Source organism: Acipenser ruthenus, chromosome 8 (assembly GCF_902713425.1).
Source record: "Acipenser ruthenus chromosome 8, fAciRut3.2 maternal haplotype, whole genome shotgun sequence".
Taxonomy (NCBI): domain Eukaryota; kingdom Metazoa; phylum Chordata; class Actinopteri; order Acipenseriformes; family Acipenseridae; genus Acipenser; species Acipenser ruthenus.
The window spans coordinates 28,541,112-28,655,125 of record NC_081196.1 but is presented as its reverse complement, the minus strand read 5'-3'; the positions used below and the strand labels follow the sequence as shown (position 1 = coordinate 28,655,125).

General features: G+C 41.8%; 1 protein-coding gene across 1 annotated transcript; it reads left to right on the top strand.

Annotated features, from left to right (window-relative positions):
- Positions 1–36,880: 36,880 nt before the first annotated feature.
- On the top strand, positions 36,881–96,868 carry LOC117407224 (interleukin-1 receptor type 1-like). Its single transcript, XM_034923052.2, has 11 exons — positions 36,881–36,977; positions 58,832–58,903; positions 59,469–59,718; positions 70,328–70,505; positions 71,460–71,625; positions 71,941–72,006; positions 83,938–84,067; positions 84,468–84,613; positions 88,445–88,588; positions 92,998–93,165; positions 93,632–96,868. Exons 2-11 carry the CDS (start codon positions 58,837–58,839, stop codon positions 93,967–93,969), a joined length of 1,653 nt encoding a protein of 550 aa, XP_034778943.2. The 5' UTR covers positions 36,881–36,977; positions 58,832–58,836; the 3' UTR covers positions 93,970–96,868.
- Positions 96,869–114,014: the final 17,146 nt, after the last annotated feature.

Here is a 114,014-nt window from a genome sequence, read left to right as displayed (position 1 = left end):
ACTAACACTCCACACTCTGAGTCTGCATGTTTTTAAAAGCAATCGTCTCTCATATATCTGCATATCCTACATACTACGCTTATAATACTGTTGCAACTGATAATTAGAAGTAGGACAAAAAAAAATGCAAAAAAAAGACATTTACCACTGTTTGTCTGAGATGTTGCCTGTAGTTCAAGACCTGTTCCTGGAATGTCTCTTTTGATTAGTGGTAGATCGCTTTTGGAAAAGCATACTACAGTCTACTGTGAATATTATTTCAGAGCTAACATTATTGTCTAGACAAGGTCTAAATTCAAATCCAGGAACATAAGTGTTTAGATGATTGTGGTGACTATTGCAGTCACTTTTCAAAAAGAATCACTGCCTGTAAATAACTACATCGCGATATGGTTTGTGGCTCATGCTCTTGCTATGGGGTACAAAAGTCTGTTCATTGTAACTTATAGACAAAACATGTTCTCTGGCTGTGATGGGGTGCAGCCTATTTTGTGGTGGTTTGGGGTTTTTTGTATTGTTTAGAGTGGATATGAGTGAGTTTGGGGTGTGTTTCAGTGAATTTGTGTGAGGAATGTGTGGAATGTGCCTGGGCTAATGAGGTGCGAATTGCCCAATTAGCCCAGCCACCTGTATAAAAGGGAGTGGTTGGGTATGTTAGTGGGAGAGTGTTTGTAACTGTGAGACGACGTGTGTGAGAGAGAGTGTGAGTGGTTCTTTTTGGTTTGTTTAAAGCCTGTTTTTGTGTTTGTCTTTTTGGTTGGCCATCGTGCCTTTTTATTTGTGTTTTGTTAATTAAAATATTTTGGTTTCACTGCACTTTCTGTCTCTGAGTCTTCCCTCTGCTGCTATCCTGCCACAGGTTGGTGTCAGAGTGGGATAGCGCCCCCTGGAGACTCAGAGCGGAAGTTGTGCCCCGGCTGTGGGGCATATGGACACACAGTGGCCATCTGCCCCACCCAGTATGAGGAGGAGGAGCTGCCGCTGCAACAGCCCGAGTGGGAGGAGCCCGAACGTCCACAGCCCGAGTGGGAGGAGCCCGAACGTCCACAGCCCGAGTGGGAGGAGCCCGAACGTCCACAGCCCGAGAGGGAGGAGTCGGTGCATCTACGGCCCGAGAGGGAGGAGTCGGTGCGTCCACGGCCCGAGAGGGAGGAGTCGGTGCGTCCACGGCCCGGAGGGGAGGAGCCAGTGCGTCCTAGGTCCGGAGGGGAGGAGCCAGTGCGTCCTGTGTCCGGAGGGGAAGCTGAAGGCCCAAACCCCTATTTTTTTTTGGGAGGGACGAGGGCGTGAAGCTCAGGCTCCACAGCAGCCGCTGTTTTTGCTGCTGAGAGGAGCCCAGCGGAGACGCCCGCCACCAGCCCTACCCCCACTGTCGGAGGAGCCGGCAGCGCCACCAGCCCTACCTCCGCTGTCGGAGGAGCCGGCAGCGCCACCAGCTCTAACCCTGCTGTCGGAGGAGCCGGCAGCGCCACCAGCCCTACCCCCGCTGTCGGAGGAGCCGGCAGCGCCACCGGAGGGAGACGAGCTGCTGTTCCCGCCTCCGCCACCAGAGGGAGACGAGCTGCTGTTCCCACCACCACCACCCGAGGGAGAGGAGCAGGAGCTGCCTCTGCCTCCACCACCACCACCCGAGGGAGAGGGGCAGGAGCTGCCTCTGCCTCCACCACCACCCGAGGGAGAGGGGCAGGAGCTGCCTCTGCCTCCACCACCTCCCGAGGGTCCGCTGCTGCTGCCGTCGCCTCCCGAGGGTCCGCTGCTGCTGCCGTCGCCTCCCGAGGGTCCGCTGCTGCTGCCGTCGCCTCCCGAGGGTCTGCTGCTGCTGCCGTCGCCTGGGGTCGCCAGGGATCCTGCTTCGCCTGGGGTCGCCAGGGATCCTGCTTCGCCTGGGGTCGCTACACTGTGGCCGGAGCCCCATGGAGGGGAGCTGCCGGCCATGAAGAAAGGGGGGGAGATCAGGAGACCAGTTCCCCTCGCAGCAGTTTCGCTGCCGGAGATCGTGTGCTCGGAGCCCCACGGAGGGGAAATGCCTGCCATGAAGAAGGGGGGGGAGGTCAGGAGACCAGCTCCCCCAGCCGCACTTTTGCGGCAGGATAGTGTGTGGCGGAAGCCCCGGAAGCTGCCGGCCACGAAGAATTGGGGGGTGCCGGACCTCCCACCATGGCCACCCCCATGGACACTGTGCTTCCCTCTCTTTCGGGACTTTGAGACTGAGGGGGGAGGTGGCCATGTAGGCTATGTTGTGCTGCGCACAAGGAGGGGAGGTGTGTGATGGGGTGCAGCCTATTTTGTGGTGGTTTTGGGTTTTTTGTATTGTTTAGAGTGGATATGAGTGAGTTTGGGGTGTGGTTCAGTGAATTTGTGTGAGGAATGTGTGGAATGTGCCTGGGCTAATGAGGTGTGAATTGCCCAATTAGCCCAGGCACCTGTATAAAAGGGAGTGGTTGGGTATGTTAGTGGGAGAGTGTTTGTAACTGTGAGACGACGTGTGTGAGAGTGTGAGTGGTTCTTTTTGGTTTGTTTAAAGCCTGTTTTTGTGTTTGTCTTTTTGGTTGGCCATCGTGCCTTTTTATTTGTGTTTTGTTAATTAAAATATTTTGGTTTCACTGCACTTTCTGTCTCTGAGTCTTCCCTCTGCTGCTATCCTGCCACAGGTTGGTGTCAGAAGTGGGATAGCGCCCCCTGGAGACTCAGAGCGGAAGTTGTGCCCCGGCTGTGGGGCATATGGACACACAGTGGCCATCTGCCCCACCCAGTATGAGGAGGAGGAGCTGCCGCTGCAACAGCCCGAGTGGGAGGAGCCCGAACGTCCACAGCCCGAGTGGGAGGAGCCCGAACGTCCACAGCCCGAGTGGGAGGAGCCCGAACGTCCACAGCCCGAGAGGGAGGAGTCGGTGCATCTACGGCCCGAGAGGGAGGAGTCGGTGCGTCCACGGCCCGAGAGGGAGGAGTCGGTGCGTCCACGGCCCGGAGGGGAGGAGCCAGTGCGTCCTAGGTCCGGAGGGGAGGAGCCAGTGCGTCCTGTGTCCGGAGGGGAAGCTGAAGGCCCAAACCCCTATTTTTTTTTGGGAGGGACGAGGGCGTGAAGCTCAGGCTCCACAGCAGCCGCTGTTTTTGCTGCTGAGAGGAGCCCAGCGGAGACGCCCGCCACCAGCCCTACCCCCACTGTCGGAGGAGCCGGCAGCGCCACCAGCCCTACCTCCGCTGTCGGAGGAGCCGGCAGCGCCACCAGCCCTACCCCCGCTGTCGGAGGAGCCGGCAGCGCCACCAGCCCTACCCCCGCTGTCGGAGGAGCCGGCAGCGCCACCAGCCCTACCTCCGCTGTCGGAGGAGCCAGCAGCGCCACCAGCCCTACCCCCGCTGTCGGAGGAGCCGGAAGCGCCACCAGCCCTACCCCCGCTGTCGGAGGAGCCGGCAGCGCCACCAGCCCTACCTCCGCTGTCGGAGGAGCCGGCAGCGCCACCAGCCCTACCCCCGCTGTCGGAGGAGCCGGAAGCGCCACCAGCCCTACACCCGCTGTCGGAGGAGCCGACAGCGCCACCAGCCCTAACCCCGCTGTCGGAGGAGCCGGCAGCGCCACCAGCCCTACCTCCGCTGTCGGAGGAGCCGGCAGCGCCACCAGCCCTACCTCCGCTGTCGGAGGAGCCGGCAGCGCCACCAGCCCTACCCCCGCTGTCGGAGGAGCCGGCAGCGCCACCAGCTCTAACCCCGCTGTCGGAGGAGCCGGCAGCGCCACCAGCCCTACCCCCGCTGTCGGAGGAGCCGGCAGCGCCACCGGAGGGAGACGAGCTGCTGTTCCCGCCTCCGCCACCAGAGGGAGACGAGCTGCTGTTCCCACCACCACCACCCGAGGGAGAGGAGCAGGAGCTGCCTCTGCCTCCACCACCACCACCCGAGGGAGAGGGGCAGGAGCTGCCTCTGCCTCCACCACCACCTGAGGGAGAGGGGCAGGAGCTGCCTCTGCCTCCACCACCTCCCGAGGGTCCGCTGCTGCTGCCGTCGCCTCCCGAGGGTCCGCTGCTGCTGCCGTCGCCTCCCGAGGGTCCGCTGCTGCTGCCGTCGCCTCCCGAGGGTCTGCTGCTGCTGCCGTCGCCTGGGGTCGCCAGGGATCCTGCTTCGCCTGGGGTCGCCAGGGATCCTGCTTCGCCTGGGGTCGCTACACTGTGGCCGGAGCCCCATGGAGGGGAGCTGCCGGCCATGAAGAAAGGGGGGGAGATCAGGAGACCAGTTCCCCTCGCAGCAGTTTCGCTGCCGGAGATCGTGTGCTCGGAGCCCCACGGAGGGGAAATGCCTGCCATGAAGAAGGGGGGGGAGGTCAGGAGACCAGCTCCCCCAGCCGCACTTTTGCGGCAGGATAGTGTGTGGCGGAAGCCCCGGAAGCTGCCGGCCACGAAGAATTGGGGGGTGCCGGACCTCCCACCATGGCCACCCCCATGGACACTGTGCTTCCCTCTCTTTCGGGACTTTGAGACTGAGGGGGGAGGTGGCCATGTAGGCTATGTTGTGCTGCGCACAAGGAGGGGAGGTGTGTGATGGGGTGCAGCCTATTTTGTGGTGGTTTTGGGTTTTTTGTATTGTTTAGAGTGGATATGAGTGAGTTTGGGGTGTGGTTCAGTGAATTTGTGTGAGGAATGTGTGGAATGTGCGGAATGTGCCTGGGCTAATGAGGTGTGAATTGCCCAATTAGCCCAGGCACCTGTATAAAAGGGAGTGGTTGGGTATGTTAGTGGGAGAGTGTTTGTAACTGTGAGACGACGTGTGTGAGAGTGTGAGTGGTTCTTTTTGGTTTGTTTAAAGCCTGTTTTTGTGTTTGTCTTTTTGGTTGGCCATCGTGCCTTTTTATTTGTGTTTTGTTAATTAAAATATTTTGGTTTCACTGCACTTTCTGTCTCTGAGTCTTCCCTCTGCTGCTATCCTGCCACACTGGCCTATACTTTAATGTGAGATCAGAATTAAAAGCAATTACAAGAAACAGATTCAGAAAACTGTTAAAACTGTTATCGTATCTTTTAAACTGCAATAGGCAGTTTATCTTTGGTCATCTATATTTGTTTGGTAACAACCACAACCATTCTTTATTAGTTTGCTGGGCTGCAAGCGAGCAGAATATTCTTGACATTAAGGCCAGGCCATGTTGGGTACAAGCTTGAAATCCCTAGAGCCCATTTGGTCTATTTCGTTAACAGTGTGATTACAAATACTGTAATATCCATTCTCCAATCTATTATGGCACTAGCAACATTTTGCTTATTTATTTTAGATTAAAAGCTTCTTGGTACTTTGTCACTTCCTTTGTTGTAGGCTAAGTTTACTGTACAAGTGATCAGGTACCAGGAAACAGATATCCTGAAAAAAGGGACAACCAAAAGATCTTAAAAGCAACAAAATGGAGGCCAATGGTTATATTGCAAATAATAATAAGAGGTATGAAAATTCATTAAATGTTTTGTTATTACAACTTGGAACACCAGTACAGCCATAACAACCTAAACTACAACCATATTTTGTCATACCAACGGTATCACGCGTGTACAAACCAGAAATATTTTTAAATGTTTTTTTTTTTTGTTAAATTCCATGCTAAATTATTAAAACATATTTTGGCTTTGAAACATCCATTAATTACAGCAATGTAGTTAATCCAAATTCAGTGGTAACTGCATTCAGTATTAAATAATTTAATATGGAAAAAGTTATAACACAGATCTTCCTGTTGAGGATCCCTTTGCTGCCATGATTGTGCAAAAATAAATAAATAATATAAAATAAACCGAGTCACTCCAGTGCATACAACAGCTTCAGAAACAGAAACAAGGGTCTTTAACAGTGTCTGTTGAATGTGATCCCCTGCACAGCACTGTTATCCAGTTCCAATTGTTGAGGACAGCTGTTTCTATGGTAATGCAAGCAGTTACTCTCCAGATGTTGGCTATCAGTTTTGCTTCACAAATGAGTTTTTAATCTTTAATCATTTTCTAGGAGCAAGGGATCAAACACGTTTTTCACTGGAGTAATTCTGGTCTATTATGTTGTCTTTGTTAATTTGGTTATCCAAATTGGGCTTTCCATGTAATATACTCAATAATTAACAATTATCAAAACCTGGTCCTACAGTATGTCTTGTGAAAAGTGCATGGAACAGTTAACAGTCTTATCTTTTAAAAGGGAAATTATTGCATTATGAGATTCAATTAAAGAACATGTATTAATTTATGAAACAAAACAAAAGCACAAACACTGGACCTAGACAAAGTGAGCTGTCGGTGACTACTGTTAACCTTTAGAAAGCTTTCTGACCTACTTTCAGTCCCTTGCAGCTTAGCTTAGTGCCTATAATCTTCAGAGATCCAGAGGAGGAGGATGTTACATGTTTTGCACACCTCTTTAGTTTTCTAAGGTATGGCTACCAGAGCTTATGTGGTGGAGTGTGAAGAGGATGGGGGGGAACCACAATGGAACAGATTTAACAAGCCTAACTCGAAAACTACTTGTTTTTACTTATTCTCCTGAGCTTTCCGAAAGTACAGTAAAGTCAAAGTACAGTTGCGCTGCACTGGTGAGCCCCAAACAGGACGAAACATGTCTGCAGATACTGTGCTTTGACTTTTAAAACACTGTGAATGTAGTAGCCTTTAGGCGACTTTCACACGATTTGATTGGCTCTTGTAATGCTGAAATTTGTATATTTCCCTATTACCCATTGTTCTCTATTCATTGCTTTCATTCACCTTAACTCGAAAGCTTCTTGTTTATATATATATATATATATATATATATATATATATATATATATATATATATATATATACAGTACCAGTCAAAAGTTTGAGTACACTTGCTGGAAACTAGGTTTTTTTTCATAATTGACAATGTTTTACGTCGTATACGTTTCTGTAAATACTTGAAAATAAAAACACGTTACAATATACAAAACAAAACATAAGGAATATCAAAGCAATGTTCAAGAAAATTGAAAATTGTCTCTAAATGTTAGATTCCTCAAAATAGCTACCCTTTGCCTTAATAACAGCCTCACAAACACGAGGCATTCGGTTAACAAGTTTCAGCAGGAAATCACCCGACATGTCTTCCCAGCCACTCTGCAGCAATTCCCAGAGATGTAGGGCACTTGTGGGTAGCTTTACTTTGACTCTTCTGTCCAGATCGTCCCATACAAGTTCTATGGGATTGAGGTCTGGAGACTGGGCAGGCCAGGTCATTAGATTGAGTTGTCCTTCACTTTCCTTCTTTGCCAGATAGTACTTGCACAACTCTGAGGTGTGTTTAGGGTTATTATCTTGCTGAAGAATGAAGGACTGCCCAACTGCCGTAATCCTGATGGAATGGCATGCCTCTGAAGTATGCTATGATAGCCATGCTGGTTGAGCTTGCCATGGACTTGGTAAAGATCAACAACTCTGTCACCAGCAAAGCAACCCCAGACCATGACACTGCCTCCTCCATGCTTGACAGTGGGAACCACACATGCAGAACTCATGCGTTCACCCTCTCTGCATCTTACAAATACTCAGCGGTTGGACCCAAATATTTTATATTTTGACTCATCGGTCCATAAGACAGACTTCCATTCCTCAAACGTCCAGTTTCTGTGTTTTTTGGCCCAGGCAAGTCTCTTCCTCTTATTCTGTACTCTTAACAATGGTTTCTTTGCAGCAATTCTTCCAGTTAGGCCAGCTTCACGCAATCTCATCATAACAGTTGATGCTGAAACATCTGTACTTCTAGTAGCATTTAGCTGAGCTTGTATTTCAGGGGCAGTTAATCGGCAGTTTTGCAGACTTGTGACTCGAATTAACTTGTTCTCTGATTCTGAGGTCACCCTTGGCCTGCCTGACCTTGTTCGGTCCCCATGAGTGCCAGTTTCTTCAAATCGTTTGATGGTCTTAGCCACAGCAGTTACAGACACTTGCAAAGTTCTTGCGATTTGTCTTAAAGATTGACCTTCATTTCTTAAAGTAATTACAGACTTTTTTCTTTGCTTAACTGAGTGTATTTTGCCATTTTCTGCTCCCTTACATTCAGGAATGACAAACTTGTGCCTATGCTACCTATATTTATAGTAATCATGGACCCTCACCTGTTAACAACAATTGGTGACAAAAGGTTAATTAGGTAACATGCTAGTTAACTCGGAGAACACCTAACAAAGACACTTTTATACTTAGGCCAGTGTTCTAACACCGTGTTATACACATTTCAGACTTTTAACTGACTTGGGCTTCAGACTGAAATCCCCTTGCTTTGGGTGACCATTTCATTGAAATTGACAAGATTTACATTTTCATTTTAAAAATTAAATTTTTGAATGCAATTCACTTATGATTATCCGCTTTTATAAGAACACATATCATATAATGAAATATTAAGTGTTTATAGACAAGTGTATATAGTTAAAAGCATAGATAATCATGAAAAACCTGGTTTCAAGCAGGTGTACTCAAACTTTTTCAAGGCACTCAGCGTATTTATTAATGAACAACAAAACACAGGATTTAAACAAAACAACAAAACAAAAGGGCACGAGGGCCAAACGAATGAACAAACAAACAAGTAAGTGATGTGCTGGGTAATCCAGCACGTTTTAGCAATTGTTTTTTTAAATGTTACTCGCTCTCTCCGCTCCTCGTACTCTCCTCTGTACACCCAACCTCGAGTGCAGAGAGCTGCAGGTTTATATACTCTGGCCGAGGGATTAACTAGTAGTTAATTATCTTATTATCCCTCGGCCAGAGTCTGCACGCGTTTGGTAAGGATGCATGACTGTCAGCTAGTTAAATAATCAGTAGCTGATCAGCCATGCATCCTCACGGGGTTTTTAAATATAATAATAAAAAACGCTGCGCTTTTACCCGCGCCGCAAACAAAAATACAAATAATAATACATAGGGGCGGGACACTCCGCCACACATGCCCCCCCTTGTGCGCAGCACACATGGCCTTTTCAGCCACCTCCCCCCTTAGTCCCCAAAGTCCCGGTTAGCAGTCCCGGCGCAGGAACAGGGGCAGCAACGGACCAAAGGTGGCGGCCACGGTGGGATGTCCTCCTCCCACCCAAACAGCCGTAGCGTTCCAAAGGCCCGCGCACCGGCCGGCTCCTCTGGCCAAAAAATTTTTGGGGGTGGTCTCCAGACCTGCCCCCCCTTCTCCATGGCTGGCAGCTCCCCTTCATGGGGCTCCAGCCACAGTATTTCCTGCCGCGAAAGTGCGGCTGGGGGAGCTGGTCTCCTGACCTCCCCCCCCTTTTCCGTGGCCGGCAGCTCCCCTTCATGGGGCTCCAGCCACAGTATTTCCTGCCGCGAAAGTGCGGCTGGGGGAGCTGGTCTCCTGACCTCCCCCCCTTTTCCGTGGCCGGCAGCTCCCCTTCATGGGGCTCCAGCCACAGTGTAGTGACCCCAGGCGAAGCAGGATCCCTGGCGACCCCAAGCAAAGCAGGATCCCTGGCGACCCCAGGCGAAGCAGGATCCCTGGCGACCCCAGGCGACGGCAGCGGACCCTCGGGAGGCGACGGCAGCGGATCCTCGGGAGGCGGCGGCAGCGGACCCTCGGGAGGCGACGGCAGCGGCAGCGGACCCTCGGGAGGCAACGGTAGCGGCAGCAGCGGACCCTCGGGAGGTGAACTCGGGAGGGGAGCCCCTGGCCATGGAGGCGGCAGCGGGAGCTCCACTTCTCCCTCGTTCCCTGTAGCTGGTGGCTCTCCAGGCGATGTGGAGCAACAGGCAGCCCCAGGTGATGCGAGGCAGGCATCCCTGGGTGGTGCGAGGCAGGGCAGGAGCAGTCCTTCCCATGACGGTGGATGTGGAACCAGCAGGTATTCACCCTCTGCTGGTGGAGGTGGGAGGGGAAAGCAGTCCTCCCACAGCGGCTGAGGCGGAACCAGCAGGTATTCACCCTCTGCTGGTGGAGGTGGGAGTGGCAAGCAGTTCTCCCACGGCGGCTGAGGCGGAACCAGCAGGCATTCACCCTCTGCTGGTGGAGGTGGGAGTGGCAAGCAGTCCTCCCACGGCGGCTGAGGCGGAACCAGCAGGTAGTCACCCTCTGCTGGTGGAGGTGGGAGGGGCAAGCAGTCCTCCCACGGCGGTGGAGGCGGAACCAGCAGGCATTCACCCTCTGCTGGTGGAGGTGGCGGAGGCAGAGGCAGCTCTTGCTGCTCTGCTCCTGGTGATGGTGGAGACAGAAGCAGCTCCTGCTGCTCTGCTCCTGGTGGTGGTGGAGACAGAGGCAGCTCCTGCTGCTCTGCTCCTGGTGGTGGTGGAGACAGAGGCAGCTCCTGCTGCTCTGCTCCTGACGGTGGTGGAGACAGAGGCAGCTCCTGCTGCTCTGCTCCTAGTAGAGGAGACAGTGGCGAGGGCTCCTCACCCTCTAACGCTGGAGACGGCAGCCATGGCTCCTCTCCCTCGGGCGCTGGAGATGGCAGCAATGGCTCCTCTCCCTCTGGTGCTGGAGAAGGCAGCGATGACTCTTCTCCCTCTGGCGCTGGAGATGGCAGCAATGGCTCCTCTCCCTCTGGTGCTGGAGAAGGCAGTGATGACTCTTCTCCCTCTGGCGCTGGAGAAGGCAGCGATGACTCTTCTCCCTCTGGTGCTGGAGAAGGCAGCGATGGCTCCTCTCCCTCTGGCGCTGGAGACGGCAGCAATGGCTACTCTCCCTCTGGAGCTGGAGAAGGCAGCGATGGCTCTTCTCCCTCTGGCACTGGAGACGGCAGCGATGGCTCCTCTCCCTTTGGCGCTGGAGACGGCAGCGATGGCTCCTCTCCCTCTGGCGCTGGATAAGGCAGCGATGGCTCCTCTCCCTCTGGCGCTGGAGATGGCAGCGGCTGGGCTTTTCCCGATGGAGCTGGAGATAGCGGGAGCCCTGCCATATCTGCAGCCAGGTAGCGGATTACCATGTCCGCAACCTCCGGGAGGGACACTGGGCAGTGTTGCTTTTCCCAGGCTTCCCATCGCTCTCCATCTCTGGCCCACAGGAGGTTGATCACATCGGGGAGGGCCTCTTCAGCATTCCTCCCAGGCTCCACCAGCCAGCCCCAGATTCCCTCAGAGGAGAGTGAACTCCTCTTAGCCAGCGGGCCCTCTCCCCCTGACGCCGGACGCTCAGGCTCCTCCATCTCCTGCCATGGAGGGGGTTGGTCTGGTGCCACGTGCCCGACCTCACCAACCGCGAAGCACCACTCCTCACCCTTCAGGCAGGTGAGGCAGACGTCCAGTGTGGCAAGGTAAGGCTGCTGTTGCTGCGCCTCCTGCTGCTGTTGTTGCTGCTGCTGCTGCTTTCTCCTCCGGCTACTTTTCCCCATTTTTATTTATTTATTTATTTATTTATTTTTTTCCCAAAAAAACACACACAAAAATACTTTTTGAAACAAACAAAAAAAAACGTCCTTATCCTTTCCTGGTCCGGCTGTTGGAGGCGTTGTTTGTCCCACGCAGGACACCATATGTGACAGTCTGGCTCTCAGTGGTGACGTCACGGACCAGGAAGTAGAAACCAAAACAATGGATGGGCGGTTGAAGCTGAGTGCAACGGCACTCAGCGTATTTATTAATAAACAACAAAACACAGGATTTAAACAAAACAACAAAACAAAAGGGCACGAGGGCCAAACGAATGAACAAACAAACAAGTAAGTGATGTGCTGGGTAATCCAGCACGTTTTAGCAATTGTTTTTTTAAATGTTACTCGCTCTCTCCACTCCCCGTACTCTCCTCTGTACACCCAACCTCGAGTGCAGAGAGCTGCAGGTTTATATACTCTGGCCGAGGGATTAACTAGTAGTTAATTATCTTATTATCCCTCGGCCAGAGTCTGCACGTGTTTGGTAAGGATGCATGACTGTCAGCTAGTTAAATAATCAGTAGCTGATCAGCCATGCATCCTCACAGGGTTTTTAAATATAATAATAAAAGACGCTGCGCTTTTACCCACGCCGCAAACAAAAATACAAATAATAATACATAGGGGCGGGACACTCCGCCACAGTTGCTCAGGAAGAATCGGCAAGTGCGTGCCAGAGTGGAGATGTGCTGGGAATACGAGAGGCAGGGGTCCAGGGTGACTTCGAGGTTCTTAGCTGAGGAGGAGGGAGAGAGTGTGGTAGATTTCAGAGGAATGGAGAGAGAGATCAGAGGAGGGAGGGAGAGGAGGGAGGGGGAGGAGGAGGAGGGAGTGGTGTTAAAGAGTTTGAGGATATCTGATATTTTAGAAGAGAAGAGGCAAAGTCATCAGAGGAGATAGAGGAGGAAGGTAGAGAATAGTTTACGTGGGTTGTTAGTGGAGGCTTGGAGTTCATTGAGAAAGTGAGCGAGAGTCCAGGGGGACTGTAAAGTACAATTAGCAGGAGTTGACAGGGAGAGGTTAGTTGGACAGCATGAAATTCAAAGGTGTTAACAGAGAGTGAGGAGGGATCGGTGGGGACAGAAAAGAGTAAGGAGGGAGAGAGGAGAAGACCAGTCCCACCTCCCCGTCCAGTGAGACGCGGGGTATGGGACAGGACGTAGAGAGAGGACAGGGCGGCAGGAGTTACAGTGTTATCAGGGAACAGCCAGGTTTCAGTGAGAGCAAGGAAATTGAGAGAGAGGTGGGAGGCAAAGTCAGAGATGAAATCAGCTTTGTTAGCAGAAGAGTGACAGTTCCAGAGTGCACCAGAGAGAGTGCAAGGGGTGAGATGGGGGGAGAGGCAGAGGGATGAGGTTAGAGGGGTTGGAGGAGCAGCGGCGGAGAGAGGGCAGAGGACGAGAGTGAGAGGACAGAATAACAGGGATGTGATTATATATATATATATATATATATATATATATATATATATATATATATATATATATATATATATATAATAGTAGTTTTATGTAGTACAATGATTGAATAGTCAGTTTAGTCAATCAATATATCAATCCTTTATTTACCTGGCAAGTCAACTGACAACCAATTACCATGTTCAATATAAATGAACTATAGTACCACCCTGGGTCTTGTGAAATTAAACCCAGGGAGACAGACTTTGTATATATCCATTTGTTTCTTTGAATATTCTTCTGTGAACATGATCTTTAATGGCATCTACAATGGCAGAATCAGTATTCTGTGCTCTGGGACCTGTGGAGGTTTGACCGAGTAGTCAGACAGGAAGTGATCAAACAAACAAGAAAGAAGTGCGTTTTAAGCTCATTTTTATTCACACAAAACCCCCAAATAAATTTTTTAAAAATAAAACAATGTTGTCTTAGCCCAGGCCAAGAAATAAACCCCTACCTCTTCTGGGTTTTAAACAACTACGTGTTTTGTTACTTTTACCAGCAACTCACAGACTCTCCAGCTTCCACTCCTTCCTCTAAAAATACTGAGTGCTGCCTCTAAACGCTTGCATTCCAGGTGGATTCGTTTAATTAACTAATTGGCTACCAGTTGGCTATCTAATTAGCTCAGGGAGGTAATCAAGCTAGGCAATCAAGAAATCCCCAGCAGAAATGGGCCAAAAAAAACACAATAGAATACAAAATATACAGTATTTACAGTGCCATGATTAAGGCTGGCATCAAACTAGAGATAGGGTTTTTCCACCCTGTTGCAGGACCCTAGTATAAGCCACTGGTAGAATGGTACCACAGTGGTGACATTTCCACATTTAGAGGATCTAAGGAATCACAACGGTATTTAACAATGCCTCTGGTATCCATTGCAGTAGCACGGGATCCTATCAGTACAAGTGTTCTGTTAGGGTAATGCACTGTCAGGTATCTTAATAACATTTAAAAAAATAATTCTGTAATAAGAGCTTTCTGTAACACGTGATTTCTGGTTTGTGATTAATAGAATCCTTTCATCAGAATTTAATCTGCATTGACACAATTACATCCATATTACAGATCATCATTCCAGGTCAGTCATTTTTAAATGTGTGATATCTATCTTTGGCATGTATCAATGACAACGTCACTTAAGCCAGACAAACTGGGTAACTGATATAAATCTGCAGAAGACTTTACACTGTTGTCTGCAATACATTTAGTCATTTCCGAAATGTGGTTGTGGGGGCGACAGATAAAAATGTGTTTTTGTAAAATGAATAACAGAATGATAATGTATCTATCCCAAAAGTTGAACTTGGGAGCTTCTTAATAATTGTGTAACCCTAACATGTTGCTTTTATTTAAATTCCAAGATGATACTGATATATTGTTTGATAAATATACATTGTATAATATGCAATTTATTTTTTTTCATGTAACTAATGACAAGGATTATTCAAATGCAAAACATGTCATGTTATACTGAATATACAGTAATATGTTATTGATTGTAAAATGATTAACATATCTGCTAATTGAGTAATTATACATACTTAAAAGGTCCCAGTATCACAGGCACCTGTGAACGCTGATGAAGCCCAAGGGCGAAACATGTTCGCGACTGAGAACTGCACTTTTTTTTATGTTTTTAATTTGAAATAAAGGAAATAATTTCTAATTTTTGAGTCCAGACCTTTTTTAGATTTCTTTAAATTCCAAGATTGAAATAAAGGAAAACCAGGGGCCGGTTTTTCAAACTTGTAATCTGGATAAAAGTGATCCTATAGTTTGTAATCGTATATTTTGGGATCGAGATTACTTTTATCAGGACTGTTTTTTCAGAACATGTCACTGCTGGATTACATTTATCCAGATTACAAATAATTACGATTAATGTTGCTTTATCTTTATTATTTTAGTACATCTTTAAGGCACTGTGGTAAGGATGACTGGTGCGTGCAAAAAGAGTGTAATGTCCAGGCTGCCGTTTCCCAATAATAATAATATTTATTACAATCAAACAAAAAGTTAAAAAAGTAATCCAAAAATGAAACAATAAAAGCCCCGCTACCAATCGATGGTATTGGGGCAAAATAACAAAAAGGTTCAAAGTCCAAAAAGTAAACAAAAAGACGCCGTTAGCCACAATCCTCCGTGCACGAAAACTGTGCTCTTTTCCTCCGGGGATTGTGGTGCGTGCACTGTGCGGTGTTGTGCTGTGTGGTGAGGGGCGTGCTCTGGGGTTAATGCTGGCTCTCCGGCTACAGCCTCCCGTCCTCCTGCTCCTCTACTAAAGACACAAACAAACACGTAACACAAAAGGTAAACAAAACACTAGCTCCGGCCAGTCGTTCTCACTTTCTCAGCGCAAGGGGAGGAACTAACGTAGCTGCTTCCCCTTTGTACCCAGCAAACTCCTCCCTGCAGTCAACGCGTCGCCATGTTTTCTCCAATAGAGGGCTGCCCAGCAGCTGACTGCAATGTAATCGTCCTGAGTACTTGCAGCTATGCGTCCCTCCTAATATGGTCACCTTCTGGTTTCCACCTACCACTGAGGTGGCAGATCTAGGAGGCAGCTTACCTTCCCCCTTACACAGCGCCCTTTCCAATTGGGAGGGAGATTTACAGCATTGATCCTTTCTTTCTCTATCACAGGCACCTAACCGTGGGAATTGAGAATAGATTTCAATCAGAGTGCAATAGCACTTTCTTTTAACTGTAAATTGAGTCAGTTTTACTATCAACACGTTTCTCAGTTGTGATTGAGATACACAAATGATTTAACAAGTATCAACTGATTTGAATTCTTAAGGTAGAGTATAAAGTCGGAGTAGGCCTTAACACCGAAAATCATTGGAAACATATTGGGAGAATAGACAATACTTTTCAAACAATGTCATTGACTGTTATTCTGAGTGGTAACAAACTTTATCTTTATAAGTTTGAAATGGATTGGAGAAGTACTAACTGGAGTCTAAATTGCCATTTCACAGCATATAAATAAACTAGCTGATCGTCGGAATTATACATTTAAAATAGTGTATTTATAATTGAGAACTTTTGATGGAATTAATATATAGAAAGGTGTAAGGCATTTAACCAAATACCCACAATGCTGTAAATAGTAAATATAAGATGCTGTGTTACTGTATTACTACAGTCACACGTTGTTTGTGAGTACAGCGCATGCAGCATAAAATATGACTTTTAGAAAGAGAACACCTTCGGTCGGACAGGACAAGATTATACAGCGAGTCGCTGTGCTCTGCATCAGCTGTATCAGTTACTGCATTTACATATCTCGAAGCTTGTGTTGTCAAATTTGGAAGACAACCAGCTGACGAAGAAAAAAACAAATAAACATCAATTTTCCCTGGTGGCAGAGTACTCTGGATGGCTTCGGCGGTGCAGTGTACAAAGAAAACTCCTCTGCAGGAATGTCACTGAAGCGTCCGCTGTGACGTACGACATCACAAGAACTCTTCACAGATTTAAAACTCTTACACATTTAATGAATTTGATAGCAGGTTGCCCACTCTCGGTATCACTGATGTACTTTTTGGTTGACCGAAACAGAGGCGCCAAATTCCTGCCTTGATCAGGTGTTAAAATATTATTCATATCTTCAGCCTTGAGAAGTCTTTGACTGCCTTCCTTCGAAAACTGAGCACGAGTCAAAAAATACCAGAGTGCGCTGGCTTTCAGTATTAAATGCTCCTTTCTTTTAAAGTTCCTCCAATGATGCGATGCCGAGTTGCCACAAACACCCATTTCTTCTTCAACAAACCTGTGATAATATTCAAAGTATTTTGTATGGTACTGAACAGTTGCTCCTATGTTTAGTACCATTCTCCTCTGGGAACTTTGCCTGAGGTAATCGAAGTACCTCATTTTCCTGCCCCCTGCCATGTAGAACATGTGTGAAAATGCTCTTACCAGTGCGCTGACATCCTCTAAGGGCTTATAAAAACTTTCTCCCATTAAGTTGATTATGTGGTAGTTGATATGTTCTTTATGATGCCAGTGTCTGGGGGCGGCATTTAAAAACTTTGCGCAACACTGGTATAGGGAACAGAGTACCCAGGACTGGAAGGCGCAACAATTCATTTCCAGGGTTGGTGAAGTTAGGCCATCTAGAAAGGGGGCGGAGCTACAGTACACTAAATCATCGACCCAGACCTGTGTACTATAGAGAACCGTGAGTGTTTTGTTTGTTTTGTGTGTCTGTCTAAAACTCTGTTATTTGTTCACTAGACTAGGCGGCTAACACGATCTGGAGCTGTCGCGTACAGCCAGAACCAAACCCGGACAACACTGCACTACTCTATATTGTACTTTCACCACAACCACTACAGCACTCACTTTGGACTGGTGACCGTGTTTGTGTTTTGTGTGTATTGAATTATTGTTTATTGTTTGCGGGACTGCAAGCCTTAATTATTCACTGCTTACTGTTTACTGTTTGGTCATTAGTCCCCTTGGATTAAAATAAACAGAAACCATTTCACCCGTACTTTGTTGTCTGTTTCATTATTGGATTGCTGTTGTAAGACATTTTGTAATTTTGCAACGTTTTAATAATGGCTTTTGACACGGTCCTGTGATTTGTTTTCTGGATGAAGTGTCAGCAAAATAGGAGCACAGCTTTCCAGTACAGCTGAGGTTTTTCACCAGTGGTTAAAATAAAATGTTATTTACATAGCTGCCTTCATCACCAGTCATTTCATCGAATATAATTGACACACATTTATCCTTCTCTTTGTCCTTACTTTTTTTTCTCTCAATGTTGTAGACATATTCTACCTTGTAACTTCCTGGAACTGCATCATCATCCTTGACTCAAGTTTTAAGAAACGTACCTGAGGATGGTCTGTTTGAGATATTTGTATATTTGCAGCGGCACAAATTTTGATCTGATCACAGACCGCTCATCAAACCGCTGTTATTGTGCAATTGTGTTTGTGTTGAAACAGGTCAAAATTGTGCGCTGCATTTTAAGAGATTGTCCTTGTAACCCGGCATTTCTCTTTAAATGCTTTTGTGATTCGTTCAGGTGGTTTGTTGATTTCCTCTCATAGTCCAGAAAGTTACACGTTTTGCAAAATAGCTTTTCTCTATATAATAGATTTAGAGGAATGCTTTATATTGATACACAAACCATAGTATTCTTCTTCTAATACCAACATTATCTCATACACAGATGCTCTCTGTGGCTGTGGTACACTGCAGCTAATGGTAGTTTTCAACCTTACTTTCAACCAGTGAGTTACAAAAACAATTTTCAGGGTTCTTAGTTATCCATGTGTACAAATGGTGCTATTTCTGTTTTGGCTTTTTATAATTCTTTTGAGGTGAAAGCAGTACTCACTTGAGCTCTTATTGGAAATCTATTACTTATCGGCCAAGTTTCCCCTGCCACATCCTGCTGAGTGCAGAACACTGGAAAAGTACTGTATTTCTCTAATGTATGTGTTCGACTTTTAGTGGCTATGACAGATAAGTGAAAGTTTGAGATGTGGCTCTCAAAGGTGCTTTTGTCAAAAAGAATATGCAAAAAAATATATATTAGATACCACATTGGTCATATTAATAACCAACCTTTTAAGTAACTTCTTGGAAGTACATTTGATAAGGGGTCAGACGATGTGGTGCCAAGAGGGTTAGTGGAGAAGGTCCTGTAAGATCCTGGGTCTTAAGCAATCTCCAGGTTTCTATATATCTTACAATTGAGTGTCCCACCCTGTGAATGCATATCTGTCCATCTGTCTGGGGATGCTTAACAGTGATAGGAATAGGTGGCCATACATACGTCTGAACATACATATATCACACTTAGAAAAGTGCTAAGCCAACTTATGTAAAACTTGCACATTCCTTAGTTTTTTGATAGCACTGTCAAATTTCAATTAATCACAAAGTGAATTGGTGCAGTAAGTAGTGATAATGGCATCATTGGGTGCTGTACACTTTTAATCATCTACACAAAATTTGGTTTCCATTTTGAAGTTGTGTATGCACTGGCCTTGTGAAGTGGCTCAAAATTGTTACTGCACTGACGAAGGCCATTGGCCACAACGCGTCTGCATGAATTCGCTTTACTGCATTTACTGAATTACATTACTGCAAATTGTTTCCAGCGAAGAACTCTGCGATACGCATCTGGATGATCTTTTTTTCCAAGAATGGACGGATTTCTAAAAAATCCCAATTTGGCTCTATATCCGGATGCTGCTCCATATTACAAGCACAGCACGCACGCTTATCTCATTGGTGTCTGTTTCAGGCAGAGCGTCTGGTCGCTAAGGTGACACAGCTGAGAATTCTTCCTCTGACATCCCCTCTGGTATTCTCAGAGTTTCAGTTTCGGTTGTATTTTCATCAGCATTCTCCTCCTAAACTACAGAAACCCCAGCTTTATTTGAAGCAACGCTGCGTTGTTTGCTGACTGACAGAGTTCCAAGCATGGTTTAGCAAACGCACAGTATCTAACAGAGACATTTTATTTGCATTGAATTTTGTGCTGATACACGTCGCTTTTCTCTTTCCAGCCATGCTTGCTGTTGCAGTCAGTGCTGTTTTTTCAAACTCTAAACCCAACACTGCGTACAGGGATTAAATAACCAGGGTACAGTACAGAGGTACTCGCTCAGTAACGAGGTGCAAACAGCTGATTGATTGATCTGTCAAGCTTTTACTACAGTAAAGTGCTGCCTTTTGTATTGAAATCTATGTGAATGGCAAGGTAACCAGGTGAAAACAGCTGATTTGTGGATTAATAAGAGCGAATACTACAGTATAAGCAGTGTGTTTGTTATTGAAATCTATGTGACTGGCACATAACGAGATCCAAACAGCTGAGTTTGCCCGAAATATACAGTGTGCTTACACGGTATAAACAATGCCTTTGTTATTGAAATCAATGGGAATGGCAAATGCTATTTGTTCGATATAACCGACTGCTCGAAATAACCTGGTGGATAAAGTGGTAGATATTGTGAGTTTGTTTTTATAATGCTAACATGAAAAGGTCAGGGTCCCACAAGTGTCTGAGCATGTGAAGTTAGATGTCCTTCTAAATTGTACTGCTATTGGTAAATTGTATATTGAATATTTGTACATAAGACTATTTTAGTGTGTATTTCCAAATTAGCGGTGCTATTCTCAAACAGACCTTGATCCATTTTGGCTATTTTTAATAGCCAACAATAGAGCTGTCGTTATCTTCAGTAATTATATTTTTAAAAAGGTGTTATTTACTGAAACATGTTCTTAAATACAAGGTTTTAAGCGTTCGTAGGGCCCTTTCATGACCAGTTCGTTTTAATAATTCACACTAGAGTTCAGTTAATTTTGGCAGGTGTGAAATGTCAAAAATAATGATTCACTTGAAAAGGTGGTCCATCTCAATTCTGGGGGGACTCTAATTTGTTTCCCCCTCAGTCAGGCAGTGTGAAACCAATCACATTACAAACTGAATATTTTAGCCGTCGGACATGTGCTATGTTATTAAAAGAAAGTAGACATAAATACACAGTTTCTCATATGAGGAGCCGTTTCAGACAAAAGTATTTAAAAGCTGAGAGAGAGAGAAACCAAGCGATTTATATTAGTAACATGTAAAAATAATAATACTATATATATAGTATTATTTTAAATAGTTTTTATTACCTTGTTACAAAGACGGCCGGAGTGGGTGGCGTCAGACCAGAGCCAGGAAATAAACAACGGAGACTTGGGGTTTTGGTGAAGCTGAGCGCGTAATCGCGCTCAGCATTTAATAATTAACAAACAGAACAGAAAATAAAACGGTGGTAACAAACAATACAAAAACAGGACACGGCACTCTACGCCAAAATAAAATAGACAAACAAAACGTACTAAACAGTAAACAGACAGTGTACGGACAGACAAACGAAACACGGTGAGTGAGACACCTCTTTTCTTATTATTCTTATTATTATTCTTTTTACCTCCTTCTCCACTCACCGAACACCCAACCTCGAGTGAGTCAAACATGCATCTATATATACTGTTGTGCTGGGATTCAATTACTAATTAATTATTCACTTGAATCCCAGCACGTGAATTAATTCTGTGCAACCCCGTGCTCTCATACTATACTTTAAATGCACGTGAATTATACAATTTAAATACTCGTGCTGCACACACCCATTTATATCCCGTGTACCAATGACTATACACCAACATTAACACACGCACGCAACATACAACACATAACACACAAAATACACACAGGGGCGGGCACTTCGTCACATACCTATATTATTATTACATGTTACTAACATAAATGGCTTGGCCTCACTCGCTGTGCACAAGTTAGTCTCGCTCTCACTCTTGACACTTTAGTGTGAAATGGCTCTTCATACTCAAAGCAGTATTTATGGAGCGGTAATGTATCACTACAATACGATCATACTACTGCATTGAGTCCTGAAATACTGATAGACAGGGATTGTTCAAAGTAAGGACTGCTAAGTACTTACCGATGTCAGGCTGATGCCAGTGGCAATGCAACAGGCAACACAGTCACATAAATAATTGTTCCTCCTCATTTATCTAACACAATCTGGCATGAAAACGTTGATTTTTCTCCATAATAATTCTAACCCGAATTTCTTGCTGCCATTCTACCAATAGCAGATTGGAAAATAAATCAGAGAGGAAACATATCTAGTACAGCAAGCCTTCCATGTTTACTATATACAATATGTTTTCTGTATTGACCAGCTGTCTGGGCATCAACAGCCACTCAGCATTTTGGTGACGTGCACATGTATGAGCGATCAGGTTCACTTGTAAAAACTGCAGTGTGAAAGCAAACAAACTCTCGTGTAATTATAAAAGGATCAAGTAAACCGAACTTGAACTCACTTAGTGGTGAACTGCAGTTTGCTTAACATTTTCTGGTGAGAAACCAATGAAGCAAAATGGCAACATTTCTGGTTGTTTTCAAGTTAATTCTAAATTGGATCTTTATAAACACACTAGGTATAAAAGGTCCCTTAAGCCCATATTAATATGTAGATGCTTTCTGTCTGTCCATCTGGCTGGCTGTATGTCACACAGACATTTTCATGTATCTTGTCATTTTATTTTAATGATTTGTTTTTGGATTTCTGCCATTATTATGATGTTTACAATAGGGGTACTAGAGTCCGTTTAATTTAATACACGTTTAAACTTTAAAAAATATATAGTTTAAAAGTTAAAAACATTTTTAAAAGGGGGGCAGTGTGCGTCCTCCTCGACGTGCGGTCTCGACAACAGGAGAACCGGAAGTCGGCTATCTTGGTGTAAGTGAGTTAGCTGCAAGGGCTCTGAGCATTTTAAAATAAATAGCTTTCTATAAATTACCGCATATAGGTATTTTACATCAGCTTTTCTACTCTCCTTAAATGCAATTGATTAGGTCTGTCGTTAGCCTCAAAATAGCAATCGATTAATTGCGCACGCAAAATATAATCGTTCGAGTAAATATTGTAGCGTGCACGGGGGAAGGCAGCAGTAGGGCTGGTAGGTGACGTAATCGCACACAATGACATAAGCCCGATATACGCTCCTTGCAAAGGAGCCGGCTCTTTTGTACAGCGGTATCGGCGCTATGCTTCAGTGCGAGAGGACCCGTGTTCGCGCCCGCCCTCCGCCTGTGTGTGGATTTCCTCGCCCTGTGTGATGCGCCTGCCTGCGGGAACCGAGAACGCTACATTGGTGTCAGAAGTGGACGCAGGTACCCCAGCACGCACTCGTCGGACTGTAGCCTGGTTAGCAAGTCCGGGGCGGACTTGAGGCTGGCAGGGGAGAGTGTAGCGTGCATGGGGGAAGGCAGCAGTAGGGCTGGTAGGTGACGTAATCACACACAATGACATAAGCCCGATATACGCTCCTTACAAAGGAGCTGGCTCTTTTGTACAGCGGTATCGGCGCTATGCTTCAGTGCGAGAGGACCCGGGTTCGCGCCCGCCCTCCGCCTGTGTGTGGATTTCCTCGCCCTGTGTGATGCGCCTGCCTGCGGGAACCGAGAACGCTACAATATCGATTATTGCACCATACATTTTCGGTGCATTCCTCTTCCCGCGACATTATTATTTTAATATCCTTGCAGTTAAGTGAAAGCTTGTGCACAACAATTGAATGTGAGGGGTAATTACAGCTTGGTAGAGTCAGGAGAAAAAGAAAAAAACACAACAACATTTGCAACAAGCCTAAAGCAAGTTTAACATACAGGAGTATTACTAAAATATTTATTCCAAACAGATTACAGTACTTTGTTATGTAATCTATATAAACTAGACACGAGTTTATGAAAAGCACCTTTTTTTTTATTCAGTGACAGCTGCAGCATCACGCATTGCATCTACTGTACCATCTAACCTTCACTATCTGTGAAACATACAATGCGGAAATCCCTGCCTAAAACATCATCATCATAATAGTAATAATAATAAATTGATTCACTTACCACAACATTCATACCCGCTAGCCGATCCTTACTCCAAAATTGCGTTTAACATCACTGATCGTTTATTTATTTTTAACGTTACTGAATATTGTTCAATATTCATTATATAACAGTTCATTTTGAAACTCCAAAGAAGCGCACACTATACAGTGAGTTTTCTTCGATGTGCACAATTTTTTTAAAGGCTGTTTGTCAGGAATACAAGCCTGTCGTCCTGCTCTGGATTCAAGGCTGCGTGCTTTTTTTGTTTTTGTTTGTGTTTATACAGTGAATACACAGAGGGGCGTACTTGCAAAGCATTTTCAAAACTGATTCGCTGGTAGGATGGGACCAGCAAATCAGATGCTAGTTAACACAAGCAGGAGAAGAAGAGCACGCCCACTGCTTGTCTGGCAGAAAAATACTGTAAATAGCAAGGCAGGGCGTTCGGGGCAGTTTCGTTATAATAGCTTAAATAATGTTAGTAACTATGCGCGTTACAAAAATATAATTATTGAACCGATTATCCAGTATTTATATCCCTGTATATAATGAGGAATGGAATCGATCGAAAAATCGATTTTCGATTTAATCGTAGCAGCCCTACAATTGATACCTGTTAATCCATTCGTGTATCGAAATCACAACTGAGAAACGCGTTAATAGTAGTCACACACAGAGACATGAGCCCGATATACGCTCCTTGCAAAGGAGCCGGCTCTTTTGTACAGCGGCATCGGCGCTATGCTTTAGTTTTCACGCCCGCCCTCCGCCTGTGTGTGGATTTCCTCGCCCTGTGTGATGCGCCTGCCTGCGGGAACCGAGATCGCTACAATATATATATATATATATATATATATATATATATATATATATATATATATATATATATATATATATATATATAAATGATTTCCATTACACGAGAGTAGATGTTAAAACTTCATGCTGATTTGAACTCGGCTCTCGCCAAGATAAGCACCAACTAAGACGTAGCTTTACAGTAAACTAATGTGATCCATATGCGTCTCCATCCATTTACGTTTCCTTCCATATGATGATGTAGATATCCTTCTGTCTGGTGTTAATGGCTGAAGTGTAATGCTGGCTCCAGGGATCAGCTTATTTTGCCTCCCTGGCGCATCAGCACACACAACGGCTGCGATGCTGGCTCTGGGGATCAACCAAAGTGCGGCCTCCCCAGCGCATCAGCATGACAACCGTCTGGATTGAGCTAAGTAGGGTACATCTCTGGGGTTTTCAAGTGGGCACCTTCCATCCTCAGTGTTTCGTCGACTAGCCCACGACACCTCAAGAGGGCTCGACGGTGATTCTGGCGTCCCAGCATCACCCCCCTCAGTCCCCCACTCAACTCAGCCCAGCTTACTTACCTGTCCCCAGCCAGAATCTTTCCGTCTCAACCACAGCCAGTTGCTGCTCCTCTCTGCTGCTTCAGATAAGTTCTTCACTGTGCGACGCAACTCTTGGCCACTGAATCCGACGTCTCTGAGAAACCGGGTTGTAGAATGTGCCACAAATCCTCGACAACCCACTTCCACTGGGTAAACCCGAACTCTCCATCCTCGCTGTTCCGCTTCAGTGGCTAGTTGAGCATACCGCAGTTTCTTCCTCTCATACGCCTCATCTACAGCGTCCTCCCATGGCACTGTTAACTCTACCAGGTGAACAAGGCGTGCTGATCCAGACCACAAGACAATATCTGGTTGAAGGTTAGTGGTGGCAATCTCAGGTGGAAAAATAAGCCGTTGACCAACATCTGCCAGCATATTCCAGTCTCTAGCAGCTTCCAGTTGTCCTGGGCGAGGATTGGTTTTAACACCTTTTCTTGGTGGTTGCTCTCCTGGGCGGAGGAATGTTGTCTTTTGTGTGTAATGTTTTGATGGAACAGGTGGCAACTTATTGGTCATGTTACGCTTGTCTTCCAATGCTAAGGCCAAACATCGCAGCACCTGGTCATGGCGCCAAGTAAACCGTCCTTGGCTAAGAGCCACCTTACATCCTGTCAAAATGTGCCTTAATGTTGCAGGTGATGAACACAAAGGACATGAGGGATCCTCTCCTACCCAGAGGTTTAGGTTCTGTGGTGATGGGAGAACATCATATGTTGACCTGATGAGGAAACTGATCCTGCTCTGTTCCATTGATTGATATATATATATATAAACAGTGAAGCAATATGAAATAATAACAATATGAAATAATAACAGCATCGGCGGTACGATAATGGTGTTTTGATTAGGGGGCGAGCATTAACTGCATTATTACAGAATTGTTATGCAGTCTAATTATTCAAACAGTGCTAAAATCCACATCGCTAATTTATCATACTGACTGTATATAAAAGAGACAAGAACTAGTTGTGTTCACACCAAATTGACTTTATTCTAAGTACAGTATCATGTTAATTCAAAGAATCAATATTCTGTTTTTTTTTTTAAAAAATACTAATACCAATAGTTTGTACTTATCTGAATGGCAGCAGTAAAAAAAAATAAAAAAGATAAAAAATAAATAAATAAATAAATATAAAATGGAAGCAATCTTCTATTTAAAAAAAAACGGAAAAAAACATATTAACATCTATGCCCAGTTTTCAGGATAAAAAATAAATAAAAAATTGAGATAGAAAAATGTTTAACTGGTTCTTGTAGTCAATAAATTAAAATATCAGCGGAAAGATAAATGTCAATATTTCTTTGGAGGCTTTCCAGAATTCAACAGAAAAACAAAGTAGCATGTACAAAAACAGGGAATTGAAAAAAATAATTAGCTTTTTCATGGTAACTTAAAATATTATTAATCAAAATACCAGGTGTGTCATTGTGATCATGTGGTTTGCAGTGCTCAGGTGTATCAATCAATCAATCTTTATTTTATATAGCGCCTTTCATAGTGGACCACCATCACAAAGCGCTTTACAAGATACAGTAACAAGAAAATCCATAATACTTTAAATACAGAGAAATGCATAATACATGATATACAGTAAATAAAAACAAAAAAACGATGCATAATATTAAAAACAGTGGAAAGTGCACAATACATGATAGTAACATAATACATGAATTATTAGCAGCAACACAGCAGCTAATAGCAGATATCAGGCTTAAAAAGCATGGAAAGCGAGAGAGAACAGGTGGGTCTTGAGAGCTGATTTAAAGAGAGCGACAGTGGAAGCAACACGCACCAAAGCTGGGAGAGAGTTCCAAAGAGTGGCATTCTGGGCTAGCTGCAGTCGGTTTATGGTGCGTGCCGGGAGACCACCATATAGAGAGTTGCAGTAGTCGGGTCAAATGCATGACAAAGTATCTCCGCATCTGGGAGGGAAAGGTAGGGACGGACTTTGAAGATGTTTTGAAGATGGTAGAAGGAAGTGACTTTGTCCAGCCTGTAGTCATTTAGCTAAACACTGTAGAATCTTGTTTGAATGTAATGATTCTGAAGGAATTTCTTTCTCTCATCTAAATGTAGATCCAAAGGATATTAAGAGGATTGAATGCATAAATTGTGAAGGAGGTCATTTAGTGAAATGGGCTCATCTAGGTAAATTGGAATGTGTAGAAGGTGTCCCAGCTAAACGTGTCCAAGTATCTTGTAGGTACGAAGTGAGGAAGATGGCGTCTCACACCTGTGATGCTAAACTTTGGATAAAGGGGCCTGTTGTCGTTTTCGCGGAACCAACCAGAGCTGAACCCGGCACAGAAGAATCCTGCTGGAAACGTGGGGATATGCTGAATATGTACTAGGCAATTTCAAATATGGAATGTATTATAAAATGAAGTGTCAAAGATATTGGGAAGGATAAAGAAAGTGTATCCTTGTACCACTAGTAGGTGGCTGTCTTGCTCCATGAAATAGGTCAGTCTACATATGGTTCTAATTAAACATTTAGCAATCTGAGAATTTTTAAAATATATATATAACGAACGATTTACCACTTGTATATCTTACCTTCAGTACTTTGTACTTATCTGAATGGCAGCAGTAAAAAAAAATAAAAAAGATAAAAAATAAATAAATAAATAAATATAAAATGGAAGCAATCTTCTATTTAAAAAAAAACGGAAAAAAACATATTAACATCGCTCTAATAGCAAAAAAAAAAAAAAAGATCAACACAGCCTTCTGTAACCTGGCTCAACAAAAGACATTAAAGTTGTATCCGGTATCCTCCACAATTGAAATTGGTTGCATGCCATTTGCGATAGTCTCAATAATCAATCGTGTTATGTTTTAAGCCTGAATTTTTATCGCATTTCCTAACATTTCGCTTGCATGTCTGGGCCCCACCTCCTCCACGCTAGAGCCAGCTTCAGTACAAGCAGACGAGTCACGTGACCAAAAGCCTGCTGTATATTGGGAGGTGAATATCCAATGACAATGATGCCACGTGACACAGGTAGGACGTAATACGAAAAAAAAAAAAAAAAAAAAACCGGAGTAGCCGTTATTTGCAGACTCCCGCGTTTTAGTATTTGACCTGCACATTTTTGACAAACTTTAAACGATTAAGCAGAATTAAAAACATATGACACTTTACTAACGTTTAGCTGTTTAAACTATAAACGATTTACACCCCTAGTTTACAATTGTTCCAGCTACTGTAGTTCAGGGTTCTGTTCTTCCAGTGCTGAGTTTATTCATTTACACTGAAGTTCGTTGATACATTTAAGCATAATGAGACATTGGACTGACTTTTTTCATGTATTTTCATCAAATAACATAAATAGTAAATAATAAATGTCTTGTGAATGTTGCTTTATAAATTATTTTAGTTGAAAACTTGCCAGCAAAGCAAAATCATGCAAGTTCACTTATAACTTTGTTTGCACGTGAATTAGTCGTCTGCATGGGCTGTAAACAATTGGACACATTCTGATTTGTCATTGTTACAGGATGGCTGGGTGGACAGAGACTCAGAGACAGTAAAACTGCAGTTTAAGTGCTGCTGCACATTTTTAATAAACACAAAATAAAAAGGTTTAACAAAACAAGACACAAACACAATAAACAGAAACAAAATAACCAGCTCAAGGGCCAAAACAAAAGGTTTAAAAAAAATACAAAAACTGTAGGCTGGGCATTCGCCTTCACTACCTTAAGAAAACAAATAACAAAAGTCAACCCTATCCCTGCCAACCACCACCAAAACACACCCAAAACAACCAGGGCTGGAATCTTAACTTCCAGCCCTGCCATATCTAACAAACACTTTTTCATATAATATTTACACATATACATTTATTTACCCGTGCAGGGCTTCTGCCCTGCCACAGTCATCAAGAAACAAGACAACTTTGAGCTTTCAGCTAAACACAGAATATCTGTGGCTACCAATGAGATATACTGGTGCCTAATTCTTACATATGTCACACTTGCATTGAAATGTGTAAATATTTGACAATCCTTTTACTTTTACTACCTGTAAGTATTAAGGAAAGTTTGGGGTTGGAAATTCTGCAAAGTCTATTCACTTTAATGACATATTGTAGAGTCATGAATTGTGAGACTGATGGAAACTGGAAGCAGATATGGAAACAAGCCAACAAAGCTCCTACTATAATCCTTACATCTATCAGATCTGCTGATCCATTGTGACTAAAACTGGCTCCTGTAATTTGTGAGGACTAAGAAAACCGAACTATAAAGTGAATCTAGAAAAATGGCATGTAACATTGTAAAGATAAAACTAATGTGAGACAGATGATTTTTGTGAACACATCAATATAAATAAATCCCTAGCTTTATTTCTCTAGACAGTGAAGTAAAACTTTTGAATTGAGTAACTTGAAGGGGTGTTTGTCAGAGCTGGCAATGTCTCATAAGTTGCCTGAGTTGTTTAAACTAAGAAGAGACAGAGACAGCGTTTTGATTTCTCAATTTAACACTCTGTAAGCATTTCTTTCTTTCTGTTTCAGTGATTGAAGATTTCCTTTTTTTGTTATTATTCTTTTATTTTATTTTTCTATTTATTTTATTATTCTATTATGTGCATTGTCAAACGGTTGTGAACAGAAATTACCAGATGACTGTTTCCTCAAGGGCTTTATTGCTGCCCAGTATAATTTAACAGTTTGCGTAATGACCATTTAAAAGTGCAAATTTAAAAATAAAAGTCCAATATACAATTAACAGCAATTGCATCTTGACATATTGTGAAACCATACTGCATTGTGTTACATTCTCAGGGTTTTTCAGATCACTACCCTCTGGACCAATATGTAGGTAGAAGGGAGTACAGTAGATAGGACCACAATCCTGGCTTCCAGGGCATTACAGTGCATTCAGGGCACACTTGTTACAAAGGGCAGGTGAACAGTAGTGTTCAGTGACAGTAGTGTGAATTTAATCACCTCCTTCAGTGTCACCAATAGGCTCTGTCAGGATGTGAGTGGCGTGGCAATGAAGGGAAGTCCAAGCAGAGGGTGATATTTACAAGTGCTTTATTTTTACCCCAATTATCCCACAATGTTATATATACAATATTCCAAAGTGCTCGGGGAAACAGCAGGTGCTCCAAGTGCACTGTGTTGTGTAAGGTTGTAGAGGTGGTGATGTGCGGGGTGGTCCCGCTGGCTTTTGTAGTGTCAGCTCTCTATCTGCAAACACAAAACAAAACAAAACAAAATACAACAGCGCTCCGGCTTGTCATTCGTTTCTGCGTAAGGGGCCGTACTCGCGTAGCTGCACCCCTTTGTACTGCCAAACTCTTCCCCGCAATTAGCACAACACCATACTCTATCCAATTGCCGCATACCCCACAGCTGATCACAATAGAGTTGTTTAGCAGTATTACAGCTATGCCCTTCCACCAAGATGGCCAACTTCTGGTTCCATCCTACCATTAAGTCGGCCCATCCCTGTGAAGGTGTACCACCAACCACACTCTGACCAAGAAAAAAAGTTTTCCCATTGGGTATTTATCGAGTAGTAATGACATACTACTGCATTGAGTCCAGAAAGACTTGCCCCTGTAAATAGTATGGTTTGCTTTGGGGTTTCTAAAGAAAATAGGGTTTTGGGTTGGGTTGTAAATAATAATGGGTTTAATTTGTTTAATTGGATGACAGGGCTGGGTGGTTAGACCTTCCTGCTAGCCTAATTAAAAGGAATGTGCACCTGCCTTTAAAAAGAGTCTGAAAAGCCAGTTTCTTTGTTCTTCTTGGTGCTTTGTCTGCATAGCCTGGAGGAGAAGGAGGAGAACCCTCACAACTGTGTGTGGAACCAGGGTGTGCTTCAGCTTCATGGACTTTATGGTAGGGATTATTTTAGGGGATTTTTAACCCTACCACAGTTTATTTAGTTTATGTTAGGAAGAAGGTTCCTGGTGCGGGACCTCACTCTGAAGAGGGAGTAGTGCATGGGCCGAGCTTGGCCACCTTTTATTTCTTAGCTGTTTTTGAACTGTGTTTTGTTTTGTTTTTCTTTTTGTTATTCATGTACTGCCAAGTATATATCCTCCAGCCCTAGGGCTACCATTGCTGGTAACCTAGTGGCGGCCACCAACACTGCAACAGTGTACCTGGTTACAGACTGATAAACAGGGATTGCTCAAAGTAGGGATTCACAGCAATAATTATTCTTTCTCATTTGTCTAGCACAGTCTGGCATGAAAATGTTGGTTTTCCTCCATAATATTTAATTAGCTCAGATTTTAGTCTCCTATGCCCAGTTTTCAGGATAAAAAATAAATAAAAAATTGAGATAGAAAAATGTTTAACTGGTTCTTGTAGTCAATAAATTAAAATATCAGCGGAAAGATAAATGTCAATATTTCTTTGGAGGCTTTCCAGAATTCAACAGAAAAACAAAGTAGCATGTACAAAAACAGGGAATTGAAAAATATAATTAGCTTTTTCATGGTAACTTAAAATATTATTAATCAAAATACCAGGTGTGTCATTGTGATCATGTGGTTTGCAGTGCTCAGGTGTATCAATCAATCAATCTTTATTTTATATAGCGCCTTTCATAGTGGACCACCATCACAAAGCACTTTACAAGATACAGTAACAAGAAAATCCATAATACTTTAAATACAGAGAAATGCATAATACATGATATACAGTAAATAAAAACAAAAAAAGATGCATAATATTAAAAACAGTGGAAAGTGCACAATACATGATAGTAACATAATACATGAATTATTAGCAGCAACACAGCAGCTAATAGCAGATATCAGGCTTAAAGAGCATGGAAAGCATGAGAGAACAGGTGGGTCTTGAGAGCTGATTTAAAGCGAGCGACAGTGGAAGCAACACGCACCAAAGCTGGGAGAGAGTTCCAAAGAGTGGCATTCTGGGCTAGCTGCAGTCGGTTTATGGTGCGTGCCGGGAGACCACCATATAGAGAGTTGCAGTAGTCGGGTCAAATGCATGACAAAGTATCTCCGCATCTGGGAGGGAAAGGTAGGGACGGACTTTGAAGATGTTTTGAAGATGGTAGAAGGAAGATTTGACCACGGAGGAGATGTGGACATCAAAGGAGAGGTTTGTCGCAGGTGACGCTGAACTAGTTATTCCATATAGTAAAACATTAGACTCCATTGCATGGAGGATCTCAGTAAGCTACAGTAAATGGTTCATCAATTGAATCAGATTCAGTTGTATTGTGTCTACCAACTGATGATGTGAGGCAGAACAGTAATTGGATACCAGAAAATATGAATAACAGTGAGTTTTGGCCTCCTTCAGTGTTCTGGATGGAAGGCGTACCTCGCAAAGTGACTCTGTGCGAACAGAAGGGAATGTATAGTAACAATGTGTACAGATCCAGAACTATTGTACATGGTGCAGAATTAACCCTGACACACAAATTGAAACATAATCCTCTTGTTATGTGTGCATGTAATATGTGCCAAAGCAAGACATCAGTGACTGGGCCCAAACTTTGTCCAGCCTGTAGTCATTTAGCTAAACACTGTAGAATCTTGTTTGAATGTAATGATTCTGAAGGAATTTCTTTCTCTCATCTAAATGTAGATCCAAAGGATATTAAGAGGATTGAATGCATAAATTGTGAAGGAGGTCATTTAGTGAAATGGGCTCATCTAGGTAAATTGGAATGTGTAGAAGGTGTCCCAGCTAAACGTGTCCAAGTATCTTGTAGGTACGAAGTGAGGAAGATGGCGTCTCACACCTGTGATGCTAAACTTTGGATAAAGGGGCCTGTTGTCGTTTTCGCGGAACCAACCAGAGCTGAACCCGGCACAGAAGAATCCTGCTGGAAACGTGGGGATATGCTGAATATGTACTAGGCAATTTCAAATATGGAATGTATTATAAAATGAAGTGTCAAAGATATTGGGAAGGATAAAGAAAGTGTATCCTTGTACCACTAGTAGGTGGCTGTCTTGCTCCATGAAATAGGTCAGTCTACATATGGTTCTAATTAAACATTTAGCAATCTGAGAATTTTTAAAATATATATATAACGAACGATTTACCACTTGTATATCTTACCTTCAGAAAGCATGACGCTTGATAAAAAGTACCATTCCGGCAAAAAGTGAACGTTAATAACACCGACAAATTTATGTTTTCCAAACACAAGATAAGAAGAGACTCTTTATGACCAAAAGATTAACTAACAATCCAGAGGTCTTGAGAAAAAATCCTGTCTTGGCTGGATTTTGTATGAACAAAGAGAACGGTCATACTGGCCTATATTTGGATTTAAATCCTAAAAGGGATTCACCAAAATAATATTATAGCAATTGATAAACAGAGGTAAATTAATAGAAAGATTATCTTATAATGAAACAGGTTCAGTGCTAATTGACACTGTTTATAGTTCATAACAGTTATTTCATAAGATTAATAATATGTTGTAAGTATTTGCTATAATGAGAAAACATATTATTTACAACTGACAAGTATTATTGCTTGTTCACGACTTTGCTGTAGTGATAAGAAGATTAAAACCTGGAGCAGTATTCGATTTACTTAAATGGGAAAATGGTACAAGTTTATTCTTCTTTCTATTGAACAATAAGACTTCTAGACATTATGATATCCATTGAAGTATAGAAGTTAAAAGGTGTTGTGTTATGTTTTTGTGTTAAGTTTGTAATAATATACTATAATGTACCTTGTTATTAATCCACTATACTATTGTCTAATGATGTTAGATGGATTCCTTATAATGTGGTGATTTGAAACTGCTACAGTGAAACCAGGGCCTCTCTTCTTATCTAGAAAGAAGGAATGTCCTTGAGTTCCACTTCAGCAGAGCTGCAAGCCTCATAGAGATGGAGTGGTAAGGTTTATGGAATTAGTGGTTTAGCACAGATAAGAATATATCTTGAAATAATATGCAAAAATTATGGCTTAACAGACCTTTATAGGTCATAAATCTAAAAAGTGTTTGCACAGACTCTGACCTTGGAAAAAACAAGAGACTGTGGAAACTGCTAGCAGTAACATATTCCCAGAGAGGTACAAGTCAGAGCCTGGTCAGTGCATCTCTTAATGGATAAATAATTGTAATGAAAACTATTACCACTTAAACTTAGTGAAACTAGATGACTTGAATATTGTATGAGACAAACTTGTGTCAAATACTCTGTTAGACAATGGTATAGGGAATCAAAACTGACTCATTAACAATATGATGAAACAATATGAAGTTAAAAGAAACACATACCTTTAATTTAGCATAATATAATCACTTAGAAGATGATGTCACATATTAAGAACATCTCTCATATATAACACATATAAAATTTGTGTTTTGCATGCAGTAGTGTTTTTATATTATATTATAAACCAAGATCCTGGGAACCGTGGTTCACTTAAACTTTTCAGATAAAGGAGGGGCTCGGAGGAAAGCAAAGAAATGAGATCATAAGAGTTGAAACAAATGTGAAGTTTTGAATTTATTGAAGTCCATGACACCTATTAATTCTGAAAAGTTAGTCCGGATCTTTTGAAAACTATTATTTGTAAAATGGATAAGAACTGTCCCACCTGATTTAATTGAGGTGTCCCATGTATTCCAATGAGACGAAAAACTGTTTTAACTCCAGAGTAATTTCAATGGAGTACCACACTCATCCCAGACAGGGCAAGGTGGTCCATCTTTTGCAAACCTACACAATTGAGCTGATTGAATTCAGTTTCATTTGCCTGGTGAAGACAGCCATATCCTTTTACGATTTATATTAAAGGGTAAGCATTAAACAATTATTATTATTATTTTATCTCACATGTATTGCATGTATTGCCATAAGGGACTCACGCTATGTTTTAGAAATAAGAGAGAGTTTTGTTGAATGTGCTGAAATAGACCATTGGGTACTTTAGATGACGTGTTCTTGGACTGCTTGTTGGCCTTGATTAACACATATATACATGTATTAAAGTGTTAACGTTGATATCTGTTAAGACACTGGACTGCCCAGTGTGTCTTTCAGCTGGGGATACGACGTAGCCTGTAGCTACTCTATCCAATATTTAACCGTTAATAAACCGAACGAGTACTGATCATACTCCGATTCGTAAAAAACTTTAGGTACATGAGTCTGTCAATTTCTTGGGTACTATATTGGTCATCTGGATATACTGCAGGTCCAGAGCACGAACTATATCCCACTAGGAGTAATAACATCTCTGTCCTCCTAACGTCTCCCCTGAGATAAGAGTGTATGCTGAGCAAATAAAAAGAGTACGTAAAGAAATCTGACCACGCGGATTTCGTGACAGGTTGCTGTCAAGAAGTACACCAAGGCTTCATACTGCGGGGGAAGGCAGCAGCAGACAGTATCCGATGTTCAGGGCAGCTATATTTAGATTCTTAAGTTGAGTTTTAGACCGTACTAGAAGGAGTTCAGATTTGCTAGTGTTCAGCTGAAGAAAATTGGCAGACATCCAGGCCTTGATGTCTTGAATGCAAGCCGAGAGCAGGACCATGGCAGAGGGTCTACCAGGGTCGAGTTTTAAGTAAAGCTGGGTGTCGTCAACATAGGAGTGAAAGATGAGGCTGTGTTGGCGGATGAGGTAGCCCAATGTAGATATTGAAGAGAAGGGGCCCAAGAACAGATCCTTGGGGGACACCACAAGTGACTGGGTTTGCAACACCACTGCGTCCAGCATAGAAAACAGACTGCATGCGTCCGGATAGGTAAGAGAACATCCAGAAGAGACAGGTTCCAGAGATTCCAGCATACTTCTGAAGGCGGTCAAGAAGAATGCTATGATATATGGTATCAAAAGCAGCAGTTAGGTCAAGGAGAACAAGCACAGTGGTTAGCACCAGCATCAGCATTGAACAGGAGATCATTCACAATCCGGAGTAGAGCAGTTTCAGTACTGTGATGCGGCTGGAAACCAGACTGTAGAGATTCAAGCAGGTTGTTGTCCGTGAGATGTTTCAACAGCTGACCGGCTACAGCCCTTTCAAGAGTTTTTGAGAGTAAAGGGAGATTGGAGATGGGACGGAAATTAGATAAGCCGGTCGGGACAAGGCAGGGTTTTTTTTTAGTACCGGCGTAACTCGGGCAAGCTTAAGGGCAGCAGGAACCGAGCCAGAGTCCAGGGACAGGTTGAGAGTGTGCATAATGGAGGGAGAAAGATCAGAAGCACAGAGACGGACGTTAGTTGGCCAGGGTCCAGGGGGCATGTGGCAGTAGTTGATTATAACAGTAAGCCGGAAACGTCAGCAATGGAGAGAAGGAGGGAGAGAGCAGGAGGGGCAACCAGAGGAGTATCAAGGTGGTCAAGTAGTAGACTGGGTTTGTGGTGGGCGAGCGTAGAATAGATGTTGTCGATTTTGTTCTCCAACAATGACAGACACAAACTTCACGGTTCAAAACAGTTTCCTTGTTTGCAACTAGTTAAATAATAAGGATGACTCTACACAACAATGTGTATTGCCAGCTTATAAACCACAGGGTTCAGTTCTGAAATAATAATACAAAGAATCACACACAACACAGACACAGTCACTCCTCCTGAAGTGAGTGCTCTTAGTGCAGGCGCAGTGCAAGGCAATTATAGTGACAGTCGTGAAGTGTTGTCCGGGCTTGATGCTGGCCGGTAGCGACAGGTCCTGGATCGTGTTAGCTGTCTAACAGTGACAAACACAGTTAGTTTCGACATACAAATAAAACACTTAAGACTCACAATACACTTTTCACACTGCGTTTCCTTTCTCGGTCTTTCTCATAACCACATCAAAAGGAACAGATTACATCGGTGAAGGCGTACCACCAACCTTACTTAGCACCCTTTCTCTCCCATTCAGAGGCTCTGACCCATTGGGTATTTATCAAGCAGTAATGTATCATTACAATATGATCATACTACTGCATTGAGTCCAGAAAGACTGCGTGGCAGGCCTGCCCCTGTAAATAGTATGGTTTGCTTTGGCGTTTCTAAATAAAATAGGGTTTTGGGTTGGGTTGTAAATAATAATGGGTTTAATTGTATGACAGGGCTGGGAGGTTAGACCTCCCTGCTTGCCTAATGAAAAGGAATGTGCAGCAGGTTGCCAGGGGGAATTGAACAATTGACAATCAATTAACCCTGCTCATCTGCCTTTAAAAAGAGGCTGAAAAGCCAGTTTCTTTGTTCTTCTTGGTGCTGTTTGTGTGTTTGGTGCTTTGTCTGCACAGGGAGAAGGAGAAGGAGAAGGAGAAGGAGAAGGAGAAGGAGAAGGAGAAGGAGAAGGAGAAGGAGAAGGAGAAGGTGGAACCAGGGTGAGTCAGCACGATCCCTGCGTGGTTAACCAGGATTGTGGATAAATGTCAATATTTCTTTGGAGGCTTTCCAGAATTCAGAAAAATAAAGTTACTGTAGCATGTACAAAAACAGGCAATTGAAAAATATAATTTGCTTTTTCATGGTAACTTCAAATATTATTAATCAGAATACCAGGTGTGTCATTGTGATCATGTGGTTTGCAGTGTACAGGTGATGCATGTGCTCCAACAACGACAGACACAAGTTCAAAGGCTGGCTCTACACAACAATGTGTATTGCCAGCTTATAAACCACAGGGTTCAGTCCTGAAATAATAATACAAAGCATCACACACAACACAGACACGGTCACTTCTCCTGAAGTGAGTGCTCTTAGTGCAGGTGCGGTGCAAGGCAATTATAATGACAGTCGTGAAGTGTAGTCCAAGCTTGATGCTGGCTTGTAGTGACAGCTCCCGGATCGTATTAGCCGTCTAACAGTGACAAACACAGACAGATAGTTTCCAGAAACAGACAAAACTTAATGTTTCCTTTCTCTGTCTTTTCTCATAACCATATCGCCCCTGCAATAGTAATTATATCCTGAATAACTATAGACCCACCGTTATCAGCTGGTTTTATAATAATTTCGTAATCAGTCATTAAATCATGAAGTGCCATTCTTTCGACCTTATTCAAATTGTTAATTTTATAGGTATGTGGATGATCATTACTTTTGATTTGTCATTTCCTCATCAATATCACCCTCCATCAATCTACAGAAAGTATTAACAGAAGCATTAGTCATAAATGGCATTAATTTACTCTTGGGTTTAAAATGGCTATAGTTTGTTGGGTCTTTGGGCATTGTCTTGTATCCAAAAAAACTGTTCAACTTAATATTCCTAAAGAACTTAAATAGCTCTATTTAACTAGAAAAGGATCTGTAACAGTAGTTGGTACAAAAGAAAGACCTTTAGTTAGTACAGTCGCTTGATCAGTAGAAAGTTCTTTGCTGGACAAATTAAACTACATTTTCATTGAGGAAGTTTCTTTTTACCATTTTATTCTTCTTTTCCCCTCTCTTCCCCCATCTCTTGGTGCTGAATTTTTTTGTTGAGAAATCCAATATGAACTTTGTACTGGAGGTAAAAAAGATGAGGGTGTTGAGGAGGCCATTGATCCAGAGGACTCCAGTGAAATGGAATGTATGTATTTACCCGATGTATCCCGATGTATTTACGATTTTAACTTTAGACCATCCACCCCCATAGTTCAGTCTCCGTAATCCACTTGCCAGCCAGTCATGTCGGAATTTCTTAATCTTGAACTTTTGCAACTCAGACTTGAAGTTTTCCAACTGTTTTTTTAAATTTATTTTCTCTTGTACAGAAATCATTGCATTATGGTCGAATTTCTGTTCCATCTCCATTTGGCAGGCGGCAATGGATTATTTTGTTAGAACCATTTCTTTTGTTGTAAAGTCCACAATTAATAACATCAAGTCCATAGAACACTGGTTTAAAATTTGACACCATGTCTGACAAAATTCAGTATTCTCTGCCAATGGTAGGTTCCTTTTGGAGGCGTAAGCCTCTTGGTATTCTATTGCTCCTGTAATACTCACTCAGTGTTACTGCGTGCAAGTCCAAACGAATTTCCTTCTGTAAATGTAACAATCTTTCTGTAAATTCATCCAATGTCTCTGAGGAAAAGGAGGAAATATCTCCTGGAACTACAATTCTCTGTTTGTGTTGCTGTAGGAAAAAGTGATGGCCTTAGCCTCTGTCAATTTATTTATCTCAAAGGAAGACATTTCTTGACAGTGGCAGCAGATGGTTTTAAAAATTACAATTTAGATACCACCATGCTCAATTTCAAAATTTCTCTTAACTGCTAAGAAATAACTCATCGGCGCGTCGACCCAAAAATGAGTATCAATTCAAAGCAATGTGACAAAGGTCAGCACTCATAAGAAACAAATTAATTCCAAAAAGTAATTTTCATTATTTATTCATTTCACAGCTTCATTTTTTGAAGAACAAACATTTTAAAATCTAATCCATAAGAAAGTCACAAACATGTTTCAGCCAAAAAGCCTTCATCAGTGTGTATACACAGCTTCAATATTTCGATTTAAACACAGGTAATTACAATTAAGTAAAGTGTTAGTTCATGGGCACAAATTACCAACTGATTTACCACACCTGGTATATCTCAGATATTTGTTTGTCAATTTTCGCTTAGATTCTAAAACTATTATCTTGGTGTAATTTACATACAAAATGAACCATTCCTCAGTTGAATAACAGACATCAGTTAATTATCCAGCATTGATCCTTCAAATACCCCGTAAACCAGTTGTATACACTAATAAACCAATTTACGGGTTAGGAAAACCATGCAGTGTTGCCGATCCGCCACAGGTTTTGCCGGGTCCACAACTCTATTTCTTGTCGATCCCCAATGAGTCCCTGCCTCTGTTGATCAGTGGGATCCCGCTGTCTCGCCGCTGGTTCAAAATTGTAGGGTTGTGGCCCCTGTTCCCTAAAATGAATTGAGCGGCAGTCGCCATGTGTATTTATCGTTTTGTACGTAACTTCCTGTTTTATTCCAGCCAGCGTGATTTGAGTGGGTGTGGCCATACACCACACAAAAGCCATCATATCTTTGTTTATTATTTTTTAAACTCCTTAAAATATTTTATTTCTATTGATGGAATATGTACAGAAATGTATTGGTGTGTTTGACCTGCAAGATACACTTTAGTAAAGATTTTTAACCGCATACACGCATATTTGTTTTGTTTACTGTACTGGTGATTGGGGGACATTTTGAATGTCGGGTTATTGTGTGGGAGTTTATACTGTAAATCACTTACTGTGGGTGAATCAGGTTAACACAAACACACCCGTTCTACGCGGCGGTGAGGGTACCTGACTCACTGCAGGTAAAACAGGTAACACAGCAATAACGATCCATGTTGTGGTATGGAACAAAAAAGCCAGAGCACATCTGTGTGGTGTTTTTATTATTTTATTTTTATTAAATTGCTGTTCCTGCAGTGATCTCAAACCCCACCCATACGGAACAAAGATATATTTAATATATAATAAGAAATGTATGATACTTATATTTTCCCAACATCATTCTTGAATGAAATAGAATATATTAAATATATTATCAAGATATTTTACATTTCATAACCCCAAATTTGGCTCCTTTTCTAGATAAGTAAATACAAGATATATGGTAAATATATATTTTATGTATTTAAAACATATAAATGTTAAATATATCATTAATACTTTTAAAATAAGGTAAATATATTGAGAAATATAAAATGAATATGAGAAATGCATGCTGTATAAATTTTAAATATAAAATTGAAAATATGTACTTGTGTATAGCACATAATAAAGTCAGGTTGAAATCATTTTTTTAAATAAATATATCATTGAGGTTTTATAGGAAACCACCATGAACACACACACACCGGTAATATATATATATATATATATATATATATATATATATATATATATATATATACTGTATATACCCACCCATATTAGCCCACATATAAGGTTTTTGGTTTTTTTTTTAATGAAAATAAGATTTGAAAAATACAACTCGTCTTGTCAAGGCTGTTGTGAAAGTTCATATTGAGTTCAGTATACAGTAATAAAAATGGATAAAACTAGCTGCAGTGAACATGTGGAAAAGAGTGAATTGAAAAGGGATCAAAGGGATTACAAAGAAGTTATGATGCAATTTTTAAGATCATGGTTATTAGAAAAGCTGATTCATCCAGTAATTATCGTGCTGCTGAAAAACGGCTGTCAATTAAAACACAGGCGGGGACAAAACAACTGCTATTGAACGCCCACTCAGAGGAAATTGTTTTGTAGACTGTGGATGTCTGTTTCTTAATTTCCTTGCTTACCTAATGAGTAAGTAAGGTACAGTATTTCATTTACATTACTATTTTGACAGAAATCTACTGTCATAATGTGGGCACTCACTTTATTATAGAGACTTTAATTATTGTGTGTGCATCATCAGGATACACAACATGTAAATAATTATTGTAGCATTACCATATTGGAATATAAACCTGAATTTCTGGATTACAAACAACTATCCGAACTTTACTGCATCAGAAAATTTGTACCACTGACGTAATGGTGAGTAAAGAAACATTTAATTTTCCATATTCATAATGCCATCTTATCAATCCTTATGTCTACTGTACATTATTGTAATGTTTGTAATTTATCGTCCTTGAAAAGATTTCAGTGTCACTGTCAGTGGTGTGCTGTTCAGTCTGATCACAGACAAAATATGACAAAAATGGGTTTTATAGGCAATAACAGACAATCACTAAACCAGTGCTGCACAACTTTTTTGCTGGCAGGGCCACATTGACAATCAGAATGACTTCTGAGGGCCACTAATAAAACTTTTTTTTTTAATGAGATATACTAATATTTTTTGTTTATATGAAGACCCAAGTGCCAAAGTTTAACAGCCTAGTTTCTCTGAAGATTTCTACCAAATAATAACAAGCTAATAATGGTTACGTTATATAAAGTGCAGGGAATTATGATCAGTGTTATAAGTGTTTGACAGCATAATTTGCTTGAAATCACCTTTTACAGCCTTTCAGTCCTGGAGACCCACTAACAGTCCGGGTTTTTGATCCAACCAGCATCTCGTCATTGATTTTAAATTATTCTCTGCTTTATAAATTAAAACAATCATGTTGTGGGACCTAAATGGACTGTGGGAATTATTTATTGTGCACAAGCAATCTACAATTATTATTTTTACCTGAATATTTAATTGGAAAAAGCAAAAACCTGGGCTGTTAGTGAGAACTTATGACTGGATAGAAAACACTGATCACTTAAGCAGGTGATACTTACCAGTGGATGATTTCTCAGGATTAATGTGACGTGTTGCACTGCCTCTCAGACAAATTTCAGAATGCCAGGTTTTATTTGACATTGCCAGACGCGTAACTGCTTCAAGATTATCATCAGTAATCCGATTGCGTTGTTTTGATTTGTTGAGACTCAGCAGAGAAAAGACATGCTCGCAAATGAACGTACTGCCAAAAAGACAAGCAAACTTCAGGGCTGTCTGTGGCAGGTTCGGAAACTTTTCAGAATCAAGGCAATTGTGTAGAAATTGAGCAGATTTCCTTTGCGGTATTTGCATTGCAGGGTGAGAAGTTCAAGTTGAATACTTGATTCCACTGCTTCTGGGTCAGTTGAAAATGGGGCAGTGATTAACTTCAGCTTTTGAGTGTCTCTATGAAAGTCTGAGAATCACTGCTCAAATGAATACTGAAGCTTCCCCACGACTTCAGTATAGGGCCCAGAGTCACAACTGTGATCTGAAAACACTTGCTGGCATGTAGGAAAGTGAGAGAGATCACCTCACTGCAGTTGCGTATAGAACAGTTTCAGTTTAGTCTGAAAAGACGTGATTTGGCTGGCAAAGTCACACACATGTTGTTCCTTTCCCTGAAGCCGAACATTGAGATCATTAAGATGGGCAGTAAGATCAGCAAGGAAAGCAAGATCACAAAGCCACTTGGCATCCTCCAGTAGGGTCACAGGTCTTTCTTTCTCTATCAAAAAAGATTTAATTTCCAGCAGCAGCGCCAGAAACTTTTTCAAAACTTTACCCCTGCTGAGCCACCTGACTTCTGTGTGATAAAGTACATCACTATACTCAGCATCAATTTCTTCTAAATACGTTTTAAATTGACAGTGGTTGAGTCCACGAGATTTTATGAAGTTGACCATGGAGACAATAACATTCATCACATGTTGGAAACCCAGATCTTTCCCACACAGATTTTGCTGGTGTATAATGCAGTGATACTGGATGAGCTGCTCCTCTCTATCGCCCAGGTGCTGCTTGAGACGAAGTTCAACACAGCTGGAGGTGAATGAATGTAAGCAGAAGGTCTCTACCTTGGAAAAACAAGTGTCTACCTTACGTAGAGAAGTCGACAAGCTCAAGAAGAGGTCGAGAGAGCAGGAGCGGAACAAAAGACGGTGGAACTAGAAAGTCAAAGGAATGAGGGATAAAATGAATGAAAACATCAGCGAGGACGTGATACAGCTACTTGGAAGAGTAGCCCCAGAATGGTCACAGAAAATGGACGAGTACGTGGACACTGTACATCGCCTGGGAAGAAGGAGGAGAAGCGGCCCCGCAAGGTGATCATCCAGTTTACTAAACGTCAACACAGAGATGGTATATGGAAGATGACCAAGGAGGCGGGTATCCGTTTCACCGAGGACTTGACCAGAGATGGCAAACTGGCTAGGGAAGCCCTTTGGCTGCGCATTCAACAAGCAAGAAATGCAGGGGAAAAAGCATACTTTCATGGCCCTGTTGGATTCATAAATGGTCGCCACATTTATGCAAAGGAGTGAGAGGTAAAGTCTAGTTTAGAGACATGTGAGTAAACTGTGGGGGGATATTTGATAATTGAGGAATGACCCTGTTCATTCTAGCTCTAAAGGAAAGCTACTTGTTTTTGTTTTTTATATACTGCTAGAGGTTAAACAGCATTTTTTACTTTTATGTTCTTGTTTTACTTTATGTTATTTATTTCATTGAACACAAGGGGTTGAAAAGACAATGTGAAGCGGAAAGCTATTTTTCTATTTTGTAAAGGGCAAAAGGCCTATTGCACTTTCTTACAAGAAACTCATTCGTGTGACGCTGATGCCACCTTCTGGTCAAACCAGTGGGGAGACAAAGTACTGTTCAGTCATGGCTCTAACCGATCTGGAGGTGTAGCCATATGTTTCAACCAATGCCCTGGGAAGGTAGTTATATTCAGCGCTGATGCGGACGGTCATTGGCTGTTGTGTTAAATGTTGAAGGAACCTTTTTTATTTTGATGAATATTTATGGATACAATAATAGTAACCAAAACAAACTGTCATTGAAAGTGACGGATGTTATTTCTGAAATATAAGGATCTTTATCATACAGAGTTTATTTTGATTGGTGGGGATTTTAATTTGACACCTGAAGAATGGCTTGATAGGAGTCCTTCTAAATACAGTAATTACCAGTATAATACTACAATACTTGATTTCACTAATTCAAATGCTCTTATAGATGTTTGGAGGGACAGGAATCCAGATGTTAGACCATTTTCATGGGTAAAACCTAATGGTAGCTGCAAATCCAGAATGGATTTCTGGTTAGCAACACCTGAAATAAGATATATGTCTAATGTATCAATTTCTAGTGCTCCTTTTGACAGATCATTGTCTGATACAGCTTGTCTTGAAACCAGAAGTTAGGATTAAAAATAAGAAAGATTAGTTCAATGCAGACCTTTTTAATTGAGGATTGTGGTAACGCTATTAAAGATTTAATGCTGAAGATCAAGAATGATATATAACTAGCTATAGTAGTAGATGGGAATACTTTAAATTTAAAGTTAGGGAGTTTGATACAGTTTAGTAAAACCAAGAGTAGGCAAAATAGAGAATTTGAGGTTAAGTTGGTGCAGGACATTAGTGTTGCTGTAATAGGACAGTAATATCTGATGCTGATAAAAACAAACTTATCAGTTTACAGTCCAAGTTAGATGATCTACTATATATCTTAAGAGCACAAGGTGCCTATGTAAGGTCACGAGCTAGATGGATAGAGGGGGGATCGGGGAAAAAAACTCTTACTTTAGCAGTTTAGAAAGAGACAGGAGAAAAAATGCAATCAATGATGTTGAATGTACAGATCCTAGATTGATTTCTGAAGAAGTATATCGATTTTACACCAAACTGTATTCCTACTCCTACTCTTTTGATGAATCGTTTGCTTTTCTTGAAAATATAAAACCACATATCCCCAAGATAGACTTGGCAATTAAAGAGACCGGTGACTCTAAAATCAGTATGAAAGAACTTGACACTGCTGTTAAGAGAATATCATTAGGGAAAGCACCAGGACAAGATGGACTCACATTTCTACAAATTCTTCTGGGAAGATATAAAAGAACTGTTATTTGATACCTTAAAAGAATGTATAGAGAATAATGGTCTAATGCCAACTATGAAACAAGGGTTGATAACTCTTATACGGAAACCTGGTAAAGACAAGAGATATTTAGACAATATACGCCCTGTGATATTACTTAATGCACTCCGCTCAGCAAGAACCACACTGCGATCTGCTGAAAAGAAATGGAAGGGAACCAAACTCCCTGCTGCCCTAAACCTCTACCGCTCTCTCCTCTGCTAAATGTTTTTATTTCCAATCTATAATCCAAGCCTCCACTAACAACCCACGTAAAATATTCTCTACCTTCTGACTTTGCCTCTTCTCTTCTAAAATCTCAGATATCCGCAAACTCTTTAACACCTCTCCCCTCCCCCACCCCCTCCAGCTCCAACCCCTACTAACTCACACTCCTTCTCCACCTTCTCTCCCCTCTCAGACTCTGACCTCTCCTCCCTGCTCCAGGGTCACAAACCCACCACATGTGCCCTGGACCCCCTTCCCACTCACCTCTTTCAAGCTGCTGCTCCTGCTCTACTTCCCTTCATCTCCTCCCTTCTCAACACCTCTCTCTTTTCTGGTCTCTTTCCCTCTGCCTTCAAACAAGCCTCTATCACTCCCCTCCTCAAAAAGCCTACCCTCGACCCCACCTCCCTCCAGAGCTACCGTCCTGTCTCCCTCCTACCCTTCCTCTCCAAAACCCTTGAGCGGGCTGTACACCGCCAGCCCTCTGCTTTCCTGTCCAACCACTTTCTGCTCGACCCTCTCCAATCTGGCTTCCGCTCTGCTCACTCCACTGAAACCGCCCTCCTGTCTGTCACCAACTCACTTAAGTGTGCCCGAGCTGCCTCTCTCTCCTCTGTCCTAATTTTCCTCGACCTCTCTGCTGCCTTTGACACTTGTGATCACTCTATTGGACTATCCTCTCTCGCTGACCTGGGAATCTCTGACACTGCTCTGGCCTGGTTCTCCTCCTACCTCTCCAACCACACTTACCAGGTAACCTGGCGTGGAGCAACCTCCACACCTCACCCTCTCTTAACTGGAGTCCCCCAAGGATCAGTCTTGGGTCCTCTCCTGTTCTCTCTCTACACCCACTCCCTGGGCCCCCTCATCGCATCCTATGGTTTCTCATACCATTTCTATGCTGATGATGCTCAGATTTTCCTTTCCTTCCCCCCCTCTGACTCCACAATCCCCTCCCGTATCTCTACCTGTCTCTCTGCTATCTCCTCCTGGATGCACTCACATCACCTCAAACTCAACCTCTCTAAATCTGATATCCTTTTCTTTCCCTCCCCCTCCTCTGATCTCTCTATCATTCTAGAGAACACCACTCTATTCCTCAAGAAAACAGCACAGATTCCAGCAGTACTAAATATTATCTTCTTTTTTTTTTCAAAAGCTTCTGGTTTACATTTTAAATATGAAAAAATGTGAATTAATGGCTCTTCATGATAACCCTCTGATTACTGTGCATAATATATCAGTTAAAGATGAAATAAAATATTTAGGTATTGTAATTACAAAGGATTTAAAGGTTAGGGAAAAGTCCAATATACAGAATAATTTACAGAAGTCAAACTATTCTCATTAGTTGGGTACAAAGGGATTTATCCATTTTTGGATGTATTTTACTTACTAAGATGGAGAGTCTAACTTGACAAGTTAATCAAGACAATTAACCAAGCCAATTTCACATTTATATAGAAAAATAAACATCATTATTTCAGAAAAGGGGATATTGTAAAGTCTATTGAGGAAGGTGGCCTGAATACAATTGACTTTGATCCAATGAATGGTACCATCAAGTTAAAATGGTTACAATGTTTTATTCGAAAATGTGAATGTTTTTGGTTTGATTTTTCCTTCTAAAATCTTTAAGAGTTTTGGGTGTATAGATTATTTATTAAGATGTGATTTTGAGATTTCTAAACTGCCCATTAAGTTATCTGCATTTCATCAGCAAGTCTTCCGTTATTGGAAACTAATATATAAACATAACTTCACTCTGTATCCTAATTAATAGAAAATCCTTCTTTTACAGTGAATGGATGGAGAAAGGTGTCTGGTCTATTCAACATTTAATGGATGATAATGGAAATATTCTATTGTATAACGGTTTCATTAAAAAATATGATCTTGTTTGCACCAATAGACAATATACTACAGTGGTTAAGGCAATTCCACAAGCAATGATTATTTTAGTTACAGGAATGTTGACTTATTCTGCTGCAGTACCACAGATGTTTTCATTATAGATGGATGTAATGTCTTAGATAAAAAATGTAATAACAAATTCATAAGAACTACTCTTACTGCAGAGTGTTTCCCTTCACCTTTGAAAAGGAAGTATATGTTACAAGACTTCACTAGATGTTCTATAGTCAGAATAAGAACCATTGATCTTTATTATAATCTCTATAATTTGATTCCTGAATAAACCACCCTGTGTATTTGTGGGTTTTTTTGTTTTATTTTTTTTATTGTACAAGGTTGCTCAGTCTGTTTATTGAAAGAAATGTTCTTTTTATATGTGAATTGCCTGGGTTTTTTTTTGAAAATGTCTAAAAAAAAAAAGTGTTGGCGGGCCACATGAAACGTCTTAGTGGGCCGGATTTGGCCCGCGGGCCATATGTTGTGCACCTATGCACTAAACTAATATAAACTAATTACAGAGTATAGATATTGAAGCGTATATTGCTGGTAATCAAACACATTACAATTTTGGAAATTACACTCACCATGCAGTGTTGTCGATCCGCCACAGGTTTTGCAGGGTCCACAACTCTATTTCTTGTCAATCCCCATTTAGTCGCTGCCTCTGATCAGTGGGATCCCGCTGCCTCGACGCTGGTTCAAAAATGTAAGGTTGTGGCACCTGTTCCCTAAAATGAATTGAGCCTTCGACTTCATCTTTGAGCGGCAGTCGCCATGTGTATTTATCGTTTTGTACGTAACTTCCTGTTTTATTCCAGCCAGCGTGATTTGAGTGGGTGTGGCCATACACCACACAAAAGCCATCATATCTTTGTTTATTATTTTTTAAACTCCTTAAAATATTTTATTTCTATTGATGGAATATGTACAGAAATGTATTGGTGTGTTTGACCTGCAAGATACACTTTAGTAAAGATTTTTAACCGCATACACGCATATTTGTTTTGTTTACTGTACTGGTGATTGGGGGACATTTTGAATGTCAGGTTATTGTGTGGGAGTTTATACCGTCCATCGCTTACTGCGGGCTAATCATGTTAACAAATACACCTGAATAATTATGTAGCTCTCAGAATGCGTTAAAATAAAAATGTATAAAGAAACACAAAATCTAGTTATTATTTTTAATGACCTTCTTATTTATTTTTGTTTAAAATAGCATTCAACCCTGCATGGCTCTTTTATATCAGCAGTGGTTTTCAACCCTGGTCCTGGAGGACCCCTGTGTCTACTGGTTCTTAATAACTTAACTGAACCCTTTAAAATTGTCTTTCAATCTTTTCAGTTGTTTTCAGCTCTTAAACAAATGGAGAGAGTTCAGATAAGTGTTCAATTATGTAGCTGACAATTGAGATGGAGAAAACCAGCAGACACAGGGGTACTCCAGGACTAGTGTTATAAAGCAGCTGTATTATTGTGCTGGATATTCGTGCTAACCAGAACAGGGCTGCTCAGTGTCTGCTGTCTCTCGTGGTGAAAGAGTACACACTTTGTAGAAGGCTCAGAGTACAATTCTTATTGCTTTTTTCTGATGAAGTGCCAAATACAAAGTGAACAGTATCGAATTAAACTTGAAATTTGAGGACTGCATGAGACCATCTTTATTTTCTAGAAATAATAATTTATATATATATATATATATATATATATATATATATATATATATATATATATATATATATATATATATATATATAGTGGCAGGGCTCTGCCCTTAGAAATACTGGCAGGGAAGGAGTTAAATTCTCCTCCCTGCCCAGGTTGATTGTGTCAGGTGGGAGCAATCAGTCAATTAATTATTCAATTATGGACTTAGCCACCTGGCATAAAAGGAGGCCTCAGCCTCCCAGTTGGAGGGAGAGTTCTAGAAGTAGTAGAGTGTTTTTGTGTGTGCTTTGTTGTTAGTTTATTGTAAACCAGTGAAGGCAACGCCCAGCCTGGAAGCCTTATTTGTAAGCTTTGTTTTGTGTTTATTATTTTGTGTTTAAAACCTTTTTGTCTGGCCCCTGATTCATTTTGTATTTTTGTTAATTAAAAACTTTATTTTGAACTTTAAACTGTCTCTGAGCCTCAACCTCTGCCAATCCTGTCACATATATATATTGTAACAGCCCGGCACTCACTTGGGTTCGTGCCCCTTTAAAATCAGGACCCAGCACACAGAAATTGAGTTTTTTAAAGCGCTGACGCGCTAATTTTTAATACACACAAAAATAAACAAAACACAAAATAAACACCTAACTCCATTTGGAGTGCTTACTAAACAGGTATTTCCCTTACTACCTTGCAGGACGGCTAAGCCGTTTACCTGCTAACACAAACGCAAATAAACTGCACACAGCACTTACTCTTCGGACTGCTCGGAAACAGAGCACGTCTTCTGTCTCCTTCTACTCAGCAGCCTCCTACAGACAGGCTGCACGTCTTAAATACCCCGCGCCTGGCATTAATTTACAATACCGCTCAGGTGCGGGTGATAATTAACCAATAAACGATAAAACAAAATGTGCATACGCACACGTTTTCTTCAGGGAGGACACTAACCCCCTCCCTGATGTGTTACAATATATATAAATAAATATCTATGTGTATAAAAGCATCTGGGTTAAGGACACAGAGGTGTTTTTCAGTGGATTGCAGCATGTGAACCTGTAAATTAAGAACATAAGAAAGTTTACAAACGAGAGGAGGCCATTCAGCCCATCTTGCTCGTTTGGTTGTTGGTAGCTTATTGATCCCAGAATCTCATCAAGCAGCTTCTTGAAGGATCCCAGGGTGTTGGCTTCAACAACATTACTGGGGAGTTGGTTCCAGACTCTAATGCCAGAATAACCATAGTATCCACCAAAGCACCACAGTTCTGAAGTATAGTTTATAAATGTTAAAACCATAGTGTTTTTTCATTAGTGGAAAAGTAGCTTTGAAAAGCAAGCTACTTTTTCCAAGTAGCTTTAAGTGTAGCTAGCTTTTTTTTTTTTTTTTTTTCAGTGTAGCTTGTAGTGCCCCTGGTTTTATGCCTGAGAAACCCCTTTTAAATCAGGTGTGCTCTCAAACAAGGAGAAGGTAGTTTTCAAGGGAAGAAGTCAAAGCTCTGTTCAATGCAGTGATTTTTGTTAGGCTTGGGGTCCAGAAATATAAGGGTGTGTTTTGTTTTTGTTTTTTTATTTGTGAAGGTGATGTGGTGTTCCAGCAAATTCCTGTGTTTTTTTACCATCTGCAGTTAATTCTTTGTTTTCTGAAACAAAACTTTTGTATTTGGAAACCAATGCTTGCAAACCTTTTTGAGGATTTGTGTTATTTTTTTTTGTTGGCTTTCCTTTCCTGTGTGAACCGGATGTTCTTTTCTTATGGATTTTTTTTTTTTTTTTTTTTTTTTTTTAAATCTGTGTGGGATTATAGCAGCGAGGACTGCTATAGTAAGATCTTTCCATATTTTTTTGTTGGGGGGGATGTGTGTGTTTTTTTTTTTGTTTTTTTTTTCTCACTGTGGCACCACATTATTGTACTACCTGGCTCTGGAGTTCTGGAAAACCCAGAATTAATATAGTATACATTGGGACTGTATAAAAATAAACTTGAATTTGCTGCTTTTTTTGTGTTTTTTGCTTTCCTGATTGAAAAGCCCATGTTTATATTGTTACCTAATTGGAATTGTGTATGATTCTTTACTATTTGTTTTAGGTTTTTTTATGCAATACAATTATTAATCTGCAGAGTTGCATTTGTGAATAGTTCTGCCCCAATTTACTGACATTCCCTACTTGGTGTTTGTTACACAAGGATGAGAATCGTGGGAGTAATAAACACTTAAGAGCTAATACACACCGGACGCAAACTGTATGAAAAAAGTCTATCTACAGAATTAAGATTTTGTCATTGGCTTTGCCTGTGGTTTGCATTAGTTCAGGATTCAACCACTGTAAAAGATTGAAGTGAATTATTTGACAAATACTATCCCCCGGTCGTGCAGGCTGCTTTCAGTAAATTACATTTCTTTAGCTAACCTAAATAAAATAGCACTCTAAGTTACCTTGAAACTTGAAAGCTTACGGTATATTTTGACCACTTTTTTTTAAACTTAAACTGCATTCCCTGCCTCAAGATGGCTTCCCATGTACCTGCATGGACCTCTGAGAACTACATTTCCCATCATCCTTTGCTCACTGGTAAATGTGAGCATGAGGATGATGGGAAATGTAGTTCTCAGAGGTCCATGCTCTGGAAGATGCCAAATACTAGACAGGTCTGTACCCTCCCCCCACTGCTCCTGCCCCCACTACTACTTGTTCCTATCTGTCTCACCTGTCCTGCTATGACTGTCTCTTACATCCCTGATATTCTGTCCTCTCACTCCCATCCTCCACCGCTGCTCCCCTAACCCCACTAACCGCTCCCCTAACCCCACTAACCTCTCCCCTCTGGTGCCCTCTGGAACTGTCACTCTTCTGTTAACAAAGCTGATTTTAATCTCTGCCTTTGCCTCCCACCTCTCAATCGATTTCCTTGCTCACTGAAACCTGACTCTCTCCTGATAACACTAACTCCTGCTTCTCCCAACTCTGTAGACTCTGCTACCTCCACCCTCCCCTCCCCTCCCCAACCCTGGCTCTCCTTTGTGCACCGCTCAGCAAGAACCGAACTGCACTCTGCTAAAAAGAAATGGGAGGACCAAACTCCCTGCTGCCCTAGACCTCTACTGCTCCCTCCTCTACTCTCTAAACACTCCTATTTCCAATCCTCCACTAACAACACCAGGAAACTATTCTCTACCTTCTCTTCCCTCCCTCCCTCCTCTATCTCCTCTGATGACTTTGCCTCAAATCTCGGATATCCGCAAACTCTTTAACACCTCTCGCCCCCTCCCGCTCCAACCCCAACACCCTCTGTCTCCCCTACTAACTCACGCTCCTTCTCCTCCTTCTCTCCCCTCACTCTGACCTCTCTTCCCTCCTCCAGGGCCACAAACCCACCATGTGCGCCCTGGACCCCCTCCCCACTCAACTCTTTCAAGCTGCTGCTCCTGCTCTACTCCCCTTCATCTCCTCCCTTCTCAACACCTCTCTCCTCTCTGGCCTCTTTCCCTCTGCCTTCAAACAAGCCTCTACCACCCCCCTCCACAAAAAACCTACCCTTGACCCCACCGCCCTCCAGAACTACCGTCCTGTCTCCCTCCTACCCTTCCTCTCCAAAACCCTCGAGCGGGCTGTACACCGCCACTTCTTTGCTTTCCTGTCTAATCACTCTGCTCGAACCCTCTCCAATCTAGTTTACGCTCTGCTCACTCCACTGAAACTTCTGTCTGTCACTAACTCACTAAATTATGCCGAAGCTGCCTCTCTCTCCTCTCTCCTAATTCTCCTCGATTTCTCTGCTGCCTTTGACACTGTCGATCACTCTATTCTCCTATCCTCTCTAGCTGACCTGGGAATCTCTGGCACTGCTCTGGCCTGGTTCTCCTCCGACCACACCTACCAGGTAACCTGTCATGGCTCAACCTCCACACCTCAACCACTTTCAACAGGAGTCCCCCAACTCCCTGGGCCCCCTCATTGCATCCTATGGTTTCTCATATCATTTCTATGCTGATGCTCAGATCTTCCTCCCCGACCCCAAAATCCCCTCCCGTATCTCTACCTGTCTGTATCTCCTCCTGGATGCACTCACATCACCTCAAACTCAACCTCTCTAAATCTGATATCCTTTTCTTCCCCTCCTCATCTTCCCCCTCCTTTGATCTCTGTCTCCATTCCTCTGAAATCTACCACGCTCGCTGTCTCCCTCCTCCTCAGCCAAGAACCTCAGAGTAACCCTGGACACCTGCCTCTCCTACTCCCAGCACATCTCCACTCTAGCACGCACCTGCCGTTTCTTCCTGAACAACATACGAAGAATCCGACCCTTCCTCACCAACTACTCCATGCAACTCCTCGTACTCTCCCACCTAGACTACTGCAATTCCTTCCTGGCCGGCCGGCCGGCCTCCCTGCGTCCGCCACCCCGTCCGCTGCAGCTCATCCAGAACTTCACTGCTCGCCTGGTGCTCTCACTGCCTCGCTTCTCTCATGCTACTCCACTGCTCTGCTCACTCCACTGGCTCCCGATCACCGCTCGCATCCAGTTCACTGTCGCTGGTATCAATCCTCCTAACCAACTTCACTCCCGTTGTTGCTCTCCACGTACGTTGCTATGTTTAGCTTTTGCTAAAAACTAAATAAACTAAAACTAAACAAGTAAAACTAATAATAAAACAAATAATTAAATATATATATATATCTCTCTATCAGTGGCGTGTCGTGACAAAATGGATTGGGATAGCAGAGTTGTCGCAACCCCCCTGTCGCCATGCCCCCCTGTCACAAAGACGGCCGGAGTGGGTGGCGTCAGACCAGAAGCAGGAAATAAATAAACAAAGACTTGGAGGTTTGGTGAAACTGAGCGCGTGATCGCGCTCAGCATTTAATAATTAACACAGAACAGAAAATAAAAGGGTTGAACAAACAGAAAACACAGGGCACGGCACTTACGCCAAAATAAAAAGACAAACAAAACGTACTATACTTAAACGGTGCACGGAGACAAACACGGTGAGTAAAGCAAAAACAAACATTACGATCTTTCTTTTTCTTTTTCTTTCTTTCTCCCCTCTCTCTCACCCGTTCTCCACTCACGAACACCCAACCCTGAGTGAATGAAAATGTGTCTATATATACTGTTGTGCTGGGATTCAATTACTAATTAATTATTCACTTGAATCCCAGCACGTGAATTAATTCTGTGCAACCCTGTGCTCACATATTACATTTAACCAGCACGTGAAGTGATTTGTGCCCTCCTCGTGCCTAAATACAAATCTACATTTTAAATCACACGTGAAACACAGACCTGTTTTATATCCCGTGTACCAATCTATACACCAACATTAACACACGCACGCAACATACAACACATAACACACAAATGCACACAGGGGCGGGGCGCATTGCCACATATACCCCCCCTTGTGCGCAGCACACATGGCCTCAATGGCCACCTCCCCCCTTAAAAATCCAGCAGTCCAGAACAAAGTCTTGGGCTGGGAAGGGAGGCTTCAGTGGGCCCATGGCTGGCCATGCTGTCAGCACCCCTGCCGGTAGTGGCACGGCTGACAGCCTGCTGGTCCACGCCTGCAGTGAAATTGCTGCGGGGGATGCTGGTCTCCTGACCTCTCCCCCGATCTCCGGCAGCGAAACTGCTGCAGTGGGAGCAGGCCTCCTGACCTCCCCCACCTTCTTCGTGGCCGACAGTTCCCCTTGGTGGGGTTCCGGCCATAGTACTTCCTGCTGCGATGCGGAGCGGCTGGCAGGCCCAGGCGATGCGGAGCGGCTGGCAGCCCCAGGCGATGCGGAGCGGCTGGCAGCCCCAGGCGATGCCAGACAGGCATCCTTGGGCGAAGCGTGGCAGGCATCCTTGGGCGAAGCGAGGCAGGCATCCTTGGGCGAAGCGAGGCAGGGAGTCAGGACAAGCTGGGGTGCGGGTGTTGGCCCTCTTCTCGACCTCTGCGGCCGGGCGGTTCTTCCCCGTGCTTCCCTCAGCAGCCTATGCAAGGGCTGCTGAGGACCACCAGCATCTAATCCTGATCCTTCTGGTGAAGGGAGAGGCAGCTCCTGCTCCTCTCCCCCTGATGGTGATGGAGGCAGAGGCAGCTCCCGCTCCTCTCCTCGTGATGGTGGGGAAAGTGATACAAGCAGGCATTCATCCTCTGCTGGTGGACAGGGACCCAGCAGGCATTCACCCTCTGCTGGTGGACAGGGACCCAGCAGGCATTCACCCTCTGCTGGTGGACATGGCGGAGGCAGAGGCAGCTCCTGCTGCTCTGCTCCTGCCGGTGAAGGTGGAAGCAGCGTGTAGTCTCCTGGCAACGAAGGTGGGAGCAGCGTGTAGTCTCCTGGTGATGGAGGTAGGAGCAGCGTGTAGTCTCCTGGCGATGGAGGTGGGAGCAGCGTGTAGTCTCCCCCTTTTTCAGGGGACTGATGCTGCTCTGCCTCTCTTGCAGGGGACTGGTGCGGCTCTGCCTTTCTTGCAGGGGACTGGTGCGGCTCTGCCCCTATTGCAGGGAACTGGTGCGGCTCTGCCTCGGAAGGGAAAACCAGCAGGCATTCTTCCTCTGCTGGTTGTGCTGGGGAAACCAGCAGGCATTCTTCCTCTGCTGGTGAAGGTGGGAACAGCTGCCTCTCAGGCTTCGGATTCCTGCGGTCCCCCCGTCTGGGCGCTGGACGCTCGCGGTCCCCCCATCTGGGCGCTGGACGCTCGCGGTCCCCCGTCTGGGCGCTAGTTCCTCCTCTTCATACTGGGTGGGGCATATGGCTAACGTGTGCCCATAAGCCCCACAGCCAGGGCATAACTCTGCCGCGAGGTTCTTTAAAAAAACTTCCCAGCCATCATCCCCGACCTCATCCCCGACCTTTTGGGCTGTGGACGCCCCGACTCCTCCCTTTTGGACGTTCGGGCTCCCCCCACTCCGGCGTAGGACGTTCGGGCTCCTCCCGCTTGGGCTGTGGACGCTCTGGCTCCTCCCGCTTGGGCTGTGGACGCTCTGGCTCCTCCCGCTTGGGCTGTGGACGCTCTGGCTCCTCCTGCTTGGGCTGTGGACGCTCTGGCTCCTCCTGCTTGGGCTGTGGACGCTCTGGCTCCTCCCACTTGGGCTGTGGATGCTCAGGCTCCTCCCACTCAGGTACTGGAGAGGGCAGCGACTGCTCCTCTCCCTCTTGCTCACTGGAAGGCATCCCTCCCATGTCTGCAGCTAGGTACCCCAGCACCACCATGGTGAGGTCACGAACGGATGCCGGGTTGTGCTGTTGCTCCCAGTCCTCCCATCGTTCTCCATCTCGCATCCGTAGTGTGTTAATAACCCTGGGGAGGTCACTGGCGAAGTTCCCCTCGGGGTGCACCAGCCAGTCCCATATTTCCCGGGACGGTGGGGAACCCGGTGGCAGTGGGGGTAGAGGGGTGGCTACTGCCCCGTTGTGGCTGTCCTCCTCCCAGCCCGGCATGCAGGATGAGGGCTGCAGCTGTTGTTGTTGCTTCTGCTGCTTCCTGCAGCTCTTTCTTCCCATCCTCGCTTTTTTTTTTTTTTTTTTTTTTGTAATCCAAGAAAATGCGGTTCCTGCTCTGGCCTGAGTCCTGGAGGCGCTGTCGATCCCACGCAGGACACCACGTGTCACAAAGACGGCCGGAGTGGGTGGCGTCAGACCAGAAGCAGGAAATAAATAAACAAAGACTTGGAGGTTTGGTGAAACTGAGCGCGTGATCGCGCTCAGCATTTAATAATTAACACAGAACAGAAAATAAAAGGGTTGAACAAACAGAAAACACAGGGCACGGCACTTACGCCAAAATAAAAAGACAAACAAAACGTACTACACTTAAACGGTGCACGGAGACAAACACGGTTAGTAAAGCAAAAACAAACGTTACGATCTTTCTTTTTCTTTCTTTCTTTCTCCTCTCTCTCTCACCCGTTCTCCACTCACGAACACCCAACCCTGAGTGAATGAAAATGTGTCTATATATACTGTTGTGCTGGGATTCAATTACTAATTAATTATTCACTTGAATCCCAGCACATGAATTAATTCTGTGCAACCCTGTGCTCACATATTACATTTAACCAGCACGTGAAGTGATTTGTGCCCTCCTCGTGCCTAAATACAAATCTACATTTTAAATCACACGTGAAACACAGACCTGTTTATATCCCGTGTACCAATCTATACACCAACATTAACACACGCACGCAACATACAACACATAACACACAAATGCACACAGGGGCGGGGCGCATTGCCACACCCCCCCTCCTTTTTTTTAAGTGGCAGCTACATATAACTTTAAGCCACAGATACCTTTCATAATTTGAATTCTGAAATCGACTATGATGTCTCCGTTTTCTCCCCCTTTTTTTTAGTGTAAAATAAAATTCGAAATAATTTGATGTTGTAAAGGTATTTGTATTTATCAATGTATATTTATAAGCTATATCGTGCGAAATCCAGCTATCCTCCTAACTGCTGTGTTAACCAAGGAATATTCATGTTTTGGGGTTGCTCACTAATGATTGGTCAGCTGTCAAAGCTTTGACTTTCCCATTGGTTGCTAAAGCAGGCCCTTCAAGTGAGGCAAAGAATACCCTGGGAGATGTATGGCCCGACTCTGCTCACTCCTGATTGGTCGCCTGTCAAAAAAAAAAAAAGGACATTCTTCGACTCGCATATTGGTTAAACTCACTCGAGCCCTTCACCTGAAATGGAGAATACCCTCAACTGTTTTTTTTTTTTTCTAACGTCTGGTTGTTTTAGTCTTATGCGGGGGAAATGCAGATCTCTTATTGGCTGATCACATCCCCTTCAGGAAACCCCTAGACTAAAAAAAAAAAAAAAAAAAAAAAAACCTCTAGTAAACCTTGTAAGTCATCTTGGATAAAGGCGTCAGACAAATGAACAAATAATTAGAGTAGTATGTTTCATAGTATAAGCAAGCACACTGTATGCAAGTGAGTGAGGCAACGTAATGTCATTGGACTGACGGTTTACTTGGCACTGTCTGGTCAGCAGAGAATAACTTGAAGGTCCTGACGGCACACCACTAATTTTTATATATATATAACCACTTTTTTGTTTAAAGCACATGTTTCACTAGTTAAACAGAAGTACACAAGGTAGTGATAATCCTATTATAAAAAAACAAAACAAAAAAACAAATACATTAATGCACCTCAAGCTTGTATTTCGTCTATTCGTAGTTATAAAACAAGTAAGACATTACTGTACTTGGATCATAACGTTATAGCTAGCTGTTTGCTCCTTTTTTATTTATTTTTTCAGTCAGACTTTTGATGAAGTAATTCTGTAATTATTCTGTGCTCATTTTCAGCGTGGGTGAAACCAGGGTTAACAAAACCGGAGCTGACATTCTCCATGACAGATTCAATTAGCATTTTATACACACTGAATATCCTGTTAGGTCATTACCTGTTATCTTATAAAACTGTTATGTTTTTAACAGTTATTTAATTTTACTTTTGGTCTATGAAATAAACTTCATACCTTTTTAAATTGTGTCCACGTTGTTCCGGTACTGTGTACTCCACTGTCCAATACGATTTGCATTGTGGGCCTCGTGCGTATCTACATGGGACGGTACAAACCTCAGTCATCTACAAATTGGGACGCTCATTAGCAATGGTTTCCCGTTTTATGAAAGATACTAATAATGTGTTTAAAAAAAAAAAAAAAAAAAACTAATACCAGTAATTATGTACATTATCATTCTGGGTCAGTATCAGAAAACTGCTACTGCATAAAAAAAAAAAAAACTAGTAGGCCTAGCAAATGAAGAGTTTTGGTAGCAAAATGCTCAAATATGCTTAAATATACATTAACTTCGGGTTTTGTTTGTGTCTGGTGAATGTCATCACATCTCAAGGGCAAAGTGACCAAACCACAGACAATGGCTTGCATTGGGTTTGTTGTTTTTTACTGTAACTTCTTTTTTTTTTTTTTTTTTTGCTGTTTGTGTAACAGAATTTTGTAGAGTAATGCGAGTTTCAATAATGCTCTTTATATCTGCTTTTACAGTTACTATGACCACTACACTGTTGACAATCCTTTTAATTGCATGTGGTCATGTCATCTGTGGAATCAGTGAAGGTAAGTACAAAAAAAAAATACATTTATTAATTTATTAAAAGAAACATGAAAAGAGCAGCAGTAAATAAATAGCCTAGTAGAGTGTACTTTTATGACAGCACAAAAGAACAGCTAAACTCAATCAAATCTATGTCCCCCATAGTCTCACTTATCTAGCTGTATATTGGGGGTATGTATTGTATGATGCATTTCACAAACTGACTGAAAATTGCTTCTCAGTAGTGATTCTCATTAGTGTGCAGGCTCATAGAGGGTTCTCATAATCCCGGGGATTAATAAAGCATACAAGAAAGAAGATAACATGAAGTTTGTGCAAGATGTTTAAGGTTGATTGACAACACTATTTACAAACTACTTGTTTCAATGCACTGGTACAGTAAAACCTGAATTAACCCATCACCTAAGGGACTGAATATGTCTTCTTTATTCATGCTGTGTCTGTCATTCACTAGCACTGAAAAGTGTCAGTTTATCACACAACTTCTTAGTTAAGAAGGTCCCCAATACAGGTTTTACTATATTAAAAAACAAACACCTGTTTTACTTTAGTGTTGATTCTTTTTAGGACCGTGTGAGAACAACAAGCTGCCCCTCCATCACTCCTATGTTGAAGGAGATGCTGCAGTGTTAATCTGCACACTGCTAAATTCCTTATGGAAATTTGTAGGTAATAATACCTATAATATCACCTGGTATAAAAATGAAACGGGGAAAGAGCTCTTTGGAGATGGAGACACAATACGTGCGATTGATGAGCTCCTTTGGTTTCTCCCGATCTCCCTGACCGACACAGGGCACTATGTGTGCGTTTTCAGGTAAACCCTTTACATTGTGCATTTATATGACACTAAAAAATGACGCCTTGGTTTGAACTCTAAAAAAGCTCTTTATTAAGTTATTTATTCAGACACTAATTTAAAGCAGCAGTACAGCCATTTCTTTATTTGATGTATATTATACAGTCAGCACTCGCATATCCGACCCTGTAAAATTGTGACTTCAGTGACGGTTAAACAAGTGACGCATATCTGATTATTTCATTTTGGCCCGTTCCAACCTTTGTCTGTTTTTTCAGGGCACACAGAGATACAATGTCAAAAATTCATAGCTGAATTTAAAATAAGTAGGCTTCCATTTAGATGTACTGTAGTTGGTTTTGTTGGTACAGTACTATTTTCAACAGATGAAGTATCTTAATTCAGAATGATATGATTCTGAAAATATCACTTGCTGAGAGATGACACCTGGACTGTAATACAGTACATTCTTTTAAATCTGGTACATATTGTAGCAGTATGTAAAATTCCCCATTAAAGACCCAATAGCAAAATGAAATCAAAATGTTACCCACGCACAGAACTGCGGAAAACGTAAAAGGCAATGCAGTTTAGCAAAAGATTTAAAAAAAAAAAAAAAAACACCACCACCAGTTTCCATTATTAAAACGGTATCCAAAGTCAGTATTCAAATTGCAGAATGTAGTGCTCGATAAGGCCTTAATGTCACAGTTCACTTGCAAATGGAAATGCACAAAAGCAACTAAAGATTCACAGACTTTATTTTGCTGCATTTTCATCATGTGAAATTGGAAGTGCTTTGTAACTGCACAATAGACACAGCACATATGATCAGACACATGTGTCGCAAACTAGAATGTAGATGGAGAGCTAGTAGACTTCAGGTCCATTATTTAATTTGAAAAGAGAATATATTTTTAAATATAGGGTTGCACTATCCTCAGCAAGATCAGCGTATTCAAATCTCATTGAAACAAATAAGAATAATCCTAAATTTCTATTTCAGTCTATAGCCAAGTGTCACAAAGACGGCCAGAGTGGGTGGCGTCAGACCAGATGCAGGAAGTAACAAACAGACAGAGATTTGGGTTTTGGTTAAGCTGAGCGCGTGATTGCGCTCAACATTTAATACAGAAAATAAAAAGGTTTGCAACAAAACACAGGACACGGCACTTGAGCCAAAATAAAGAGACAAACAAAACGGACTACACAGACAAACACGGTGAGCTTCTTTTACTACTTATTTTACTTTACAATACCCTCCGTCTCCTAACCCGTTCTCCACTCACCGAACACCAACCCCCAGTGAGTGAAAACATGCAGCTTTTATGCAGTTGTACCGAGACTCGATTGCTAGTCAATCATTCAATTGGAATCTCGGTACAACTGCACGTGAATTAATTAAAGTGCAATTCCCCGTGCTCACATATTACTTTTTACTTGCACGTGATGTGATGTGCCATCCCCGTGCCTAACTACAAATATACAATTTACACACACGTGAAACACAGACCGCTTATATCCCGTGTACCAATGCCTATACACCAACATTTACACACAACACGTAACATATAACATACACAGGGGGGGCACTTTGCCACATATACCCCCCCTTGTGCAACGCACACATGGCCTCAATGGCCACCTCCCCCCTCAGTCCCAAAGTCCCGGAAGAGGGGGAAGCAAGTTGTTTCTGGGGGGTGGCCATGGTGGAATGTCTGGCACCCCCCAATTCTTCGTGGCTGGCAGCTCCCTCTTCCGGGGCTTCAGCCACACTATCTGCTGCCGCGAAAGTGCAGCTGGGGGAGCTGGTCTCCTGACCTCCCCCCCTTCTTTGTGGCCGCCAGCTCCCCTCCGTGGGGCTCCGGCCACCGTGTTTATTGCCACGGAAATGCGGCTGGGGAAGCTGGTCTCCTGACCTCCCCCTCTTTCTTTATGGCCGACAGCTCCCCTTCATGGAGCTCCGGCCACAGCTCCTGCTCCTCTCCCTTGGGTGGTGGTGGAGGCAGAGGCAGCTCCTGCTCCTCTCCCTCGGGTGGTGGTGGAGGCAGAGGCAGCTCCTGCTCCTCTCCCTCAGGTGGTGGAGGCAGAGGCAGCTCCTGCTCCTCTCCCTCGGGTGGTGGTGGTGGTGGAGGCAGAGGCAGCTCCTGCTCCTCTCCCTCAGGTGGTGGAGGCAGAGGCAGCTCCTGCTCCTCTCCCTCGGGTGGTGGTGGTGGAGGCAGAGGCAGCTCCTCTCCCTCAGGTGGTGGAGGCAGAGGCAGCTCCTGCTCCTCTCCCTCGGGTGGTGGTGGCAGAGGCAGCTCCTGCTCCTCTCCCTCGGGTGGTGGTGGAGGCAGAGGCAGCTCCTGCTCCTCTCCCTCAGGTGGTGGAGGCAGAGGCAGCTCCTGCTCCTCTCCCTCGGGTGGTGGAGGCAGAGGCAGCTCCTTCTCCTCTCCCTCAGGTGGTGGAGGCAGAGGCAGCTCCTGCTCCTCTCCCTCGGGTGGTGGTGGTGGAGGCAGAGGCAGCTCCTCTCCCTCAGGTGGTGGAGGCAGAGGCAGCTCCTGCTCCTCTCCCTCGGGTGGTGGTGGCAGAGGCAGCTCCTGCTCCTCTCCCTCGGGTGGTGGTGGTGGCGCTGCCGGCTCCTCCGACCGCGGGGGTAGGGCTGGTGGCGCTGCCGGCTCCTCCGACAGCGGGGGTAGAGCTGGTGGCGGGCGTCTCCGCTGGGCTCCCTTCAGCAGCAAAAACAGCGGCTGCTGTGGAGCCTGAGGTTCACGCCTTCGTCCCTCCCAAAAAAAAATAGGGGTTTGGGCCTTCAGCTCCTCCCCTCCGGACACAGGACGCACCGGCTCCTCCCCTCCGGACCTAGGACGCCCCGACTCCTCCCTCTCGGGCCGTGGACGCCCCGACTCCTCCCTCTCGGGCCGTGGACGCCCCGACTCCTCCCTCTCGGGCCGTGGACGCCCCGACTCCTCCCTCTCGGGCCGTGGACGCCCCGACTCCTCCCTCTCGGGCCGTGGACGCCCCGACTCCTCCCTCTCGGGCCGTGGACGCCCCGACTCCTCCCTCTCGGGCCGTGGACGCCCCGACTCCTCCCTCTCGGGCCGTGGACGCCCCGACTCCTCCCTCTCGGGCCGTGGACGCTCGGGCTCCTCCCTCTCGGGCCGTGGACGCTCGGGCTCCTCCCGCTCGGGCCGTGGACGTTCGGGCTCCTCCCGCTCGGGCCGTGGACGTTCGGGCTCCTCCCGCTCGGGCCGTGGACGTTCGGGCGCCTCCCGCTCGGGCCGTGGACGCTCGGGCTCCTCCCGCTCGGGCCGTGGACGTTCGGGCTCCTCCCGCTCGGGCCGTGGACGTTAGGGCTCCTCCCGCTCGGGCCGTGGACGTTCGGGCTCCTCCCGCTCGGGCCGTGGACGTTCAGGCACCTCCCGCTTGGGCTGTGGACGCTCAGGCTCCTCCCACTTGGGCTGGGGACACTCAGCTTTCTCCCGCTCAGGTACTGGCGAGCTGGCATAGGGGCATCCCGACCAGTCGTGTCCCCCTTCCTCACACCGCCCGCACCAGCTCGGTGGCACCTCGAAGCAGTCCCTCCAGCGGTGATCCACCTTTCCGCACCAGGTGCACCAGGGGAATAGGTTCTCTGGCTCCTCTGGTCGCTGTTGCAGTTGTGGTTGGGGCGGTGGGAGCAGCAGTCTACCTCCCCCTGCTGGTGGTGGAGACTGAGGCGATCCCTGCTCCTCCCTCTCCGGATGGACAGGGCAGCGGGCCACGTAGTGCTCACCTCCGCAGATGGGGCACAGTTGGGGTACCAGGGGCAGTTGGTGCTGGAATGCCCAGGCTCAGCGCAGCAGTAACACCCGGGCTGCTGTTCCTCCGGCCGGTGTTGTGGTTGCTGTTGCAGCTTTCCTTTCCCTGTTCTCTTCCTTCTCCCTACCTCCCTCCCTTGAGCTGGTTTCTCCTCCTCTTGGAAAGGGCAGACAACCACTGTGTGCCCGTATACTCCACAAGCAAGGCACCAGCCTTGGTCCTCCAGGCCCCCGAGGAGATCCTCCAGCTCACTACAGCCATCTCTCCAGTTCCAGCCTTCCATTTGTTTTTTGTTTTTTGTTTTTTTCCAAAAAAAAACTGCGGTTCCCGCTCTGGCCTGAGCCCTGGAGGCGCTGTTGTCCCGGTTCTGACACCACGTGTCACAAAGACGGCCAGAGTGGGTGGCGTCAGACCAGATGCAGGAAGTAACAAACAGACAGAGATTTGGGTTTTGGTTAAGCTGAGCGCGTGATTGTGCTCAGCATTTAATACAGAAAATAAAAAGGTTTGCAACAAAACACAGGACACTGCACTTGAGCCAAAATAAAGAGACAAACAAAACGGACTACACAGACAAACACGGTGAGCTTCTTTTACTACTTATTTTACTTTACAATACCCTCCGTCTCCTAATCCGTTCTCCACTCACCGAACACCAACCCCCAGTGAGTGATAACATGCAGCTTTTATGCAGTTGTACCGAGACTCGATTGCTAGTCAATCATTCAATTGGAATCTCGGTACAACTGCACGTGAATTAATTAAAGTGCAATTCCCCGTGCTCACATATTACTTTTTACTTGCACGTGATGTGATGTGCCATCCCCGTGCCTAACTACAAATATACAATTTACACACACGTGAAACACAGACCGCTTATATCCCGTGTACCAATGCCTATACACCAACATTTACACACAACACGTAACATATAACATACACAGGGGGGGCACTTTGCCACACCAAGTTAACTAATCCTCCTCCAGAGTGTCCAATCAAACAATCATCGGTAAGTTGTAATGACTTCATGAATCACTTCAACAAAAAGGTTACTGACATTAGGAATCAGATTCAACAGTGTATCAAATGTAGGTGTGTCATCAAACTATGCTACTTGCACTACACCAGTCCACATTTTTGAGCATTTTTCTTCGATTAGTCAAATGGATCTGGTTAATATAGTTAAGAAGATGAAATCCACTACATGTGCATTAGATCCTATCTCTACTTCACTTTTTAAAAAGTGATTCTCTTATACCACGGCATTAAATATTGTTAACTCCTTTTTATCAGGTATTGTTCCTAACTCTTTCAAGACTGCAATAATAAAACCACTGCTCAGGAAATCTACCTTAGATCATACAGTTCTTAACTACAGGTCTATTACAAATTTCAAAGTTTTAGAAAGAGTAGTTGCCTAGCAACTTAACACATTTCTTGCCGTTCAAACATATATGAAATTTCAGTCAGGGTTTCAGCCTTATCACAGCACGAGACAGCACTTATTAGTGGTTAATGATGTGATGTTATCCTCTAACACGGGCACACCTTCGGTTCTTATTAGAGTGGTTAATGATGTGATGTTGTCCTGTGACACGGGAATACCTTTGGTTCTTCTATAAGAGTTAAGAGCTGTGTTTGACACTATTGCTCATTCTGTTTTAACTGATCACCTTGAAAATCTGGTAGGATTGTCAGGTTGTGCTCTGTCTTGGTTTCGATCCTATCTCTCAAACAGGTTGCAATTTGTTAAAATTGTCAAAGGTTACATATAGGGTCCCACAGGGCTCAGTTCTTGGCCCAACTCTGTCTTTGTATATGCTGCCTATGGGAAATATTATGCGTAGCTATGGGGTTAATTTTCATTGTTACGCTGATGATGCACAGCTATATTTAGCCCTAAAACAGGATGACACCTCGGCTGTAAATATGTTGAGCACCTTTCTTGCTGACAAAAATGGATGCTTGAAAACCTTTTAATGCTGAACTCGGATAAAACAGAAGTGATGATTCTGGGATCTCAGAAGCAACAAAGTAATATGTCTGTGTGGCAGAGCAGGGCTCTGCCCTTGGAAATACTGGCAGGGATGGAGTTAAATTCTCCTCCCTGCCCAGGTTGATTGCGTCAGGTGGGAGCAATCAATCCATTAATTATTCAATTATTATCGTGCCTCCTGGCATAAAAGAAGGCCTCAGCTTCTCAGTGAGGGGAGAGTTCTGGAAGGAGGAGAGTAGCTCAGGAAGCAAGAGTGTTTTTCTGTGTGTGCTGTGTTTTTTGTTCATTTTTGCAATCTAGTGACAGTAATACTTAGCCTGGAGGTCTTATTTGTTTAATACAAGGACGGTAAAACGCAACTGAGTATCTGAGTGTCATATATCCGAGTGCTGACTCTAGTTGAGTTAGTGGTAGGCAATGGAAATTATAAAATGGCTTGGATTAATGAAATGTCATGATTGGCTGTGCTGTAAGAATTGTCTTATGCACAACTAGGGGCAAATCACCTCTGAAGATCAAAGTGTGTTGGATCAACAGCTTAAAAAAAAAACACACACATTCTCGCCTCCATATAGGCAAATTAAGATTTGGGGCCAAATAGATATTCAACATTTTAATATTTTTTTATAGTCAAACTCTAACAGAAATTAGAATTTATATATATATATATATATATATATATATATATATATATATATATATATATATATATATATATATATATATATAATGTTAGCTTGCGAGGTTCGGGGGGCGTGGAGCTGGGGGGGCCGCTAATCTCTAATCTTTCAATTTTCTAATCTCCCGTTAATTAGTTTCTATTTACTATTTAAGACCTGATCACCTGCACCTTTTCTGTCTAGTGTTTCGTTTTTCCTCCTCCTCCCCTCCTCCACCTTCTACATGCCTTCGCATCGGTCATCTCTGGGGGGCAAGTGAGGCTCACTTCCCCGACCTCAGGGCTAGGCAGCCACCTCCCTTACCTTCAGGGGTTCTCACCGCGTGAGTCAGAGCAGACCCCCGGCCAAACTCTGTTCTGTCGCAGCTCCTGCGCTCATCTCACTCGAGGCTCTCTTCTATTCTGCCTCTCTTCAGGACGTGGTCACTCGTGCCGAGTCCTATACTAACCTCAATGCTTTGTCCTTATATTCAGGTCCCAGGCAGCATGATGTCTCGGCCAATCAGGGGTTTACGAGCGCCCCTTACAGAAGCCTCAGATGCTGGGTACCTCTCTCCTCTCCTCCCGAGGGGCGGCTTTCCAAGTCATAACCCTCATATGTGTTTTCAGGTTGCCGGGTCCTCCGCCCCTGGGATGTCGACAGCGTCGGCCCCAGTCGGTGACCACATTCTATCCTACTAACTGCTCCTTGCTACTTCTTCTGCCTTATCCTTCCCCCCCCCAGCTCACGCCCAGTGAAATATATAATATTTTCTTTACAATCTCAATCAAACTTCTAGATAAGTGTTCAGATGTACAGATATAAGCCGTTTTTTTTTTTTTTTTTTTTACCAAAACTTCAAAAGCAGCGGTTTGCATGCAGGAAATTATTTAAATTGAGTAAACGAGTAACATACCCTTGCTGTAAAAATGCTTGTACAGAATTAATGTTAATACCGTATTACTTTGAATAAGCGACGCAATCGGATATCAGATTGTGATAGACACCGCCCTCGAATAAACGCCGCTCTCAGTAATAAAACGTGCCAAAACCAAACAACCCAAACAAAAAAAAGAATATTGTAGGTACACAGCACTATGTACTGATACAGCAGCACTAAAATATATACAGTGCCTTGCGAAAGTATTCGGCCCCCTTGAACTTTGCGACCTTTTGCCACATTACAGGCTTCAAACATAAAGATATGAAACTGTAATTTTTTGTGAAGAATCAACAACAAGTGGGACACAATCATGAAGTGGAACGAAATTTATTGGATATTTCAAACTTTTTTAACAAATAAAAAACTGAAAAATTGGGCGTGCAAAATTATTCAGCCCCCTTAAGTTAATACTTTGTAGCGCCACCTTTTGCTGCGATTACAGCTGTAAGTCGCTTGGGGTATGTCTCTATCAGTTTTGCACATCGAGAGACTGAAATTTTTGCCCATTCCTCCTTGCAAAACAGCTCGAGCTCAGTGAGGTTGGATGGAGAGCATTTGTGAACAGCAGTTTTAAGTTCTTTCCACAGATTCTCGATTGGATTCAGGTCTGGACTTTGACTTGGCCATTCTAACACCTGGATATGTTTATTTGTGAACCATTCCATTGTAGATTTTGCTTTATGTTTTAGATCATTGTCTTGTTGGAAGACAAATCTCCGTCCCAGTCTCAGGTCTTTTGCAGACTCCATCAGGTTTTCTTCCAGAATGGTCCTGTATTTGGCTCCATCCATCTTCCCATCAATTTTAACCATCTTCCCTGTCCCTGCTGAAGAAAAGCAGGCCCAAACCATGATGCTGCCACCACCATGTTTGACAGTGGGGATGGTGTGTTCAGGGTGATGAGCTGTGTTGTTTTTATGCCAAACATAACGTTTTGCATTGTTGCCAAAAAGTTCGATTTTGGTTTCATCTGACCAGAGCACCTTCTTCCACATGTTTGGTGTGTCTCCCAGGTGGCTTGTGGCAAACTGTAAACAACACTTTTTATGGATATCTTTAAGAAATGGCTTTCTTCTTGCCACTCTTCCATAAAGGCCAGATTTGTGCAGTATACGACTGATTGTTGTCCTATGGACAGAGTCTCCCACCTCAGCTGTAGATCTCTGCAGTTCATCCAGAGTGATCATGGGCCTCTTGGCTGCATCTCTGATCAGTCTTCTCCTTGTATGAGCTGAAAGTTTAGAGGGACGGCCAGGTCTTGGTAGATTTGCAGTGGTCTGATACTCCTTCCATTTCAATATTATCGCTTGCACAGTGCTCCTTGGGATGTTTAAAGCTTGGGAAATCTTTTTGTATCCAAATCCGGCTTTAAACTTCTCCACAACAGTATCTCGGACCTGCCTGGTGTGTTCCTTGTTCTTCATGATGCTCTCTGCGCTTTAAACGGACCTCTGAGACTATCACAGTGCAGGTGCATTTATACGGAGACTTGATTACACACAGGTGGATTCTATTTATCATCATTAGTCATTTAGGTCAACATTGGATCATTCAGAGATCCTCACTGAACTTCTGGAGAGAGTTTGCTGCACTGAAAGTAAAGGGGCTGAATAATTTTGCACGCCCAATTTTTCAGTTTTTTATTTGTTAAAAAAGTTTGAAATATCCAATAAATTTCGTTCCACTTCATGATTGTGTCCCACTTGTTGTTGATTCTTCACAAAAAATTACAGTTTCATATCTTTATGTTTGAAGCCTGAAATGTGGCAAAAGGTCGCAAAGTTCAAGGGGGCCGAATACTTTCGCAAGGCACTGTATATTTCGGAATTGGCAGGAGCTGTATTTAAGTTTCTTAAATGCATTTCCGTTTTGGTTGTATGCATGGTATTTTGGCTAATAAGAATTCTGATTCAGACAGGAAGTTCAGAGTGGGGGTGTGGTGTTTGAGTGTCAAGCAGAAGCTAGTATAGCTCACGCTGTAGCGTTGCTATTTAGGGAATAGCCACAGAATGAACTCATCTTCCTCACCGAAGCCCTGCCTGGACCTGGAGAGTTCAGTTGTCTTGCTGGTTGAAGAGAAAGAAATGCACTGTATAATAAAGGGTTCAGCCCTGTGACTTAGAAACTTCTGTCACAGAAAAAGGGAAAATAAACCGACCTCTTTGGTGTTGAATTAACATTTCTCTCTTGTTATTTCCCTCTACATGCTGCACTGGTATGTGTCCTCGCCTAGTCAAACACTGATCTGACCTGCAAACTCAACAGTTTTCATTTTAAAGTTGTAGGACTTCTTCACCAACCTGATCAAGCTGTATCCGCAGAAATAAACTTCAGTATACGCCTGTAAAAGGATGATGTGTTGTTACGTGTGAGTAGTCACTGGATAATACTGAGACAGACACAGAGCATTGGTGTTGACACACCACCAAGGCGTGCAGATTTAATAACAACACAGTGCTGACACTAGGGTGCCAGCAACGGTAGCCTTAGTGTCACATTTAATAAATAGAACAAAACAAAGCTAAAAATAAGTTTGCCACACAAAATGGCAAGCGCTAGTCTTACTAAAAGAAACGTCCCGCTCCAGGAACCAACTATCCTACGGTAACTCTCTATACTTGTTTTCAGATCCACGTCCCCTAAACTGACATATTACTGTTGCGTCCGAAGTTCTGGCCTCCCAGCGACTTCGAGCAGGCACTGTCTTGCAGTTGAAGGGTTCCATAGTAGTTCCTATATAGCGGGCGCTCCCTTTCTTGATGTCAACAAACATGCTTTCCCTCAGCGCCGGTCTGTGTGTCAATAGCCGTGCAGTAGCCTCGAACTGTCGTGCAGATGGTGTGTGTGTGTGTTTTTTTTGTTTTTTTTTTTCCCAGCCAATCTGGGCCTCCCGATCAGCTCAGCGCAAGGTGAGCCCACTGTTCAAATGATCGCCTAGCAACGCGTCTTCTGCCGCTTTCCCAAAGGGACAGACACTCCACGAACCAGCGACAGGGCTCCCTATCACAATGCCTTCCTCAAATACTGCAATAGAAAATTACGCCTTTGGAAAACCATAGTATATGTAATTACCGCCACCCTTGAATAAGAGCCACAGCTGTTTTTAGCAATTTAAAATAAACTGCGCGGCGTTAATTCAAAGTAATACGGTAATAACAGTGCTGTGTAACATACTAATGTTAGAAGTAATGCTGACCCCTGCTGGTGAGACAGTTACTTTTTTAATCACATTTTCTTTTGTCCTTCTAGAACTTCTACTCTTTGCTTTAAGCAAACTTCATCTCTTGAAGTAATGACAAAGAAGGACAGTTGCATTCATCCTACATATTTTCCTAAGCTACCAGCTTCATCCAATGGTAATGTGGTTTGTCCAAATGTGAATATCTTCACGGATAAATTATACAGTCATGAGTTTCTTTGGTACAAGGTAAGTTTGATATGGAACTGAGAGACTGTGTGATCATCTATCATTCAATAGCAGATTCTGTATAACTACACATAGTGTAATAAAGATGATTTCTAAAATGTGTTTTAGACGTTTAAAGGGTTGTCATTACTGTTTGATCAGACCCCATGAGTGCTTTCAGCAGTATTTTTTTGCATTGACTTAATAGGAACCTATTCTCAAGCCACTGTAAATTCTAAGGCATAAACCTGACAACCTTTGCAATTTGTTACATTATTGTCAGGCTGGTAAAAACAGGAATCACACAAAACAAAATTGGATTAAGCCCTTTTACACACTTTCATTGTTGGTTAACACAAAGATAAACAAAACACCTGCAGTCTTCAGGCTCTCTTTATAGGAAAGAGACAAGTTTCTCTGGTACAGATACCAACATCTATCATAACACTTCTTATCCAAACTGTCTCACATCCCAACCCCAACTAGACCATTTGTAGCCTTTTATATCCAGTGGTGTGATTTTTTTTTTTTTACCAAACTAAGTAATTCATTATCAAATTGACCAACCAATCAAGGCCATAGTCTCCCCCATTTGAGCCACATTCTCATCCAGCTGGAATAAAGGGATCCAGGGACCGACCCATTCCTGGTTTTATACTAGATAATGATAGTCTTGCTGTGAAATAGCAATGTAGAGGGTTTATATTTTGCAACTGTAACCTGTAAACAGGAGTAAAAAATCCAGACAAAGCACAGGAAGCAAGACTGGTCTGTAATGAAGGAACAGCTGGGGGCTTGAAACAGTGCTGGAGACTCAGTGTAACCAACTCACGGCAATGTGCTTAGTACAACCCATAACAAAACGGTCCCACATTAAACAGACATAAACAGTCATTTTAATACTATGTTTACATTTTTTAGTCTTAACCTGGATATTTTAAAGAATTGTTTTAAAGTCACATTTTTGTCACTTAGGATTGTGTGCCGATAGAAAATGGAAACAGATATCTATACGAACAGAACACGTTAATAATCCGCACAGTGAAATCTGAAGATGAAGGAAATTATACCTGCACGGTGACATTTAGTTTAAACGGGACACAGTATAAAGCATCCAGAACCATGCGCATTGGTGTAAAAGGTACATGAATATTGTTGTGCATTCAGATATAAATAGACTGCAGGAAATGGAATCATTTGCATAGGCTATTGTGGGCCCTATTCAGAAAGCTTTAGCTCATGTTTAAAAAAAGTGTTTTTTCATCATGAATAAGTCACAATAGATTCAAGAATATCAATTGTAAAAAAAAAAGTTGCATGAAATATTATATCCTCCACAACAATTGGCATGTTAGAATAGATCATAAAATGCCAAGACCCCTTGTGAAAGACATTTAAAAAATTGTTAAATACCAGACTTTACTATTTACTTTAATTTTTTTTAATTTTTTTTTAGTAGTGGACGATCATGTACCCCCCACTGTTATTAATCCTATCAATAATACCATTGAAGCTTGGCCTGGTAAGTGATCTGTTAAAACTTTATATCTTGGTGTGGTGGGTTATGGGAGGAAGTGATGTGACACAGAAGTGATGGAGACAGGAAGCACGTAGTTGGGGTTGGATTTTTATTTATAACTCCCACAAAAAAAAAACCACAAAGTCCCGAGCAGAGGGTTCCAACACTATTGCAGCAAAAGAAACCGCCTCTGTTACCAGCTATGGTAAGCAGAGGCTTGAAATGAAAAACAAATAGTCCAAACAAAAGAGAAACACTGCCACTGGGTTTTTCAATGATCCACACCACAGCAGGTGGCTCGGGCTCCCTCTTCAAAACAACAGGACAAGTAATTCCTGCAGCTTCCCAGGATCTCAGGGAAAGTCCGGACTCGAAGGCAGTCGGTCTGGGAATCCTCAGTCTGAATATAAGCAAAACAAACAAAATAACAAAACTCACAGAGCTCACGCAGCACAACTGTCTCAGTCCAGGAAAGGGAGACCAAATGGCAGAACCCCACAGCCTAAATAGTGCCGAGCCCTGCCCCTACAATCAGTGCACTGCCCCACCTCAGCCAATCGTCGAGCGCAGCACAGCTGATTGCAATAATGGGGCTCAACCATGAGGTCCTGCCCCAAGTTAAGATGGCCACCCCCACTGTGGCTTCTGCCCCAACCATGACTCAGCCATTCTCCTGTGTCTCGGTCCTTCCTGCACAGTGCTGCCAGTAGTCGGGAGGGCAAATTACAAGAGGGACTCCTTTCACTCCTGTCACACTTGGACTTCTGATTTCCGGTTTTAACCAATAAAACACCCCCGACACAAAAAAATGAAATCGGTGGATAACCAATAAACACTGGAAAAACTGTGAAAATGGTTAATCTATTCATGTTGACTTTACCCTTTTCCCATTTAAAAAAATAAAATAAAACCTACTACAAAAATAACAAATACATTTTCCAGTGCTGCTGGGCATTGTCCCACCTTCCTGACTTATCCTTTCAACATTTCAAGTGTTACAATACAAGCAATACAAGAAATACAAGAGCAAGAAATACAATAACTTTTGTTCAAGTGTGACAAACCACAATTCAATAATACAGCAGATAATAGTGATAGTTACATCAGGATATGATTAAATACAAAATACTACAGGTTAAACACTTGGCAGATTACAGTATTCTGAAGTACAGGATTAAATGCAGTAAAATAGGGGGCAGATAAGAGCAAAATAAAGCACATTTAAATGAAGGGTGATAGTGTCCCAGGATACAACAGAGGAGTTCTACAGGTGCTGTTTGAAGAGGCGAGTCTTAAGGAGGCGCCGGAATCAGTACGAAGGTCATTCCACCACTGCGGAGCAAGGATGGAGAAGGAGCGGGCTCTGGAGGCAGGGGAGCGTAGCGGAGGTAGAGCCAGTCTTCTAGTGCAGGTGGAGCGGAGAGGTCGAGTGGGGGTGTAGGGAGAGATGAGGGTCTGGAGGTAGCTGGGTGCAGTCTGGTCAAGGCATCTGTAGGCGAGTACAAGAGTCTTGAACTGGATGCGAGCGGTGATTGGGAGCCAGTGGAGCGAGCGGAGTCGTGGAGTAGCGTGGGCGAAGCGAGGCAGAGAGAACACCAGGCGGGCAGCAGAGTTCTGGATGAGCTGGAGCGGACGGGTGGCGGACGCAGGGAGGCCAGCCAGGAGGGAGTTGCAGTAGTCTAGGCGGAAGAGTACCAGGGCCTGGACCAGGAGCTGGGTAGCATAGTTGGTGAGGAAGGGTCAGATTCTTCGGATGTTGCTCAGGAAGAATCGGCAAGTGCGTGCTAGAGTGGAGATGTGCTGGGAATAAGAGAGGCAGGGGTCCAGGGTGACTCCAAGGTTCTTAGCGGAGGAAGAGGGAGAGAGTGTGGTAGATTCCAGAGGAACAGAGATAGAGAGATCAGAGGAGGGGGAGGAGGAGGGAAAGAAAAGGAGGTCAGATTTAGAGAGGTTGAGTTTGAGGTGATGCGAGTGCATCCAGGAGGAAATAGCAGACAGACAGGTAGAGATACGGGAGGAGATGGTGGAGTCAGAGGTGGGGAAGGAGAGGAAAATCTGAGCATCATCCTCATAGAAATGGTATGAGAAACCATAGGATGTGATGAGGGGGCCCAGGGAGCGGGTGTAGAGAGAGAACAGGAGAGGACCCAAGACTGACCCTTGGGGGACTCCAGTTAAGAGAGGGTGAGGTGTGGAGGTTGCTCCATGCCAGGTTACCTGGTAAGTGCGGTTGGAGAGGTAGGAGGAGAACCAGGCCAGAGTAGTGCCAGAGATCCCCAGGTCAGCAAGAGATGATAGTAGAATAGAGTGTCAAAGGCAGCAGAGAGGTCGAGGAGAATTAGGACAGAGGAGAGAGAGGCAGCTCGGGCACACTTAAGTGTGTTGGTGACAGACAGGAGGGCGGTTTCAGTGGAGTGAGCAGAACGGAAGCCATATTGGAGAGGGTCAAGCAGAGAGTGGTTGGACAGGAAAGCAGAGAGCTGGCGGTGTACAGTCCGCTCGAGTCTGCTCAAGTCCACTTGTATCTATCATTGATTCGTTCTGAATACTTTAAACCCACCCCAACTACTGAGTGACAGCACATTCCTACATTTCTATTGGAGACTCCGCTTGCGAGATTTAAAACAAGATTAGTCAGGATGGAGGCTTGTTAGCGGGATTTCAAGATGTATTACAGTTAAGATACGGCAGATTTAAAACCAGAATTGTGGTGAAATGTACAAACATATCTACACACAAACCCCTGAAGAATGTGCCCGTGACCATAGGGATTTCGTTGTGGAAGACAGCAAAGGAAAGAAGGTACAACTTAAGTGTGCAAGTACTGTCGCGTTATTATACATATTTTGACACACACAAAAAAAAAACACTCAAGCATTTTGGAAAGTAACCAAAAACACTAATTTCATACAGTATATGAAAAACGAAAGCCCCGAAAAAAAAAAAAAGATTTACATAAAACTCAAATAGCTAAAAATAAGCACAGAAAAATACAATTAATAAAACCCGAAAAATTATTTATATTTATACGATATTTAATTATATCATACCCATGCCACACTTCACACATGTTTACATTCAGTATATACGGAGAACCGCTTGTCCAGTTGGCATGAAACTTGGTTTTTACATTATTTATAAGTTTAGCAGTGGTGTTGTGTTGGAGAAACGAGGAAGAGAAAAGACAAGGTGAGCAGCAGAGTTTTGGATGAGCTGGATGGATAGCAGAGGCAGGGAGGCCAGCCAGAAGGGAGTTGCAGTAGTCAAGGCGGAACAGTACCAGTGTCACATTTTAGGTTTTTACATACTCTTTTTATTGTATTTACACACTCTTAACTCAGGGGAGACGTTAGGAGGACAGAGATGTTTAAAACTCCTAGTGGTTTATGTTCGAGCACTGGATGAGCTGCGTGTCCATAAAACCTTTGTTTAACCAAGAAGATCACTCAGACTCATTTATTTGAAGTTTTATGAATCGGAGCAACCTCAGCGCTCCTTTGGTTTATTTAATGCCTTTAATATTGGATTAGTAGTTTGCGCATACCACCAAAACCCAGAAACATGTAATAACAATTAGCAGTCCTACGTTTATTACAAGCTCAGCATTAATACTTCAATAACCTAATACAATTATATGTATTTTGTGCAGCCCTCGGGCCAGCTAAGCACAAAGCCTACAAGCATCCACTGCTATATTTTAGCACATTCAATATAACTCTCTTAATACTAAAACATAGTTTCAACACCTCATAGCAATACAACCAATACATGCAAGATACAATAATTTCATTGATATGCTTACCTCCTATTACAAGGGAGAGTAGCGTGACCAAAAGAGAAAGACTGTCTTGTGAAGATCTGCAAAGGATGGACCATGTCACTGCCAAGCTGAGTCTTGATTGTGGTACCTCATTGTGAGAGATCTAGGTTTTTATAAGATTCTCTCTCCATTGGAATACATGGGAAGACTTAATCAAATCCAATCATTAATTAGCTTTTGACAGTTCTTACATTTTTTGGCAGATAACTAACGTTTCACAATTAATTGGAGTCATATGCCATTAATACATGTCAAACACTTGACCGTGATCTCATCCACTCATCTCTCGACCCCCTCCTTTATCTGAAAAGTTAGGTGAAGCAGAGTTCACAAAGTCCTTGCTACTTTTCTACTTTTTATATGTGTATTACAAATAAAATAATTGTTTGAATATATGAGTGTTGTGTGAATATATACAACACCAACAGTCATGATTATACTGATTTATATGTACCTGGCTTCTAAAAATATATTCCCTCATCTCATTTTTCAAATTAGTTTCCTTCTCTCCTTACAGGTGTGTGTTTAGCAGGTATTATAGGGAACTTCCATCCTATGTCTTTAGTATAGAGTTTCTCCCTGTGGAAAATCTAATGATTTTTATTTGAGTGTAAGGCTGTAGTATCCTTTTTCTTATAAGTTTCTAACAGCCTGAACTTAGCTGAACTTCAGATGACTTATTTTTTAGCTGTTCACAAACTGGCTAAAACCAGTTTGCTTGAGACACCTCTCTCTTTGCCAATTTCAGTAGTGATTAATGTTTTTAGTAACATTCCCTACCTCTACACCTTTTGCTCCACATGCTATTTCTCTGCCTGGCAACTAACTATCTTAATATATATTGGAATTAGTCAATTTCTGTTCTGGCCCCCTTCTAAGTTGAAGAATAATTCTGGCCTTGATACTGTAAGTTTCCCGTTAAGAGAATCCCTGCTTCTCTTGCCAACGAAGACCTCTTGGTACCAAGCACTGATCTTTCCAAAGGTAGGCTTGTAGAAAGTTTGAGAAAACAGGTTACATAGAGTTTACCTTTCCAAAGCCCATCCTTTGCTTTTTAAAGTTACTTATCAATATTTATCATCTTTTTATGCTGCATTATCTTTTTAACTCCAAACGAAGTATTTTTCTCCTTTATAGGATATGGTTGTTAACTATATTCCTCTTTACTAGCAGCAACAAAGCAGCAATATCGAAATAACAATTTATTTAACTTTTCTGTTCCCTTTTTGTGGTGTATCTTCTAAAATACTTGTTTTTCATGAATCAGAGGCTGCTTTTTTACTCTAAATCAGTTTTTAGCCACCCACTCATTCTAAGACTGAATTACAAGACAGGTGAACAAGCAAAAACTGATTCAAAATGAAATCTTTTAGTCCTTTTCTGTTTTCTTTTTAAAATACTCCAAACCCCTTTTTCTCTATATTCAGAAAGTATAGTTCTTGATTTCCATTACACGAGAGTAGATGTTAAAACTTCATGCTGATTTGAACTCGGCTCTCGCCAAGATAAGCACCAACTAAGACGTAGCTTTACAGTAAACTAATGTGATCCATCTGTGTCTCTATCCATTTGCGTTTCCTTCCATATGATGATGTAGATATCCTTCTGTCTGGTGTTAATGGCTGAAGTGTAATGCTGGCTCCAGGGATCAGCTTATTTTGCCTCCCTGGCGCATCAGCACACACAACGGCTGCGATGCTGGCTCCGGGGATCAACCACAGTGCGGCCTCCCCAGCGCATCAGCATGACAACCGTCTGGATTGAGCTAAGTAGGGTACATCTCTGGGGTTTTCAAGTGGGCACCTTCCATCCTCAGTGTTTCGTCGACTAGCCCACGACACCTCAAGAGGGCTCGACGGTGATTCTGGCATCCCAGCATCACCCCCCTCCGTCCCCCACTCAACTCAGCCCAGCTTACTTACCTGTACATCAGCGTTTCTTTCTTTCTATTGTGCTTGAGATCCCCAGTCAGAATCTTTCCGTCTCAACCACAGCCAGCTGCTGCTCCTCTCTGCTGCTTCAGATAAGTTCTTCACTGTGCGATGCAACTCTTGACCACTGAATCCGACGTCTCTGAGAAACCGGGTTGTAGAGTGTGCCACAAATCCTCGACAAACCACTTCCACTGGGTAAACCTGAACTCTCCATCCTTGCTGTTCCGCTTCAGTGGCTAGTTGAGCATACCGCAGTTTCTTCCTCTCATACGCCTCATCTACAGCATCCTCCCATGGCACTGTTAACTCTACCAGATGAACAAGGCGTGCTGATCCAGACCACAAGACAGTATCTGGTCGAAGGTTAGTGGTGGCAATCTCAGGTGGAAAAATAAGCCGTTGACCAACATCTGCCAGCATTTTCCAGTCTCTAGCAGCTTCCAGTTGTCCTGGGCGAGGATTGGTTTTAACACCTTTTCTTGGTGGTTGCTCTCCTGGGCGGAGGAATGTTGTCTTTTGTGTGTAATGTTTTGATGGAACAGGTGACAACTTATTGGTCATGTTACACTTGTCTTCCAATGCTAAGGCCAAACATCGCAGCACCTGGTCATGGCGCCAAGTAAACCGCCCTTGGCTAAGAGCCACCTTACATCCTGTCAAAATGTGCCTTAATGTTGCAGGTGATGAACACAAAGGACATGAGGGATCCTCTCCTACCCAGAGGTTTAGGTTCTGTGGTGATGGGAGAACATCATATGTTGACCTGATGAGGAAACTGATCCTGCTCTGTTCCATTGACCATAGGTCTTGCCAGCAAATCTTGCGTTGTTCCACACTCTCCCATCTCATCCATTCTCCCTGCTTGGCCTGGGAAATGGCCTTTATACACCTCATCCTCTCCTCCTGCTTTTGCACCTCGTTGAATACCAGCTTCCTCCTTTGAGCTGGGGCTGCCTTGTGCCATGTAGGAGGAGCTGAACTGAAACCAAGACCCCCTCTTCCATGCTGAACTTGCCCCATGATATCACCAATTCGAAGGGCAGCCTTTGCATCTTCCACAGCTTTCTTTACCGCCCACTTTCTTCCAGTTTTCAACACAGGTGCTGCTTCCCTTACGCATTTATCGCGTGACTCTACTAATGTCATTTCCAGTCTGACCTTGGCGCACTTAAACTCCTCGGTTAGGGCAGAGACTGGTAGCTGCAGTATTCCTTTACCATAAAGTCCCACTCTGCTGAGGCAGCGTGGAACTCCCAACCATTTCCTGATGTATGAACTGATTAAAGCTTCCAGCTTCTCTACTGTTGTCAAAGAAACCTCGTACACAGTCAGTGGCCACAGCAACCTCGGCAGTAGACCAAACTGAAAGCACCAGAGTTTTAGTTTACCTGGTAGAGCGCAGCTGTCTATGCTCTTCAACCCTTCCACTGTTGTTGTCTAACTTCTCCCACACGAACTGTGGGAACTTACTAAATGACTGCAGGCTGGACATGGCTTGGGCCCAGTCAGGGGTGATTCACCTCTGCACTTGTCACAGTCACACATAACAAGAGGGTTAACTCTGTACCTCTCACAATCATTCTGGACCTGTACATGTTTCTTTCATACATTTCATTTTGTTCACATAGAGACACCTTACGAGGTATGCCATCCACCCAGAACACAGTAGGAGGCCAAAACTCACTGTTTTTCATATCAGCCAGCATCCAGCATCTGTTTTGCTCTACATCATCAGTGGGCAGACTTAATATAACTGAATCTGAATCAATCGATGAACCGTGAACCCTAGCCACCGAAATTCTCCATGCAAAGGGATCCAATGTCTTGCTACACATAATAGCTGGTTCAGGGTCACCCGTGACACCAGGGCCTGAACTTGGAGCTACTGAGGAAGAAGCAACAGGAGCATGCCAGAGTAGAGATGTGCTGAGAGTAGGAGAAGGAGGGGTCGAGGGTGACACCGAGATTCTTGGTGGATGAGGAGGGAGAGAGGGTGGTGGATTCAAGATTAATAGAGATAGATCAGCAGTGGGGGAGGAAGAGGGAGGAAGAAAAGGGGGTCTGATTTGGAGAGGTTGAGTTTAAGATGATGCGAGTGCATCCAGGAGGAGATGGCCGAGAGACAGGTAGAGATACGGGAGGATATGTTGGGGTCAGAGGGGGGAAAGGAGAGGAAGACCTGGGCATCATCAGCATAAAAATGATACGAGAAGCCATGAGGGAGATGAGGGGACCCAGGAAGTGGGTGTAGAGAGAAAACAGGAGGGGTCCCAGGACCGAGCCTTGGGGGACGCCTGTAGAAAGAGAACAAGAGACAGAGGGTGAGTTTCGCCAGGAGACCCGGTACGTGCGATCGGAGAGGTAGGAGGAGAACCAGGCAAGAGCAGTGCTGGAGTCCCAGGTCAGCGAGGAAGAACAGAAGAATAGAGTGGTCGACCTGTGTCAAAGGCAGCAGAGAGGTTGAGGAGAATTAGGACAGAGGAGAGGGAGGTGGCACGGGCACAGATTAAAGAGTTGGAGACAGAGATGAGCAGTTTCAGTTGGTGTGCCAGGCGAAAACCTGATTGGAGGGGGTCGAGCAGAGAATATTTTGACAGGAAAGCAGAGAGCTGGTGATGCACCTCTCACTCAAGGGTTTTAGAGAGGAAAGAGAGAAGGGAGACGGGACAATAGTTCTGGAGGGATAAGGGATGAAGGGAGGGTTTTTTAAGATGGGGTGATGCAGGCTTGTTTGAAGGCAGAGGGGAAACAGCCAGAGAGCAGAGAGGAAATGAAAGGGAGTAGAGCAGGGACAGCAGCCTGGAAAAGGGGAGTGGGGAGGTCCAGAGCACACATGGTGGGTTTATAGCTCTGGAGCAGGGAGCAAAGATCAGAGTCCGACGCGTGAAAAGGAGGGAAGATTAGTAAGCGTTGCAGTGGGTGATGGGGAGTGAGCGAGTAGAGGGCGGGGTGGGTGGGGAAGGAGGCGAGATATTGAAGAGTTTGTGGATGTCTGATTTTGGAGGAGAAGGAAGCAAAGTCGTCAGCCGAGATACACTGGGGATGTTTATTTCTGTTGGGGACGTACAGTGCATACATATCTCACACTTTTTTTTTTAGAGTTTTGCATATAAAGAGAACTGCTTGTCCAGTTGAGAAAACGTACTGAGAACCTTTGTGTTTTTCTCTCTGGAGTATATGAAGACTGTACAGTATGTCTTATTGTCTGACTGCTCTCTATGTCACACTTGCATGTTTTTCATTCATCTAGAGTACCCCTAGTCAAATTCTTAGAAAACTTCTGATGAAGGTTATTGTGTTTATCATAATCTGGAGGAACTGTATATGGAGGCATGTATTTTCATTTTAAAACATGAAATCGGGTACAGTATTACACTTCGAAAAAGAAAGTTCTCATTTGCTTCTCTAGGAAAAGTGTTACACTTGCCCTTCCCAAGTAATTTCACCACAGCAGTTTCTTTGGGGTCAAGCCTCTTACTGGAAGCAAAGTATGTCATGTCATTAGGGGAAGCAGATGGTTGGTTATTAACAGGAATGAAGGCCTTAAAGGTGTAGGAACAATTCCAGGTGAAATGTCCAAGACTATCATAAAGCAAGGCTTGCAAACAGAGATTTATAATGTAGTATAGTAAATTGTCACATATCCGCCCATCACATCTGCACTAACCATTTATCCACCATGATCAATCTCTTCAGCAACGCTAGTTTATTATTAAACAGAGAAGATTAGTTCAGAGATTGTAGATCCTACCAAAGTTTTCGTACACTATGTTGTATGTACTCCGTGCGATACCATTGCTGGTAATGTCATGTGAGCTGTTCAGTGTGTTGATATGTAAATAAATCCTGTTTGCCTGCAGGGTGTAGCAGCTTCAAACTCCGTCTTCATCTCCTGCCTGTCAATCAGCAGTGAATGCATGCATCCACACGGCAGACGGCTACTCTGTCACAAGGATTAAAACCCTGTATCTTTATAAACAAGGGATTTAAGGGAGCTCCATAAAAGCTGAATCTCTAAACAATTGTGTGAATATAGTAATTGTTACAGCTGTCTATAATGGTATTTAAAACAGGATTCATTTATCTACCCTTACTCTGGTCCCACTGCAGTCAGATACACGACCGGATTACTGTACCTGAATACAGTAGTACACATAGCAATTTTGCAGCACAGCTTGTCTGCCTCCCCTCCCGCCTCCCCTAAAACTTCCACTAACAGCTACATCTCTCAGAATACAATGTCTTCAGTTACTAGGAAACTACACAAGTAAAACCAACCCATCAGACATTATCCAATCTCTGGCTAGCCATGGTGTCTGCAGCCAATCACAGTAAGAAAAATAAATTTGAAGCTACACAGGTTGAAGCGTAAACACCCCAGTCTAGCTACAAATCCAACTGGAACCATCGTCGGAGGGCGGGGCGAAGACAAAACATACACTGTCCTCCGAAGCGTGTGCCATCAGCCGACTGCTTTTATTTACACTGTGTACTCGCCATGCAGCCACCCAACAGCTACAGCGTCGGAGGACAACGCAGCTCTCGGGCAGCTTACAGGCAAGCCCACAGGCGCCCGGTCAGACTACAGAGGTCGCTGGTGTGCGGTGAGCCGAGGACACCCTGGCCGACCTAACCCTCCCTCCCCCCGGGCGACGCTCGGCCAATTGTGTGCTGCCCCCTGGGGGCTCCCGTCCACGGTCGGCTGTGGAATAGCCTGGACTCGAACTCACGACGTCCAGACTATAGAGAGCATTCCTGCACTCCACGTGGAGCGGCTTTACTGGATGCGCCACTCAGGAACCCCTTATTACCAAATTACCATTAAAGATTGTACAGTATTTATCTAAATTATTCATGACTTCAAGGTAATGTTGCATTTTACCCCCTGAAAATACATTTTACTCTGTGTTAAAATTAGAAGGTGCTACTCCCAGACCCAAAACGTTATCTAGAGTGCTGGCTGAAACAATTACTATATTCACACAAATGAGATTCAGCTTTTATGAGGGTTTCCTTGTCATAGAGCAGCTGTCTGCCATGTGGGTGAGTGCATTCACTGTACGAAAACTTTGGTGGGATCTACAATATCTGAACTAATCTTCTCTCTTCAATAACAAACAAATTCTGGCTACTTGCCCAGCTGTCGGCGGTTTCGACTTGCTTACTCACTCTTCGATATCCAACCCTGGTTCTGGTTCTGGTTCTTTCTTACTCACACACACACACACACGTCGGTGAATTTTGATGAAAGTACAATAAGATCATGTTTTAAGAGCAAAATAAAGAATACAGTAAGGTATAAGTAAGAGCAAGTTTGACCAAGAGCAGCTATAACTTCTAGTAAATATTTGCTTATATGAGTAAAGTCCAGCAATAACCTGTAGTAGGTATGATAAATAGATGATTTCCCAATAGCGCTGTGCACGTGGGTGACATTGCTGGAGAGCTTGATCATGGCAGATAAATGGTTAGGGCAGAGATGTGACGGATTACCGTATTTTAAAATTAAAATGCATGTTAGCCAGAGCACATTTAAGACCTTCAATCACTTTAAAAGTATCAGAAGCTGGGTTTATATGGAGGGTCCTTTGTTTTTCTATCTCTTGTACATAAACTGCATTGAAACTGAATGACTGGGAGTGGAACATTTGTTTATCTTTTAGATCCCTCACTACAGTGCTCCCCCTTTTTATAGCGCTAAAGTCAGGAGTCATAGTTACGAGACCATGTTATTTGTGTTCGGCCTTATTACGAGAATGAAAAGGCAAGAGGAATGGCATTATGGGACTAATGGAAGCCACGATCATACTGCCTATAACCTGCTCCACAGTATAAAGGGGTCACCTTATCATCTCCTCTTTAAAAGTATACAAAGGATATTAATTACCAAGCCGTCTCAAGTGCAGTAGTATCCCAAAATGTAATCCAAATATAGGCTATGACTAAGCCTTGATCACTAAATATATTGGTATCCCTAAATTGAAAATAGTATCCTTATTTATTACAGGAAATAGATTTCTCATTTTTCTGCAATGGTGACTGCCAAGAAAGAGGATACATTTGAATTTTGTACCAGGTGTGGCAGTCACCATTGCAAAGGTGAAAATCACTAACATGCTTGTTTTCCCTGTGTGTCTGTTTTAACAAAACTAACCAATAACTGCTGTTTTTGTCTTGCAGGATCCCCTTTCAACATAGTCTGTAAAGTGTTTACAGGGTTTTCTGGACAAAATGATCTTACCGATGTATGGTGGGAAGTAAATGAAACACGTATTCAAAATAGTAGTCAAATTACAGTAGAAAAACAAAGGTATGTGAAGTTCATTTCTATAACTTATACCAAAGACATATTTCTGTCTCATTTTCAGTTGTCTGCGATTTTGCTTTATTGTGTGTAGAGAGACTATTGACCGTAAACAGCGTCACAGGGGCAATAGTTGGATCTATTTTTGATGATGTGATGAGGTTTTAACCAATCACATGCCAGCATTTCTAAGGACTGATTCATAAGTAGTACGGTAATTCCAGTTTTAATAAAAATGTGGGTTACCATTAACTTGATAAGTACAGATTATCTTATGAAAATTATCTAATTTAAGAGTGTCTTAAAAAACAGAAAAAATAAAACAAAACCAAAAAAATTAAGATCCCTAACCCTTAATCTTTTTTGGACCCATTTAAAAAATGTTTATACTACTTTCTTTTCCCAGGGAAATTCTCACACAAACTGGCCAGGAGGTTGACGTAAAGCTAATTTTTACTGAATTAAAGGAGGATGATTTTGGCTCTAACTTCAGCTGCTTTGTTGTAAATGGAAGAGGTAGTGCTTTTGCATACTTCCTGCTGAAGCCTGCAGGTAAGTCTTGTGTTCATCATATTAGACATGCAAATAAAACTAAAATGTAGGAATTTTTTATTTACTGAGACACACGATCTATCATATTTCACTAACTAAATGGTACAGACAGGTTTATCTGTCATTTAAATATTGCTGCAGTGCACGCCACAAACTCTCATAGGCAAATTCTATAGTAGACTGAGTAGTCTGTTACATATTAAATATTGAAAAAAGTACACTGGTTGTGGTGGTGTTGGTGGCGTGTCAAACCAAAAAAAGAGTAGGCAACCATCTCACCCACTACAGAGCTCTGTTGTCTTTGAAATATTTTTTTGCTCACATAAAGTTGAGTTTTCCTTTAATAGTAACAAGTAAATACTTTTACTGAATATGTACTATTACACTGCTGTACTAAGCAAAAAAGGCTATTCCTTTTCGGTGTGGTGTGTTCAAGCATTTCGTAACCAAGTTGCTGATAATGGCTGGGGATCAATTTTTACTACTGTTCCAACAGGTGACTTGCTCCAGCCAATTGCTTCACCCGTTGAACCTAAACATGATCGGGGGCAGAAGTGTTTTTTTTTTTTTTTTTAAGAAACATTGCAAACTACTGCTTACAATATTTTTATTCTAGATCTGTTAGCATCTGACATTTTTAAAAATAAATCTGACAAGATAAAAAAAAAACTTGCCTGGGGAGTGTGTGGTCACTGGAAAAGCTATGAGTGGGGATTCAGTTAATACTCTATGACCCTCCCTTGGTAGAAAGTACAGTCCAAACCTATAGTTTTAGCGTTTTCTGTTTTGTTTACTTGTGGTTTTCTGTTTTTGTTTTACTCGTGGTTTTCTGTTTTTGTTTTACTCGTGGTTTTCTGTTTTGTTTTACTCGTGGTTTTTGTTTTACTTGTGGTTTTCTGGTTTTGTTTTACTCGTGGTTTTCTGTTTTGTTTTACTCGTGGTTTTCTGTTTTGTTTTACTCGTGGTTTTCTGTTTTTGTTTTACTCGTGGTTTTCTGTTTTTGTTTTACTCGTGGTTTTCTGTTTTGATTTACTCGTGGTTTTTGTTTTACTCGTGGTTTTCTGTTTTGGTTTTACTCGTGGTTTTCTGTTTTGTTTTACTCGTGGTTTTTGTTTTACTCGTGGTTTTCTGTTTTGGTTTTACTCGTGGTTTTCTGTTTTGTTTTACTCATGGTTTTTGTTTTACTCGTGGTTTTCTGTTTTGTTTTACTCGTGGTTTTCTGTTTTGTTTTACTCGTGGTTTTCTGTTTTTGTTTTACTTGTGGTTTTCTGTTTTGTTTTACTCGTGGTTTTCTGTTTTTGTTTTACTCGTGGTTTTCTGTTTTTGTTTTACTCGTGGTTTTCTGTTTTGATTTACTTGTGGTTTTTGTTTTACTCGTGGTTTTCTGTTTTGGTTTTACTCGTGGTTTTCTGTTTTGTTTTACTCGTGGTTTTCTGTTTTTGTTTTACTTGTGGTTTTCTGTTTTGTTTTACTCGTGGTTTTCTGTTTTTGTTTTACTCGTGGTTTTCTGTTTTGATTTACTCGTGGTTTTCTGTTTTTGTTTTACTCGTGGTTTTCTGTTTTGTTTTACTCGTGGTTTTCTGTTTTTGTTTTACTCGTGGTTTTCTGTTTTGATTTACTTATGGTTTTCTGGTTTTGTTTTACTCGTGGTTTTTGTTTTACTCGTGGTTTTCTGTTTTTGTTTTACTCGTGGTTTTCTGTTTTGTTTTACTCGTGGTTTTCTGTTTTTGTTTTACTCGTGGTTTTCTGTTTTGTTTTACTCGTGGTTTTCTGTTTTTGTTTTACTCGTGGTTTTCTGTTTTTGTTTTACTCGTGGTTTTCTGTTTTGATTTACTTGTGGTTTTTGTTTTACTCGTGGTTTTCTGTTTTGGTTTTACTCGTGGTTTTCTGTTTTGTTTTACTCGTGGTTTTCTGTTTTGTTTTACTCGTGGTTTTCTGTTTTTGTTTTACTCGTGGTTTTCTGTTTTGATTTACTCATGGTTTTCTGTTTTTGTTTTACTTGTGGTTTTCTGTTTTGTTTTACTCGTGGTTTTCTGTTTTTGTTTTACTCGTGGTTTTCTGTTTTGTTTTACTCGTGGTTTTCTGTTTTTGTTTTACTCGTGGTTTTCTGTTTTGATTTACTTATGGTTTTCTGGTTTTGTTTTACTCGTGGTTTTTGTTTTACTCGTGGTTTTCTGTTTTTGTTTTACTCGTGGTTTTCTGTTTTGTTTTACTCGTGGTTTTCTGTTTTGATTTACTTGTGGTTTTCTGGTTTTGTTTTACTCGTGGTTTTCTGTTTTGTTTTACTCGTGGTTTTCTGTTTTTGTTTTACTTGTGGTTTTCTGTTTTGTTTTACTCGTGGTTTTCTGTTTTTGTTTTACTCGTGGTTTTCTGTTTTGATTTACTTGTGGTTTTCTGGTTTTGTTTTACTCGTGTGTTTTCTGTCTGTTTTACTCGTGGTTTTCTGTTTTGTTTTACTCGTGGTTTTCTGTTTTTGTTTTACTCGTGGTTTTCTGTCTGTTTTACTCGTGGTTTTCTGTTTTGTTTTACTCGTGGTTTTCTGTTTTGATTTACTCGTGGTTTTCTGTTTGTTTTACTCGTGGTTTTCTGTTTTGTTTTACTCGTGGTTTTCTGTTTGTTTAACTCGTGGTTTTCTGTTTTGTTTTACTCATGGTTTTCTGTTTTTGTTTTACTCAGGGTTTTCTGTTTTGTTTTACTCGTGGTTTTCTGTTTTTGTTTTACTCAGGGTTTTCTGTTTTGTTTTACTCGTGGTTTTCTGTTTTTGATTTACTTGTGGTTTTCTGTTTTGATTTACTTGTGGTTTTCTGTTTTTGTTTTACTCGTGGTTTTCTGTTTTGTTTTACTCGTGGTTTTCTGTTTTGATTTACTTGTGGTTTTCTGTTTGTTTTACTCGTGGTTTTCTTTTTTGTTTTACTCGTGGTTTTCTGTTTTTGTTTTACTCGTGGTTTTCTGTTTTGTTTTACTCGTGGTTTTCTGTTTTTGTTTTACTCGTGGTTTTTTGGTTTTGTTTTACTCGTGGTTTTCTGGTTTTGTTTTACTTGTGGTTTTCTGGTTTTGATTTACTTGTGGTTTTCTGTTTTGATTTACTTGTGGTTTTCTGTTTTTGATTTACTTGTGGTTTTCTGTTTTGATTTACTTGTGGTTTTCTGGTTTTGTTTTACTCGTGGTTTTCTGTTTTTGTTTTACTCGTGGTTTTCTGTTTTGTTTTACTCGTGGTTTTCTGTTTTGATTTACTCGTGGTTTTCTGTTTGTTTTAATCGTGGTTTTCTTTTTTGTTTTACTCGTGGTTTTCTGTTTTTGTTTTACTCGTGGTTTTCTGTTTTGTTTTACTCGTGGTTTTCTGTTTTTGTTTTACTCATGGTTTTCTGTTTTGATTTACTCGTGGTTTTCTGTTTGTTTTACTCGTGGTTTTCTGTTTTTGTTTTACTCGTGGTTTTCTGGTTTTGTTTTACTCGTGGTTTTCTGTTTTGTTTTACTCGTGGTTTTCTGTTGTTTTACTCGTGGTTTTCTGGTTTTGTTTTACTCGTGGTTTTCTGTTTTTGTTTTACTCGTGGTTTTCTGTTTTGTTTTACTTGTGGTTTTTGTTTTACTCTTGGTTTTCTGTTTTGTTTTACTCGTGGTTTTTGTTTTACTTGCGGTTTTCTGTTTTGTTTTACTCGTGGTTTTCTGTTTTTGTTTTACTCGTGGTTTTTGTTTTACTTGTGGTTTTCTGTTTTTGTTTTACTCGTAGTTTTCTTTTTTGTTTAACTCATGGTTTTCTGTTTTTTAAAAAAAAAATTTAAATACACAGTTTTACGCATTATTTTCTGATCATTGCCTGTTTTTATGCAGGGCCCAGTTTTCTGGTTTATGTTGGACTGACTTTTGCCATACTCGTATTACTCACCATCACAAGTTTGGCCATCTACAAGATTTTCAAGATTGATATTGTCCTCTGGTATAGAAAATCAAGTCATCATCTTAAAAAAAATCAAGGTATTTCCTGTTTCACCAACTTTAGAATATGTCATAAAGACACCTATCATGCACTTTACACAAAGTGCAATTAACACTGTTTTTTGCAAACAATTTAATAAGTCTGCTACAAAACCAGTAAAAAGTTACTCAGAAGTCATTGATGTCTGCTGTACAAGATATATCTTTTTTCAAAGTTATCAGGATTGTTTTGATATTTTTATACATGTCCTTTCTTTTGCAGTTAATTTTCATTTCACATTGGGGTCTTGCCATAAAAATGTCTTTATGCATCACATCCTCTCCCTTATAAGATTTTATCACTGTACATTTTTACAATAATCTTATTGCACTTTGCTATGCTTTTACTATGGAAAACTTTTGTAAGGGCTGTTTGTAACTTTGACAAAGATGGCTGCATGGGGTGATGTCAGACCAGAAACAAACCAAAACCAGGAATGGCAGGGCAAAACAGATGCTACGCCGCTCATTACGTTTATTAATAGAAAAATAAACAGTTTTACAAAACAGAACAAACAGACTCTCAAAACAAAAGGGCACGTTGGCCAAAACAAACAAGCAGACGGAACAAACAAGTAAGTACTGTGCTGGTGTAGACCCAGCACGGTTTTATCAATTGTTTTACTTTCCTTCACCAACCTCTTTCCGCCTCTCAAACACACTCATCACCGTGCAGCCAAAGCTGCAGGTCTTTTATATTGGTGACTGAGAGATTAACTGGCAAACAATTATTATATTATCCCTCGGTCACATTCTGCACGTATTTACTAAATCTGCGTGACTGTCAGCTAGTTAGATAATCAGTAGCTGACAGTAACGCATTCTCAAGAGGAATTTAAAACAGATATCAAATAATGGTGGCTACTTTTCGTCCGCGCCGCAAACAATAGTAATACAATTAAATAAGGCTTTTCGCCAGTCATATTTACATAAATATATACATAGGAGCGGGACACTCCGCCAGGGTAACCAATCTCCTCTCACAGACTGCTTTAAATGGTTTGTCTGTCTGTCATCTTTACTAGGATCTTTACCTTGCTCCAAGTACAGGAAAAGAAAAAATGTGACCATCAAAAGATTATGGCCTAGTGAATCAGGCTCCAACCTGTACTCATTCCTATTTACAGCTGGAAACCAGACCTGAACAGCAGCTTATAGACCAAAAATGAAAATAAACACACAAAATGAAATTGCAATAAACAGTCACTTTTGGGGTGGAAAAAAAGTGTTCATGCATATTGTGTGATTGACTAATTATTATTATTGGTTTGGATAAAACTGCAAAAACGAATATTTATTTAGCTGGTTAGAGTAGGATACACACTAAACTACAGCAATAACTCTGCTCACACTGTTATTACAGGACAACACAGTAAGAAATATTTAAAAATAAATAATAATAATCTTCAACCATTGAAATATAAGAAGATAAATATAAAAATAAAATATGACAGAATTGTATACATTACATTCTAATATTAATAGCTGATGTTTATATATTGCTGTACTCTTCAAGAGTTGCTGTTTTCTAGATGACCTCTCATTAGCCATGTTTATATGTTACAAAGATTGATGGTAATAAGGATTCACCCACACAACAGTTTAACCTCAGTTGCTTATCTTTTATATTACTGATACTATTATTTATTTATTTCTTAGCAGACGCCCTTATCCAGGCAGTGGTACTTGCACAGTAAAAAATATTCACCGTTAGGTTATGTACTGAGTGTACTGACGCAAATGGGAATGAATGTGCATACTGAGTGTGTGACTAAACTAAAGTTTATTGATTGAGGGTAGCTTACATACAGAGTTGTAAACAAGGAAGGAGAAGGGTTATTACCAGATAAAGTGTGGTGATTATTTGTTCCTGTATTATGACGTGTTGCCAATAATTATCTCTTGTTAGGGGACACAAATACCCTGTAGATAGCAGCAACCATTCAACTGTCCGGATCTGCAACTAGCATTTGTAATGAAGGACAACTCCTTTTACAAAAACCTGCCTACTTCTTCCTGAAAGAAACCATAATAAAAAATTAAAGTAAAAAACATGGCCCCAGAACAGAATATATCACTGCTGTGCACCAAGTTCTGTGCAGCAGGAAGTCTTTGAGATCGGTGCAGTTTGTGTCATTTACAATGTCTTTGATGATCTCACACAAGCAATCCACAGTGGAAATGGTGGTGTGATTTGCCACTAGAAACACTAGTTTCAATACTGCCCTTCTATTTTTGTCACTAACCTCCAAGACAGAATGTGGAGCAGCATTGTTAATGTTTCGTTGTTTTCTTGGAAGCCATTGACTGTGTCTCTTGGATTAGCAATTAGCCACCCTAAAAAAAAAGACTTTACTTCGCTATTTACTTTCATTATTTAAAGATGCGCTCTATTAAATTACTTATTTTGAAATGCAATGGAAACTGAAAAATATCAGCATGAAACTAAAGCTCTGTATTTTGTATTAGAAAATAAGCCATTTATAAGGGAGTTCCTCTTAATTGCTACATTTTAAGGGGTACTTTTATTTATTAACTGTGAACAAGTAGTTTTTAGGGGTTAGTAAATATAAATTGAATATTATTATTATATTTAGGATTGCTGTTTTTCTGTGTTTTTCCCCCCGGCATTTTCTTCCCCTTTTAAGAATTCGATTGATCCCTGCTAAATTGGTTTAATATACGTGTTTTGGTGCGCGCAGAACGAAGAAACTGCATTGAAACAAGGGTCCAACATTTTAATACGTGATTATAAAAAATAATAAATGCAGGCCACTATTAGAATCACTATTTGTAATTGTATTAACATTAATACAGACTAGTCATTTATTAATGTTTTAGCATTCTTCATTCTGCGTGTGTGTGTGTGTGCTGCTTTTACACTCATTCTGATTTAATGTGTTATGTTAATCATTGTGTCAATCATTGCAGAGATTTCATGTTAAAAAAAAAACAAACTGCAGCATTTTGCTAAAACCAGCCAAAAATAGACAACCTGCCTAGCATCATTTTCTCCCGCAAAACGTAATTAAAAACAGCCACGTTTTGCGGAAAAAACGGCCAGTTGGCAGCACTGCAGCTGACATCCGATGGGCCAGATGGAAGGCTCTCCCACGGGCTGCCAATTGAAGAAAGCTGCCCTACACAAAGGTCCCGTCCACAGCAATTACTTTTTGATTGGCCAAATATAATGCAAGAATGGGTTAAGTCACCAAGGATTTTGTGTCTGCTCAAGTGTGGAATCTTGAGGCTCCCTGAGTGGCTCACCTACTAAATGCACTGTTAAAACTGGAGCCATCATAAAAAATACAGTATTTATTTAGGTGGTTTAGGGTGGGAATCAAAAGCCATATAGCAGCATGTGGCTGTGTGGTCCAGTGGTTAAAGAAAAGGGCTTGTAACCAGGAGGTCCCCGGTTCACATCCTGGCTCACTCACTGACTCACTGTGTGACCTTGAGCAAGTCACTTAACCTCCTTGTGCTCCATCTTTCAGGTGAGACGTTGTTGTAAGTGATTCTGTAGCTGATGCATAGTTCATACACCCTTGTCTCTGTAAGTCACCTTGGATAAAGGTGTCTGTTAAATAAACAAATAATAATAATTTACACACTAGGTCAGCATTCTGTGTAAAAATGTTGTAGGCATATTTTTATGATGCACATGAATATTCACATTAGAGATATGCCCTCTGTATACAGTATAGCGTCCCAGGTGTGGTCTGTAATTACAGTGGATGTTGTGTTGCTCGTGACATTTTCATGGTAAGACCCCCATGTCAAAAAATAATGATAATAAAAATCTGTTCAAAACTGATTTATGATCAAAGACAAAAACAGGATGATGTCAAAGATTTTGTAGGACAACACAATAGGCATAAACATTGTTTTGTTGTAAACCCTATAGCCTTTTCAGTAACACCTTTTAAGCTTTCAAATGTTCTGTTGAATGATGTTAAATGTTTATATATATATATATATATATATATATATATATATATATATATATATATATATATATATATGTTTATTGAGGATTATTGTTTACCTTTTAAATTGACTTTCCTTACAATGCAAGATTTTTAAGGTAAAAAAATAGTGTCAACCACCAAACTAGAAAAAGAAATGAAAAAAATAATAAACTAAACTTAAATGTAGCATTAATTGTTGAATTTGTACCAAAATGTTGGTTAGTAAAACAAAATGATTTCCTTTAAGGGATTGCTTTTGAGAGTGCGGTTTCTTTTCTTTTTTTAATTTAGTTTTGGCACTGCCTTGTAAACGGGCACCTCACTACTTTATTGGTGTGCATACCTCCTCTGTTACAATTATATATTAAGATACTATTTTAATCCTTGGTCCTTATTAGGAATATTAAACTGGTTTATTCATATTCATTGATTGTGTTCTAGTTTCAGATGGAAAAGTTTACGACGCATACATTATCTACCCAAAAAACCACCAGACCAGTTCCTCAAAAGATCCTGCCATATTTGCACTGCAGATACTGCCAGAAGTCTTGGAGAAAAAGTGTGGATACAAACTCTTCATATTGGGAAGGGATGAGCTGCCTGGTGAAGGTGTGTTTAATACTGGCCAGTTTTCACAGCTACTGGGGAGAAAATGTTACCAAGCAAGCTGAAGGAAACTTTGTTTAGTTTAACCTGAATTCAGCTTTAGTTGCCAGATACTTTGCTGATCTACCTTTGTCCTAAAGTGAAAAAGAACTGGCAACTACAACTCAAGAGCTGCTCCTGAACTCAGACCAAGCACAGCGTATATCAAACATGTGGTGAAACATTTGAGTGATTTGCAATAAGGACCACTCGGACTGTTTTTAAAATATTATAAAGAGGCAAGGGTACTTTTATATCATAAACATTTTGCAAATTTTATTTCTTGCCATTTAATTTCCATCAGCTACTGAGGGGTTTAACTAAGAGTTTTAGTACTGGGTCCAGGAAGGCACTGACTTTTTAATGTCTTTTGTTGATGCTCTTGTTTTAATTTGCTTTTTGATCCATATTTCCCTTCTATTTTATGCAGCTGTGGCAGACATTGTGAATGAAAATGTACAGAACAGCAGAAGACTGATTATAATTTACACATCCACAACGTTTGGACTGGAGGACTCGGACATTCAGCTAGAACAACAGGCAGGATTGCATGACGCCTTCATTGACAACCAAATCAAAATCATTTTAATTGAGTTGGAGAAAATCAAAGACTATTCTGACTTTCCTGAATCAATCCGGTATTTAAAAAACAAACAAGGAGCAATAAGATGGAAAGGAGATTTCACAGAAAAAACTATGTCACCGTCCTCACGGTTTTGGAAGCATGTTCGATATCACATGCCATTGAATGCGCCAGGCCCATCATGAAAAGAATGTGCTGTTAGGCTTATAACCGCCCAGATCTTGGAAACCTCTTTCAGGGTTCTTTCTCTGGTTATGAGTGCATTTTATCGCCATGCCTTTTATACTGTGAATGTGATTCAGAGCAAACAAAGCTTTCTGCTCATTCACACCTACGATAGCCCTGGCTATAGACTGGGAGGCAGATAATTTATATGTCAAGGCCAGTGAAAGAGAACACACTACATACATGCAGTAGCTCTGACAAAAATGCCACAGTTTTAGTGCTCTGACGTATGCCACAGTTTTATGAAGAAGTGTTCATGTGATCTTTTAATGCAACCAGTACACACCTTTAATGAGGATTTTTAAAAAGTTTATCGTGTTGTTACATAGTAAAAGCAACATAAGGTTAAGCATAGTGAAGGAATGATGAAATTGTCATGTAAGATTAAGGGGCTAGTTTAGTTTTATTAAGCTTTATTCACAAAACTTTAAGAACTGCTTTTAAGATTGTTTTTGTTAAAACCTATTCTTAATAATTAAATCAAGTTTGCAGTCCTTCAATTATTGTGAATAGGACCTGTTAGTTCTTAACTAGCTTAGTTGTAGTATCAGAAATCATGGTTTTAAAATGAAAATACATGTTGGTATAATTCAAACAGCTTTAAAAACTTTGAGACTTACTGTATACAGCAAATGGAAGTGCACAATGGGGAATATGTATTCATTATTTTCTAATGAATAGCTCTGGACTCTTGACCGTAGGGTCGTGGGTTCAATCCCCGGTTGGGGACACTGCTGCTGTACCCTTGAGCAAGGTACTTTACCTAGATTGCTCCAGTAAAAACCCAACTGTATAAATGGGCAATTGTATGTAAAAAATAATGTGTTAAAAAATAATGTAATTGTATGTAAAAATAATGTGATATCTTGTAACAATTGTAAGTCGCCCTGGATAAGGGCGTCTGCTAAGAAATAAATAATAATAATAATAATAATTATTATTTTGTGAATTACAACCCATTTAACAAAAATGAACATCATTGGTAAGCTAGTTGCATAATTGGTAAAACATACATAAACTTGACTGGAACAACAGAAATCTATAGCAAGCAAAAGCAATGGGAATAGTACAGTGCACATTTACCACGATAAGGGTACAATGTTTTTTAGAATGGGTTTTTTAATAGCAATTTATGCTTCAGCTACAATATATGGGTACAGTAACCTGTGAAAACAATAATTCTGTACCAGTACTATAACAATTCATTGTTTAAGAGATTCCATATGACATTTTACATGGATTTGAAAACAGTTGTCTAACCCAATTTTAAAATCAGCTCAACTGTTATTCAGTTTGGACAACTCCTGAGATTTAGAAACAACATTTATTAGACTTAAGACATGTACTATAAATAGTACTTGATCTGAACTTACTGACGATGCCAAAAATAAGGTAGAGGTTGGGGAGGAGGATATAAACTCACAAGCGTGGCACAGACTGCATAAAGTCACCCTTTTGTTTTTAAATGACTACTGCGTCCTGAATGGCTTCACTTTTTTATTCTGGATTAATGGAATGGAGTTTGGTCACTATCACCAATGAAGTAGAATATTTTAGCACTACCTCCTATAACAATTCATTTTATTTTAAGGCCAAAGCAGTGTGATTTATGTTCTTTTAACAAATATCTAATTGTAAAATACAGAACATCTTTTAATTTGGGTTACTATAGCTTACTGAAAAATTGCCCAATACAGTGTTGTTAAAACTGAACACTTACACAGATTGTAATTTAAAGACTAACATCTGGAATGTACTGCTGGTGCACTATTAAAACCTCTGTTTGTAATGTACAGTACTGTATGTTTCTACTTATTACAAACCAACATTGAAGCTTGCCTTATACAATAATCCCAGATGGGCAGCAGTGTGGAGTAGCGGTTAGGGCTCTGGACTCTTGACCGGAGGGTCATGGGATCAATCAAAGATCGGGGACACTGCTGCTGTACTCTTGAGCAAGGTACTTTACCTAGATTGCTCCTGTAAGAACCCAACTATATAAATGGGTAATTGTATGTAAAGATAATATGTAAAAAAATAATGTAATTGTATGTAAAAATAATGTGATATCTTGTAACAATTGTAAGTCGCCCTGGATGAGGGTGTCTGCTAAGAAATTAATAATAGTACAGACTTAGTAATGCGTCTTCTGCAAAATATAGGTCAAATGAAGACTATAAATACTACAGTGTGTACTGTGGGATCCAGGTATATTTGCAACTTTCACACACATACCTTCTATTTTGAATGTTAATTGAATAAAATACCTGTATAGTGATTTGGGGAAATTGTGTCTGTGTCATTTAAAATTAAAAAATGGGATTGCTGTAAGTTTAGTTATGAAAATGAAATATTTTCGATACATTTTTTTTTCTGCCTTTTTATTGTAAGTTAAGGTCCATACTTCTTGGGAGGTTTCCATTTTTAAGTGTAAGTAGCTCATTGTATAAGTAGCTGTCAGTTTACGGCCTTGGTACACCAATATGGTAGCAAAAATACCAGCGGCCTGGATGAGAGGAAGATCATCTTCTACTCTGCTTTTAAAATACTCAACGCAGAAGTTAATTGCCATTGATTGGTACTCAATTGTAAACATGAGGGAGGACAACTTTTCTGTTTTGAAATCAAAATGTTAATGAATGGATTTATTGAATACCTGCTGATAAATACTTGACAATTCTCAGTAATATTTAATCATATCCTGATGTAACTATCACTATTATCTGCTGTATTATTGAATTGTGGTTTGTCACACTTGTACTTTGCTTGAACAAAAGTTATTGTATTTCTTGCTCTTATTGTATTACTTTTATTGTAACACTTGAAATGTATTTGCTTACGATTGTAAGTCGCCCTGGATAAGGGCATCTGCTAAGAAATAAATAATAATAATAATAATAATTTTTTTTTTCTCACCCCTAGTTTTAGTTCTATGTGGGTCCATAAACACAGGAGGCTGTGTGGTCCAGTGGTTAAAGAAACAGGCTTGTAAACAGGAGGTCCTGGTTCAAATCCCACCTCAGCCACTGACTCATTGTGTGACCCTGTCAGTGGTCTATCCCTATTAACATTAATGCCAGTCTCCAGTACTTTGGTTTCAATGTCACCACAATAATTTCACTTCTGCAGTTCTGCCAGCTTCACCTTTGAGGCTGATAAGTTTATGTGACAAATACCACACATTTAGACGTGTTACTTGTCAAATAAGACAGTACTGTATGTGGGATAGATTTTTAATATTGTGAGAACCCCCAGTTGTACAGACAACCAATTAAGTTACCAAAGAACAACTGAGGCACTTGTAATACTCTTAACGAGATATAGATTTGTAATTAGTGTTTTCTTGACTCTGAAAGAAGTAGTGCTAATAATGACTTTAAGTAACTGTGGTGCGGTAGCCTCCTAGCCCAGATGTTAACTGAAGGGACAGAGACTTAGAACACTGTAAGTTAAATTGTGCAAATGCGCTTTTTAATTACAGAAATCAACAAAAACAAAAAGGACAAAACACTAACAAAAACACATTTAACAAAATAAAAGGCCAAAGGGCCAAAACAAAAGGTATTTTAAAAACACACGATAATAAACAAACAGCACAGCATACAGCATGGAACACAGAACATCAAACACACCCCACCACTTCTGTCACCAACATCCAACTCTAACCCTCTCTAATTACCACTCATGACACCTGTTTATATACCCGCGGCTAGAGCCTAATTAATCACTTAATCATTTAATCATTTATTCACTTGTCAAGCCACATTCCCACATGTTTTGATAGAGAGAAATGTAACCCCCTCCCTGCCAACCCAATATTCCTCACACCAACACAGACACGTGCACCGGCAGGGCTTTCACCCTGCCACAGTAACCATGAAAGCAATATGTACAGGGCTAGTCAAAAAATTAGGAACACATTTGATTATGAGTAGGGCACACATTGGTATTTCGTGTCTCAACACAATAGGGTTGTGATAAGAATTTGAGGCAAACGCATGGATTAATGAAAACTACAAGGCTAACAAATATGTTTGTTGGCAACTTTATTTGTATCACTTAGGTTAAAGAGAACAAGATACCTGTAAAGCAGAAAACTATTTTCTGCTTCCCTTTTTCACTGCTTGTATCCCTCTTGGCTGACCTACTGGTTTCTCTAAACACAAGCCATTCCAGATACAAATCTTTTTAGTGTATTTGTTAAAGGTATTGTCAGTCTTTTTCAATGTCAGACAACATAACACTGGGACAGGGCAGGGAACTGGCATATAGCACTATTACCTTAGCCATAACCCCTAACACTTCTGTCTAGCTGCTGTCTAGAACCCAAGTGATTTTACAGTCATGTTACATAAAATGTTTTCTCTCCCCAATGATAGCAGTATACAAAGTTTTTGTGGTTAGTTTGCCAAGGTTTAACATATTCAGCCTTCCAAATCATCTGTGACATGGAACAATGTGCTTTGGTGTGAGAGTGCTGATTGTGCTTTGAATTCTCTGACTCTTCTGAGGGTTGCCATCCTCAGTGTTGCCAGATCATGAAAAAAAAAAAACTCTGTACAAATTTGAAAAAAAACTATTTTTACAACATTGATATGAAATGATGGAAAAGGTCTAATATTCCTATTGGTATTTTTTTAAAAACAAAGTGAAATCATATGCAAATGATCAAAAATAATGTGATTGGCAATTACTGGTGTTTGAGAAGAATATAAAAATGTAGTAAAACATGAATACACATCAAAAAATAAAACCTGAAAAACATCTTAACTGATTTATTGTTGAGATTATGACTGGAGTTACATGAGGTTATAGCATCAATAAGTGCAAACCACGCTAAGTTAGAATCGATGATCTGGGATCTTCAGCTCTGCCCAAAGAAACATGTGGTAAAGCCTATGGCCTGTATTTGTTAAAGGCCAAAAAAAATGGTTTTGCCAACAATGTTGCAACTTGGTACCACTCGCACAGCAAGCCAAGCCCCTGATTGGTGGCTATTCTCCCGTCTCTGACGTCCAGGTCACAGAACATTCCCGAACGCGGTTACAGCAGACCCAGGGTCATTACACAGCTGCCCCCCTTAAAGTCCCTCATCCAACAGAGCAAAATCCCGTGGCTGCCTCTCGCTCAACCTCAGCCTGCACCTCGGCAACCTGGTCTCTCAGCCATCCCTTCCCCTTGGCCTCTCAGGATGTCCCAGCCTTGGTGTGTCTCTCATTCCTGGAGGTCGCTTCCTCTTGGCCTCTCAGAATGTGCAGCCTTGGTGTGTGTCTCATCCCCTGAGGTCGCTTCCCCTTGGCCTCTCAGGATGTCCCAGCCTTGGTATGTCTCTCATTCCTTGAGGTCACTTCCACTTGGCCTCTCAGGATGTCCCAGCCTTGGTGAGTCTCTCATCCCTTGAGGTCGCTTCCCCTTGTCCTCTCAGGATGTCCCAGCCTTGGTGTGTCTCTCATCCCTTGGTGCTGACTGTCCACGTCCGCTTGCTCTCCGCGGCACCCAGTTCCCACTCTTTGGGTGTTGCTTCTGTGCTTTTTCCAGGGCTCATACAGGACGTGGTAAATAAAATTCAAGGACTTTCAAGGACCAAAATTTTGTTTTCAAGGACATTGTTGGGTGATTTTAATTAAACAAATACTCTATCCATGTACCAAATGCATAGAAAAGTATTATTATGTAATATGTAAAATATAATTTTACCTTCAGATTCGACCAATTCAACACTCAGGAGATGTAGAATTTGCCTTAAATAAAGAGTAGGGGTGAGTTGTTTACTCAGACGGATGAGATTACTGTAGTATTTTTAACAGTAGGTAGTTAGATTATGTTTACAATTGGCATGTTTAAAATTAAACGGTAGAGCAGAGCATGTAGTCAAACAATAAGGAATCAAAGGCAGTTAATATAATGTATGGTAAAATACAACTTACGACATTCACTGATTTAAAAATATCAAAAGGGTGAAATGCAGTTAAAAGTAGCTGTCTATTGTATTGTCATTTCAAATCTTTTAACTTTAAAGATGCAGCATCCAGTGCCAAAAAACAGTATGGAAAAAACATATCCAAACTTTGAATAACAGCAATAACATTCAACAGGAAAAACAGACTGTGAAAAAATAATCTCTGTCAATAAGAAAATGATTCGTCTTGGGTGTAAAAAAACAACACAAAATAAGTTGGGATGGGACAGTTGCTCAAATGGGGGCAGAATCCTGAAGAAAGTCCAAACATCTGACATCAGAACAAGAATGTTTTTTTAATGATTGCAAACCAAGCATTCACTCTATGATTTGTTTTGTATTTTGCTCATCATATCTCCTAACTCAGCTTTCTTTTCTTTCAGAGATTTTCTGAAACAGTTAAATCTGAGGATCCATTCTCATCGTTTTGATGATTTTTCTGCTTCTTCTGCAGCCTTCTCTTCTCTTTTCCTGCTGCAGATGCTCAATGTCTTTATACAGCTTCATCCAGCTCCATAATGTCTTGCTCATGTGGCCTTTTCTTTGCTTGTTTTTTGCTCTCTTGTTGGGCCACTTATTTCTGCCTAGCAGATTTGCAATAAGAAACCAGATTTGTGGTAATATTCATCGTTTCTACCCCTCCAGCTTTTGTGACTGCATCCTGGATTAGCCTCAGAGATGTATGTGACCTCCTTCTTGTTAATGACAGTTAAGATTAAGGTTTGAATTAAATGAAGAACCTCTTTCGACTGTGGCCTGTCCATGGGAAAGTACCAGCACCAGTTTGATAATAAGATTAAGATTTGAATTAAATGAAAAACCTCTTTTGACTGTGGCCTGTCCATGGGAAAGTACCAGCACGAGTTTGATAATGTACTAGAGTTCTATATACTTCTCTTTTCCTTCAAGCTGTTCAGCAAAAAATGTATCAAGTGCCACTTTCCCACTGGGATGATTGTCATAGTCAAGGAAGTGGCTATGCTGGTTGGTGACTTCCCCTTGCAGAAAATGCTTGAATTGCCTTTGTAAGTCATCACAGTTTCGCTCAGGGAAACTCTTTAACCCAACAAAGTATGACAACATTCCTTTTAGTCTCTTGTACTAAAATCGATGTAGTTTAGCTAGGGCTTGTATAAAAAGAAGTAAAAAAGAATAAAGAATTCTGCAAATATCACAGTAGATATCAGTTTCACATTTAGTTCTGCAGGAGGTTGAGAGAACAACTTTGATTCATTAGAAATAGCAAATACTTTTAATTGGTTTAATTTGTGCTATTATTTATTTATTTTTTGTTATATTTATGCTTACAAGAAGTTAAAAAGTACTTCTTCACTGTACTTTTAAAAACATTTACATAATGTTTACTTTTAACTATATAAGAACGCAAGTAAATAAATAAATACCTTAAAATCGTATGGACAGCCCAGGCAGAAAATTAAAAGGCGTCAGCCAGATGAATATATAATAATAATAAATAAGTTAAAAAAAAAAAAAAAAAAACACTCTTTGCAGACGGCCCAATATAATAGCAGATGAATTTCAGAATTTAAAGGCAGGGACTGTCCGAAATCAATAAAGTTGGTTTAATTCAATAAAGATTTTCTGTCTGTGAACTTTAATTTGAATAGGCTTAATATATCGGTCTGTACGAGACAGACATTAATAAACCACATCGTTGTAATAACACTTTTTAATAGTACTATGAAATAATTAATATAATAAAATATAGTTATCAGAATTCAATACAGAGTTTATGTCTGTGTGAACTTAAGTAAGTTAGCAAAAATCTTGAGTTTAGGTATGTTCATACGGAAATGTTCTATAAACATTCTATAAAGTTATATAGAATTTTTATAGAAATCATGTATTCTATAGAAATTCTATAGAAGTTTTTTTATAGCGGTCATGGCTCTGTATTTGCTTTAGAGCCCTTTTTAGAGTAGTGGAAGGCAGGGGTATTTTATCTGAATAGAAAAATGACAGTTATTTTTTGTAAAATATTGAAGATTATACCTTATTTAGATAACAGAGACAATTTTGTTGCGTATGGTGCACTGTTTGCTTTTCTGCATGGACGTCTTGGGCATAAATCTGCACTTTCGGCAGACCGGAAAAGGGACATCGAGAGTTTTCATAAAAGTAAACAATGATGACGTAAAATCAGGACAAATGTACACAACTAATTGCTAACATGTTCTGAGAAACAGAAGTGGAGAATCTGTGTAAATATTTATTTATGTAAACAGGGGAACCACAATATGATAAATCAACATGAGAAGGTGTCGTACATTTTCACGTAACTGTCTGTCCCAACATGTTACGTGAAAACAAAAGTCTCTTGTGAGATAGAAATAAGAATACCAGTTTCACAAATAACATAACTATATAAATTCTATATTTTTACATTCGTGTAGAAAAAGGGTAGCTTTTATTAGTTAAAACTGAGATCAATGAGATAATGTGGATCAGATACCTCTGTCCGTCCAAGGTCCCAGATATTATGTGAATTTCTCTTGCAGCTCATATGGCTCTCAATGGAAATGTACACTGTGACACGATGCGTACATCCTCTCGTTTTCAAGATCTGTCCAAGTTACGTGAAACTAGGTTTTTAGATATTTCTTTTTAATAATAATAATAATAATAATAATAATAATAATAATAATAATAATAATAATAATAATAATAATAATAATGTCTGTGGTATTTGTGAAAAATAAATTCAAAATGTGATATTTGTGTCTGTTACTATTTCCATTCTGGTGAACGAAATGTAATCAGACTAAATATATGAACTGAGAACTGCAGAAACACAGCTACAACTATGTCTTTTTTAGTCTGAAACGAGCTGTTATACTTAGGGGCGTGTTTGATACCCAGTGTCATCAATATTAATATACATTGCTGTTGAGCCACTCAACTAAGGTATTTTTGCTAGAGAGGCGGCCCCGAGCCTGCCTCATTGACTGTGACACTGACAGTCGGAGTGAGACAATGACAGTCACTGACAAATCGGACAGTCAGAAGGTGTCGCCTTCTTTTTCTGTGCCACGCCTAGTGCAATGATCAGATTGAGGGCAGATCCTCCTAACCGACCCCTAAACAAAACGATTGAGTATTTTTCTTTTCCAAATACGATATTAAACTCAAAACAGTACAGTGTAATACGAGAATCCAAGGCGACTATAAAAGAAAAAAAAAACGTCACTACTTTTTTCTACATTTATTTTAAAATGTTTAAATTACAGCATGATTGATCATTACATGTTTTGATTTTGTGTGTTTGCATCTATAAACCCGTTTGCCCACCCTAGTGTTGCAAATCGTATTCGATTTCAGCCTTTTAAAGTAGGATACCTGTTAATCCAAATATTTATTAAAATAATTATATTTTTGGAGAAGCTCATAGATATACAGTGCCTTGCATAAGTATTCACCCCCCTTGGACTTTTCCACATTTTGTAGTGTTACAACCTGGAATTAAAATTGATTTAATTGGGATTTTTACCATTTGATTTACACAACATACTTAACACTTTGGAGGTGCAAAATATTTTTTATTGTGACACAAAAGTTAATTAAACAAAAAAAGACATTTGTTGGTTGCATAAGTATTCACCCCCCTGAGTCAATACTTGGTAGAAGCACCTTTGGCAGCAATTTTTGGGTAAGTCTCTACCAGCTTTGCACATCTGGATCCTGCAATTTTTGCCCATTCCTCTTGGCAAAATTGCTCAAGCTCTGTCAAGTTGGATGGGGATCGTAGGTGAACAGCAATTTTCAAGTCTTGCCACAGATTCTGAATTGGATTGAGGTCTGAGCTTTGACTGGGCCATTCTAAGACATTCAGGTTCTTGTTTTTAAACCACTCCAGTAGATTTGGCTGTGTGTTTAGGGTCATTGTCCTGCTGGAAGGTGAACCTTTGCCCCAGTCCCAGGTCTCTTGCAGACTGAAACAGGTTTTCCTCTAGAATTTCCCTGTATTTGGCTCCATCCATCATGCCCTCAATCCTGACCAGTTTCCCAGTCCCTGCCGATGAACATGATGCTGCCACCACCATGCTTCACCGTGGGGATGGTGTTCTCAGGGTGATGAGCAGTGTTGGCTTTGCGCCACACATAGCATTTTGCGCTAAGGCCAAAAAGTTCAATTTTGGTCTCATCAGACCAGAGAACCTTTTTCCACATGTTTGCTGTGTCTCCCACATGCCTTTTGGCAAAATCCAAATGGGATTTGATATGGGTTTTTTTCAGCAATGGCTTTCTTCTCGCCACTCTTCCATAAAGCCCAACTTTGTGGAGCGTCCAGGTTATAGTTGTCCCATGGACGGTTTCTCCCATCTCAGCTGTGGATCTCTCCAGCTCCTTCAGAGTTACCATTGGCCTCTTGGTTGCTTCTCTGACTAATGCCCTCCTTACCTGGTCACTGAGTTTTGGTGGACGGCCTTCTCTAGTCGCGGTTGTGCCATATTCTTTTCTGCGCCCGAGTGGGAAGAGCCTGAACGTCCTGCACCTGAGTGGGAGGAGCCCGAATGTCCTGCGCCTGAGTGGGAGGAGCCCAAACGTCCACAGCCCAAGAGGGGGGAGTCGGTGCATCCACAGCCCAAGAGGGGGGAGTCGGTGTGTCCACAGCCCAGGTATCCGCCAGCAGAGGGAGAATACCTGCTGATTCCACCTCCATCGCCCTGGGAGGACTGCTTGTCGCTCCCACCTCCACCAGCAGAGGGAGAATACCTGCTGGTTCCACCTCCACCTTCGTGGGAGGACGACATGCCACTCCCACCTCCACCAGCAGAGGGAGAGCACCTGCTTGTCCCACCACCACCCGAGAGAGAGAGGAGCAGGATCTGTCTCTCTCTTCAGGACAGGACAGACCGGACAAGATCCCGAGGGTCCGCTGCCGCCCTGTCGTGCATTGCCCGGGGAGGCCAGTCACGTCGGCCACGTCGGTATAAAAAGCCTGCAGCTCTCCATGTTCGGGGTGGGTGTTAGGAGCGAGTGAGAGGAGCGAGAGAGAAAAGAAACTAAAACAAAACGTATAGGAACAGTGAAGGCGATAGCCCAGCCCGACCTATTCAGTTTGTATTTTGTGTTTGTGATTATTTTTGTTTAAACTTTTATTTTTGCTCTTTGAGCACTGTGTTTTCTATTTAAACTTTTTATTTTATTTTTGTATTTAAATAAATGACGTGCCACGTCTTTGAACTGCAGTACTTCCTGGTGTCAGTGTTTTCGGTTCCTGCTTCTGACCTGACGTCACCACTCGACCACCCTGTCACATACACATTTATATGAATGCATTTGAACATGTATGTCCTGTTATGTGACGATGAGGTTGTGTTATGAAAAAACCAATATGTAGGAAGGCTACTTTAAAGTTATCTTTTTAGTTACACAGTTTGAAACAGTGCATGTCAGAGTAAAAGTAAAACACAGTTTCAAATGATCAACACTAACTTGGTTTTCTTGCTAAAATGTCCCCACAAAGGGGCTCTACAGCAAATACAGAGCCATATGTTTCTATAGAAAACTATTTCTATAGAAAATTGTTCTATAAACTGTTAAAATAAATTATATAGATTTACATATACAACCTCTCTAAATCTGACCTCCTTTTCTTTCCCTCCTCCTCCCCCTCCTCTGATCTCTCTATCTCTGTTCCTCTGGAATCTACCACACTCTCTCCCTCTTCCTCAGCTAAGAACCTTGGAGTCACCCTGGACCCCTGCCTCTCATTCCCAGCACATCTCCACTCTGGCACGCACTTGCCGATTCTTCCTGAGCAACATCCGAAGAATCCGACCCTTCCTCAACAACTATGCTACCCAACTCCTGGTCCAGGCCCTGGTACTCTCCCGCCTAGACTACTGCAACTCCCTCCTGGCTGGCCTCCCTGCGTCCGCCACCCGTCCGCTCCAGCTCATCCAGAACTCTGCTGCCCGCCTGGTGTTCTCTCTGCCTCGCTTTGCCCACGCTACTCCACTACTCCGCTCGCTCCACTGGCTCCCGATCACCGCTCGCATCCAGTTCAAGACTCTTGTACTAGCCTACAGATGCCTTGACCAGACTGCACCCAGCTACCTCCAGACCCTCATCTCTCCCTACACCCCCACTCGACCTCTCCGCTCCGCCTGCACTAGAAGACTGGCTCTACCTCCGCTACGCTCCCCTGCCTCCAGAGCCTGCTCCTTCTCCACCCTTGCTCCGCAGTGGTGGAATGACCTTCCTACAGATGTCAGGACTGCCCAGTCCCTGACCACCTTCCGGCGCCTCCTTAAGACTCACCTCTTCAAACAGCACCTGTGAACTCCTCTGTTTGTATCCTGGGACACTCACCCTTCATTTAAATGTGCTTTATTTTGCTCTTATCTGCCCCCTATTTTACTGCATTTAATCCTGTACTTCAGAATACTGTAATCTGCCAAGTGTTTAACCCTTAAGTATTTTGTATTTAATCATATCCTGATGTAACTACCACTATTTAATCATATCCTGATGTAACTTATCCAGGGCGACTTACAATCGTAAGCAAAAACATTTCAAGCGTTACAATACAAGTAATACAATAAGAGCAAGAAATACAATAACTTTTGTTCAAGCAAAGTACAAGTTTGACAAACCACAATTCAATAATACAGCAGGTAATAGTGATAGTTACATCAGGATATGATTAAATAGTGATAGTGACATCTGTAGGCTAGTACAAGAGTCTTGAACTGGATGCGAGCGGTGATCGGGAGCCAGTGGAGCGAGCGGAGTAGTGGAGTAGCGTGGGCGAAGCGAGGCAGAGAGAACACCAGGCGGGCAGCAGAGTTCTGGATTAGCTGGAGCGGACGGGTGGCGGACGCAGGGAGGCCAGCCAGGAGGGAGTTGCAGTAGTCTAGGCGGGAGAGTACCAGGGCCTGGACCAGGAGCTGGGTAGCATAGTTTGTGAGGAAGGGTCGGATTCTTCGGATGTTGCTCAGGAAGAATCGGCAAGTGCGTGCCAGAGTGGAGATGTGCTGGGAATAAGAGAGGCAGGGGTCCAGGGTGACTCCAAGGTTCTTAGCTGAGGAAGAGGGAGAGAGTGTGGTAGATTCCAGAGGAACAGAGATAGAGAGATCAGAGGAGGGGGAGGAGGAGGGAAAGAAAAGGAGGTCAGATTTAGAGAGGTTGAGTTTGAGGTGATGCGAGTGCATCCAGGAGGAAAAGCAGACAGACAGGTAGAGATACGGGAGGAGATGGTGGAGTCAGAGGTGGGGAAGGAGAGGAAAATCTGAGCATCATCAGCATAGAAATGGTATGAGAAACCATAGGATGCGATGAGGGGGCCCAGGGAGCGGGTGTAAAGAGAGAACAGGAGAGGACCCAAGACTGACCCTTGGGGGACTCCTGTTGAGAGAGGGCGAGGTGTGGAGGTTACTCCACGCCAGGTTACCTGGTAAGTGCAGTTGGAGAGGTAGGAGGAGAACCAGGCCAGAGAAGTGCCAGAGAAGTGCCAGAGATTCCCAGGTCAGCGAGAGAGGATAGTTCAATAGAGTGATCGACAGTGTCAAAGGCAGCAGAGAGGTCAAGGAGAATTAGGACACAGGAGAGAGAGGGAGCTCGGGCTCGAGTTTAGTGAGTTGGTGACAGACAGGAGGGCAGTTTCAGTGGAGTGAATACAAATACAAATACATATATATGTATGTGTATTTATATAAAATCTAAAATCTGTACGGCAGGTTAATATTGGTGCAGGAGTGCATGTGGACAGGGTCAAACTTAATCTCCTGTCCACATGTAGCAGAGGAAGCTCTACCAAATTTGCCCTGGCACTCTTCCTGAATGTTTTTACAAAAGAGGAATTAGTAGAAAAATCCTTTTTTCGACACGAAACGAGTTTCTCGGATTCAGGCCTTCTTGTCATTCCAAAGTCAAAGCGTGTAACTTGGTGGGTGTTCTTTTAGTGCTGTAGCTCTGGAATTCTCTTTCCATTTGTGTTTGTGATGCTTCTACCCTTTCTCTGTTCAAATGTAAATAAAATACCTACCTTTTTATTGTCTTTCTATTGTGTTTACTTACTGTAGGTTTTAATATTATTTTAAAATATTTTTAACTGTATTTGAATTGTTTTTATGTATAGAGCGCCTTGTGAAGGTGGTTCACCTTGTAAAGGTGGTTCACCTTGGAAGGCGCTGTATAAAATAAAGTTGGATTGAAACATATTTCTTAATGTAAATAAACTACTATTGGGAGGGTAAGGGGGTCTGCAGACAACAGTCCATTCTTGTACTGACAAGTGATTAAAGTTGATCGTAAAAAATTGATTTTTATAATTGAGATTGTGTGTTAGCTATATGTTATCTTATGGGTCTTCAGACACACAAAACCATAAGAACCTAAGAATACCCTGTATGTCATATGATATGGTACCACCAATTAATCTTGAAAAGTTAGTAGACTCTCTCTGTATCAATTGTTTTGCTGTAACATTTAATTACATGTTAAAAATGTATTGATTAGTTTACTCCATTTTGTTTTACAGATTACATCATCAAGAAATTTCCAGGTGCACACCTGGGGACTAAAACTGAGTTTAGCCAATAAAATTAAAGAAATAACAAAAAAATGCACACCTTCTTTATAAACTAACAAGAAATTAAATGTGCCTCCCCCTTTCCACTTACCTCTTCTTCTCTGCCTAAGCAGTCTTAAGTAAGTAAGCAAACAGTTCAGTCTGTACTGATGTCTGTCCAGACTAATAGAAAACAGTTATTATTAAGCACACTCTCTGAGTTTTCCATGTTAGAATTCATTGATGGAATAGTATTTTGTGATAATAATCATTTACATTTTACGTAATTGATTGATTTAGAACATATTATTGAAAAAAGATAATTTCTAATTTATGAAGTGTTATTATTTTTACAACTGACAACTATACAATTGAATAAGGTTTTTTTTTTTTTTTTTTTTTTACAAAGTTAAGCCCCTTCTTATGCAGTAAATAAAGTAAATCTTTTTTTATTGTAAAAAAATGTAGACATTTATGGGATTTTGTAGGACATTTTAGAAAACGTTCTATGATATCTGGTATATTTAGAAGAAATATTGAAATTTTATAGAATATTATATCAAGTTCTTATAGAAACTATATAGAATATTCTATAAAGTTCTTGTAGAAAATTGGCCTGTTTTTCTATAAAATCTCTATTGCATTTTCTATAGAAATTTTATAGAAATTCTTTCTGTAAAAATCCCATTTCCGTATGGGTGATGGCCGACTGTTTTAATTTTGTGTGTATATTTATGTTGACAGATACTTTATTAAAAAGCTACACAGATGGTTTAGTGAAAAAAAAGTTTTAAATCACATCCTTTTTTGATATGACCATGACATTAAGTAATAATGAAAAATATTAATTTTTTTATTTTTTATTTCATTACCATATAATCACTTAGTATAAATTACTACTCAGTTTACAAAGACGTGGTGAACTCACAAACCAAGTTTAAAAAAATACAACACAGGTTTAAGCACACAAAACGATCATTGTTAAACATTGTAGACTATATTTTAAAACACAGGAAATACAAGAGTCATAAAAAAATATGTTTTATATTATTTCTAAACGCTGGTGATCCAACCAGCACCGTAATATTTATTTGAATATCTTCACTGATTTATACTGCATTTAAAACATTCAAGGGTCTTAACAAATATTAAGATAAAATGAATAAATGCATCATTTTGTCTATGCTACTAATCATGCATTTATCATGTGATTAATGTTTCATGTATCAATATGTTTGGTATATTAACATTTTTATTTATTTATTTATTATTTATTTATTAACAGAAATGTTATGATTTAATTTTTCCTACCACTTAAGAACAAGCCCTGCTGGAATTGTGAAGGTGTCCTGCAGGAATTGTACCAAAACGCATTTATTTTTTATATTTTGGAGGTCAGACAGACAGACAGACAGACAGACAGACACACACATAATAGATATTAGATAATAATAAAACCGAAGGTTCTCAAACTCCGTTACGCTAATGTGGACAGGGCCCAAGAGAGTGCACTCGTCAGAGTTTAGTGATGTGTGTTGGTGTTCGCCTCAATTAATCAATCTGCAACTTAAGCACTGCCTTTTTTTGTCAACGCGAGTCGCTATAGTTAAAAAACGTTATGGGAAAAAAATCGGGTTACAGTATTTTACCTTCCTCTCCCTACCTCTAGTTCTAATATGAAAAGTATAGTAAGAACAGTTTCATAGCCACCCAAGTGTTTTCCCTGTCCCCGAGTGTCAGTTATCAAAATAAAGAAAATAAAAACGTACCATTTCAGCCTCAGGCCCATGCTGCTACTTGCTGAGTCTTTGGAAGTCGCTGAAAAATATTCCTTTTTCCATCGTTGATCATTAGAGCTTGATGTTTCGCAGACTTCATGTGGCTCTTGAGTGCCGACTCTCCCATATTTCCGATATCAAAAATCTTTCATGCATTTTTTGCAGCGCCCATGGTTAATATTCTTTGAGTCTGGCAACAGCCAGCCAGCATACAAATGTATGTCCTGCCATGCAGGATTGTATTTACATTTTCCTGGCATTTACTTTGTGTTTTTACAGTAAAAACAATGCAGAAAAAAGCCAATGGTCATCGGGTTAAAAAAAAAATAAAAAAGTCTATCACTGTCCATTATCAAGTTGGTGTAATACGTAATACAGGTCTATTATATGGAAAAAGGGGGTGTTTTTAACCGAGTCTTGGATTTTAGAAGTACATTATTTATAAATCACATTGAATGTCTTATCATGCAGGTGTTTTATTATATTTTACATAAATACACTGCACCTGTAGACTACTGGGGAAATCTGTGATTATAGTGATCAAAATTATCGGCTGCTGGGTTAATACTGTGGCAGTATCAAGATGGACGCAAGATAAGGTTTCAAGGCTAAACTTTTTATTTGTTTTAGCCTTAATAATCGCTTTAACAAAGCTGCTGTCAGCCACAGCTCAAGCTCCTACAAGACGGCTTTCTCTTCTCTTTAGCTCTTTCTCTCTTTCTCTCTTTAGCTCTTTAGCTCTTTCTCTCTTTCTCTCTTCACTCTGTTCTCCTTTTCTCAGTCCGACCCTGGGATCCAGCTCTCAGCTCCTTTTATAGGAGAGCTGGAGGGAGGCGGTGCTCGTTCCAACCAATCCAGAATGGACACTTCACCCTGCTGGAAGGTTCCAGAATGACAGCTGTATGGAAATCCCCCAGCCCAGGTGCCTCAGTCTGGGGATCGGAACACTCCAGATGAAAGGGGGCGGGGCCCCAGCCTGACCGCGGGTAACCTCGCTGGATGGAAAAGTACAGGCTGAGTTCTCCCGTTCACTCCAGCGCGCTGATCACTCCCCGACCAGCGGGGTGCACTCTTCCGGGTTGTTAACAAGCAGTCAGCATGCCGGCCCCGCCCATCTCACCAGCCCGCCTCGGGACCCACCGTTACAATATGTTCTTCGCAGTGAACACCCCCACCGCAGGAAATGCAATAACGTATTCTGCAGTTACCGAGATCAACAGCGATTCTATAGAGATGTGAGATTAATAATTGAAGTCAAATTTATAATTTACATAAATTTAGAATGGAAGTAGCCAGTAATAATTTTGTGAATGATTGCTTTTTTTTCAAATACTTTTAAGGACTTTTCTCAGCAAATTGTTGATTTTCCAGGTTTTCCAGTACTTAAATTTCATTAGGAGAAATTCAAGCACTTTCCAGGATTTTAAGGACCTGTGCGAACCCTGTCTTTCTTTAACTCCAGCTTGTCCCTCCACCTCCACTGACCAGCAGCAGCCCACTACATATCTCTGTGTCCAGGGCACGCCCCCGGTACACCAGCCACCAATCCCAAGCAGACATGGCTTCCTGCTCTCGATCCCGATGGTTGCAACATCTTGTCCCTTGGTTTTGCCCACAATGTTGCAACTTGGTACCACACGCGTGGGCAAACAGAGCCCGATTGGTGGTGATTCTCCTGATGTCCCCAAACACCTGCAGCATTTAACTGTTGACCCTGGGTCACAGAACCATCCCAAACGTGGTTACAGCAGACCCAGGGTTGTTACAATATGTTTAATTCAAATATAACAGATTGATAACATTTTCATTTGAAATACAGTAGTTTATCATTTACAAAGACTAAGGTGTCTACAACCAGATGTTGTCAATACTTTGAATTCACCTTTGAATGCCTCCTCAACTTCCCAAGCTGGTGAGTATTTCTGCTTATAAGGTAGAGTCATTGCGAACACCTCCTTCTCTTAAGTGTTTTCAAGCTCAAAAAAGAGATAGAACAGTGTGTGTCTCGTGAGTGCAATTTCCTGGGCTTCGCAACATTGTATATTTTCTCCTGAGGTTGTGGCGTTTTTTTATGTTGGCACGTGATATCACATCACAACTGCATCTGCCATGTTTGTAAAGGGAGGGTTTGGGAGGGTTTGAATTCATTATGAACTTTAAATCATTAAAAAAAAAAAAATCCAGAAAAATCTGTTAAAATCCATATTTACCTTTAAAAAAAACCTTTGCAAAATTCTTACCTCCAGGAATCCCTGGGCAAGGAATAAAAACCTTTAAATCCGGAGGGAAAACCTCTGATCTGGCAACACTGCCTCTCCTCTCCTGTTTTGAATGTGTGGCTGCAACTGCAGCAAGGATTATCTTCATCAGCATCAGATTCCCTATAAAGAAAATAAATATACATTAATATGACGAGTGCAGTGTGTAGAAATGTCATTTAATGCAGTTTGGTGAGAGGACCACGAAGCTTTGAAACTATAATGAATAGCTTTAAAATTAAAGATAACTTTATTTTTGTAAAACCTAACGTCATGAAATGGTTCAGTCCAAAATCAGCATGCCGTGGTAAGACTATAGTATTTATTATTATTATTATTATTTATTTCTTAGCAGACGCCCTTATCCAGGGCGACTTACAATCGTAAGCAAAAACATTTCAAGCGTTACAATACAAGTAATACAATATTAATAGTGTAGCTGGTGAGACCTTTTATTTTTTTTTGAAGATTGGAATTAGTTGTGGTGTTCTATGCACGGGATGACATGAGGGCCAGTGCAAGGATTTTTGCCGCCCTAGGCAAATGACATTTTGCCACCCTCCCTTTTCACTCTTTTTTAAAATTATACATATATATATATATATATATATATATATATATATATATATATATATATATATATATATATATATATATATATAATGTATGTATGTAAAAATGACACCTAAGTTTGGTGCTTCTTTCATTTGTTTGGTGTGCAAGGTAATCAAGCATGCAATCTTCAGGTCCGAAAAAGTGTTCCTTAAGTACTATAAAAATGGTATCTAAGGTGTAGGTTAGTGATCATATCAGCGTGCACAGCAAATCCTCAGGTAGTTTTTCCTATAGGCATATCTTTGACTTTAGAATTAACTAAAAAATTAAAGAATATTTACCGATGTGTTATGAAAATGCTTAAATGGCACACAACTGCTCCAACTAAAGTGCTGGGGCACCGATGAAGCGATCTCCTTTCTTTGTTGTGTCGGAAATCAAATATTTTCTTCTGCGCCTTCAAGCAGTGTTGCTAAAGTGTTGCAAATTTCTCGCCAAATCTAGTGACTTTAAAGGCTGACTTGGAGAATTTCAGAGATATAAAATCGGTAAAAACGTTTTGATTATCATGTATTAGCAACGTTCTTTTATAAGAATCATTGTCAGGGTAATTAAATGAAATCCAATAATGCCCCGCCCCATTTGAAAGCACAAGCAACTTCAGTGCATCCTTTGCTTAGCAACAGGCCCAACAACAACGAGCCTGTTCGCAGGGGAGACCGGATTTCGCACCTGCATGATCACCCCGCCCCTACAGTGTTCCCGTGCTTCCAGATTTAGACTACACCACTGCTCATATGGTTCCGTAACATCAGCAATAAGTTTTGCAGAACACAGTGATCTAAGATGTTGAACATTTTACAACGAAACAAATGTGAAGTATAAAATGTAAGGAGGCTGTGTGGTCCAGTGGTTAAAG

Excerpts from the sequence above, each read along its gene's own strand:
- LOC117407224 (XM_034923052.2), top strand. The coding sequence starts at position 58,837 with ATGACCACTACACTGTTGACAATCCTTTTAATTGCATGTGGTCATGTC. Across the intron at positions 59,719-70,327 it reads CACTATGTGTGCGTTTTCAG|AACTTCTACTCTTTGCTTTA; the intron begins GTAAACCCTTTA and ends TTGTCCTTCTAG. Across the intron at positions 71,626-71,940 it reads CATGCGCATTGGTGTAAAAG|TAGTGGACGATCATGTACCC; the intron begins GTACATGAATAT and ends ATTTTTTTTTAG.